Raw genomic sequence first — 144179 nt, forward strand, 5'->3', positions numbered from 1 at the left:
ATCTGCTGGACAATACAAGTATAAACAGAGAGACAATTAATGTTGTGGCTGATCAGTGTAAACACAAGTATCAATTCCATATATCCCATTAAAGTTAACAAATTAAATAATTCAACTCTCTGACACAACATAAAAATGTGAATCACAGCCATAGGACATTTGGGCATCATACAATTTGAGGTGTCTTAAATGATCCTTTCCTAGAACAAGTATCGTTCTTGGAACGATTTCACTTACTTGGAAAGCATGGAAATGGTAATGGAAACAAGTTTCATGCTCAACCAAATTAAAAACAAATTTACCATCAAGTAAAAAGATAGCAATTACTTTGCTGAACACTGGCATGTGTTCATCAGTGCCTGTGCAAACGAAGAGGCCAACACGATATTCAGCTCCACACTTTACCCAGTTTGTGAAGTTGATAGTGGCTTGTGAATCTATGTGAAGATATGAAGCTATTTCTTCTTTATATTCAAGTGTTTCAAGTAAATTTTAATTGATTGGACCAGATTAAACTGCTTTTGAAGTCAAGCATTCCCAATGATAAGCTACGCCAAACTGGTGTTTTTCATTCATGGCTTAGACCTCTAACAAATTTTGCTGTGCTCTCTGATTCTAAATATATGGCACCTGTCTGCTATCAGTTTGCAACCATTTGGGCTTCTAATGTTGGAGCTCTGGACACCTGTCCCTGTTCTACTCCTTTCAGTGGGAGGAGAGGACTCGGATAGGCCCCAAGAGGAGACCATTTCTCAGGCCTTGTCTGGATGACTTGGGTAACCTAGCGGTGTTAACAAAGAGTCATTTGCTCAGGGGGTAAATATCTAGCTCCCCTGGGTCCACTAGGACAGCACGCATGGATGGTGGTCTGGGGCAAACAGACCTTAAATGGGTGACCTGTCTTCTATCAGTGAATAACATCAAGATTCACAAGAGCACATCCTACATTACAAATTGCAATCAGCTCTACATAAATATGTTCATTGTGCAAGTTTGATTTGGATTTACCTCAACTTTTTTGGAGGCTTATGTCTTCAACTGTGTTGGACCCTTAGGCTTTCACTTGACCTCTAACCCTAACAGGCACCGAACCGGTGCCTGTTCTACCATATCCAGTTCCTCATATTACCAATCTTTCCAATTTTTTAAAAGAAGTCTAGTATATTATATAAACAAGTGGGATCTCTATTCCAATATATATTAGTTATACCAAATATATTGCAAGTGGGATGGTGGTCAAAGTTAAGTCTGAGTACTTTTTGGGAAAACACCATTTTTGTGCCAAAATAACAAACATTTATTGATGCATCCTATGTCTCTCAGTTGTAAAATTTCACTGTCCAAAACCCAAATATTTTTTGACTGGAAAATATTTGAAGTGGGATGGTCAGATCTCAGCTTTGGAACAACATAGGAGAATTTCACAAACACGCCTGCCTAGGTCTGAGTCTGAGGAGAGTATTGGAGAAAGTCTTTGTGTCTTTGTGTTTTTTTGAGCAACAATTTTGACATTCTCCAATCTTCTCTGTACTCACACCCTGAGCAGAGGAGAGTCATACTTGGACAGAGCTGGTCTTACTTTCAAAATATCTCACGCCAAAGGCGAGATCTGATGATTTCACTTTCAATATATTCAACTGAAAAATGACATTATCCCAAAGAGTAATCAGTCTTTGGCCATCCTATTTGTAATATATTTAAAATAGACTGAATATGAGGTGATTGGTCACGGTCCCATTTCCAATATATTGACTCATTACTCACACCGAATATTAACAAAGCGGAAACAAAGGATACCTCTGAGGTATCACATGACTCCTATAGACACACCCATAATTTGACTAGCCACTCTAGGCCAGAGAGCGTCCTCTATTGGCTATTTAAACTCAATTCAGTGTCTTAAATAGGACCACAGATGTCTGTTCTCTTCATTCCTGGTGACTGTCTATTCTAATGGTCTCTAGTTGACTCTACTGGATTCTATTGGTCTCTAATGGTGTCTATTGGTCTCTACGGGTCTCTAATAGTATCTACGGGTCTCTAATGGTCTCTGCTTGACTCTATTGGTCTCTATTGGACTAGTATGGTCTCTAATGGTCTCTGCTTGACTCTAGGGGTTTCTACTGGTCTCTAATAGTTTCTAATGGTCTCTGTTTGACTCTACTGGCCTCTATTGGTTTCTACTGGTCTTTAATGGTCTTTATTGGTTTCTAATGGTCTCTGCTTGACTCTACTGGTCTCTAATGGTCTCTGCTTGACTCTACTGGTCTCTAATGGTCTCTGCTTGACTCTACTGGTCCATATTGGTCTCTACTGGACTCTAATGGTCTCTGTTTGACCCTACTGGTCTCTATTGGTCTCTAATGCTCTTTGTTTGTCTCTAATGGTCTCTGTTTGACTCTACTGGTCTCTATTGGTCTCTAATAGTCTCTAATTGTCCCTATTGGTCTCTACTGGTGGGTTCGATTCCCGCTCCGGGTGACTGTCTGTGAGGAGTTGGTGTGTTCTCCCCGTGTCCGCGTTGGTTTCCTCCGGGTTCACAAATTTCCTCCCACAGTCCAAAAACACACGTCAACTTTTTTGGAGGCTTATGTCTTCAACTGTGTTGGACCCTTAGGCTTTCACTTGACCTCTAACCCTAACAGGCACCGGTTCCTTCTACAATATCCAGCTCCTCATATTACCAATCTTTCCAATTTTTTAAAAGAAGTCTAGTATATTATATAAACAAGTGGGATCCCTATTCCAATATATATTTAGTTATACCAAATATATTGCAAGTGGGATGGTGGTCAAAGTTAAGTCTGAGTACTTTTTGGGAAAACACACGTTAGTAGGTGGATTAGCAACTCAAAAGTGTCCGTAGGTGTGAGTGTGTGTGTAGCCCTGTGATGGACTGGCACCCCCTCCAGGGTGTATTCCTGCCTTGCGCCCAATGATTCCAGGTAAACTCTGGACCCACCCTGACCCTGAAATGGATAAGCGGTTACAGATAAAGGATTGATGGATGAATGATCTCTACCGGTCTCTAATGTTCTCTATTGGTCTCTACTGTCTCTAATGGTCTCTGCTTGACTCTACTGGTTTCTATTGATCTCTAATGGTCTCTACTTTATTCTAATGGTCTCTGTTTGACTCTACTGGTCTCTGTTGGACTCTACTGGTCTCTAATGGTCTCTGTTGGACTCTACTGTTCTCTATTGGTCTCATATGGTCTCTATTGGTTTCTACTGGTCTCTGCTTGACTCAGCTGGTCACTAATGGTCTCTGCTTGACTCTGCTGGTCTGTAATGGTCTCTGCTTGACTCTACTGGTCTATAATGGTCTCTGCTGAACTCTACTGGTCTCTATTAGTTTCTACTGGTCTTTGCTTGACTCTACTGGTCTGTAATGGTCTCTGCTGAACTCTACTGGTCTCTATTGGTTTCTACTGGTCTTTCATGGTTTTAATGGTCTCTGCTTGACTCTACTGGTCTGTAATGGTCTCTGCTGAACTCTAATGGTCTCTATTGGTTTCTACTGGTCTCTGCTTGACTCTACTGGCCTCTAATTGTCTCTGCTTGACTCTATTGGTCTTCATTGGTCTAGTATGGTCTCTGCTTGACTCTATTGGTCTTTATTGGTCTATAATGGTCTCTATTGGTCTCTACTGGTCTCTAATAACCTCTGTTTGACTCTACTGGTCCATATTGGTCTCTACTGGACTCTAATGGTCTCTGTTTGTCTCTAATGGTCTCTGTTTGACTCTACTGGTCTCTAATGTTCTCTACTGGTCTCTAATAGTCTCTAATTGTCCCTATTGGTCTCTACTGGTTGGTTCAATTCCCGCTCCGGGTTACTGTCTGTGAGGAGTTGGTGTTCTCCCTGTGTCCGCATTGGTTTCCTCCGGGTTCTCAAATTTCCTCCCACAGTCCAAAAACACACGTTAGTAGGTGGATTAGCAACTCAAAAGTGTCCGTAGGTGTGAGTGTGTGTGTAGCCCTGTGAAGGACTGGCACCCCCTCCAGGGTGTATTCCTGCCTTGCGCCCAATGATTCCAGGTAGACTCTTGAACCACCCTGACCCTGAAATGTATAAGCAGTTACAGATAATGGATGGATGGATGAATGATGTCTACTGGTCTCTAATGTTCTCTATTGGTCTCTACTGGTCTCTAATGGTCTCTGCTTGACTACTGGTTTCTATTGATCTCTAATGGTCTCTACTTTATTCTAATGGTCTCTATTGGTCTCTGTTTGATTCTACTGGTCTCTAATGGTCTTTGTTGGACTCTACTGGTCTTTATTGGTTTCTAATGGTCTCTGCTTGACTTTACTGGTCTCTAATGGTCTCTGCCTTACTCTACTGTTCTCTATTGGTCTCATATGGTTTCTAATGGTTTCTGCTTGACTCTACTGGTCTCTATAGTTCTTTTTGGGTCTCTATAGTCCTCTAATGGTCTCTGATGGGCTCTACTGGTCTCTATTGGTCTCTACTGGTCTCTTATGGCCTCTATTTACCTCTATTGGTGTCTAATGGCCTCTATTTGCCTCTACTGGTCTCTAATGGTCTCTAATTTACTTTACTGGCCTCTATTGGTGTAGTATGGTCTCTAATGGATTCTAATGGTCTCTGCTTGACTCTACTGGTCTCTAATGGTTTCTAATGATCTCTGTTTGACTCTACTGGTCTTTAATGGTCTCTGCTTTACTCTACTGGTCTCTAATGGTCTCTGCTGGTCTCTATTGTCCTCTAATGGTCTCTGCTGTGCTCTACTGGTCTCTATTGGTCTCTACTGGTCTCTAATGGACTCTATTTGCCTCCACTGGTCTCTAATGGTCTCTACTTTACTCTACTGGTCTCTGTTGTTATCTACTGGTCTTTAATGGTCTCTGCTTCACTCTACTTGTCTCTGCAGGACTCTACTGGTCTCTATTTGTCTATAATAGTCTCTTGTTGACTCTTCTGGATTCTATTGGTCTCTACTGGTCTCTAATCGTATCTGCTTGATTCTACTGGTCTCTAATGGTTTCTAATGGTGTCTGTTGGACTCTATTGGTCTCTAATGGTCTCTGCTTGACTCTACTGGTCTCTAAGGGTCTCTGGTTGACTCTACTGGATTCTATTGGTCTCTACTGGTCTCTAATGATCTCTACTGGTCTCTAATTGCCTCTACTGGTCTCTAAAGGTCTCTAATTGTCTCTGCTTTACCTTACGGTTCTCTATTGGTCTCGTATGGTCTCTAATGGTTTCTAATGGTTTCTGCTTGACTCTACTGGTCTCTATTGTTCTCTAATGTTATCTGCTGGGCTCTACTGGTCTCTAATGGCCTCTATTTGCCTCCACTGGTCTCTAATGGTCTCTACTTTACTCTAATGGTCTCCGTTATTATCTACTGGTCTTTAATGGTCTCTGCTTCACTCTACTTGTCTCTGCAGGACTCTACTGGTCTCTATTGGTCTATAATGGTCTCTGGTTGACTCTTCTGGATTCTATTGGTCTCTACTGGTCTCTAATGGTATCTGCTTGACTCTATTGGTCTCGTATGGTCTCTAATGATCTCTACTGGTCTCTAATGGTTTCTAATTGCCTCTACTGGTCTCTAAATGTCTCGTATGGTTTCTAATGGTTTCTGCTTGACTCTACTGGTCTCTATTGTCCTCTAATGGTATCTGCTGGGCTCTACTGGTCTCTATTGGTCTCGTATGGTCTCTAATGGACTCTATTTGCCTCTACTGGTCTATAATGGTCTCTACTTTACTCTACTGGTCTCCGTTGTTGTCTACTGGTCTTTAAATGGTCTCTGCTTCACTCTACTTGTCTCTGCAGGACTCTACTGGTCTCTATTGGTCTCTAATGGTCTCTACTTTACTCTCCTGGTCTCTGTTGTTGTCTACTGGTCTTTAATGGTCTCTGCTTCACTCTACTTGTCTTTGCAGGACTCTACTGGTCTCTATTGGTCTATAATGGTCTCTGCTTGACTCTTCTGGATTCTATTGGATTCTATTGGTCTCTACTGGTCTCTAATGGTCTCTGCTTGCCTCAACCGGTTTCTATTGGTCTCTACTGGTCTCTAATGGCCTCTATTTTCCTCTACTGGTCTCTACTTTACTCTTGTAGTGGAGTATGGACCAGATCAAGAAATGAAAAATGTAAACCTTGACTCTCACAGACACACAAACTCATGCACATACCTATGTCTGACAACAAAGGCTAAGCAGAACACTTTTCAGTGACCCCCTTCTTCTTCTGGACTGTAAAAGTAGAAACCCCAAGTTTATGACTTCATTAAGCCTAAAAGATCAATCAGAGCCTTGGAGACCAGGATTAAAGAACCCCAGTTTTATTTTATAATTTTTATTTTTTATTTTATTTTACAGTTTTTAATTTTTATTTTTATTTTATAAAAATAATCCAGTACACTGATTATGCTATATTCAAGTATGTATGAAGTATATTCTATTCATTATTCGTATTAGCCAAAAATATGTGTGATCTCTCTCTCTCCTCCCTGAAACGTGAAGAAAGTCAGAGAAAAAAGACCTCCCAAATCGGCATGGCCGCGCCACATCTGAAAAAGGAGTTGCTCTGCTCTTGCAGACACTTCTGCTTCTTGATTTTTTGTTCCACTCCTCTGGACCTCTTCTCGTATGGCTCTCGTACGCTCTTTCCAACCCTCTCCAAAGACTCTTAGGACTTCACGCAACTTCCAAGGGACGCCTTGTGTCAGTTAGCAGTGCAATACCGAAACTAAAGAGTAATTGTCAGTAATCTTTTCTTTGTTTTCTTTGTGTTCGTGTTTGTAGCCCAATCCAAGATTAATTTTATGACTGATCAAAGCAGGTGAAACTTATTTTGGCCAGAATAAAGGACACCGCTGTGACAGAAAAAAAAATTCGTAAAATAAGTATAAGCTAATTAATTCGTAAACCAGCTTCTGAAGCTCGGAGGAAAACAACAAACTTATTTTGACGCCCCTTCCATCTGGAAGGAGAAATCCAGCCAGGCCAGCAGCTCTCTGTGAAGGGAATCCCCGACTGACGTCACACCGTCTAAAGGACGACGAAAGTGGCTGACTCATCCTGGAGGGACTTTCGTCGCTAATCAGCCTAACTTCAGCCATGACAAGTCAAACACCGGAAGAACAGAGCAAAAGTCTGCTGGACACGTCGGCTGTGATCATAACCAAAAGAAGAAAAAAGTAAGCTAAATTCCTAATTTTCAGAGCTGAGAACGAATTAAATCTCTTGGTAAAATTAAACCCTAATTAAATCATCTAGCAACGCCTCATTCACAAGTCATATAGCCTAGCCAATTACTAAATTCGAACCGGTTTCACCTGCGTTGATTCCGTGAGATTTTGATGATTGTGCTATGTTTATCAACCTATTATCTTTCCTTTTAATAAAGTGTTTCCATTATTTGAAATAATAGTGTGTGGAGTTTGTTCCTTGAGAGTCTGAAAATCCTGAAGAACTCACGTAGCGGTGACAGTATTTCCCTCTCTAATTAATTGTTAATATTTTTGTAATTTAAGTCAGTAATAATAATAATAATTATTATAAGTTATAATCACCATTAAGCATAACTAGCTCGAACACTGTTACTCCGCTACACTCTACTGGTCTCTGTTGATGTCTACTGGTCTTTAATGGTCTCTGCTTCACTCTACTTGTCTCTGTAGGACTCTACTGGTCTCTATTTGTCTATAATGGTCTCTGGTTGACTCTTCTGGATTCTACTGGTCTCTAATGGTATTTGCTTGACTCTACTGGTCTCTAATGGTTTCTAATGGTCTCTGTTGGACTCTGCTTGCCTCTACTGGACTCTATTGGTCTATTCTCTAATGGTCTCAATGGTCTTCAATGTTCTCTAAAGGTCTCTAATGGTCTCTACTCTAAAGGTATAATCTCTATTTGTCTCTATTGGTCTCTACTGGTCTCTAAGCATACAGAATCTTCTTTGACAAAAAGATGACTGCAGAATAACACTTTCCGAATTGTGTATATTGATCGCCAGAATGAACTGAATGAGCTGAGAAACTCAGCTAACTCGTCAGGAGAGGAAAACTGGAGGTTTGATTTCAGCAAAGAGCAACATGTTTTAATACGCAAGTAGAAGGCAGAAAACCATTTTCCAGGTTGTTTCTAGTGAAAGTGAGAATGGACAGAGAATCTTGAGCGCCTGAACTAAGCATACAGAATCTTCTATTGACAAAGACGATGAAGGGGCACATGAAGAGAATAGCCATCTGTGGTCCTATTTAAGACACCGAATTCAAATGGCCAAAAGAGGTCGCTAAGTGCTACAAAACTCCAGCATATAATTCATACTTGCTGTGTGTGCATCCTGACCATTGAAGAACAGGGTGAAAGGGAACAATGAAAGTATGCAGAGCAAAAAGTGGACACCTTTCTGTATTTTTAGACATACAAAGTGCCCAATTTAGCTGAATACATAGACATTGAATGTATAAATGAGGAGGTGGTTAGGGTTTATTTCTGTATATCTGCATCTCTGTGTCTGTGTTCTCTGACTGTCAGGGGGGAGGGGATGGGGAGAGGTGACAGTCTGTGTGTGAGGAGGTGTGGGAGGGGCAGAGGGGGGATTCTGCATAACAGAGAGAATCTGCAGGCATAGATGAGAAGTAACTGACATATATTTGATCAATAACTAGTCCTTGGATCAAAACCCAATATGGACATATGTGGTATCATGAGAATCGTAAGAGCTGAAATAATTATAAAAAAAATTTGGAACTTTCATTAGTGTGATTGCAGTCTCTGCTTAAATAGAGATGCCTTTGCCTTTGAAACATTGCACAAGAAACAGCTGTAACTCAAAAATGCTTTAGTCATATGTTATGAAAATGCACATGCTCCTTTCCCATGGTCTTCAGAATATATCTATCTCATCTTGCTGGTACTGCATCTCTAGGTGGTGGTGTAATCAAATTTCAAACCAGTTGCTGTCTAATTGTAGCACCCCCTTTCTGTGCAATATGGTCACATTTGGCACACTACTTCAGAGTAATGACATACACGTGCACCAAGTTTTGTTTGATTTGGGTGAAGTTTGTGGTAGTTATAGCTCAAAGAGTGCATTGAGCCCTGCCCATGCATATTTGTTAAATAAATGCTGCAATAGCGTGTTAAAAGTTAAAACTTTTTTTGATAATTATTTACCTACAGTATATACAGATTTCAAAAATACCAGTTGTTTATTGATTAGACAAATTTCCAGGGAGGAGTTCAAAAACCTCCATTTTCACATACCTGACAATTGTGGACAAACTATGCATTTTTTGACAATAGATGTAATTGCAAAGTTGTAAGACACTATGCCGAGTATTCAGTAAATCAAACTGCTTGTCTATATGTTTAATTTTTGCTGAGATATTCCATATTTCCATGTTGACAATTTGAATTGCGCCACCTAGTGGCTATCTTTATGAAAATTTTTATGTGCTTATGAAGTGCTGCCATGGACATACCATGCAAGTCTCATGATGATAGGACCTTCGTGTTCGAACCCCTAAAAATCCGAGCAAAAGCAACAGTGGCCCAAGCACCCTTGCTGCTTGGCCCCCTAACAAGGAAGACAGACAACAGAAAAGCACAATATAGGGCCAGAGCATGACAGAAGCCCCCTCATAAACGCGCAATTCAGAATGTAACAGTTCTGTACAAAAATAGTGCACACACAAATAAAACAGTTGGTTTATTAAATGTAATATCACATATTGAACATTATATATTCATATAATAAAATGGACTACAGCAATATATGAGGGGGGAAGCAAGATTAATACATGAGGGAATTTTTCTATGATAACTACCCTAAATTTTTGAAGGGAGATATAGCTTATTCCAGAAATACACTTGACATCATCCTCTGAGTTATGAAATAAACAACGTGACATTTCGTTCTCCCTGGGGTGGCGCTGGAATAGTGCAAGCAGAGGGCTTCTCAGATGTGCTGACCATGGAGATTCCTGGAGCCATGTTGCCTTGTTGTAAAGGCAGCAGCATTTAACCGCTGTTCCTCTTCTTACAGGGCCATAGTGGGGCAACCACTCTAAAGAAGCCAGTGGCGATCTCCATCGCTGGATCTGTTTCCTTTGGTGAATCATGGTCATGCACATCTATCCTTGCCCACAGACTGGGGCCTTAAGCTCTTGTTCCACAACTTTCAGAAGTCGTTTTTTTGTTTTCATTCCCAGGGTGTGGCATAGAGTGTCACTGGACTAAACTAAAGCTTCCAAACTTTCTAACATAAACACAGAAAAAGACCTTGAGACGTCTCTCTATGTTGAACGTCATGACTGGAAGTAGATGAATGCCTAATTCTCTTTCATTCCATCTCTGCCTGTCACTCTCATAATATGCCCTCTGCCATCCTATCTCTACTGTTCAACCATGCTTCCGCTTCCAACACATCTTTTCCTTCTGCCTTGCTTCCCCCTTTCTTTGCTACCCTTTTTTATTTATTTGTTTTTTTGACTGTTTCTTTTTTTTCTTTCCTGATCTTTGCTGAAATGCTTAAGCCCCAGCAGTATAAACTTGGCCTGATGACCGACACCTCATCGGTTCTGAGGGACTGAGGGAGGAGAATCCATCCCTGGAACATAGAAGATATGTTCACACAAAGCAATATAATTTAGACTAAACATAATATTTTACACAATTCTTAACTAAATGGCACATGCCTATCAAGATAGCTGCAATGTGGAGATGCTGCTGAAGATTAAAGTCCCAAAAGTCAAATTTTTGAGAGTAATTAAACCATATTCCTCTGAGACTACACAATCTTACAAACTATCTATCATTACACTTATATAGCACCTTTCTAGATACCCAAGGACGCTTTACAATCTACTCACACACACTGGCGAGAAGCGGCAGCCAAGCACCAGCTCTCGACCAGGAACAACCTTCCACCTGGAGGAACTAGGATTTCACCCAGGACAGAGTGCCAATACATATCTGGGCACACACTCATTCACTCACACACCAGGACAATTATTAGAGAAGCCAATTGACCTACCCTCCATGTTTTTTGGACTGTGTGAGGAAACCGGAGACCTTGGAGGAAACCCATGCAGACACGGGGAGAACATGGAAACTCCACCCAGATGGGACTTGAACCCAAGATCGCAGTGCTGAGAGGCGAATGTGCTAACCACTAAGCCACCGTGCCACCCAAACGTACAATAATCTGCTTCACTGTTACGTACTCAGCCAGTACAGTTGAAAAATTTCAATAAGTTCAGGGACTGTAATATTTGACTCACATTGCACTATGAGTTTTGGGTTAGTTACCACAATTAACAGTGTCATCTCCAATCAGCAGGTTGTCTGCAAAAAGATTGTCGAGGCACTATGACTGCCTGAAACTGTCTCTTTTTGTGTTGTTCTCCCAGAACTATCGACCCCAGTTCCAACTCCATCAGACCCAATGGACCTAGATGTACTAACTGATTACCTAGAAAATACCTGTCGATCTATTTTAGAAAAGGTAGCACCACTTAAACATAAAAGTATAAGACTGAAAAAGCTTGCACCATGGTATAATGATAAGACCCGTACTTTAAAACAAACATTACGAAAACTAGAGCGGAAATGGTGATCAACCAAGCTGGAAGTGTTCCATTTTGCCTGGAAGGACAGCCTTATAGAGTATAGTAATGCCCTCACTAAAGCTCACTCAGCATATCTGGCCTCGCTGATCTCCAATAATAAAAATAATCCGAGAGCACTGTTTAGTGTGTTTTCTAGAATTACAAAAAATCAAACAGGTTCTGAACAACTAATTCCAGCAACTCTCACCAGTAAAGATTTTATGGACTTTTTTAATAATAAAATTGAGAATATTAGACAACAAACTCAAGCCACAGGATTAAATCTGACCTGGCTGCCACCCGATGTGAATGATATAAAACATAATGTAACTGTAAAAGAAAGACTTGAAACCTTTTACCCACTCCCACAATTAGAACTAGAGAAGATTATCACTTCCGCAAACTGTACAACTTGCACACTTGATGCAATTCCCACAAAGTTGCTCAAAGAAGTACTACCAGCTATTATTGATCCAATTTTAACTATAGTAAATTCATCCCTTAGTCTGGGCCATGTACCCAAAGCTTTTAAACTAGCAGTTATTAAACCTATGATCAAGAAACCAAATCTTGATGCTAGTACACTGTCTAATTACAGGCCTATTTCTAATTTGCCATTTCTGTCCAAGATCTTAGAAAAAGCTGTGGCCAAACAACTTAGTTCATATTTACATAAAAATCATATATATGAAAAATTCCAATCTGGATTCAGGCAACATCATAGTACAGAGACAGCTCTAGTCAAGATAACAAATGATCTTCTTCTTGCCTCTGATCAAGGCCACGTATCCCTGTTGGTGCTTCTTGACCTAAGTGCAGCCTTCGATACAATAGACCACAATATTCTCATTGAAAGGTTAGAAAACATGGTTGGAATCACAGGGACAGCCCTATTATGGTTCAAATCTTACTTAACGGAACGTTATCAAATTCGTAAAAGTAAACAATCTAAATTCAAATTATTCTAAAGTAAGATTCGGAATTCCACAAGGCTCTATTTTAGGACCATTATTATTTACATTATACATGTTACCACTAGGCACAGTTATAAGAAACCATGACATTAACTTTCACTGTTACGCAGACGACACACAATTGTATATTTCAGCCAAGCCCGATGACAAACACAGATTAAAGAAAATAGAGGACTGTAAAAAAGACGTGAAAGGCTGGATGTTGCGTAACTTCCTCCTTCTAAACAGCAACAAAACAGAGGTCCTGCTTTTGGGTCCAAAAGTGGCAAGAAATAAATTATCAGATTTAATTTTAAATCTCGCTGACTTTCCAGTTAAACCTGGTTCAGCAGCAAAAAATCTTGGTGTCATAATTGACCCGGATTTATCATTTGATCAACACAGGTAGTATCACTAGGACAGCTTTTTTACATCTTCGCAATATTGCTAAGATTAGAAATGCCTTATCCCTTCAGGACGCAGAAACATTAGTACATGCCTTCATTACTTCAAGGCTTGACTACTGTAATGCACTACTGTCAGGATGCACCAGCAGCAATTTAAGAAAACTTCAACTAGTTCAAAATGCTGCAGCTAGGGTCCTCACTAAAACTAGAAAATTTGAACATATTAGTCCAGTTCTATCATCACTTCATTGGCTGCCTGTTAAATTCCGCATTGACTACAAAATTTTGTTATTAACATATAAAGCTCTACATGGGCTTGCTCCTGAATACCTTCAAGATACAATTTCCTATTATGAGCCTTCACGTTTACTCAGATCACAGAATACTGGATTTTTAATTGTTCCCAGAATTCAGAAGGCCTCAGCTGGGGGAAGAGCCTTTTCTTATAAAGCCCCCAAACTCTGGAATGATCTTCCAGAAAATGTTCGGGACTCAGACACAGTCGCAGTCTTCAAATCTAGGCTAAAAACTCATTTGTTTAGTTTATCTTTTGGTAGTTAATGCTCCCCCATAGATAAAGGCAGCAGATCCGGGGGGGTCCATGGACACAGGAAATTATAGTAAACTGAGACGCTGGTGCTGTCGTCCCGCCGCTTCTCGCGATCACTCAGGTTTGTTGACGGTGGAGCGAAGGGATGCTAGTGTTTCAGGATGCTCCCGTGTCTGTGTGTCCTCCTGGTTCTCTCCTTTTAGTTAAAGCTGTCATAGTCAGATCTGCCGGAGTCATTAGCCACACTCTGGAAATTTTCATATTTTCTACTTTACAAACACAAAACAGTTCAAAACTAATTCCATCCCTTTACATCTTTCCGAGTAAACAACTGCCCACCTGTCTGTCTGGACACTGATGGATGACTGTCGAGATCCTCCTCCACGCTTCAGATCAGTAGCCCATGCTCCAGCAACCACCAAGTGCCTTGAAGCTGCCCCTACACTGAAGTTCTCACGGACTACTAACTATTAACACCAGTAGATTGACCAGAGGAGGACGGGTCAACCCTTGTGAGCCTTGGTTCCCTTGTGAGGTTTCTTCCTCAGCTGGGGGAGTTTTTCTTTGCCACTGTCGCCCCTGGCTTGCTCACTTGAGGGTTTACATTTGTTTTTTACATTTCATGTCAAATCTTTGTCTTACTGGAATTCTGGGAAGTTGCTTTGTGACAACATCAGTTGTGAAAAGCGCTATATAAATAAATTTGATTTGATTTGTGTTCAATGTGCTTATGATTCTCACAAAGGGCATACAGTGGTTTACATCTGTTTTGCATCTGAACTGAATGAGACCAACATGTCTGGTTTTGTGCTGTGGTCTCTGAGAAGCAGTGTTGAGATGTCGAATTACTTGGACAGGCTAAGGGTACCAGCTGTAGAAGACTACACTACAAAACTATATAAGGCACTGCGTTTTGGGTCTAGCTCAATTCTGCACCCATTGCCCACCTTTATCAGCTATACTCATGGCAGTGACCAGTAGTAGTGACCAGTAGTAGCACCCAGTAGTCCAGGTCTGTGTCTCTCCACTGCCCTCTGTTTGCTGCCCATACTCCCACACTGATTCTCCTCGCACAGCACCAAACCGCCAGTCCTTAAAATCTGACAAGCAGCTCCATAAAATCCCTCTTGAAAGCTGTCATTCTTTGTCTGTAACAATTCAGACAGTATGTGTTGTAAAAATTGATAAGGTATTTAAATTTAAAAGGTATTTATATTTTTCTTGCATTGGCTGGTTCCTGCAGTCTTTAAAATGTATCAAAATAACACAAAAAAAGACCAGATATGTCTTTTTAGTGCTGCTAACTTGTGTATATTTAAAAAGTTCAGATACCACACCACAGAAAAGCAAATAACTTTTGAAAGCATAGAAAATGTCAGCAAAGCATATATATATATATATATACACACATATATATATATATATACACACACACACATTAAAATTTTCTTCTTTGATAGTTTTCCAAATCACAGTGTAAGAAGAAAGCTTAAAAAGGATGTAGGGTCCCTTCATCCATACTGTTACAATGCTGACCTGGGAGAGAGGGAGATGACAGAATAAATAAGGGGTATTATTACACCTTGACATATGGATCATTCTCTGTCATATTATAAAGGGTAGCAGAGCCCCATCCCAGTCAACAGCCCTGCCACTACAGGCTATTTATTTGTTTTTCATCCAGATGTACAGCTGAAGCTAAGGGGTTTAGATGCCTCTTTCATGATCAGAGCTGCTGCAGTTCAGTAATAATATAAAACTTCTAATATTAAATAGGTATCCAATATCAGAATGTATAAAAAATGTATCCAGTTACATCCACATGCATGCACTACTAATTGCCTGATGCAGCAAAGCAGACAGAAAAGTAGCTTTACATTACTAAACACAATTTGAAAGCAGAGCGAGTTAGTAAATTAGGACTGGAGATGTTTTTGTTCTACACTGCTGCATGTAGACAGGCCTCAATCTGCTGGAGCTCCTGCAGTTCCTCAGAGTGAAGGTCACAGTGAAGGGAGAGGAGATGCTGGGCCCTTGAAATTACTGATAAAGCAGACTGTCTGTCTCTCCTGCAGGGTTTTGAAAAAGACAAAAAAACAAATACATACCATGGATAGAGGGATTTTATGTTTAGTTGTCAATAAAGGCTTTTAGAGTATATCTTAAAAAATCTGAATAAGGAGAAATGCCTTACCCATTAAAATAAACCTGTGTGAGTTTAAACAGCTGTTGGCCCAGCTCCACACTGTCCTCCCCATACTGAGAACGAACAGCAGTTATACTGTGCTTCAGATGTGATGCAGCCTCCTTCCAGTCCCCTGCATTTCACACAGTTATAAATACATGCTTTCCAGACACTCTTCTGTGAGTCAGGTTCAACATAGAATTTTGAAATATTTAAGTATATTTAACAAAACTCAAAAGAACTGCTCTCACCAATTGTAGCATATACCCGTGCTGTTGCATCAGCAAGTTTTCCCTGCACTGGGTGCATCTTCATTAAGATGCAGTCTGCCTGAGTAGTTGCTCCTTTTAAGACATTTAAGGCCCTGTCTAACAGCAGGTGAGAAACACAAATTTAAATTCCATTTATAGTCCATTTAAACTTATTGCCCATAACACAAATATGTACAGAAATTTCCATGCTAAAATATGAAAAGCATAAGCCAATCATAGACAAAAAACATATTTTGTCATCGATTTGATATTTTATCAACTTTTATACAGTGTACAATCACACATATATTTTTTCACACCTAATTTGTAATTTTCCAAGAGTTCAAAAGCTTGATCCAGGTGGCTCTGAATCTTCTGTATTCTCCTCTGGAGTTCTACATTTGAGATTTGATAACCACAGAAGGGCAGGGAACACATATGCATGTGTGTACTCTCCTGAAACAACAAGGAAAAGCAGAATTATAATTATAACTTTTTTTTTTCCAAGTTACAATTTTTTTTGGATATATATATATATATATATATGCTGTTATACAAATTTAAAACAAAAACAAATTTGTGTGTTGGGAGTGGGGAAGTGAGAATCCAACTTAATTTATTATTTTTTTAATATATTCACAATTACCCTGGTATAAAGAATCATGGATTTATATTTGACCTTATATAAGGAAATTCCACACAAACAAACACGTTCAAATAATTTTAGATATGTTTATAAGTCTTACTGTACAAGACAAATTTCTCACAGCTGAGGGCCATGGGTGAGAAAATGTCTCTGAACTATAGATTCAGAACAGTCAACCTTTTGAGTGGTTGGTGGACCAGAAAAACCTTTCTGCCTTTCTGAGGCTGGGCTCTTGGAGCAAGCCTGAGTTCTGGAAGTGAAACTTTAGCAAAGTTTTAAACATTTTCTTCAGGGTTAATGCCAAGACATCAACTGCTCTATAACATGTTATTCAGGCATCATCGAACTCGTCTGGCCAAATCAAATTTTGCATGCCTTAATTAGCCTTAAAGGGAATGTCTGCTACTGTGGGGAAATGCAGCTCTCAGCTGCGCGGTTGAACAGTATATTTGAGGGAAAATTACTGTTGTTTGTACGTGGAAGAAGAGTCAATTTGTTTAGTTTAACACCTTTTGGAATTCAGTTAGCCGTCTCCCAAGTTGCTAGACATTTCTATCTTTGGTGTGCAGAAACAGAAAAAAATGTCAATATTACCCACCTATGAAGCAGGAACAGAACAATGCTCATTTCAGTTTGTGCTTTTCAACGTTTGGAATTCTCTACCTTGTCTAAAGCAACTCCAGATTACGCTGCCATGAGCAGAGAGAGAGAGAGATAGAGAGACTGACTAGCACACCTGACCGAGCCATTTTTTAAAATTCATTTACAGACAATGGGCCGTCAAACAAATTAGAATGTTTTTACGGTTAATGCAAGCAGACTGGAGCGCTAACAAATGGTGAGGAATCTGAATTAAAAAAAAAAAAGTGTTAAAGTGTCCTTTAATGTGGACATGTTTATAGGGGAAAAAATACAGTTGCAACTAACTTAACAGCTGTTTTCAAATAACTATAGTGTCTGTAGTAGCTGCTCTGATAAATTGCATGTCACACAAGAGACATAATTACAGGTCAATCAAAGGTTATGTGAAATAAGTAATTTTGCAAGAATTTATATAATGAACAGCAGCAGACACGTGTCACAATTTTATTGCTTCATGGACAGCTGTTTTACAGGTATAGGTGTAAAATACATAATACACTGCTCAAAAATAAAGGGAACACTAAAATAACACATCCTAGATCTCAATGAATGAAATATTCCAATTGAAAATCTTTAATTGGAACCTTCCAATAGTGGAATGCACTGAGAACAAAATAACAAAAATGATCAATGTAAATCAAAATTATACCATGAAAGTCTGGATATGGAATCATATTTATAATCATATATCATAATCAAAACAAAAGTAGAAAATCAAATTACTGGCTGATCCAACTTCAGTGGAATTTCCTCAAGATAATTTAAAGTGAGGCTCAGTAGTATGTGTGCCCTCCACATGCCTGTATTACCTCCCCCTACAGTGCATGCTCCTGATGCACGTTGTTGAGCTGTAAGCACAAGCCCCAATTGTGGACGTCAGGCCCTTCACCCTCCCTCATGGAGTCTGTTTCTGACAGTTTGTGCAAAAACATGGACATTAGTGGTCTGCTGGAGCTCATTTTGCATTTTGAACTGCACCTCCTGTTCTTCCTTGCACAAAGGAGGTGGTAGTGGTCCTGCTGCTGGATTGTTGCCCTCCTATGGCCCCCTCCACGCCTCCTGGTATCTCCTCCATACTCTGAACACTGTGCTGACAGACACAGCAAACCTTGCCACAGCTTGCTTTCATGTGCCATCTTGGATGTGCCAAATTAACCAACTTATTACACGTCGGCTGTTTTACCCATACACTTAATTTAGCCTCACAGACATGCTGTGTTTGCTTAGCTGAGTAAGGTAAAGTAGCAATAAGTGTCTGAATACAAATACAAAAAAGGAAATTGAGCATATAACAAACAGCTGGAAGACCAATTAACACTAATTAGGTCAATTGACAACATGATTGGGTATAAAAAAGAGCTTCTCAGAGTGTCAGTGTCTCTCTGAAGCCAAGATGGTAAGAGGATCACCAATTCCACCATTGTTGCGCAGAAAGTGCAGCAATACCGGAATGGTGTTACCCAGCGTAAAATAGCAAAGACTTTTAAGTTATCATCATCAACTGTGCATAACTCTAACTCTGTCCTGAAACACATCAACAACTGTGTGGACAGAATGACATCACAAAAGACAATAATAGCATTCCCTAATCAGAAGCCCTGGATGAACAGAGAGGTTCGCACTCTGCTACAAACGCCGGATTGAGGAGCACTTTGCCTCCTCTGACCCTCGACGTATGTGGCAGGGAATTCACACCCTGACTGACTATAAACCAGCCAGCTCTGTCCCATCTACCAACAGTGCTTCACTCCCTGATGAGCTGAATAACTTCTACGCTCGGTTCGACCAGGGCGACAAGATATCTTCAATAAACGATCCTCCACCAGACGACAACCCACTTGTACTTTCCACCTCGGATGTCAGTCGCATGCTGAGCAGAGTGAATGAACGAAAGGCAGCTGGCCCTGATGGTGTACCTGTCCGTGTGCTAAGAGCTTGTGCTGTGGAACTTGCGGGTGTCTTTACTCACATTTTTAATGTTTTGCTTGCCCAGGCAGCTGTACCATCCATCTTTAAGTCTGCCACCATTGTGCCTGTGCCTAAGCACTCTACTGCTTCAGAGTTAAATGACTTTTGACCAGTTCCACTCACCCCAATAATTTCCAAGTGCTTTGATAGACTAGTTCTTTCCCACTTGAAATCCTGCCTGCCTGCTACGCTGGACCCACACCAGTTTGCCTATCGTAGCAACAGATCCACCGAGGACGCTATCTCAACAGCAGTACACACTGCACTAACCCACCTGTACTGTCAGAACTCATATGTGAGAATGCTGTTCATCGATTTTAGTTCTGCATTCAACACAGTGATTCCGTCTATGCTGATATCCAAACTCAACCAACTAGGTATCAGCACATCACTCTGCCACTGGATTTTAGACTTCAATCTGTTAGATTAGGCAGCCTTCATTCATCAACCATCACCTTGAACACTGGCGTTCCACAAGGTTGTGTTCTGAGCCCGATTCTGTACTCTCTCTTCACCCATGACTGTGTACCTGCCTATGTTTCAAACACCATAGTCAAATTCGCAGATGACACCACGGTGATAGGCTTTATTACAGATAATAATGAAACAGCCTACCGGGATGAAGTACAGCCTCTGTCCTTGTGGTGCCACAACAATAATCTGGTACTAAACATGCTCAAAACAGAGGAGATCATCATGGACTTCAGACGGACTAGGAACCAAGCTCACGCCCCCATTTACATCAACGGAACTGCAGTGGATCATGTGTCCAATTTCAAGTTCCTTGGTCTCCACATTTCCAATGATCTCACCTGGTCCTTGAACTCCTCCGTCCTCATCAAAAAGGCGCAGCAGCGCCTCTATTTTCTTCGGAGTCTGAAGAAAGCTCACTTGTCTCCCAGGATACTAGTGAACTTTTACCGCTGTACCATCGAGAGCATACTTACCAACTGCATCTCTATGGTACGGCAGTTGCTGTGCTGCAGACCGCAAAGCGGGTGGTAAAAACAGCACAGCGCATCGTAGGCACCGAATTACCTACCATCGGGGACATCTAGCATAAACGCTGCCTGGGCAAGGCAAGAAACATTGTCAAGGACGTCACCCACCCAAATCATGGACTTTTCAGCCTTTTACCATCTGGCAGACGTTACAGGAGCCTCCGTTCCCGCACTAACAGGCTTCGTAACTGTTATCCGGATGAACACTATTCAGGCATTTTAAACAAACATTGCACAATCATTTCATTGCACCTTCTGTAAAGTTGTATTTAATTTATCCCTCAGTACTTAATGCATCACCTACACAATGTTTTATGTAAATTATGTAAATAATGTTATATATTGCACTTCTGGTTAGATGCTAACTACATTTCTTTGGCCCTGTACTTGTACTCTGCACAATGACAAAGTTGAATCTAATCTATCTAATCTAATAACATCGTCAAAAGATTCAGAGAATCTGGAACAGTTGCTGTGCATAAGGGTCAAGGCCGTAAAAGGCTCGTGATCTCCGGGACCTTAAACGTCACTGCACCTCAAACAGGAATGCCACTGTCAAGGAAATAACAGAATGGGCTCAGGAATACTTCCAGAAAGCATTGTCAGTGAACACAATCCACCGTGCCATCAGCCGTTGCCAGCTGAAACTCAGTTTCAGTGCAAAGAGGAAGCCATTTTTAGCAAGCTCAGACGTTTGCACTGGGCCAGGGGTCTTTTAAAATGGAGTGTGGCAAAATGGAAGACTGTTCTGTGGTTAAATGAGTCACGATTTGAAGTTCTTTATGAAACACTGGGACGCCATGTCATCAGGACCAGAGAGGACAAGGATAAACCAAGCTGTTATCAACGCTCCGTTCAGAAGCCTGCATCACTGATGGTATGGAGTTGCATGAGTGGTTGTGGCATGGGCAGCTTGCTTGTCTGGAAAGGCACCATTAATGCAGAGAACTATGTTCAGGTTCTAGAACAACATATGCTCCCATCTAGACGTCATCTCTTTCAGGGAAGACCCTGCATTTTTCAACAAGTTAATGCCAGACCACATTCTGCAGCAATCACAACATCATGGCTACGTAGGACCTGGACCAGATGGTGTCGCCGGACATATTCTCAAGGTCTGCGCAGACCAGCTGTCAGGAGTGTTCACCACAATTTTCAACCTCTCCCTGCAACAATCTACAGTTCCCACCTGTCTCAAACCAGCCACCATCGTCCCAGTGGCAAAGAAAAACACAGTGTGCTGCCTAAATGACTACCGCCTGGTCGCCCTAACTCCCATCATCTCTAAGTGCTTTGAGAGACTCATTATCCCTCATATCAGATCTGCCATCCCAGCTGACCTTGACCAACATCTGTTTGCCTACCAGACGAACAGGTCAACAGAGGACGCTGTGATCACAGCTCTCCACTCAGCCCTCACTCATTTAGAAAGGAAAAATTCATATGTAAGGATGCTGTTTGTGGACTTTAGTTCAGCCTTTAATACAGTTATTCCACAAAAAACTGGATGATCTTGGCCTGGGCAGTTCACTATGCTTATGGATATTGGACTTCCTGAACCACAGACCCCAATTTGTCAGGATGGGAGACGGCACGTCCTCAACTCTCATCTTGAACACAGACACCCCATAGGGACGTATCCTCAGCCCCCTCCTCTACTCACTCTTCACATATGACTGCTCCCCCATTCACACCTCCAATAACATCATCAAGTTTGATGATGACACCACAATAAAGTCAGCCTATAGGGAGGAGGCCCAGCATCTGACAGTTTGGTGACCAAGGAGCTGGTCATGGATTTCAGAAGAGCCACTTGCACTGAGACCATGGCCCTCCTCATCAATGGAGTGGAGAACTTTAAGTTCCTTGGAATACACATCTCTGCTGACCTCACCTGGGCCTTCAAAACCTGATACCAAGTGTGGAAGGCACAACAGAGACTCTACTTCTTCAGGAAGCTGAAGCACTCCCTCAACACTTGCTGGTGAACTTTTACAGAGCCACCATCGAAAGCCTCCTGACATACAGTTAGAGACCTGCAGCGAGTGGTTAGATAGGCAGAAAATAAAAAAAATAATCACAGGTACTACACTACCACCCGCTCCAGTGACATTTACAGTGTAGTGTATGTTGTATATACACCGTGATATATATAAATATATATATTATATATATTTATATATTGTGTTTGTAGCGTTCGACCTTATTCAAACTCTTATGATTACTGATGTTTGACTAATGATAATAATTAAAATTTTATGAGTGACTTAAAGAATTAAAACATTAACCAGTAGTTTGAGAATGAATAATGGCCTAGCTACGTGAGTTCTTCAGGATCTTCAGACTTTTAATGAACAGACTCCACACACTGTTATTTCAAATAATGGAAATATTTATTAAAAGGGAAAAGAATATTTACTTAACATAGCATAGTCTTAGGAATTCTCACTAGATCAACGCAGGTCAAACTAGTTGGAATCTAAAGATAGGCTAGGCGATATGACTTGACTAATGTGTTACTAAATGAGGTTTTGATTAATGTATAAATTTATCAAGAGACTTAATTAGGCATCAGCTTCTGAAAAGTGAGTGAAGTTTTGCTTGCTTACTCTTTTTTGCCTTTTTCACCAAGCCGTCTGGTCCCGCGGTTTCAATCTCCGTGCTCCGGGTTTTTCTCCTTATCCTCCCTGCGTCATTGAAGGTAGGCTCGCTGGAAAGGGGATTCCTTCCAGGTTGAGTCAAACACTCTTGGCCTTAGACGGGTGACGTCAGTCGGGAGTTTCCCTTCATGGAAGACTGCAGGCCTGGCTGGTCTTTCCCCTGAATGGGGGGGGGGCTTCTCAGAGTTGTTCCGTCCGTTACTCGAGTCTCCAGAAGCGATGCCTTCAGAAGTCAGCTTATAACGCTAATGTATCTGCTATCAACTAATCTCAAGGGGTGATATCTTATTCTGGCCACGAATAAGTTTCACCTGCTTTGATCAGTCGTGAGATTAAACTTAGATTGGGCGATAAAACATGAACACAATAAAAGAAAAAAAGATTATTTGAAGTACTCGACGTTACTTGTAGTTTTCTTTCACACTGCTAGCTAGCGCAAGACGTCTCTTGGAAGCTGAGTTAGGTCCTTTAGAGTCTTTGTTTCGTTGACGTAAGGAAGAAGAAGAGCGTCGCTTGAAGAAAGTGAGCGCGACGTGAGAAGGTCGCTGGAGAGCGGCAGAAGCTAGAAGAGCGGAAGCTAGAGAGAGTAGGTCAGAGCGACCAAGGTCGGAAATCAGAGAGCGGAAGCAACACATTGCGTTCCACAGTTACACTGTGTCTGCTCCATTATACGCAGCGAATTATTCAGACTTTTTTTCTCAGAATTATTCCGACTTCTTTTCTCAGAATTCTGACTTTAATCTCAGAATCTTGTTTTTTTTTTTTCAACGCTGTAGCCCTAAAACTCTGATGTAGTTCCCCCCCCCCCTCCCCTCTAAATGTGATTCAAACAATTAAAAGTAAAGACAAACAGGCCCAACCAATTGCACACGGCACTTCACATAATCTCAAGCCTGTACATATATTTTATAGTTAATATATTTTTGAATGATCTTTTTTGTTGTTTTGCACATGCACACATTTTGTCTTTTAACTCCTGCCTGAAAGATGATGCTAAAACTGCATTTCACTGTTTTAACACTGTTCTTAAACATTGTATTCTCAGCGACAATAAAGCTATTCTATTCTATTAATACAAGTTTATTCTTGAATATTTTATTTTTTCAACGGCAAACTCCAAACAGTCACCCGGAGAGGGGCTTGAACCCACAACCCCAGGACCGTGGAGTTGTGTGAAAGCGACACTATATGTTGCGACGCTGTGCCTCCCCTAAACAAAAGTTAGAATGATAAAATGGAGTGTGGCTTCATTCAATAGCTTGGCTAGGAGATGGAGTGGCTTTAGTTTAAAACTTACCATCTACCAGCAGACCTCTTGCTGCTTAAAGCAATTAAAACCTCAAATATTTGTTCCAATATCTAGGGCAAAATATTGCCAGAAGAAGTTGTAACTGCAGCAAAGAGGAATCATCTATTTATTTATACTAATTATTTCAGAAGAAGCCCTGGATGACCACATAGTGTATCTGCCATTGCAATCATCCAACAAACAACTCATTAAATCACTACATATGGTTTTGTCCTGGAGTGTTACCTGAAGAGAGTTTCCACATTTTTCACATTTCAGATAAGATGCTGATGCCAATTTCCAATTTCCAGCAGCTAGCTCCGTCTCACAAGCCTTGCAGTAGCAGTGAAAAAAATATTGCTCAAACAGGAGGCGCTGGCGTTCCATGACATCCAATCTTCTACAGTGGGGGCCTGGGTGTGAGGGATATGATAACATCAATGAAGGATGGCAAATATTTCCTTTGATAAATGCATGAATACAGTATTGATTTAAAATATAATAATAAAAAACATGTTAATGCCCATTGTAAATATGATGAGCACTTTGGGATTTTGTTGAATTCACATTTTTATAATTTGTTTAGTTTTGAAGCTTCCTGAACAGACTTCATCAGTTGTGTACCAGGCCACAAGCCAGGGACATTGTATACCATTAAAGTGTAGTCTTCACTTGTTGCAAAAAATAATAAGATATAGGCGCTGGTCATAAAATTAGAATATAACAAAAAAGTTGATTTATTTCTGTAACTCCATTCAAAAAGTGAAACTTGTATATTATACTCATTCATTACACACAGACTGTGTCGGGACAGGACAGAGAGCTGACACTTGCGGAACACAGTAAACAGTTTAATGGATATATGTTATCCAAAAGAGTAATCAAAAGGCAAGCAAGGTTCAAAAATAGGGAGCAAACAGTACCTCAGAGGATAAGCGAAAATCGTAGTAGAAAATCAGGCAGAGTTCAAAAACCGAAGAATACAGACAGTACCAAAAGGGACAAGGCAGGAGACGTAAAACGGAATAACAGGCAAGAAGTAGGCAACAAGAACTCGTCAGACTGATAACAAAAGAATGCGTTGTAAGGGATAAACCACTGCAATACTCGGCAGAGAACAATTCAGTGATAGGGGTATAAATAGGGAAACAAACAGGTGTGCGTGATTAGAATTTAGGCGAGGGAGACCGGTGGTCATGTGACTGACGGGCGCATTCTGGGAATTGGAGTCCTGGGATGTAGGCGTGACAGACTGATATTTCAAGCGTTTTTTCTACAATTTAATGCCATACAAAGTCCCTGGATTGTGGCCTGGTAGACAACTGATGAAGTCTATATTACTGAAATAAATCAACTTCTTCATAATATTCTAACTTAAATGACCAGCACCTGTATAAATTGCAATGCAAATATAAATGTTCCTTTTTCCATTTGTAATTGTTTTTACACTCAGTTTTTCTGCATGTACACTTCTTTTTAAATTATATGTTCCATTGTTCTCCTTGCTTCATCTTACTTTACGCTCCACTTTTCTGTGCTTACCTTCATTTTCTTTCATTTGTGCTCATTTTTACCCTGTTTTAATGAAGGCATGTTATGTATATTTTATGGAATTAGTATTTCAACTATATGGCCAAATGTTAGCAGACAGAAGTCCTTTGGCAGCCAAACGTTAGCAAATTTGTTTTTGTGTTAGCAGGCTTTAGAGGGTGTTAATTTTGTTAACTAATTATTTTGTAATTTGTAATTGTTGACTAATAACTTTTAATTATTAATAAGTTAATTTTGTCAATGTATAAAAATACACAGAAATAGGGAAGACTGATAAATGACCCATTATCAGGTTTCTGACTTGAAAACTCAAGGAAATAATAATAAAAAAAGGTGCTCTCTTTGCTGTTGTCAGGGTGACAATGCTAAACGAAATGATTCTTTGGGAATTCTGTGGTTACTTTGACTGTACTCCACGCTGCCATTCTCTGCAGTGTGTGCTTTGTGCCATGTATAAAATTATTTCAGAATGTGGTTCCAGAGTTGTCTGAGTGCCAGCTCTGAATAACGAGCAGCAGGAAAGAAAAATGCAGTTAAGTTAAATTTAGTTAGTGAAGAGTGGTTGAGTTACAAAAAATTTTTTCTTTCAGTGACATGGAGTTGCTCATATCAATTGTTGGCCAAAGAGTCATGGAGTTCTTGAAGACAATTCTGTCTCTGTTTTCAAGAACATTATGCAGAGCACTTTTAAATTAATTTTGGATTATAAAGTGTTTTAAATAGGAGATTCACAAGGAGTGAACTGCTGCTGGAGTCAGTGCTTCAAGAGACACCACACACAGATAGATCCAGGACAGGGCGAGTGAATTCTGGATTTCCGGTTTGAATGTCACCGTGATGACCACGCTGTGAACGAGTGCTCTAGGAAACCTACGAAATTGAAAATTAAACCCCATTAAAGTGATGCATAGTTATTTCAAGAAGTGAACAAGAAAGGGGGTAAGCGAAATATACCTGAAACGACGCACTGAAGAAGCAATTTAAAGAAGGGTTAAAGCTCATTAAACAACGCTAGCTTTTTGGCTAATGCTAAAACAAGCTGTGCTTACTACGAGCTGACACAGTGAAAGACTGCTAAGGCTATTCGTGATATGATCCCAGTAACCATTTGGTGAAATATGGCTGAATTAGACACGGTATTACAGGAAATAAGAGGCTTTCGCCAAGAAAATAATGCGCAATGGGGAGAAATTAAGGAAGAAATCCTCAAGATGAATGCCAGACTGGTAGAGGCTGAGGAGAGGATTGAGAAAGCAGAGGAGAGGATTCAGAATACCGAGGACGCCATGACGGAAATAATAAAGCTACAGTTAAAGACAGAGGAGAAATTAATGGACTTAGAAAGCCGTACGAGAAGAGACAACATACGCATTTACGGTGTACCGGAGACAGCGGAGTGAAACTTTAAAAAAATGAGTGATTTTGTTGAGAAGTTACTGCTGGAAGGCCTGGAGTTGACCCAAGAGGAGCTCGATACTCGCATCGAACGGGCGCATCGCTCTCTGGGTCCTCCTCCGCCTGGAGACGCTCCCCCGAGATCCATTATTATGAAATTCCTCAGCTTCAAAACCAAAGAACTTCTGCTTCGCAAGGCATGGCAGCAAAGAGGATTTATTTGGAAAGGTAGTCAAGTGAATCTGGATCATGACTACCCCCCCTAATTCTAAAAAAACGTAGAGAATACGCAGAAGTGCGCAGGATTCTGAAAGAACAGCAGATCCCTTTTCAGACCCTCTTTCCCGCTCGGCTGAGGGTGAAATACACCGACGAAACAAAAATCTAAAATTCGGTGTTTGAAGCCACGGAAGACATGTCTTGCAGAGGCTATGCGGTAAAGGTCGTTAAATTGCCAGAGACGACTCTAGAAAAGTTAAAGCAGCTGACCTGGACCAAGGTGGGCAGAGGACCAGGGAACAGCGCAGCAGACAAGAGGCAGAAACCCAGATATAAAGAAAAACTTAGAGCCTTCAAGAGGATAGCACCTACATCTTCTGAAAAATGAGGTTTACCCACTCTGTTTTTGGTACTTATGATAAATATAGTCGGTTTAGGGATTATAATAAATAAATAGATAAGGTTTCTAACGGGCATTTTCAACAGTAAGGCCACAGCCCTTATAGGCTCCCTTCACTGTATGATGAAGAAGTTGCCTTTGAAGGCGATTCAGGGTCTACACATGAGACCCCTACCCTGGAAGTTAATACTTCGGTTGTTCTTTTGTTCTTTTTGTAAGTTTATTTATTTATATGGTTTGTGTTCAGTGTTAACTAAGGTGACTGGGGAGACTATAAAACGGTGTACAATAAACACAATGTCTATAATTTAGATGAATAGCAGATTAATGAAACTGATATCTATAAACATTAATGGCTTGCATTATCCAGTGAAAAGGTGGAAAGCCTTATCCAAATTTAAAAAAGATAAGGCCCAAATTGTTTTAATGCAGGAAACACATTTAACTGATAATGAACACGCAAAATTAAACAGGCTGGGCTTTAAACATGTCTTTTGTTCTTCCCACAGTTCGGGGAGGCGAAGGGGGGTGGCGATTTTGTTATCGGGAGCTCTAAATTATGAACATATTTCGGAATATAAAGACAAAGAAGGTAGATATATAATGATTACGGGTAAGATTGATAGTTATATGATCAGTCTCTCATATGATCAGTGTTTACATTCCTCCAGGTAGCGACTGGTCCGTGTATAAACATATTTTAGAATTAGCATCAACAAGAAGTCAAAGAATTTTTATATGTGGTGGTGACTTCAATATCACATTAAATGCTAAATTGGATTCCTCTAAGGGAAAAGGAGATTTGAGAAATATTGGAAAAAGGATGACACATCTAATAGATGATTTAGGTCTAGTGGATGTATGGAGAGATTTTCATCCAACAGATAATGAATACACTCACTTCTCATATCCACACAACGTTTACTCTAGATTAGATTATATCTTTATGTTTAAGAATGAGTTATTTAGACTCAATAATTGTGAAATAGGTCCATGTATTATTTCAGATCACAACCCGGTTTATGTTGAGGTGTGTTTAAACAAGAAATTTATATCTACCATATGGAGGTTGAACTCAAATATTCTAAATTATCCAAATATTAAAGAGAATTTGAAAAAAGAGATAGAGAATTATTTAGTTTAATGATAATGAAGAGGTGACACCAGGAATACTTTGGGACGGAATGAAGGCAGTGATTAGAGGGAAAATAATTAGTATTTCCTCCTTTCTGAAAAAAGCGAAAGGGCAAAAACTTCAGAAATTAGAAAATAAATTATTAGAGTTGCAACATCAACATTCTAGGACTCTGAAAGACGAGATCAAATCTGATATAATAAAATTGAAAAAAGAAATAGATGACTTACACACGATGGACATACAGAAAAATATGCTTTTTACCAAACAACAACACTGTGAAGTAGGGGGGAAATCACTAAAACTTCTTTCGTATAAGCTTAGAAAACAACAAGCGGAAAGGACTATACACAAAATAAAGAACCCTTTGAATGGTCAAATAGAAACAGATCAGGGGAGGATTCAACAATGCTTTCAAAATTATTATAAGACATTATACTCTCAACCACAGGTAGATAACAATCATGATATTAATACATTCCTGTCTGAATTAGAACTACCAACGGTGACAGAGGAACAAAACATAATGCTACTATCCAAAATAACTAAAGAAGAAATACATTCAGCAATTAAAAGATTAAAGGGAGGAAAAGTAGCAGGGGCAGATGGATTTGGCCCAGAATGGTATAAAATAATGCAAGATTATTTAACTCCTACTTTGCTGAAAACATTTAATTGGGTAATGGAAAAGGAAATTATCCCTCCCTCATGGAGGGAAGCAATAATCTCTATCATTCCAAAAGAAGGAAAGGATCAACTAGAATGCAGTAATTATCACCCCATTAGTGTATTAAATATTGATTATAAATTGTTCACCTCCATTATTGCAAAGAGACTAGAAACTATCCTGCCTGAGTTAATACATAATGATCAAACAGGCTTCATAAAACATAGACAGACTCAAGATAATATTAGGAAAGTTTTACATATAATGAGGCATGTGGATAAACAAAAATTAGAGACCCTAATGTTAAGCTTGGATGCGGAAAAAGCTTTTGATTCTGTGAGGTGGTCCTTCTTATATAAAGTGCTTGAGAGTTTTGGTTTTGATAAATCTATTATCGACATTATTTCAGGGTTATACAACAGACCGACAGCTAAGATCAAAATTAACGGAGACCTCACTGAATCATTCACATTGGAAAGGGGGACACGACAGGGTTGTTGCATTTCACCACTCCTCTTCGCCTTGTTTATAGAACCATTAAGTCAATGGATTAGACAGAGGCATGACATAACTGGAGTAAGGATGACAGGAGGGGAACAAAAATTGGCACTTTTTGCAGACGACCTATTATTAATTATATCTAACCCTACACGGACTCTTCCTAAAATCATGAATTTACTATCAGAATACAGCTCCTTTTCTGGATATAAGGTTAACGTAAACAAAACGCAGGTGCTAACTCTAAATTATGATCCTCCAATTGAAATCAGGGATTGTTATAAATGGAAATGGGAAGCAGACAATATAATTTATCTAGGGGTGGTAATACACCGTGACTTCATTAAAATGTTTGATGCAAATTATGGTCCCCTAAATGTATCCATAAAATCAGACATACAAAGATGGAATGCCATATCTTTTTTAGACCTACACTCTAGGATTGAATCAATAAGACTAAATATTCTTCCTCGAATGTTGTTTTTATTTCAGTCTTTACCAATTTCCATACCCCAAAAGCAATTTGTTGAATGGGATAGGCTGTTGTCAAAATACATTTGGAAAGGGAAAAAAGCTAGAATCAGATATAAAACATTACAATTAAAGAAAGATAAAGGAGGTCGAGGCCTTCCATGTTTAAGAGAATACTTTTGTGCAGCCCAACTGAGACCATTAATATGTTTGTGCTGTCCAGATTACACGGCTGGTTGGAAAGACGTGGAGGGGACAACTTTTAAAGCAATACCAATTAAAGCCTTAATAGCTGACACAAAATTGCAAAATAAATTACATTTGGCAAATGAACCCATAACACAGGTAATGATATCTGCGTGGAATGAGGCATTTAGAATTTGTGGTTTGGAAAATGCCTCTAAAGTTTTGAGGTGGTGTGCATACGACTCAGACTTTACCCCAAATCAATATGACGTTAGATTCAACAACTGGATTAAAAAAGACCTAACTAATTATTATTCATTTGTCCATAAGGGGGCACTCCAAAGTTTTGAAACCTTGAAAAGAAAATATGATCTAAGCTCAGACGACTTCTTTAGATATCTACAGGTCAGAAATTATTTTAATCAGGATCTAAAAGTGAATTTAAAAGACCTAGGATTTGTGGAAACATTTATAAAAATAACAAAAACAGAAGTGCACAATAAAATCATTTCCAGATTGTACAACAGCATCCTGACATGTAAAAAAGAGAACACTATTTATGTTAAAAGGAAGTGGGGAAAAAAGTAACCTGACAATTACAGAGGAAAGTTGGGATCACATATGTGAGATACAGTGGAAAACAACGAGATCAAATGTTTGGCATGAATTTTGTTGGAAAAGCATAATGAAGTACTTTATTACTCCGGTTCAGAAAAGGTATCAGGGAATGGGTGATACTTTTTGGAGATGTGGGGGCGAAGGGGCAAACCATTTCCATATTTTTTGGGACTGTCAAGATATCCGCCAATATTGGTCTCATATTCATGATCATATACAGAATGTCTTTTCATTTGTCTTTCCTTTAACATTTGAAAACATGTTTCTTGGTAATGTATCAGGGGACAATCTGAATCTGAATGATAAAAAACTGTTGTACATCTTACTGGCAGCAAGTAAAAAAGCGCTCACGAGGAGATGGCTCAAACCTGAATCGCCAACAACCAAAGATTGGATAAATGTTGTACAAGAGATCTACACAAATGAAAAACTGTTTTTCTCTTTAAAAGTACAGAGAGATATCTTCTTTAAAATTTGGTTCAAATGGACGGAATATGTCAAGCCAGTTAGATCTGTTTAAATAAAGCTGGCTTTGAATAGTACGCCAATTTGTACAATCATGTCATGGATATACTTAACATGAGGTCTCCCCATCAATCAAGTTCGAAAATGTGTTTGTTTGTTTTGTTTTTTTCTCCCAGTTAAAAGTTAAAAATATAAAAGTAAATGCAAGTAAATTCTCATGTTATTGTAATATCATGTGTTTTCTCAATAAAAGTGTTAAAAAAAAAAGATCCAGGACAGGGCTATAACTGTCAGATTCCTTGTGTCAAGCCACTCATGAGCCAGAGACAACACCAGAAGTGTCTTACCTGGGCCAAGGAGAAAAAGGACTGGACTGTTGCTCAGTTGTCCGAAGTCTTGCTTTCAGAAAGTAAATTTTAATTTGGAAATCAAAGTCCCAGAGTCTAGAGGAATAGTGGAGAGGCACACAATCCAAGCAGCTTGAGGTCTAGTGTGAAGTTTCCACGATCAGTGATAGCTTGGGGAGCCACGTCATTTGCTGTGTTATATCATGTCCAAAGTCAGTGCAGCACTATACCAGGACATTTTAGAACACTTCATGCTTCCCACAGCTGACAAGCTTTATTGAGATGTAGATTTTTCATTGTCTAGCAGGACTATACACCTGTCCACACTGCCAAAATTATGCCAAACATGATCGAAAGGTGAAAATACCATTGGTTGTTGACATGATGTACACTCGGTCGTGTTTTTTAAATGGATAAATTTGAAATGAGTATGAGGAAAAAAAATCAAAATGACAATACAATACATGCTGATACAATTTTGTACAATACTATTTGTATTTGTTATTTTTTGGCATATTGTGACAATTTTATAATGTTACTTATTGATTGCTGTGTAAATGTACATGAAACAAATACTTCTAAGCTACATTTACAAGTTGTTAAAATTTGATTTAGATTGTTAATATAATAAGGATTCTGCCCCCAGCCCCCCCACCAGTTCAGAATTTGAACTTCATAAATTTCATATATATTGCATAATAAGTTGTCAGATGACCTTATTTACTTATTTTAGTGCAAAAATGATTGTCAGTAATGGCTGAAAAGATTAAAATAAACTACAATATTTGAGTATGTACCTATCTGAATTGTTAAAGACTACTGGGGTAATATACATGCAAAAGATGTATTATTATTATTTCTGCTTTGCGCACATGTGATACTTTATAAGTGAACTGTTAAGAAGATAATATAATTTATGGAGATAATCCTTGAGGTGATAAAAGTTTGTCTACATTAACCTTATTGCCCAAACCTACATGACAGCTTTAACCTTTCACCCTTCAAACCAATAGCATGTGAGAAGTTCTGATGGTATCTACAAATGAACAGCACCTGCAATATGGCTAACTGTTTAAGGTGATTTACGTTTGGCCCAGGTTCAGTAACTATACTCTTTTAGCTACTTGATTCTCCCATGCACCACTAGCCTGAAATTTACTCGGGACAGTTCTGGGAAGTTCAGTGAGTGTAACAAGTTAAAATGCAGAGTCCTGTATTTCAGGGCGGTATGAGTTTTGCAACTTGGGATGTCTGAGATGGTAAGATGTGATGGGTTTCAGCACAGCCTGATTAGCAAGGGAGGCTTCTCCAAGACTTGGGTTGTTCACTTTGCTTTCATGTTGAAACCTCACATTCTCCCCAATTGGCAGCTGTGCAAATCCTTAACAGGACCCTCCAAATTCTGTGGTCTCAGTCTGAAAACAGGAACCCAAGGTACCTGACTCTCCACTAAATACAGAGTAGCTAACTACCGATTAGCTAATTTGTGCTTTCCTTGCAGACCAAGGTTACAAATCAGTACATCGTTTGTATTATCAGTGACCAAGGGGAAGTAAAAAAACCCTCTGATTGCCTGTTCACCTCATTCTTCCTTCCAGCTCTACTTCCTGCTAGCTGATATGCAGCTTTGAAGTTCTTGCTTCATTTGCTTTACATACCACAGATATGACTTATAGGAGGACCCATCACTTGATACCCTCAAACTCAAATTCATGGGCAACCGGGCTTCAAGCCCAAACGTCAGACTACATGGAGAGTAACCAGTCAACTCATTCAATGTGCAGTTATATGTGTGAACCAAGTAACTAATAATTGGAGAGCTCACCTGCTCTTCTCCTTAGGATCCAAGCTTCCCAACATTTCTAATGCTTTTCCGCTGCAAGGGTCCGGCTCTACATGACTCGACATGGCTCAGCATGCTGAAAGCTTTTTGCTTTTCCACTGGCACATTATTATACTAATAAACAGATATAGCTATATTCATAACACTTTATAAAGTATGAGTGTGTTCATTTATAAAGGCAGGCTGCACTACAATATCCAGTCATAAGAGCAAGGCAAAGCATTATGGCATTAAGCAATATTATTATACAGGCATATAGCAGACAATATAAGGTATTATGTATGCCATAAATTGCATTATAAATGCATATATAATGCATTATGTGTAGTGGATTCATAGGAAGTGTTACTGATTTTGAGCCTAACTGTGCCTTTATTCAGATCATCAACATTTGCATTGTTTTGGTGTTGTTTTTTCCCAGTTTCTCATAAATCTCCTTTATAACTGGATGAATGGACATTGGACTGGATGAATGGACAATGCCCCTTTGATTTTGCAGGATTCTAACAGCCTCTTCACAACAGATGTGTTTGTCCTTGCTATAAAGAAAAACTATTCTTTGACAGCTGGGTCTGGACACACAAGCACCAGATTTCCTACAATCGGTTACTCCAAATACATCAAGCTGAGTTTCAAGCCGAGATAGCCATCATTGGGATTTTGCGCTGCGCTCGGCCCCATATGTTTATATATTCAATTTGTGTCAGCAAAATGTGCTTAAAGTACTTGTCATAAAAGGAGCGGTAAAGTAGAGAGACTTGAGATTCGCTATCTAGTAGAACCTTTGCATACCTCTACGGAGACAACAGAACTAGGTCCAACAAGACCTTTGGGTAGTCCAGCCTTCTCTTCAGACAGATGAGGCTGTGTGGAACATGTGTTCACTGGGACATCCAACTGAGTCCTGAGAGTTTCCCAATGGTCATTTCGGCTTCAGTAGGCGCTGGTTTACTTTCTGGAGGTTCTCAGGGCTTTGGCATTCACAATGAAAATGTTCTCATCACACAGAAAGCAGATAACATCAGCATGGTATGGGTGTTTATTTTCCCTACATTTAATCTGCACAGCAGCAGTACCCTCCATGTTCTTCTTTAGGTGTGCCTGAGGTGGTTGACTACTGGTTGAAGGTGCAGCCATCAACAACCATGTCTCTTAACTCGTTTACTTCCTGAGACTATCATTGATTTGTTCTTTTTCATGAAGTGGCTGTAGGCAATCGCCACAGCACACTGAGCCTGGGGATTTCCAGTACAGTTGTTGGGGCTACAGCTGTAGTGACTCTGTTCTTTGTGGATTGATTGTGCTATAAGCAACCCTTCTACTCATACTTTTTGAAGTAGCTGAGTGACACTACTGGGTGGCCTGAGCTTGTAAGTCATTTTAATGTGGAGAGGAACAAGGTCATGGGGCAAAGCTCCTCTTACAACTTGTTTAATTCAAACATGGTTCATTTCACACAACTCCACCTTTCTGATACATAACGTGTAGCAATTTATATAATGTAAGCAGGTAGGTAATTTCCCATTTTCTTCCCAAAAGTATTACGGAACCCCATTAAAAACTTTCAAATAATCACGGTGGCATAGGGACTGCAGACTCTAAAGAATCTGAAAATATCTGCTGCTGGCCCTTTGAGACTCTGCCATTCTTCCAAAACATGAGTTGTTTTTTCTGCCCAAGCCTCATATTCTTCCTCTCCAACAGGAGTGGGTTTCACACCAGAGAACACTAGTAGCTTCCTGTAGCTCTACATCTCATTTGGACCAACATGGCAGTGAGGATATGGTTTGACAAGTTATGTGTTTAGATCAGGAGGGGCAGTCGGGGGTGAAACATGACAGATGAGAACTTTTACATACGCTAAAGTCTTGCCCTTACGTTCTAAGAATGCAATTATTAATTTTGCATGAAAGTCTACTTCTTTGTAGCTGGTGCGTGTTCCAGCACATTTTCTATGCCACTGACTACCCAAGGACTCCACTCATTTTTAAAACCAGTCTTTTCTAGGACACTAGCCAAAGAAATCTCAGTTGTAGTCTTTATCAGAATAAACTTGCTTCTACCTGTGTACTATGTGTACTAAATTTATATCTTATATGCATCCAGTACCTGGTAAATTACCTCATCATATGTTTCTGGGAACTCCCCACTAAGCACCACTGCATATTTATCATCAACATTTGTTTCCTGACACTACCTAAGTTTTTCAGACTCCATCTTAAATCAGCAATGTAACAGTACAAAAATGAATCTGTTTTCTACCCCAACAGTAAGAAAAGCTCAAAAGAATTTTTTTTAGGAAAATTAGGAAAATATGTGAATGTTTATCCTGGACGAGCCCCCACATGTAGCCCTCCCACAGGAAATTGGATAACTAAGATGACCAGTTAATTTTCTTTTAAAACAATTCTCCCCCAGGTTGAAGCAAACAAGTGCTTGTTATGAATCATTTGTAGACCATCAATTGGTTCTAAACGTCCATTCTTACAAATCAGTCTCTGGGGCTAACAGAGTTAGCAAACAAGCTAACAGGCTATTCACAGGGAAAACACTTCCAAACTAAATCAAAATTGTTTACACAGAATTTGGGCTTCTCCCTCGTGGTGCTGCAACTGAATGTCCATTGAACTGTGAGGATTTTAAGTCTTTTAGTCCTTATTCATCAAAAATACCTCTCAAAAAACTATTATTATAACTATTATTCTTGTTCACCCAGTATTTTCTCATTACTTTCCAATTTAAACGAACGAACACTTGAACTCAACTTTTAACCCAGTCTTGTTTTTCTTATTTAAACAACATAATATTATATTTTTAATCTTTTTTCCCTTGAGCACTAAAATATTATAAGGGCTACATACAAAATTACAGACACTAAAATGTACATAATATGGACACAAATACTGGGACAAGTATTAAACCTACAGGAGATTTTATGTATTCATTCTAATCCACAGGCAGTAATATGGAGTTGCTTTCCACTTTGTAGTTATAACAACAAGTTAGATATGCACATGCACACACAGTTCCTGTTTAGTCTCCTACCTTGCTTAATTCCTGTATGTTTAAGCCATGAGCTGTGATGTTGAGTTAATTTTCTCCATTATAATTTCTGAGTCCAATGCTAAAGCTCTCCCTACAACATCTGCTCAGCAAATTAAGAGATTCTAATACAAAATGAATCAAAATTACATTGATATTAGCCAGTTAATCATGCATATTATATTACATGCATCACCCTCCAAAACATACTGGCATTTTAACTTTATCATGGTAATTAATTTTTTAAATACATTTAAAATAAATATAATTTTTTTTTTATTTATTGATACATTTGTTATAAATTGTGAAATATTTTTTTCTCAATAGACAGTATTAACATAATAGTCCCACTATGTTGATCTTACATTAATTCTTTATTTTACATTTAATAATTTAAAGTTAAAAGCTGTAAGCTTAAGAAGGGACAATGTGATTAATAATGATTAATCAATGCAAATTGTGATGAATTCGTTTTTAATTGATTGACAACCCTAATAATAAATAAATATATGCTAATGGGTTACTCATGAGATGATCATGCTGATACTTAAACATTGGATCCAATCTTTTACCACAAATTTTACAACTACAACATATAGTCAACATGCTTGTCAAAACATCTAAATTTAAAGTCATATTTATGTCATATTTTCAACCACAATCTCGTCTAATTTTTTTTATACTGAAAACTAGTTATGTTCACAACTGGACCCAACCAAAAAAATATGGCACGTCAATGACTTGAAACCTTGTCCACTGGTATTAGTACCTCACACTATTCAGATGCAAAAACAAGACTGGGTGATGTCATTGCACATGTCGCAAGTCAAAGCAACAAAATGCAGTTTGCATCCATCCAGAAGTGCCTAGTAGTAAAAATATTAGAATATAAATATGTATATTACAAATGTACAGTAAATTGTTTGGGTATGGTGTGAATAAATGTAAGTATGTGCAGGTTATGAATGTGCAGACCATGAACAGGTTATAAATATGAATGTGAAAGTTGTGATGGAATTTATTTATTGAAATGATTCATAATCAATATAGATATTTTTAATCAGCAATGACCATGCATGCTTGTGTAACAAATTGTTTTATTCCTAATTCTCTGTGTGAAACAGCAGATTTATGTGTGTGTGTTTCAAATAACAGCATATCGACACCTTCCGTTCAATCAACTCCTCAACTCAGGGATAAAGAGCGTTGGGTTAGTTCATGGCCTGGAGTTTGGGGCTCTATGTTCGCTAGTTTACGTAGCATATTCTTCATGATTTTGCCTATTCTCATACTGCTGGTGTTTATGCTTTGCTGTGGACCATTGCTGTGTAATTGTATTGTCAAAACTTTGTCTCATCGTGTACAAGCGAGATACCAGCTCCTGCAGATCACAAAGGACTCTAAACCTGATGAAGTAGATAAAGACCTGGGGCTGGAACATTTGTTTGATGAAGATAATCTGTAAAAATGATTGATTAAGAATCAAAGGGGGGAAATGTGATGGAATTTGTTTATTGAAATGATTCATAATCAGTATAGATATTTTTAATCAGCAATGACCATGCATGCTTGTGTAACTGAAATTGTTTTATTCCTAATTCTCTGTGCGAATCAGCAGACTTATGTGTGTGTGTTTCAAATAACAGCATATCGACACTTTCCGTTCAATCAACTCCTTTTGTCTCCAGACCAGAGAGGAGGCTGAATAGAGGTGGTGCACAGAGCACGTCTGGAAAGGTGTTAGAAATAAAAAAAAGAGAGTAAAAACAAATGGTAAAAGACTTGGAGTCACTTTGGTCACTAAATCAAGTAAGAGAACAAGATGGGATCCCAATTAAGAAAAAAATATATTTTAACCCAAATATTTTCACACTGCGGCTCTTTTTAGTCAGATGAGCCAGGATTGTGGCACTGATAGTGTAACATATGTCCCATTGTGGATAAAATATTTCGGATTCCCGGCTACTGGGAACCTCAGTGTGAAATATTTAAGTAAGTTTACAGGGTGAAATAACCATCAGTGAGTGTGTCCCTTTTCCAGCCGATTCTGACCTCGATGCTGCCTCGCCAAAAAGAACCGCACCAGAGAACAACCAAGCTGCAGCAGTACCCGAGCAAGTGGCAGTGCAACCACCTCCAACCACCAGAGCACCAGGCCTCAGTGGACCCGCATGTAGCACCCGGCCCCTATGTCAATCTGCAGCGGGAAATCGAAGTAGTGAGGTGGCTGGCCCAGAAGAACCCGTTAGTACATTGATACTGGACTGAAAAGGACATAATAGAAGCTACCTCTGATCTGTCCGACCCCCTACAGCTAGGAGGACGGAAGTTCAGGGAAGAATTTGAGGATTTTTGCAAGTCATGTCGCCCGACAGAGAACGAAATAAGGCAAAAAAGAAAGAGAAAAAAAAAGCGGGCAGACACTTTGGTTCAAGCAAGTTGATGATGGTAAAAGCAAGTCGACGACGGAAAACGGCAAGTTGACGATGGTACAAGCAAGTTGTGACCCCCCCCCCCCCACCAACATTTCATGTGAAAGAGGCCGAGGAAGAAGACAAGGGTGGGGTCGAGGGCAAAGCAGAAGAAGATGATTTGCAGGCAATGGGCCAGCTTTCCAGCCAAACGTGTTTCAGAGAGATATATGGGTGAATCGGTGCTACAATTGTTGCAAACAGGGACATTTTGTCAGAAACTGCCCGGAGCAATATGCTCAGGAGGAAGAAAAGCCAGAAACAGCATGCTGCGAGAAGTGGCGGGCGGCGAGCCAGGGCACGGTGAGACGGGACCCACTGACAAAGCAAAAAGGGAAGTACTCTCTTCTTCTCCTTATTTTTCATTAGTGCAACAACTCACAACATGCTAATTGAGTATGCCCGAAATAAAACTTTGGATTTTCTGGTAGATAGGGGGGCGGGCGGGCCACTCAGTAATTAGGACAAGCTGAAATTTCTTAGTGATAAATTTTTTTTTACCAATACACAATAATTATTAGGATTTCCATGAACTCAAAACTTAAGTTAACTGCCTGACTAGATAATTGCTATAAATCTGCAGATCAGATAATGTTATAGAAACCAATGATAAAAAAAATAATAAATAAAGGGGATTTTATTGATAGGCTATGTGAAGTATTTATTATGGAAAAATATAAGAAATGCTTCTATTCTATGTGTAGATGGGCTGATCTGAAATATGTGATTTCAAGGGATTACCTAAGACTGAATGGAATCCCCCAGAACTCTGGTGTATATATATATATATATATATATATATATAGTATGATGTATAGCTATATTTATGTAGACTGTATGCAAACATGTCTCTATAAAAAAAAAACAAACAAAAAAAAAAAACCTATTTTGCCACATAGAGGCTACTGCTTGACAAAAAGCAGGATTCATTTGACAAAATGATTCGGTTGAATCATTGGTTTGATTCAGATTGAATCACTGAGTTGATCAATTGAGGTGACACGCTCTCCTGCGACATCTGGCAACCCGTTTGGCTGTTTCTGTACCCGTTTGGAAGCTGTTTTGATCGCTCTGGTTTTCCTGTTTACTCGTTTCCACTGTTATTTCTATATTTATATCTGTTTTTATAACCTACTAACCATCCATAGATCTATCTTTTAGATTGTCTCCGCAGGAATATTCATTATTACAGAGGCACTAAAACTGCCACCGGACCCTGGAGTAACGTTCTTGGTGTAAGTTACTAAAATCAACTAAAAGCGGTAAGCACCTGCAATTCCATGGCTACTACTGGCTGTTTTGCCTGCTCAGAGTGTGGCATGTTTAGTCTAACCCCCTTTTCCACCTCTAGCGATAAAGATAGTGGTTCTGTTTGTACTAAGTGTCAGCTAGTTAGCTCTCTGGTGGACAAAGTGGACCAGTTAGAAGTGTGCATCCGGAGCTTATTATTAAGGGATAAACAGCGAGATTCAGTGTTAGCAACTCCGGGTGCCTTAGGGAGAGTTAGCACCCCCACGACTCCGGCGTTAGAGCCCTCACAGCGGCTCCATACCAATGCGGCGTGGCGACGAAGCTTACAGCAGACTTTGGGCGTTAAAATGCTGGATGTCCAAGTGGTGTTCCGAAAATCAAGTGGGCTTTATAGACAATTGGTTACGTTTTGAGGGCAAGCCTGGTCTTATAGGTAGGGATGGTATCCACCCCACGCGGGAGGGTGCTGCCTTACTTTCTTGCAGCATAGCACATAGTCTTTTAGTTAGTCAGCAGAGTAGTGTAGATAGCTGCTGACAATCCAGAGCCGGGACCAGGCCGCAGACAGACAGGCTAAACCAACCGTCTGCGAACTGTCTTGAGGCGTCACCCAGGTTCAACCGTATTGAGACTGTGTCTTTCCCCCGAACTAAATGTAAAAGTAGAAAAACAAAATCAGCCTGTTTCAGCAACCTAATCAATATTAAATCATACACAACACCTAGCAGCACCTCAGAACTAAAATTTGGGTTACTCAACATAAGATCACTAAACTCAAAAGCACTCATCGTAAATGATATTATAAGTGATCATAAATTCAATGTTTTCTGTCTCACGGAAACATGGGTTAGACCAAATGAATATTTAACACAAAATGAAGCCACCCCCCTAGGCAATAATTATGCACATAGCCCAAGAATATCAGGCAAAGGAGGTGGAGTATGTGTAATTTACCAAAATACCCTAGAAATTAGAAACCCTTAGAAACCCTTAAACAATGTGACACCTTCTCTTCTTTTGAGGTACTCTCCACTATTATTATAAATCCGGTCACAAAAAAGGACGCATTTTTATTATGCAACATTTACAGACCACCAGGGCCTTACTTAGAATTTCTGAAAGAATTCAGCGATTTTGCTGCAAACCTAGCAGTTTGCAATCATAACGTTATAATTGTAGGAGGTTTCAATATCCATTTTGAGAAGGAAAGTGACCCACTAAAAAAGGCATTTACCTCAATCTTAGACTCTATTGGTATTACTCAAAATGTAACAGGGCCTACACACTACTGCAGCCACACTTTAGTCTTAGTTCTGACACTAGGTCTTAACATTGACAAAATTAATATCTTACCGCAATCCTTAGCAATCTCCGATCATTACTTAATTTCATATGAGCTACGTTTTAGCCATAATATATGTAAGAACCATCGCTATTCTACAAGGCGTATAATAAAACCATCTACCGCCCTACAATTTATAGAAAACCTACCAGAACTATCGACCCCAGTTCCAACTCCATCAGACCCAATGGACCTAGATGTACTAACTGATTACCTAGAAAATACCTGTCGATCTACTTTAGAAAAGGTAGCACCACTTAAACATAAAAGTATAAGACTGAAAAAGCTCGCACCATGGTATAATGATAAGACCCGTACTTTAAAACAAACATTACGAAAACTAGGGCGGAAATGGCGATCAACCAAGCTTGAAGTGTTCCATTCTGCTTGGAAGGACAGCCTTATAGAGTATAGAAATGCCCTCACTAAAGCTCGCTCAGCATATCTGGCCTCGCTGATCTCCAATAATAAAAACAATCCGAGAGCACTGTTTAGTGTGTTTTCTAGAATTACAAAAAAATCAAGCAGGTTCTGAACAACTAATTCCAGCAACTCTCACCAGTAAAGATTTTATGGACTTTTTTAATAATAAAATTGAGAATATTAGACAACAAACCCAAGCCACAGGATCAAATCCATCCTGGCTGCCACCCGATGTGAATGATATAAAACATAATATAACTGTAAAAGAAAGACTTGAAACCTTTTACCCACTCCCACAATTAGAACTAGAGAAGATTATTACCTCCGCAAACTGTACAACTTGCACACTTGATGCAATTCCCACAAAGTTGCTCAAAGAAGTACTACCAGCTATTATTGATCCTCTTTTAACTATAGTAAACTCATCCCTTAGTCTGGGCCATGTACCCAAAGCTTTTAAACTAGCAGTTATTAAACCTATGATCAAGAAACCAAACCTTGATGCTAGTACACTTGTACACTAGTACACATGGCAAATTTGAAATAGGCCTGTAATTACAGGCCTATTTCAAATTTGCCATTTCTGTCCAAGATCTTAGAAAGAGCTGTGGCCCAACAACTTAGTTCATATCTATATAAGAATCATATATATGAAAAATTCCAATCTGGATTCAGGCAACATCATAGTACAGAGACAGCTCTAGTCAAGACAACAAATGATCTTCTTCTTGCCTCTGATCAAGGCCACGTATCCCTGTTGGTGCTTCTTGACCTAAGTGCAGCCTTCGATACAATAGACCACAATAGTCTCATAGAAAGGTTAGAAAACATGGTTGGAATCACAGGGACAGCCCTATTATGGTTCAAATCTTACTTAACGGAACGTTATCAATTCGTAAAAGTAAACAATCTAAATTCAAATTATTCAAAAGTAAGATTTGGAATTCCACAAGGCTCTATTTTAGGACCATTATTATTTACATTATACATGTTACCGCTAGGCACAGTTATAAGAAACCATGACATTAACTTTCACTGTTACGCAGACGACACACAATTGTATATTTCAGCCAAGCCCGATGACAAACACAGATTAAAGAAAATAGAGGACTGTATAAAAGTCGTGAAAGGCTGGATGTTGCGTAACTTCTTCCTTCTAAACAGCAACAAAACAGAGGTCCTGCTTTTGGGTCCAAAAGTGGCAAGAAATAAATTATCAGATTTAATTTTAAATCTCGCTGACTTTCCAGTTAAACCTGGTTCAGCAGCAAAAAATCTTGGTGTCATAATTGACCCGGATTTATCATTTGATCAACACATAGGTAGTATCACTAGGACAGCTTTTTTACATCTTCGCAATATTGCTAAGATTAGAAATGCCTTATCCCTCCAGGACGCAGAAACATTAGTACATGCCTTTATTACTTCAAGGCTTGACTACTGTAACGCACTACTGTCAGGAAGCACCAGCAGCAATTTAAGAAAACTTCAACTAGTTCAAAATGCTGCAGCTAGGGTCCTCACTAAAACTAGAAAATTTGAACATATCAGCCCAGTTTTATCATCACTTCATTGGCTGCCTGTTAAATTCCGCATTGACTACAAAATTTTGTTATTAACATATAAAGCTCTACATGGGCTTGCTCCTGAATATCTTCAAGATACAATTTCCTATTATGAGCCTCCACGTTCATTCAGATCACAGAATACTGGATATTTAATTGTTCCCAGAATTCAGAAGGCCTCAGCTGGGGGAAGAGCCTTTTCTTATAAAGCCCCCCAACTCTGGAATGATCTTCCAGAAAATGTTCGGGACTCAGACACAGTCGCAATCTTCAAATGTAGGCTAAAAACTCATTTGTTTAGTTTATCATTTGGTAGCTAATGCTCCCCCATAGATAAAGGCGGCAGATCCGGGGGGTCCATGGACACAGGGAATTATAGTAAACTGAGACGCTGGTGCTGTCGTCCCGCCGCTTCTCGCGATCACTCAGGTTTGTTGACGGTGGAGCGGAGGGATACCAGTGTTTCAGGATGCTCCCGTGTCTGTGTGTCCTCCTGGTTCTCTCCTTTTAGTTAAAGCTGTCATAGTCAGATCTGCCGGAGTCATTAGCCACACTCTGGAAATTTTCATATTTTCTACTTTACAAACACAAAACAGTTCAAAACTAATTCCATCCCTTTACATCTTTCCGAATAAACGACTGCCCACCTGTCTGTCTGGACACTGATGGATGACTGTCGAGATCCTCCTCCACGCTTCAGACCAGCTGCCCACGCTCCAGCAACCACCAAGTGCCTTGAAGCTGTCCCTACACTGAAGTTCTCATGGACTACTAACTATCATCACCAGTAGATTGACCAGAGGAGGATGGGTCACCCCTTGTGAGCCTTGGTTCCCTTGTGAGGTTTCTTCCTCAGCTGGGGGAGTTTTTCCTTGCCACTGTCGCCCCTGGCTTGCTCACTTGAGGGTTTTACATTTGTTTTTTACATTTCATGTCAAATCTTAGTCTTACTGGAATTCTGTGAAGCTGCTTTGTGACAACATCAGTTGTGAAAAGCGCTATATAAATAAATTTGATTTGATTTGATTTGATTCACTCAAACCTTAAATTTGTTTCATTTAAGTTTATGATACTTTGTTTCAAATTTAAACTTGTTGAAATTGATTCATTAATTATTATTGGATTTGTTGAGTTTGGTGATGGTTTAATTGAGTTTCATTTTAATACTTGAGATTTAAAAATTATTATTTACAATGAGATTCATTTTATCTCCAGTTTGATTAATGGTTACTGGTTATTGATATGAATTGAGTCATTATTGATTTGAGCCAACCAATTTGCTTAATTTAAGATCTTATTTAACATGTTTTAGAACATGTGATAACTGAGAAATCAATATATCACATTTTGAAGAGTTTGTGCTATTAATACATTTTTTATCACCTTTATTAGATATGCATGTGTGTGAAACCCCATGAAACCTGACATGGCATGGGATAATTATAAACTCATGTAGCTAAACACACAGCTTTCACAGCTCCAGTCGCAGCCACAAAACTTCCTGTAACAGATCAAGAGAAACCCACTCTGCAGGCTATTCTATCCACTGCCACTGGAACAGAGCGAGCTCAGTAGTCCAAATCAGGGTGCATTAAGCAAAATAATGTATGGGTACACACTGCAACGAACAAACCATGTCTCCCAAAAACATACATGAAAGCATTAATTGCTATTGCTCATGAGAGATGTCACATGAGCAAAAGGGGGGAATAATGGATATGATAGCTAGACATTGGTATGCACCAGGACTCTCTACAAAATGTTTGTTCAGCATGCCTCACGTGTGCACAAAACGCACACAGGCACACACAACCCCTGTTGCAACACCCTGTAAGTCACCCCCCAGCGACAGAGCCATTCCAACATTGGCAGATTGATTTTGTGGAGCTGCCACCAGCAGAAGGGAAGTGGTTTCTCCTGGTCTGTGTATGCATGTTCAGTAAATGGGTTAAGTGCCTCCCTCTGGTCCTCTGGCAAAGCAGAACCAGACCACAGAAAAAACCTGGTCTTAGTGTCTTTGAGATAGTGTTTAGCAGGCCTGCCAACATGAGGTTAGGTCAACCTCCACTTAATAATCAGTTGTTTGACCCACTCTCTCACAGCGTACTGCGTCTCGAGGCTGCCTGTATCTAAGCAGGTGAAAGCAGTGCTGCTGCAACCAGCCAACCAGCCTTTCCATGACCACAAGCCAGGTGACTGGGTACTGATACGAGATGTCCGCAGACAAAGGTGGAACCAACTCAAGTGGACTGGACCACACCAGGTGCTCCTAGTGACCCACATGGCCGTGAAAGTGGAAGGACGTGGGACGTGGGTACACCATACTCACTGCAAAAAGGCTCCAACCTCACCTGAAGAAATAACAACTTAAGAGTGATAATAATGGTCAACCCCAAAGGATACCACACACTGCAGCTGACCCATTTGTTTTTGAAATATGCAGACACATATGACACAGTAAACAAAACTTGCCTCAATGGTGTTCATAGGAATGCTGCTGCTTTTCTTAGAGGGAAGCGAGGACAACCAGCTGATGTTCAGCTTAGAATAACCGACACCAGGGTTTTCCCAATTTGTTTCAGATGCTTTGATATAAAAAACAAAACAAAAAACCCACTGTCACAGATTTGGAAATGCAAAACGAGTGCATTGAATTGGAGGGGGGTAAAAAACTGTACCAGACTAACAGGTAATCAGACTAGTATCTGGCAAAGTGGTTTAGAGCCTAGTGAGAGATTCTGGAGAATTAACCACTTTTACACGGGACAGACCCATTTGGATACAAAAGAGAGTAAAAACAAATGGTAAAAGACTTGGAGTCATACTGGGAGCAGGATACATTGAAAGGTGATTGAAATGTAAAAGAGCATATTGATGGTAACTTCAAAAGGAGTTCCAGGTATAAGAGACGCTAGTTGAGAAACGGTCAGACAGAGAGGTAACAGTGTTGCACGCAGCATTCTCTCTCCGCTAATCAATTGTTCTTTTACTTGAAACCGACTCAGAGACTCAGCTTTCTTATTTCTGTCATAATTTTCCACCACAAGGTGTATAAACAGAGTATAATAAATAATATATAAGTGTGTACTTATGAACAATGTAGGTTATTTATACAGTATGTACAATAGTGGGCAATATATACAATAAGTTATAAGTCCATGTGTTATTAGGGTGTGTTAGGATACAGTTTGTCATTATTGTTTGGGTATCGGGAGGCAGAACTCAGGAGTGTGACAGCTGTGGGAAAGAAGCTGTTCCGGTATCTGGTGGTCTTAGTCCGAAGGCTCCTGTAGCGCCTCCCAGAGGGCAAAAGGGTGAAGAGAATCGACATGCCCATGATTAATCAGGCCGATTTTTGGCATTTTTTATAGAATCGGCATCGGCCGATATATTTTGTCACCTTACGGGCAAACATCATTGAGCACAAGTACAGGAGTACAAGCCTCCAACCTGCATTCACAACATGCTTTACAGGGCTCCTCACAAACTTGTTGCTCTGCCCCTCATGTCAAAACCATATAAAAAATGGAATGAGCAGAAGAAATAAAAGTGCAAAGGAAAAAAACTTTTTTGATGGGAACCAAGGCTGAGTTATTTTGAGACATACTCTCTGTGTAAATCAGGACAGCACCAGAGTGTACACAGGTACTCAATGCCAAGTTCTGTCTGTTGAATTTAGTACTCCGTAATGCGGAGCTGTGAATGAGAGCAGTGGAGAAGTATAACAGATATGCCTCCATGGATTGTCAGTTCCACTCGCGCAGAACACAGCCACAGAAACCACACAAGCATAGCATTTTACTGTTTTATTTCCTTGCTATTTTCATTAATTTTTTTATAAATCAGAACGTGGATAATGGGTCCCCTGTGCCATAGCACCTTCAAAATTCTAAACTGTGTGCGCGAACAGAACTGAACCGGTTCCATATTGAATGAGGATGCCTAGACACTCAACTGCGTTCTTGTAAGCGATGGCGTCACCGCTAGGTTAACTATATTTTGCATAGTAATACCTAACAAGCTTTGGTCAGAGTGCAATCATTGTGCAATATTGTTACTCCTGGAATGTCTCTCAGTCAATCACATTGCAGTATATTTATATTTCATCAGAAGCAATAAAATGCTCATGAGCTGTGACATCATGATAAATTTAAATCATAGTCACAATACAGACTGTAAAAATTACATAATTTCCTAAACTGTTCAGCAAAAAGTATTAATAAAAGTGCTACAATATTTCTCAAACGTGTGTTATATTTGGTTTTATACCATAGCAATGCAACAGCTCATCTCCAGCGCTGACATCTTTGCTTGTTCTAATGGTTACTGTAACACCTGAAGCAGAGAAAGCTGGAACATCTGAATTAAGCCCCAGACTGAAGGAGATGCTGGTGTTAGGGCAGCAGGAGTGGTTAAGCAGACTCAAAAGGGGGAACACTGCAGTGGCAATGCGCACTTCCCATGTGGACTGCACTGCTAGCCTCGTGTTCTCTACAAGAGAAAAAAAGGTGAGCTGCAAATTTAGCCTTTGGTTAGAACAAATAGGGTAGAACTTCAACCAATGTCCTTAGCGCTCCTGATCACTGTTCATACTCTTATCTCCATGCAGCTTTTCAATAAAGACTGGGATTTATAATTTTTAGTCCCATTTTACCCTGTTCTACAATGCTGTTGGCTGGATATTTTTGGTTGATGGACTACTCTTGGTCCAGTAGAGACACAAAAAGATTTAACAACTAAAGCAACACTCTGTCTTACCCACTCATACCAGCGCAACACACATTAAGGGGATGAATAAATAAAGTGAACTGATGCAGAATATTATTTAAAAAAAATAAAAATAAAAAGTTGGGTCTGACCTTTGACTCTGATGGCAGTCACAGCCTGAGCATTACATCGAAGTTGCATCATGTGTCTCAGGGCTGTACTTCCCAGCATACTCCCTGATTCCTGTTCACAGCATTGCCATATTTCTGGCAAAGACTCCACCTCTTTCAGCCTTTCACAGAGCATAGCCATTGTGAAAGCAAGCAAGAAGCGTAAGCTGGGAGAGTGGTTAAGTACATGTGGTAACAAGCTATAGATGCCCAAGTAAGGTGTGCCATAGTAACAATTCAAATAGTCAGAAGAACTGCTTGACTGCTCTATATTCAGTTCTGACAGTGAGTATAGATTTTCTTCCAAGGAGCCAGATTGCTCATTCTTTACATCACTGTTGGCAAGAGCTGCTCCTGGCAAAACATTAACTTTCCTGAAATGACACCCTCTTGCCCTTTGGACCACTTTTAACTCAGCTTTAAGGGCCATTCTCAAAGCCAGATGTGCCAGCACTCCAAGAGCCAGCAGCTCAGATCCAATAGGACACTCCCAACTGTGATATTGCCTCCATGCCTCGGCTGCGCACCACTGTCCACAATATTGAGCATAGCTACAGCCAACACATGGCACAATGCTCAAAGTCTGACACAAGCAGTGATGGCAGTACCTGTGCTCTGTTCCAAAAATATCACCTTTGCTGGTCTTTGTATGGTGTCCATCGCCTGGTATAAGGACAAAGCAGAAAGCCTTATCCTTAAATAACACCTCTCCGGCTGACTTTTTGTCAGTGGCTAACAGATGACGACCCTTTTCAGGACTAAACTGAACAGATATTCCAGCTGGCAGACAGGAAATGGCATCTTTTTCATCTGCAGTCTGTTGTGCCTGATGTTCCGAAGATGGCACTTTTGATTGTTTCTGTTCTTTGAGTTGATCCACACACTTTTTTCGTCTGTCCAGCAGCTTCCTCTGCAGGTGGCTTGGATAGCCTTCATCAAAAGCCCGTTGAATATCCTCCAGACATTTCTTAAAAACATACACAGCCAAATATGTCAAACTTAGATATGCATACCTTACTTTGGTAGAAAAAGCACTGTAACATAGAAGTTACAAAACTAATTTATATACAGAAAAGACTCTTACATTGTATAAACCAAGGTGGAAAAGGGCAGCTGAACGGTTGGCATAGCATAAAGACAGCTGTTCTGTATTTTTTCTAGCATGACACACACCCTGAAAAATAAAAAGCATATATTGAGCATATAGCTAATCTTTGTGCATATAATCCTAATCCTTGCCACTATTTATCTATAAAGTTTCAGGCATTCTCTAATAATTTTCACACTAAAGTTTTTTTTTTAAAAATATGCAATATATGTGTCAAAATTTAATCCGTTTATTCTTTATTATTTTAATGGTCATCTGCCATTATTAGCAGTATAAATTGGTAATACTAAAGCTACATTCACACAGCAGGTAAAAGTGGCCCAAACCCTTCATAAGTGACGTAGACATTTCGTTTGTGTGGCTGCGTCAACAGCACAAATTGCATTAAATCTGATTGGCGCCACTCTCATATGTGGCATTGAAATACAATCCATGTCTGATCTGTGGCAATGCAACTTTTCATGTGACTTTTAAGTCACTCTGGCTTTTGAAAATAATCCACGGACTCTGGTCTAAAGTATTTTTATTTTAATTTGAGTTGTTTAGGACATGGAAACAGACTGGTCAAAGAATTTAAATTTTCTAAAAAAATATTGGGAAATGAAAAATGTGTTAAAGTTCTTAATCCAGGTTCTTGTCACTCATTTATGAGAAAATAAAACTGGTGGAAATTTGTATTAAGTGTTTTTATAAAACAAACACAAGTGATTATGGCTTAGTTGTTCTGTATCAGTTTTATATTATTTCTTTTGGTATAAAGCTGCTTAAATATGTATTAATGAAATGTTATACTCATGTCAGTGCTTTAATATCCTTTAAAATATTTAACTAATAATAATTTAACAGAGTTTAGAAAACAGAAAGAGTCATTTTGTGATACACAGCTGCATACTAAAACACTAATCCAATTAATTTTTCCATAAAACAGAATGGCATTTCTTTCAGGTCAGGTCTTATGAAACATTGGCTGTTTGCTCATTCAGGTCAGTTTAGAAGCGTGATCTGTTTAGACTGATGTCAGATATAGATCACATTGTGTCGACAGTGTCAACCGGAGAACCAAAAAATAAATAAATAAAATAATCAGATATAATCAGGGAATCAAATTTGGGCCACTTTTGTCTGCTGTGTGAGCGCAGCCTAATACTAACATGCAAGAAATGCTGAAGTAAGAGTTTTTTTGCCTTACACACAGATCCATTAAAAAAAATTTTAATATCATGTAAAAGTTGATTAATTTACATAATTCCATTCAAAAAGTTAAACTTTCATAGATTATAGATCCAGGGCCCACAAATTTAACGACTTCAAGTATTTAATATTTATTTTCATATAAATTGGTCTTCCTGCTCATAAAACCCACTAAATCAGGATTTCAAAAAATTAGAATACTGTGGAGAAATCAGCCCAAATTTTGCAGGGCATGAATGTTTTCAACTGTGTGACACACTAATCATCTACTAAACTCAAAGCACCTGCACAGGTTTCCCCAGGTGTTATTAAATTGCTTCAGTTTGGTTCAATATGGGAAAGACTGCAAACATAACAACTGGCCAGAAGACCATCATTGATAACATTGACTCCATAGGATGGGTAAGCCACAAAATTTCATAGCTAAGGAGGCTGGCTGTTCACAGAGTGCTGTTCCTTGGATCAAGCCACTTCTGAACCTGAGCCAACGTAGGAAGCGTCTCAACTGGGCCAAGGAGGATGAGGGCTTGACCGTTGGCCAGTGGTCCAAGGTCCTCTTTTCCGATGAAAGTAAAGTGTGCCTTTCATTCGGGAATCAATGTCCAAAGGTTTGGAGGAAGACGGGTGAGGAACAGAACCCAAACTGCTTAAGGTCCAGTGTGAAATATCCACAGTCAGTCATGATTTGGGGTGCAATGTCTGGTGCAGGTGTTGGTAAGCTCTGCTTTGTTAAATCCAAGGTCACCACAACAGTCTACCAGAATGTTTTAGAGGACTTCATGATTCCTTCTGCTGAGGATCTGTATGTAGATGCAGATTTCATCTTCCAGCAGGAACTGGCCCTTGCTCATGCCACCAGAAGCACCAAAGCCTGGTTTGAGGGGTATTCTATGGGGCATTCTCAAGAGGAAAATGAGGGCCACCAGATACAACAACAAAGAAGAGCTGACAGCAAGCATCAAGGAAATCCGGGCTTCCATAACTCCCAGGCAATGCCACAGGCTGCCTGCCTCAATGCCACCTCACATCGAGGCAGTGTTTAAAGCAAAGGGATTCCCAACCAAGTATTGAAGATTGACATATTGTTTTGAAAGTACTATATTTTGATTGATTTGATGTGATCCTAATTTCTTTATTTTTTTCTGCAGAAAAGGAGTAGTTTGGGCTGATTTCTCCACAGTATTCTAATTTTTTGAAATCCTGTTTTTGTGGGTTTTATGAGCTGGAAGCACAAATTATGTAAAAATAAACAAATAAATACTTGAAATCATATATATATATATACACCCACATATTTGGAAAAATACTGTAATTATATTTATAATTATAATATATTGTAATTGTAATTATAATATATTAGTTGCACCAAAATACACAACGTGCCTCTTTGAGGGTTAGTGCAAGTAGATCACACATTGTAAAATTCTAAATATCAAAAATGAACTTTATCTTTACCTTTGAGTAATACAGGGCAGCAGATGTGTAGTCATTGTTTTTAAAGCTGAGGTTTCCTTGATCTTTAAACTTTGTTGCATATTCAACAGACTTTTTCACAGGGTATCTTTCAGAAATTCTGCACAAAGTTTTAAGGTCCTCTTGCCTGTATTGAAATAATGAGTATTAATGAAAGATGACATGAAAAAGCATTTTAATTTGAGGTATATAACTAACTTAAGGTTAAGGCTTAATCCCATCCCCCCTTTTCTCACAACATTGTCCGATGAAACACTGCTACTTTGGACTCTGGTATGAGCTGGAGTGGAGTTTGTGATCCAAAGCTATGTATTTATTATTTAAAATTTTGTTTAATTATCATAATCATTATTAGGTGTTCAAGCATGAAGTACTTATTTTAAGCAGAGCCTGGATGATGAGAGATAAAATTTCAATTAAAATTTTTTTTAATAATAATTTTTTTTTTTAATTGAGGAATTTGACACAAAAATGGCAAGAACAATGCCTGTCTTTAAACAATTGTACGATTCAAAGCCTTACAATCACAAGGAAAAGCCTGTTTTTTATACTAATACCCTAAACAAGAAATAAAAAGAGAAATAAATACAAATACAAATAAATAGGATAAAAAATAAATAAATAAATATATAATAATAAAAATGAAAAAAACAAACAAATAAAAATAAAGGAAAAACAACAAAAAGACAGAAAAAGAGAAAGTAATAGAGAAAAAAGAAAGCCCCCAAAATAAACAATAAAAAGAAGGAAGAGAGAGATTCTGGGAAATCGTATCATTGATATTATTACTACTAATAATAAGATAAATAAGTGAAAAAGAGGAAAGGAGGGATTAATCAGTTGGCATAGTCTGAAGTGAATTGAAATATAAAAAAAAGGAATTCCATTTTGCGTAAAACGCAGCAGTTACCTTTCAAAGTCAGTCTGATTTTTTCCAATTTAAGGAAATGCATCATGTCATTGAGCCACGTGGCAATCGAAGGGGACCTTGAAGACTTCCATACAAACAATATTCAGCGTCTAGCTACTAGAGATGTGAATGACAGTATATCTAATTTAATATTAGTGAGTAAGTAAGTGTTTATAGGGAAACCAAATATTGCAATGGAGGGACACATTTCTATCTTACTCCCCAAAACCTTTGATATTGTTTCAAAGTAATTAACCCAAAATCTTTGTAGAGCTAAACAATAAAAATACATGTGACTAAGGTCACAAGGTGAAAATCCACATTTACCACAAACATCACTGACAGTGTTCGAGTAGAATCTAGAAAGCTGAGATTTTGATTGATGTACTCTGTGCAATATCTTAAATTGTATCAGCTGTAGCCTAGCACAAGGTACACATCGTAGTACTCTATTGATTACCCTATCCCACCACTGGTCAGTGAAGGTTGTAGCCAATTCACGTTCCCAATTTAGTCTGGATTTATCAAAGATTTGTGTGTCTAATTCCATAAGTTTACAATAAACCTTGGATATCAGAGATCGAAGGGATCCAGATGCAGAATATCGTCCCAAGGGGGTCCATCGGATAGACGAATATAATTAGGAAAAACAATACAAAGGGAGGAAATACAATGTCTAAGTTGAAAATATCTAAACAAATGGGAGGGAGGTAGATTAAAGTCTGAGGACAATTGGGAAAAGGAACAAAAAATTTGATCTTTGTAAAGATCACGAAAGCACTCTATGCCCTTATCGTGCCAGGTGCGAAAAACAGAGTTATTTAATGCCAGAGCAAATAAGTGATTGTGTAATATGGGCAATGACAAGGATGGTGACAGAAAATGAAAACATTTTCTAAACTGTAACCAAATGCGTAGAGTAGAAAGAACCAAATAATTATTTGTATAGTTCGAGAGCTTGAGTGGTAAGGTTGAGGCTAACAATGCTAATAAAGAGGAAGAAGATAAGGATTGTACTTCCAATTTTGCCCACCACAAGTAAGGAGAATGAAGCCAGCACAATATTTTTTTAATATGTTCAGCCCAATAATAGTAACGAAAATTAGGCAGAGCAAGGCCTCCCTCAAATTTAAACCAATGTAAAAGTGATTTATTAATCCTAGGGGACTTATTGTCTCATGAAATTGGTGACAAGCTGGTCCAGTGATTTAAAGAAACTCTTGGATAAATACAGTGGGAGGGTTTGAAACAGAAAAAGGAATTTTGGCATAACATTCATCTTAATAACATTTATTCTGCCAATTAGGGATAAGGGAATAGATCTCCATTTCTGTAAGTCCATTTTAACTTTATCCATCAGAGGGAGTAAATAGTATTGAATAGAGAGGGTAAGGTGCGAGATATATGAACCCCTAAATACTTGAAACCTTCCGGTGCAAGTTTAAATGAAATTTGGAATTTATTCAGTAGTAAAACTAATGAATTCAAAGGATAACATTCACTCTTCTGCAGGTTAATTTTATAGCCTAAAAAGTGCCAAAGTTATTTAAGAATGCGAGAATGTTTAGAAGGGATCTTACTGGGTCTGAAACGTAAAGGAGCAAATCATCAGCATACAGTGACAATTTTATTTCCATACCAAATCGAGAAATTCCCTGGAAGTCTGGAAGAGCTTTTAAGGAGACAAACAGGGGTTCGATGACCAAAGCGAATAATAATGTGGACAAGGGGCAAACCTCAACCCTAGTCCCTCAAGACAATGGAAAATATTCTGAGCTGATACCATTGGTGTATATACTCGCTCTTGGGCAGGTATAAAGTAATTGTATCCAGGAGATAAAATTTTCACCAAATCCAAATTGACACAAAACTGCAAACAGATACTTCCACTCCATTCGGTCGAACGCCTTTTCAGCATCCAATGAGATAATGACTTCAGGAACGGAAAGGGAATGGTTTTGTTGAATTACATTTAAAAAGGTTCGAACATTAAAGAAAAGATACCCACCTTTAACAAAACCATTTTGCAATAAGGGAATTTATGGAGGGAAGCTCCAAATGATCAAAAAAGGAGGATATCTCTATATCATCAATCAGAGATTCAGATTGATATAGTAAGGAATAGAATGTTTTAAAAGTGGAGTTAATAAATAGGGGGTCAGAGGAGAGTGTGCCATTAGAGTCTGTGATGTGAGATATTGACCGGGATGTTATTTGTCTTTTTAACTGATGAGCTAAAAGTCTTGATAGTTTTTCCCCCTGCTCAAAATAACTGCTACACGTACAAAGAAACTTCTCAGCTTCAGCTGTAGTGTTTAAGTCAAATTCAGTTTGTAACTCCAATCGTTTTTTTAATAGCTGAGGTGATGGACTAGTTGAATTAAGTTCATCTACTTTAGCAATTTCAGTGAGCAGACTTTGTAGTTTAAGCTTATGAGTTTTATTAAGATGGGTCGTATACTATATTATTTGCCCTCGTAGATAAGCTTTGAGTGATTCCCATAATAAAGAGAGTAGGAGATGGAATCATTTTTGTTGAGGGTTATATACTTATCAATAGAAGAAGAAATAAAATAGTTAAAAGCATCATCAGAAAGTAGGAGATGATTAAACTTCCAAGGAACTATGACCCTGTGACAGTTTGGAAAATTATCAAAAATGAGTTGTCAAAATTTGGAGCATAGATATTCACCAATATTACTTTGGCATTAGTTATGGTACCACGCGTGATCAGATATCTGCCATTCACATCTGAAATAGTATCTTCTAAGGTAAATTTGACCCCTCTCCTGATCAATATGGCCATTCCTCTAGTTTTATAATTAAATGTTGAATGGAAAATGTGGTCGGCCCAAGAGCATTTTAATTTGTAGTGATCTTTGTTCTGTAGGAACATATCAGCATTTAAACGTTTAAGGTGAGCAAATACTTTAGAGCGTTTGATTGGATTATTTATCCCTTTAACATTCTACATCAAAAAATTAAGATTAGCACCAGGAGCGAATTTAGAATTATTCATTCAACATTCATAGGGAAAGAAGGAGAGAAAAAAAAAAACACCCGCATAAAACCCATGCATGTCCCTCCAACCAGAACCTGAGGGACTGCGCAAATGCTCAAAAGTGAGCATAACTCCCAAATCAGAAGTTCCCGATGACTCAGCATGAACCCCACAAGGGATCCCGCGGAGCAAAAATATTTACATGAGTTAAATTTCCAATTAATGCAAATATAGATGTAGCCAGAGGTAGCGATACTGAGTATCCTGGTCGGTTATGCAAGGAGAGTGCCTAGCTTATACATATTAAGGCATAAGACCTGCAACAATTATAATAATAATAATAATAATAATAATAATACAGTATCCATATTAGAAACAGTGTTGGTAAATAAAATGATTATTACAAAAACAAATTGTAACTATTACAGAAGGTAATAGTGTCGATGAAATATTTGTGGAAATACTTGCAAAAAACAAACGCACTAATTGTAACAGAAATGAATCACTGTAGAGTTCTGTAAACGATTTACATGGAGAGAACCTCGTGTGGTAGTACAACAGTGGTTAACTGCGATAATGGCGGTACGTAACCAAGTCTTCAATGTGCTAATGAAGAAAAAATGTACAAACGTAATACAGACGTTTCAACTAACCACACCAAGTTATTACGTGAGTGTTGAAATTAACTGTTTAGCCTCCTCTGCATTTGCAAATATGCGCTGGATGCCGTTATGTGTGAGACGGAGACGCGCAGGGAATAGAAGAGAATATCTCACTCCTTCTTTCGCTTGTAGAAGTTTGCGGACCTCATTGAAAGCTGCGTGTTCTTTCGCCACCTTTGCTGTGTAGTCCGGGAAGACTGCGATCTTCATAGCGGAGAGAGTGATCCACTGTCGCTGTCTCGCACGTCTCAAAATCTCAGCACATTCTGTAATAATAATGGAGCCTCGCAACAATTGGGAGCGGTGCTTCTCCCTTCCTAGAGCCCAGAGTGCGGTGTGCGCGGTCAACCACCGGGGCCTTATCCAAATCAAAAGACTGCACGAGAAGGTCAGAGACCGTAGGCCCCGTGAGAGAAAACGACCTGTCCTCTGGAACTCCTATAATTCTGATGTTCTGACGGCGAGACCTGGACTTTAAGTCATCACATTTTGCATTCAACGCAGTCACCTCCATTTTTAAAGCAACCACCTCCGACTGCAAAGCGAGGACATCATCAGAACAGGTGGACAGTGTTGCATGTCAGAAACTGTAACTTTTAAAGTCGAAACCTCCGTTCTTGTGGCATCTAGTTCACGAACGATTTCCGCTTGGATCTCCTGCAGCTCCACCCGAATCAATGATTTCAGCTCCTCCAGTACAGCTTGAACAATTCGCTCGCCGCTGACCGGGGGGATGATGAAGTCGAGGCGGTGCCCTGGAGAGCAGGCCTTATCAGCAGCTGGAACGACCCCGGATCTTTAGACGATTTTTGTATATCGCTTGCAGTGGCTGACAAATAGGTAAATGAAGATAATTTTGCATTAAAAGACAAAATAAAAACTTTGCTCCATGGAGACTTCCCAACACACGTCTACTCCATGCCACGTGACAAACAAAACCCTAATAATAATAAGAAGAAGAAGAAGAAGAAGAAAAATCCTAACAATTACAATATGGTCCTACACTAAGTGTTAGGACCATAAAAATCAGAACAAAAACAATAGGGTTCCTTGCACTTCGTTGGGGTGTGTTGGGGTTGGGGTTCTCGCAGAATAGGCCTGTTTGGAAGCAATAGGCCTACATTGTTGACATGCTACCTTTAAAATCATGTCTATAACTAGAATCCGAAATTTGAACCCATTTGAATAAAGTATGAAGGAATCGAAATGTCAACATTCGTTCTATAATTGCCCAGGGTGAGACTCATGTGAATGTTTTGGCACCAAGCTCAAGAGAACTGGACAAAATATCACAGACTTGTGGAAAAAAGTATGTTTTGCAAATTAGCTCAAAATCTAAGTGGGCGGTGCTAAATGATCCAAATAGCAAATTAGTTTGTCTTAAGCCAAGGAATCAGGGAAAAAAAAGATTTTGTCTCTAGGCCTTACAGTGTAGGAGATATAGACCTCAATGCGTTTCCCTTTACTATAGCGCCACCATTTGGCCAAAGAATGTCATTTTCCTTGACTGAGTTATTTCACACCTGCTGTACCTTGCTGCCAAGTGAGGTGTTTCTGAGCCTTATGGTCTTTGCTCCACATTGCATTTTGCATAATGCCTCAGATTAACTGTAGTCCAACAGCACCATGTATAGTCTTAGACTGCCATCTGCTGGTGAGAAATAATTAATTTCCCATATTTTTAGATCAGCCATGAAAGCACATACAGAAATATTGAGTGTGTACTTCTATGTGGATATTTACCTTACATGGACATATGTGGTATCAGCTGAATCCTAAGGATCTGAACTTGAATACTTCTCAAAAAATTGTTGCACTTTTATTACTATGCAGCTTACAGGCCACTTCCAATAAGAGAGATCTAGCATGTATTCCTCAAGTCAAATATATGCTATATGTGTACACTAATATACACCTATAACTCAAAAACGCTTTTCCCAAAAATTTGAAAACTTCACATACTTGATCAGAGCAGATGTCATAATTAAGTTGAAGTTGGACTTAATTTGTTTGAGTTATAGCTAAAAGAATGTTTAAAGCTCCACACAATTCAATTAATTGTTTTATTACAACAAAAGTTTGTCCAAATGTTGAACTTTTTTTGATAATTATTTACCTACAGACTCCAACAAGGTCAACTGTTTGGGAATATCGCAAAAATTCCACGGACTAGTTTGAAAAGGTTCAATTTTGAACATTTGGAAACTGAGAAAAAGCAAAGCATTTTTTGACAACACTTGCAATTACAAAGTTGTTAGGCCCTCTGCAGAGTATAAAAAGAAGCAAACTGCGTGTCAATATGCTTAATTTTCACAGAGATATATAATATTTTCTTGATATAGCGCCCCCTAGTGGACCTTGTTAAGGTTGTCAAACAGCTGATTGGTCGATGACAATCACAATTTTGCTCGAATCGAGTTGTCCTTAATTTTCCCTCTACAGCCTTGCCCATAGAAGCAGCATGCCAAGCGGCGGTCCGATCCACCTTACGGATGCTGAGATATAAACTTGAAGCATTTACAGCGACCCCTATATGAATATTGGCTTCTCCTTTGACAAGCTACCTCAGAATCATGTCTGAAAGTTGAATATGAAACGTAAACACATTTGAGTAAAGCATGAATTTGTTATAGATTTTTAAGTAAAACATAAAATAAGCCGAAAGGGTTCATTTGCATATGGCGGCCATCTTGAATCGAAATTTCAAAGTTTTTTTGATAATTATTAAGCTACAGGCTCCGGCGAACATTTTGATACCAAGCTCAAAAAAATTGGACAAAAATCCACGGAGGAGTACACAAAAGTAGGTTTTGCAAATTATGCAAAATAGCAAAAAATCTAAGTAGGCGAAGCTTAGTGGTTGTATGTACCTTTTTGATTTGGCAGGACCCATGGAATCAAGGAAAAAAAAAAGATTTCGGCTCTACGCCACACGGGGTGGAAGATCTTTCAATGAAAGTGTTTTCCTTCGCTGTAGCGCCCCCTTGAGGCCAATTGGGCTGATATTTTGCGCCTGAGTAGCGAGACTGACTACTACCTATTGACCAAGTCTCAAGTCTCTAGGCCTTACTGTTTGGGCTGTGCGATTCGTTTTATGGCAGAAAAAGAAAAAGAAATATAGCCGCAAGCGACAATTCCCGGGGTCCAAGCTGGTATTCGCTGGTAGAAGAACAATGTGCTAGCATATGAGCTGTCCTGAGATAGTAGGGGCTTTTGGGGAAGTTTGTGTAGTATTTGTAAGGTGTTTTATTCATATGAGCTGTCCTGAGATAGTAGGGGCTTTTGGGGAAGTTTGTTTAGTGTTTGTAAGATGTTTTATTCATATGAGCTGTCCTGAGATAGTAGGGGCTTTTGGGGAAGTTTGTGTAGTGTTTGTAAGGTGTTTTATTCATATGAGCTGTCCTGAGATAGTAGGGGCTTTTGGGGAAGTTTGTTTAGTGTTTGTAAGATGTTTTATTCATATGAGCTGTCCTGAGATAGTAGGGGCTTTTGGGGAAGTTTGTGTAGTGTTTGTAACGTGTTCTATGCATATGAGCTGTCCTGAGATAGTAGGGGCTTTTGGGGAAGTTTGTGTAGTATTTGTAAGGTGTTTTATTCATATGAGCTGTCCTGAGATAGTAGGGGCTTTTGGGGAAGTTTGTTTAGTGTTTGTAAGATGTTTTATTCATATGAGCTGTCCTGAGATAGTAGGGGCTTTTGGGGAAGTTTGTGTAGTGTTTGTAAGGTGTTTTATTCATATGAGCTGTCCTGAGATAGTAGGGGCTTTTGGGGAAGTTTGTTTAGTGTTTGTAAGATGTTTTATTCATATGAGCTGTCCTGAGATAGTAGGGGCTTTTGGGGAAGTTTGTGTAGTGTTTGTAAGGTGTTCCATGCTGTTCTGGCATCTCTTTGGAAGTGTAGCGTGAGATGGATTAGTAGCGGATGACAGACACAGTATAGAGCACAGAAGTCACTCTGGAGTTGCACTCTGGTTTCTCACCCTAATGTTCAGGAGCCCCAAACAGCAGATATGATGTGGAGTGGCTTGTACTCGAGTCTGTTATCAGTGGACAGAAGACACTCTCTGCTGGCAGTGTTTGGTTGTGGACTATTCTCTGTCCAGCAGTGATGCTGAGGGATTTAAAATGCCAACACCTGAGTCATACCTGCTGTATGGAGGTATGGGTGTCCAGACCATTGAAGAGCAGGGTGAAAGCGAGCAGTCTTTGCAGAGCAGGAGCGTAGCATATGACAGTTCCTGATACAGGAGCCACACTTGAATATAGATTTTGTAGTGCTTTAAAATGTGATCCTTGGTGCTCTGGATTGTAAGAAGAAGGGGTAGTAGATGAGTGGGTAAATTTCTGTTCTGCAGGCAGGTGAACATGGGGCTTGGGTTACAGAGACAGCACAGAGCACAGAACTGACTCTGGAATTTCACCCTGGATTCTGACCCAATGTTCAGGACATCCACAAAGTATATTTAATATGGGTGGTGGATAATTCTCAGCACTGCAGTGACACTGACATTGTGGTGATAGGTCAGTGTGTGTAGTGCTCTTATGAGTGGATAAGACACAGCAGTGCTGCTAGACATTTTAACACCTGTGTCAACTCACTGTCCACACTGAGATACATATATGTTATTGGTCAAACTTATAGACATAAATTCAGACACAGTTGCTCATACATTCTCAGCATTGTAGTGACACTGACATTGTGATGCTATGTGAGTGTTTATTGTGCTCTCATGAGTGGATCAGACAGAACAGTGCTGCTGGATAATTTTAAAACCTGTTTCCACTCACTGCCTACACAGTTACACACACACACTCTGTTGGTCCACATTATAGATAAAAAAGGCAGAGACAGTAGGTCATACATTTGCAGCATATCTGCTGTGTGTGTGTCCTGACCATTGAAGAACATGTGAAAGGGAGCAATGAAAGTATGCAGAGCAAGAGGTGCACCCCTTTCTGTAAAGTGCTCCTTCGGACAGTGGAGCTGAAAACTTGGACACTGAAACAAAAATAAGGAACCAATCATGATGTTATTGTTGATTTGTTTAGATATGTTTTCAATTGTCTCTGTCCTCTGGCCCTCTCTGACTGGCAGGGGGGAGGGGAGGGGGAGAGGTGACAGTCTGTGTGTGAGAAGGAGAGGGAGGGGCTGAGGGGGGAATCTGCATAGCTAGTCTGCAGGGGTGGGTATAAATGAGATATAACGGACATATATTTGATCAAGAACTAGTCCTTGGATCAAAACCCAATATAGACATATGTGGTATCATGAGAATCGTAAGAACCTGAACTTTAGTAATTATCAAAAAAATGTGGAACTTTCATTACTGTGTGATTGCAGCCTCTGCTTAAATAGAGATGTGCAGCTTGCCGTTGAAAAATCACATAAAAAACAGCTGTAACTCAAAAATGCTTTAGGCATATGTTATGAAAATGCACAAGGTCCTTTTCCATGATGTTCAGAATATATCTATCTCATCTTGCTGGTACTGCATCTCTAGGTGGCGGTGTAATCAATTAATAACCTGTGCAAGCAGTTGCTGTCTAATTGTAGCGCCCCCTTTCTGTGCAATGTGGTCACATTTGGCATACTACTTCAGAGTAATGACGTACATATGTGTACCAAGTTGTGTTTGATTTGGGTGAAGTTTGTTGTAGTTATAGCTCAAAGAGTGCATCGAGGCCCGCCCATGCATATTTGTTAAATAACTGCCACAACAGCGTGTCAAAAGTTCTAGATTTTTTTGATAATTATTTACCTACAGGCTATACAGACTTCAAAAATACCAGTTGTTTATTGATAAGTCAAATTTCCAGGGAGGAGTGCGAAAAGCTCCATTTTCACATACCTGACTATTGTGGATAAACTATGCATTTTTTGACAATAGTTGTAATTACAAAGTTGTAAGGCAATTTGCAGAGTATGAAATAAAGCAAACTGCTTGTTAATATGTTTATATTTCGCTGAGATATTCCATATTTGCATGTTGAAAAATTTAATTGCGCCCCCTAGTGGCTATCGTTATGAAACATTTTATGTGCTCAGGAAGTGGGGCCATGGACATACCATGCAAGTGTCATGATGATAGGACCTTGTTAAGGTCATGAAACAGCTGCTGAAATTTGATTGGCCGATGGCGGACATGTTTTTTTGAATATGACATCATCGTCATATAATCTGTGTCAGCTCATCACACACCACATGCATACCAAGCGGCATGTCAATGGGACAATCCTGTGAAGCGTAACAAATTCTTTGCTGTTATAGCGCTCCCTAGGCTTGCAGTTGCACAACCAAGTACTCATGTCTTCCGGCCCTTATAGGGATCAAGCATGTGAAGTATCGTAGCATTTGGAGAAAGCGTTTGCGAGTTATAGCTGTATTTGTCTGATTTTTGGAACACGAGCTGTACCCCTGTATTTGGGCGGAGTCTGGAAGCCAAGCAGTGATGAAATTCCAACTTTTTTTGGATAATTATTAAAAGTTCAGGTTCTTAGGATTCTGCTGATACCACATATGTCCATATTGGGTACATTTCCAGAGACTAGTTCGCGCTCAAAAATTTGTGCGATTTTGCATATTATGCAAATTAGCTCAAAATCTAAGTAGGCGGAGCTTATGGGTTCTTGAGGCTTTTTTGTAGGGTCTGACCAGAGGAATCTGGGAAAAAAAGAATTTCGTTTCTACGCCACACGGGGTAGGAGATATAGGGAGCGACGCGTTAGAGCCGGGCTGATTTTTTGCGCCTGAGTAGCGGGAGGGTTTACTACCAGTTGACCAAACGACAAGTCTGTAGGACCTACGGTTTGGGCTGTCCATCGCGTTTCATCTGAGAAAAAGAAAAAAAAAAAAAAAAAAAAAAAGCGGAAAAAACAGAACAAAAACAATAGGGCTCCAGCACTTGCAGTGCTTGGACCCCTAATAAATATAGCCACAAGCGGCAATTAACGGGGTTCTCGCTTAACAGGCCTGTTTGGAAGCAATAGGCCTACATCGCTGACATGCTACCTTTAAAAGCATTTCTATAAGTAGAATCTGAAATTTGAACCCATTTGAGTAAAGTATGAAGGAGTTAGAGATGTTCAAGTAAAACCTGTGATAAGCTGAAGAGGTTCATTTGCATATGGCGGCCAACTTGAATCAAAATGTCAACATTCGTTCTATAATTACCTAGGGTCAGACGCATGCGAACGTTTTGGCACCAAGCTAAAGGGAATTGGTCAAAAATTCAAAGACTTATTGACAAAAGTATATTTTGCAAATTATGCAAATTAGCTCAAAATCTAAGTGGGCTGAGCTAAATGATCCAATAGCAAATTAGTTTGTCTAAAGCCAAGGAATAAGGGAAAAAAAAGATTTCATCTATAGGCCTTATGGTGTAGGAGATATAGACCTCAATGCTTTTCCCTTTACTATAGCGCCACCATCTGGCCAAAGAGTGTCATTTTCCTTGGCTGAGTCATTTCACACCTGCTGGATGTTGCTGCCAAGGGAGGTGTTTCTGGGCCTTATGGTCTTTGCTCCACATTGCATTTTGCATAATGTCTCAGAGCCACTGTAGTTCAACAGCGCAATGTATAGTTTTAGACTGCCATCTGCTGGTGAGAAATAACTACTTTCACATATATTTAGCTCTGCCATGAATGCACATATAGAAACATTTGAGCATGTAATCCTATGTGGATATTTACCTAACATGGACATATGTGGTATTAGCTGAATCCTAAGGATCCGAACTTTAATACTGATCAAAAAATTGTTGCCTTGCGCACAATGTTTCCAGGTAGGCTCTGGACCCACCGCGACCCTGAACTGGATAAGCGGTTACAGAAAATGAATGATTGAATGAATGAATGAAAAAATTGTTGCACTTTTATTACTATGTAGCTTACAGGCCCCTCACAATAAGAAAGATCTAGCATGTATTCCACAAGTCAAATATATGCTATATGTGTACACTAATATACACCTATAACTCAAAAACACTTTCCCCCAAAATTTTAAAACTTCACATGCTTGATCAGACTGAGGAGCAGATGTCATAATTAAGTTGGTGTGAAACTGCATTCCTAGATGGCGCTATAACATAAAAAAGCCAATTTAATCAGTTTTTGTCCAATTGTAGCGCCCCCTTTTAGTAAATTTTGATCATATTGTACATACTTCTTCAGGGTAGGACCATACATACGTCTGTCACGTTTGGTCTTGATTGGACTTAATTTGTTTGAGTTATAGCTAAAAGAATGTTTAAAGCTCCACACAATTCAATTAATTGTTTTATTACAACAAAAGTTTGTCCAAATGTTGAACTTTTTTTGATAATTATTTACCTTCAGACTCTGCAGATTCCAACAAGGTCAACTGTTTGGGAATATCGCAAAATTCCACGGACTAGTTCGAAAAGCTTCAATTTTGAACATTTGGAAACTGAGAAAAAGCAAAGCATTTTTTGACAACACTTGCAATTACAAAGTTGTTAGGCCCTCTGCAGAGTATAAAAAGAAGCAAACTGCGTGTCAATATGCTTAATTTTCACAGAGATATATAATATTTTCTTGATATAGCGCCCCCTAGTGGCTATCGTTATGACAATTTTTCTGCTCTTAGGAAGGCCTACCACGGACATACCAGTCAAATCCCATGATGATTGGACCTTGTTAAGGTTGTCAAATAGCTGATGACAGCTGATTGGTCGATGACAATCACAATTTTGCTCGAATCGAGTTGTCCTTAATTTTCCCTCTACAGCCTTGCCCATAGAAGCAGCATGCCAAGCGGCGGTCCGATCCACCTTACGGATGCTGAGATATAAACTTGAAGCATTTACAGCGACCCCTATATGAATATTGGCTTCTCCTTTGACAAGCTACCTCAGAATCATTTCTGGAAGTTGAATATGAAATGTAAACACACTTGAGTAAAGCATGAATTTGTTATAGATTTTTAAGTAAAACATAAAATAAGCATATGCATATGGCGGCCATCTTGAATCGAAATTTCAAAGTTTTTTTGATGATTATTAAGCTACAGGCTCCGGCGAACATTTTGACACCAAGCTCAAGAAAATTGGACAAAAATCCACGGAGGAGTACACAAAAGTAGGTTTTGCAAATTATGCAAAATAGCAAAAAATCTAAGTAGGCGGAGCTTAGTGGTTGTATGTACCTTTTTGATTTGGCAGGACCCAAGGAATCAAAGAAAAAAAAGATTTCGTCTCTACGCCACACGGGGTGGAAGATCTTTTAATGAAAGCGTTTTCCTTCGCTGTAGCGCCCCCTTGAGGCCAATTAGGCTGATATTTTGCGCCTTAGTAGCGAGACCGACTACTACCTATTGACCAAGTCTCAAGTCTCTAGGCCTTATGGTTTGGGCTGTGCGATTCGTTTTATGGCAGAAAAAGAGAAAGAATAATAATAATAAATATAGCCGCAAGCGGCGATTTACGGCTTCCTCGCTTTCAATGCAATAAATTTGCTTACTTTTGCCACTTCGAGATCATACACAACATTGCATACTCACTGCTGACATAGCACATTTCTGATTTTGATCCGTCTGTGAGCCTCAAGCTGCATTTGTAACCATAATATGAGATGGGTGGTGGATTATTCACAGTGCAACACTGCCATCTGGTGGTGGTGTTTTGTACTGGACCTTATGGATCAAACCAAGCAGTGCTGTTGGAGCATTACCCACATACATTTGAACATGAACTACAATTTGAATTATGACCTGATATGCACATATTTGGTATCAGCAGGATCACAAGAACCTGAACCTTAATAATTATTAAAAATAAAGTGGATTTCCATTACTGCATGGCATCAAAATGCTGCTTAAAATAGGTCTGTAAGTTTCCATAAAAATATCACACATAAATACCTGTAACTCAAAAATGCTTTCGCCAAATGTAATGAAACATTGCAAGCTTCTTTCATATGTGCTCCAGAACAACTCATTACATTCTGTTGGTACTGCATCCTTAGGTGGCGCTATAACAAATTAAAAACTTATTTTTAAGAATTTTTTTTAAATTCTAGCGCCCCCTGTATGTGCATTTTGATCATAATTGATGCACGTCTTCAGAGTAATACCATGCACATTTGTACCCATTTTGGTTTGATTTGGGTGAAGTTTGAATGAGTTATAGCTAAAAGAGTGCATCGGGCTCCGCCCACTCGTGTTTGTTGACCTATTGCAGCAACAACGTGTCCAAATCTAAATGTTTTTTTAATAATTATGTACCTACAGGCAATACACTTTGAAATGAAACCAATTGTGTGTTGATAGGACCAAAACTCACGGACTAGTACGATAAATTCCATAATCACATACCTGACAATTGAAGAAAATCTATAAATATTTTTTAAATAGTTGCAATTGCAATATTGTTAGACACTACGTATAGTGTATTATGAAACTATTAGCATGTCGATAGGTTAAATTTTCACTGAGATATTCCATATTTCATGTTTAAAAAATAAATTGCGCCCCCTTGTGGCTATCAACACGAAAAAATTTTTGCAATTACAAATTGTGTCTATGAACATACCATGCAAATGCCATGATGATTGGGCATTGTTAAGCCTGTCAAAAAAAATGGTGAATTAAAATTGAAATTTGATTGGCTGTTGACATCGTTAAACGTGCCCGTATTGAGTCGTCCTTAATTTCCCATATGTAGGCTTGCTGACAGAACCAGCATGCCAAATGTCAACTTAATTGACCTTGTAGATCCTGAGATATTAGCCAAAAGACATTGTTAGCTATAACAGCGCCCCCTATAATATTTCATGCAACAGCAAATGCATGCTACCTCAGAATCATGTCTAGAAGCAACGTGTGAAAGGTCATCAGATTTGAGTTAAGCATGAAGGAGTTACAGATGTTTGAGTAAAATTTGCAATTCACGGTACACATTCATTTGCATATGTCGGCCATCTTGTTTCGAAATGTCTGGATGTTTTTGATAATTATTGACCAGCTCACTCCAGTGAACGTTTTGACACCAAGGTCATGGGGATCAGACAAAAATCCAGGGACTAGTTTACAAAAATAGATTTTGCAAATTATGCTAATTAGCAAAAAATCTAAGTAGGCGGAGCTTAGTGGTTCTATCGACCTTTTTGATTCATCGGGACCCAAGGATCATGTAGAAACAAAAATTTCGTCTCTACGCCACACGGCGTGGAAAATCCTTTAATGAAAGCGTTTTCTTTCGCTGCAGCGCCCCCTTGAGGCCAATCAAGCTGATATTTTGCGCCTGAGTAGCGGGGGGGTTTACTAATTTTTGACCAAATATGAAGTCTGTAGGCCTTACGGTTTGGGCTGTGCGATCCGTTTTAAGGCAGAATTTTATTAGGAAGAATAATAATAATAAATATAGCCGCAAGCGACAATTAACGGGGTTCTCGCAGAATAGGCCTGTTTGGAAACAATAGTCCTACATCGCTGATATGGTACCCTTACAATCATGTCCTTAAGTAGAATCTGAAATTTGAACCCATTTGAATAAAGTATGGAGGAGTTACAGACGTTCAAGTAAAACTTGTGATAAGCCGAAGAGGTTCATCTGCATATGGAGGCCATCTTGAATCAAAATGTCAACATTGTTTCTATATTTACCTAGTGTCAGACTCATGTGAATGTTTTGGCACCATGCTCAAGAGAATTGGACAAAAATGCACAGACTTATTGACAAAAGTATGCTTTGCACTTCGTCCTCGAACTCCTAAATATAGCTGCAAGCGGCAATGGCATGGTCCTAACATGAATGGGCCTAATTGGGACCTTTGGCCAGTCTGAGAGGTCAATGAGGCCTTAGGACACATGAACCATTTAGGCCAAACAAAGTAAAAATGAATCTATGATTTTGTTATATCTTCAACTAGCAGCTAACATTTGGAAATGTCTCATGTACTTACGAAGTGCCCCATAGACACCCTGTAAATATTTCTTTATGATTGGGCCTTGTTGGGCCTTTCAAAGAGCTGCTGAATCCTCAGTGGCCAATGGCAGCCATTGTGTATAGTAAATATCAACAACAACATGGAATCTGATTAAGTACATCACTCACTAACTGCATGTCACGTGTCCATGAGGTGTCCATTAAAGCAAGGATCTGCACAATGAGGCCTTAGTGTTGGTGTAAGGAGCATCAGTACAGAGAGACCATAAGCAGTTTTGGACAGTGAGGTTTCACAAGTGCTAATGAACCATTTGTTTTAGTTTAGCAAAGGACATGATATGACTGGTGAGCACCGTTTTTAATTATGATAAATATTTTTGTTCATATGTTATGACTTTTGACCTGTACAGAGAAATAAGTTATTGAATGTAGATGAACAAAGCAATATATTGTCTTAGAGTGCCACCTGCTGGTGAAACAATTTACTACTGTCCCATAGAGGAGCTGAGCTGTTACAAATGCACATACAGATTTTTTAATCAGGTACTGCTCTTTGAATATTTCATTCACATGGACATATATGGTATCAGAGGAATCCTAAGGACCTGAACTTTAATTATTGATAATAAAATGTGGAACTTTCATCACTATGTGGCTTACAGGCCCCTCCCAATTACAGAAATCCAGCATGAACACAGAAACTGCACATAACATGTAATTGTGTAATTGTAGCGCTCCCTTTTGATGGATTTCTGTCATATTGTACAGGCTCCTTCAGGGTAAGACTCTACATATGTATGTAAATTGTGGTCTTAATTGGGCTTCATTTGTTTGAGATACAGCTGAAAGAATGTAAAAACTCAGCACACTTGGACTAATTGATTTATTGTTTCAACAGTGTGTCCAAATGTTGTACTTTTTTGGATAATTATTTACCTACAGACTCTGCAGATTCCAACAAAGTCAATTGTTTTGGAATAGAGCCAAATTCCACGGACTAGTTCGAAAAAGTTCAATTTTGAACAACTGGTTATTGAGAAAAAACGATGCATTTTTTCAAAACACTTGCAATTACAAAGTTGTTAGGCCATCTGCAGAGTATACAAAGCTGCAAACTGCGTGTCGATACACTTAATTTTTGCTTAGATATATCCCATTTTCTTGATATAGCGCCACCTAGTGGCTATCGTTACGTAATTTTTTATGCGCTTAGGAAGTGCCCCCAGGAACATACCAGTCAAGTCTCATGATGATTGGACCTTGTTAAGGTAGTCAAACAGCTGCTGAAAACTAATTGGCCGACGACGATCACAATTTTGCCCGAATCGCGTTGTCCTTAATTTTCCACTTATAGCTTTGCCCATAGAAGCAGCATGCCAAAGGATGGTTCAAACTGCCTTGCGGATGCTGAGATATACACTTGTAGCATTTACAGCGCCCCCTATATGAATATTGGCTCCTCCTTTGACTTGGTACCTCAGAATCATGAGAGTAAGTTCAATATGCAAATTGAACACATTTGAGTAAAGTATACAATTGTTATGAATTTTTAAGTAAAACAGACAAAGAGCCGAAGAGGTTCATTTGCATATGGCGGCCATCTTGAATCCGAATTCTAACATTTTTTGGATAATTATTAACCTCCAGACTCTTACAAACAATTTGGCACCATGCTCAACAGAATTGGACAAAAATCCACAGACTAGTTCGCAAAAGTAGGTTTTGCAAATTATGCAAAATAGCAAAAAATCTAAGTGGGCGGAGCTTAGTGGTTGTATTGACCTTTTTGATTCGGCAGGACTCAAGGAATCAGGGGGAAAAAAAATTTCGTCTCTACGCCACACGTGGTAGGAGCCCCGTAAGAAAATGCGTTGTCCTTCGCTGTAGCGCCCCCATGAGGCCAATCAGTCTGATTTTTTGCGCCTGAGTAGCGGGAGGGTTTACTACCTACTGACCAAGCCTCAAGTCTGTAGGCCTTACGGTTTGGGCTGTGCAATCGTTTGTAGTGCAGAAAAAGAACCGGAAGAATAATAATAAAAATAAAAATCCTAACAATTATAATAGGGTTTCAAGCACTTTGTGCTCGAACCCCTAAATATAGCCGCAAGCGACAATTAACGGGGTTCTCGCAGAATAGGCCTGTTTGGAAAAAATAGGCCTACATCGCTGATATGGTATCCTTAAAATCATGTCCTTAAGTAGAATCTGAAATTTGAACCCATTTGAATAAAATATGGAGGAGTTACAGACGTTCAAGTAAAACATACGATAAGCCGAAGAGGTTCATTTGCACATGGTAGCCTTCTTGAATCGAAATGTCAACATTCATTCTATAATTATACATGGTCAGACTCTTGTGAACGTTTTGGCACAAAGCTCTAGAGAATTGGACAAAAATTCACAGACTTGTGGAAAAAAGTAAGTTTAGCTAATTATGCATATTAGCTCAAAATCTAAGTGGGCGGAGGTAAATGGTCCAAATGGCAGATTAGTTTGAATTAAGCCAAGGAATCAGGGAAAAAAAAGATTTCGTCTCTAGGCCTTACGGTGTAGGAGATATAGACCTAAACGCGTATCCCTTTTCTATATCGCCACCATCTGGCCAAAGAGTGTCATTTTCCTTGGCTGAGTCATGTCATACCTGCTGTACCTTGCTGGCAAGTGAAGTGTTTCTGGACCTTATGGTCTTTGCTCAACATTGCATTTTGCCTCAGATCCACTGTAGTTCAACATCACAATGTATAGTCTTATATGAGAAAGCTGTTATTTCTCACCAGCAGATGGCAGTCTGTTTGGATCAGAAATATTTCACAAACAGAAATATTTGAGCGTGTACTCCTATGTGGATAATTACCTTACATGGGCATATGTGGTATCAGCTGAATCCTAAGGATCTGAACTTTAATAATTATCAAAAAAAACTTGCACTTCTATTACTATGTAGCTTACAGGCCCCTCCCAAAAAGAGAGATCCAGCATGTATTCCACAAGTCAAATGTATGCTATATGTGTACACATATATACACCTATAACTCAAAAACGCTTTCACCAAAAATTTCAAAATTTCACAAGCTTGATAAGCCTGAGGAGCAGATGTCATAATTAAATTGTGGTGCCACTGCAATCCTAGATGGCGCTATAACACAAAAAATACTTTTTAATAAGTTATTGTCCAATTGTAGCGCCCCCTTTGGGTGGATTTAGGCCATAATAGACATGCTCCTTCAAGGTATGGTCTTACATAATCCTATAAAGTTTGGTCTGGATTGGGCTTCTTTTCTTGGAGTTATAGATGAAAGAACCTATAAAGCAGCTCACACTTCAGTTTATTGACATGTTGTAACAACACAATGTTAAAAAGTCATACTTTTTTTTAAAGATTGTTGACCTACAGACTCTACAGATTGCAACAAAACCAATTGTTTGGGAATAGCTTCAGATTCCACGGACTAGTTCGAAAACCTCAATTTTCAAACAACTGGCCATTGAGAAAAAACAATACATTTCTCGACAATACTTGCTATTACAAAGTTGTTAGGCAATATAAAGAGTACAGAGTCCAGCAAACTGCATGTCAATATGCTTAATTTTCGCTGAGATATTACATATTTTCTTGTTATAGCGCCCCCTAGTGGCTATCGTTACGAAACGTCTTCTGCTCTTAGGAAGTGCGTCCATGGACATGCCAGTCAAGTATCATAATGATTGACCTTTGTCAAGCTTGTCAGGGAGCTGCTGAGTTCTGATTGGCCGATGACGTTACAATTTGGCGAGTATCGACTTGTCCTTTATTTTCCATTTAGAGCCTTGCCTAAAGCAGCTGTATGCCAAGCGGCGGACCGATCGGACTTGCGGATGTTGAGATATAAATTTCTAGTATTTAGAGCGCCCCCTATGTGAATTTTCGCACCACCGACGACATGCTACCTCAAAATCATGTCCCTAAGCAGAATCTGAAATTGCAACCCATTTGAGTAAAGTATGCAGAAGTAACAGCTGTTCATGTAAAAAGGGCGATAAGCCGATAAGGTTCATTTGCATATGGCAGCTACATTGAATTGAAATGTCAATGTTTTTTTGATGATTATTAAGCTTCAGACTCCTGCGAACGTTTTGACACCAAGCTCAAGAAAATTGGACAAAAATCCACAGACTAGTACGCAAAAGTAGGTTTTGCAAATTATGCAAAATAGCAAAAAATCTAAGTGGGCGGAGCTTAGTGGTTGTATCGACCTTTTTGATTCGGCAGGACTCAAGGAATCAGGGGGAAAAAAAATTTCGTCTCTACGCCTCACGTGGTAGAAGCCCCGTAAGAAAAGGTGTTGTCCTTCGCTGTAGCGCCCCCATGAGGCCAATCAGTCTGATTTTTTGCGCCTGAGTAGCGGGAGGGTTTACTACCTACTGGCCAAGCCTCAAGTCTGTAGGCCTTACGGTTTGGGCTGTGCGATCACTTTTAGTGCAGAAAAAGAACCGGAAGAATAATAATAATAAAAATCCTAACAATTATAATAGGGTTTCAAGCACTTCATGCTCGAACCCCTAAATATAGCCGCAAGCGGCAATTAACGGGGTTCTCGCTTAACAGGCCTGTTTGGAAGCAATAGGCCTACATCGCTGCCATGCTACCTTTAAAAGCATTTCTATAAGTAGAATCTTAAATTTGAACCCATTTGAGCAAAGTATGGAGTTAGAGATCCATCCATCCATCCATTATCCACTGCTTATCCGGGTAGTTAGAGATGTTCAAGTAAAACCTGTGATAAGCTGAAGAGGTTCATTTGCCATCATGAATCAAAATGTCAATTAATTCTATAATTACCTAGGGTCAGACTCATGTGAACGTTTTGGCACCAAGCTCAAGGGACTTGGTGAAAAATTCATAGACTTATTGACAAAAGTATGTTTTGCAAATTATGCAAATTAGCTCAAAATCTAAGTGGGCTGAGCTTTATGATCCAACAGCAAATTAGTTTGTCTTAAACCAAGGAATAAGGGACAAAAAGATTTCATCTCTAGGCCTTACGGTGTAGGAGATATAGACCTCAATGCTTTTCCCTTTGCTATAGCGCCACCATCTGGCCAAAGAATGTCATTTTCCTTGGCTGAGTCATTTTACACCTGCTGGACCTTGCTGCCAAGGGAGGTGTTTCTGGGCCTTATGGTCTTTTCTCCACATTGCATTTTGCATAATGTCTCAGAGCCACTGTAGTTCAACAGCACAATGTATAGTCTTAGACTGCCATCTGCTGGTGAGAAATGACTACTTTCCCATATTTTTAGATCAGCCATGAAAGCACATACAGAAAGATTTAAGCATGTACTCCTATGTGGATATTTACCTAACATGGGCATGTACGGTATCAGCTGAATCCTAAGGATCTGAACTTTAACAAAAAATTGTTGCACTTTTATTACTATGTAGCTTACAGGCCACTCCCAATAACACAGATCTAGCATGTATTCCTCAAGTCAAATATAAGCTATATGTGTACACTAATATACACCTATAACTCAAAAATGCTTTCCCCAAAAATTTTAAAACGTCACATACTTGATCAGACTGAGGACCAGATGTCATAATTAGGTTGGGGTGCCACTGCGTTCCTAGATGGCGCTATAACATAAAAAAGCCCATTTAATCAGTTTTTGTCCAATTGTAGCGCCCCCTTTTGGTAAATTTTGATCATATTGTACATACGTCTTCAGGACAAGACCATACATACTTCTGTCATGTTTGGTCTTGATTGGACTTAATTTGTTTGAGTTATAGCTAAAAGAATGTTTAAAGCTCCCCACACTTCAATTAATTGTTTTATTACAACAAAAGTTTGTCCAAATGTTGAACTTTTTTTGATAATTATTTACCTACAGACTCTGCAGATTCTAACAAGGTCAACTGTTTGTGAATATCACAAAATTCCACGGACTAGTTCGAAAAGCTTCAATTTTGAACATTTGGAAACTGAGAAAAAGCAAAGCATTTTTTGACAACACTTGCAATTACAAAGTTGTTAGGCCCTCTGCAGAGTATAAAAAGAAGCAAACTGCGTGTCAATATGCTTAATTTTCACAGAGATATATAATATTTTCTTGATATAGCGCCCCCTAGTGGCTATCGTTATGACAATTTTTCTGCTCTTAGGGAGGCCTCCCAGGGACATACCAGTCAAATCCCATGATGATTGGACCTTGTTAAGGTTGTCAAACAGCTGATGACAGCTGATTGGTCGATGACAATCACAATTTTGCTCGAATCCAGTTGTCCTTAATTTTCCCTCTACAGCCTTGCCCATAGAAGCAGCATGCCAAGCGGCGGTCCGATCCGCCTTACGGATGCTGAGATATAAACTTGAAGCATTTACAGCGCCCCCTATATGAATATTGGCTTCTCCTTTGACAAGCTACCTCAGAATCATGTCTGAAAGTAGAATATGAAATGTAAACACATTTGAGTAAACCATGAGTTTGTTATAGATTTTTAAGTAAAACATAAAATAAGCCGAAGAGGTTCATTTGCATATGGCGGCCATCTTGAATCGAAATTTCAACGTTTTTTTGATAATTATTAAACTACAGGCTCCTGCGAACATTTTGACACCAAGCTCAAGAAAATTGGACAAAAATCCACGGAGGAGTACACAAAAGTAGGTTTTGCAAATTATGCAAAATAGCAAAAAATCTAAGTAGGCGGAGCTTAGTGGTTGTATGTACCTTTTTGATTCGGCAGGACCCAAGGAATCAGGGAAAAAAAAGATTTCGTCTCTACGCCACACGGGGTGGAAAATCTTTTAATGAAAGCGTTTTCCTTTGCTGTAGCGCCCCCTTGAGGCCAATTGGGCTGATATTTTGCGCCTGAGTAGCGAGACCGACTACTACCTATTGACCAAGTCTCAAGTGTCTAGGCCTTACGGTTTGGGCTGTGCGATTCGTTTTATGGCAGAAAAAGAAAAATAATAATAATAATAATAATAAATATAGCCGCAAGCGGCAATTAACGGGGTTCTCGCTTAACAGGCCTGTTTGGAAGCAATAGGCCTACATCGCTGACATGCTACCTTTAAAAGCATTTCTATAAGTAGAATCTGAAATTTGAACCCATTTGAGCAAAGTATGAAGGAGTTAGAGATGTTCAAGTATAACCTGTGATAAGCTGAAGAGGTTCATTTGCATATGGCAGCCATCTTGAATCAGAATGTCAACATTCGTTCTATAATTACCTAGGGTCAGACTCGTGAACGTTTTGGCACCAAGCTCAAGGGAATTGGTCAAAAATTCAAAGACTTATTGACAAAAGTATATTTTGCAAATTATGCAAATTAGCTCAAAATCTAAGTGGGCTGAGCTAAATGATCCAATAGCAAATTAGTTTGTCTAAAGTCAAGGAATAAGGGAAAAAAAAGATTTCATCTATAGGCCTTACGGTGTAGGAGATATAGACCGCAATGCTTTTCCCTTTGCTATAGCGCCACCATCTGGCCAAAGAGTGTCAATTCCTTGGCTGAGTCATTTCACACCTGCTGGATGTTGCTGCCAAGGGAGGTGTTTCTGGGCCTTATGGTCTTTGCTCCACATTGCATTTTGCATAATGTCTCAGAGCCACTGTAGTTCAACAGCACAATGTATAGTTTTAGACTGCCATCTGCTGGTGAGAAATAACTACTTTCACATATATTTAGCTCTGCCATGAATGCACATATTTGCCCTGTGAAGGTCTGGCGTCCCCTCCAGGGTGTATTCCCGCCTTGCGCCCGATGATTCCAGGTAGGCTCTGGACCCCCCGCGACCCTAAGTTGGATAAGCGGTTACAGATAATGGATGGATGGATGGATGAATGCACATATAGAAACATTTGAGCGTGTACTCCTATGTGGATATTTACCTAACATGGACATATGTGGTATTAGCTGAATCCTAAGGATCCGAACTTTAATACTGATCAAAAAATTGTTGCCTTGCGCCCAATGATTCCAGGTAGGCTCTGGACCCACCGCGACCCTGAACTGGATAAGCGGTTACAGATAATGAATGAATGAAAAAATTGTTGCACTTTTATTACTATGTAGCTTACAGGCCCCTCACAATAAGAGAGATCTAGCATGTATTCCACAAGTCAAATATTTGCAATATGTGTACACTAATATACACCTATAACTCAAAAACACTTTCCCCAAAAATTTTAAAACTTCACATGCTTGATCAGACTGAGGAGCAGATGTCATAATTAAGTTGGCGTGCCACTGCATTCCTAGATGGCGCTATAACATAAAAAAGCCAATTAAATCAGTTTTTGTCCAATTGTAGCGCCCCCTTTTGGTAAATTTTGATCATATTGTACATACTTCTTCAGGGTAGGACCATACATACGTCTGTCATGGTTGGTCTTGATTAGACTTAATTTGTTTGAGTTATAGCTAAAAGAATGTTTAAAGCTCCACACGCTTCAATTAATTGTTTTATTACAACAAAAGTTTGTCCAAATGTTGAACTTTTTTTGATAATTATTTACCTACAGACTCTGCAGATTCCAACAAAGTCAACTGTTTGGGAATATCGCAAAATTCCACGGACTAGTTCGAAAAGGTTCAATTTTGAACATTTGGAAACTGAGAAAAAGCAAAGCATTTTTTGACAACACTTGCAATTACAAAGTTGTTAGGCCCTCTGCAGAGTATAAAAAGAAGCAAACTGTGTGTCAATATGCTTAATTTTCACAGAGATATATAATATTTTCTTGATATAGCGCCCCCTAGTGGCTATCGTTATGACAATTTTTCTGCTCTTAGGGAGGCCTACCAGGGACATACCAGTCAAATCCCATGATGATTGGACCTTGTTAAGGTTGTCAAACAGCTGATGACAGCTGATTGGTCGATGACAATGACAATTTTGCTCGAATCCAGTTGTCCTTAATTTTCCCTCTACAGCCTTGCCCATAGAAGCAGCATGCCAAGCGGCGGTCCGATCCGCCTTACGGATGCTGAGATATAAACTTGAAGCATTTACAGCGCCCCTTATATGAATATTGGCTTCTCCTTTGACAAGCTACCTCAGAATCATGTCTGAAAGTAGAATATGAAATGTAAACACATTTGAGTAAACCATGAGTTTGTTATAGATTTTTAAGTAAAACATAAAATAAGCCGAAGAGGTTCATTTGCATATGGCGGCCATCTTGAATCGAAATTTCAACGTTTTTTTGATAATTATTAAACTACAGGCTCCTGCGAACATTTTGACACCAAGCTCAAGAAAATTGGACAAAAATCCACGGAGGAGTACACAAAAGTAGGTTTTGCAAATTATGCAAAATAGCAAAAAATCTAAGTAGGCGGAGCTTAGTGGTTGTATGTACCTTTTTGATTCGGCAGGACCCAAGGAATCAGGGAAAAAAAAGATTTCGTCTCTACGCCACACGGGGTGGAAAATCTTTTAATGAAAGCGTTTTCCTTCGCTGTAGCGCCCCCTTGAGGCCAATTGGGCTGATATTTTGCGCCTGAGTAGCGAGACCGACTACTACCTATTGACCAAGTCTCAAGTCTCTAGGCCTTACGGTTTGGGCTGTGCGATTCGTTTTATGGCAGAAAAAGAAAAAGAATAATAATAATAATAATAACAAATTAAAATCAGAACAAACACAATAGGGTTTCAAGCACTTCGTGCTCGAACCCCTAAATATAGCCGCAAGCGGCGATTTACGGCTTCCTCGCTGTCCATGCAATGCATTTGCTTACTTTTGCCACTTTGAGATCATACACAACATTGCATACTCACTGCTGACTTAGGAGATCCAAAATTTCTGATTTTGATCTGTCTGTGAGCCTCAAGCACCATTGCTAAGCATTATGAGATGGGTGGTGGATTATTCACAGTGCAACACTGCCATCTGGTGGTGATGTTTTGTACTGGACCTTATAGATCAAACCAAGCAGTGCTGTTGGAGCTTTACCCACATACATTTGAACATGAACTACAATCTGAATTATGACCTGATATGCACATATCAGCAGAATCACAAGAACCTGAACCTTAATGATTATTAAAATAATGTGGAATTCCATTACTGCATGGCATCCAGATGCTACTAAAAGAGGTCTGTGACTTGCCTTAAAAATATCACACATGAACAGCTGTAACTAAAAAATGCTTTTGTCAATTGTTATGAAACGTCACAAGCTTCTTTCATATGTGCTCCAAAACAAATCATTACATTTTGTTAATAATAAGATAAGATAAGATAATCCTTGGATGATGGGCTCCCAGCCCTCTTCACTGCACAGTGTGTATCAGTCTGTCACTGCCTGAGAGACAGTGGGTAGCACCGACCTCAGTATAACCCATGCATCACTACTTACAACATATACACAATAAGTATGTATGTATATGCTATACAGGTACACATATACAGCTTGTGTATATATATATATATTCATATGTTACATCAATTTGTAAATGTTGGAAAAATATATATTTTAATTATTATTTTTATTATTAACTACTGTTGTCTCTTAGTAAAGCTATTAGAATCTGTGAGAGCGAATGAGAGAGAGAGAGAGAGAGAGAGAGAGAGAGAGAGAGATAAGAGGCAGAGAGCATGTCAGAAGGAATAGGAGGGAAGGGGGGAAGGGGGACTCTTCAATAATGCCTTTGAATACATTGCTGAGAATAACTCACATATGTTTGACCGCGAACTAGTCTGTGCTTAATGACTTAATATGGACATATGTGGTATCAGCAGAATCACAAGAACCTGAACTTTAATAATTATCAAAAAAAAGTTGAAATTTCATTACTGCGTGGCATCCAGGCTCTGCTTAGCACTGGTGTGTAACTTGCATTCTAAACATGACACATAAAGAGCTGTAAGTCAAAAATGCTTTTGCCAAATGTTATGAAAAAACACAAGCTTCTTTCATATGTGCTTCAGAACAGATCAATACATTTTGTTGGTACTGCATCCATAGGTGGCGCTATAACAAATTAAAAAACATATTTTTAAGTAGTTTTTCCAATTCTAGCGCCCCCTGTATGTGCATTTTGATCATAATTGATACACTTCTTCAGAGTCATACCATGCACATGTGTACCAATTTTGGTTTGATTTGAGTGAAGTTTGAATGAGTTATAGCTAAAAGAGTGCATTGGGCTCCGCCCACTTGTGTTCGTTGACGTATTGCAGCAACAGCGTGTCCAAATCTAAACATTTTTTTGATAATTATTTACCTACAGGCAATACACTTTGCAATGAGACCAATTGTGTGTTGATAGGATCAAAACTCACGGACTAGTACGATAAATTCCATAATTACATACCTGACAACTGAAGAAAATCTATAATTTTTTTTTAAATACTTGCAATTGCAATATTGTTAGACACTACGTACAGTATATTATGAAACTATTAACATGTCGATAGGGTAAATTTTCACTGAGATATTCCATATTTCATGTTTAAAAAATAAATTGCGCCCCCTTGTGGCTATCAACACGAAAATTTTTCTGCAAATACTAAGTGTGTCCATGAACATACTATGCCAATGTCATGATGATTGGGCATTGTTAAGCCTGTCAAAAAAATGATGAAATAAAACTGAAATTTGATTGGCTGTTGACATCATTAAACGTGCCCGTATTGAGTCGTCCTTAATTTCCCATATGTAGGCATGCTCACTGAACCAGCATGCCAAATGTCAACTTAATTGGCCTTGTAGATGCTGAGATATTAGCCAAAAGACATTGCTAGCTATAACAGCGCCCCCTATAATATTTCAGGCAACAGCAAATGCATGCTACCTCAGAATCATGTCTAGAAGCAACGTGTGAAAGGTCATCAGATTTGAGTTAAGCATGAAGGAGTTACAGATTTTTAAGTAAAATTTGCAATTCACGGTACACATTCATTTGCATATGTCGGCCATCTTGTTTCGAAATGTCAGGATGTTTTTGATAATTATTGACCAGCTCACTCCTGTGAACGTTTTGACACCAAGGTCATGGGGATCAGAAAAAAATCCAGGGACTAGTTCGCGAAAATAGATTTTGCGAATTATGCTAATTAGCAAAAAATCTAAGTAGGCGGAGCTTAGTGGTTGTATGTACCTTTTTGATTCATCAGGACCCAAGGATCATGTAGAAAAAAAAATTTCATCTCTACGCCACACGGCGTGGAAAATCCTTTAATGAAAGCGTTTTTCTTTGCTGTAGCGCCCCCTTGAGGCCAAATACGCTGTTATTTTCCACGATCGTAGAGTGTGACCTTATTTATCTGGTGACCCAGTACCAAGTCTGTAGGCCTTACGGTTTGGGCTGTGCGATCCGTTTCAGGCGAAATTTGGGGGAAGAATAATAATAATAATAATAAAAATCAGAACAAAAACAATAGGCTTCCTTTGCACGTTGTGCTCGGAAGCCTAATAATAACAAATTAAAATCAGAACAAACACAATAGGGTTTCAAGCACTTCGTGCTCGAACCCCTAATAATAACAAATTAAAATCAGAACAAACACAATAGGGTTTCAAGCACTTCGTGCTCGAACCCCTAAAAATCAGAACAAAAACAATAGGCTTCCTTTGCACTTTGTGCTCGGAAGCCTAATAATAATAAAAATCAGAACAAAAACAATAGGCTTCCTTTGCACTTTGTGCTCGGAAGCCTAATAATAATAACAAATTAAAATCAGAACAAACACAATAGGGTTTCAAGCACTTCGTGCTTGAACCCCTAACTAAAATCAGAACAAACACAATAGGGTTTCAAGCACTTCGTGCTCGAATCCCTAATAACAAATTAAAATCAGAACAAACACAATAGGGTTTCAAGCACTTCGTGCTCGAACCCCTAATAACAAATTAAAATCAGAACAAACACAATATGTGTATAGTAAATATCAACAACAACATGGAATCGGATTAAGTACATCACTCACTAACTGCATGTCACGTGTCCATGAGGTGTCCATTAAAGCAAGGATCTGCACAATGAGGCCTTAGTGTTGGTGTAAGGAGCATCAGTACAGAGAGACCATAAGCAGTTTTGGACAGTGAGGTTTCACAAGTGCTAATGAACCATTTGTTTTAGTTTAGCAAAGGACATGATATGACTGGTGAGCACCGTTTTTAATTATGATAAATATTTTTGTTCATATGTTATGACTTTTGACCTGTACAGAGAAATAAGTTCTTGAATGTAGATGAACAAAGCAATATATGGTCTTAGAGTGCCACCTGCTGGTGAAACAATTTACTACTGTCCCATAGAGGAGCTGAGCTGTTACAAATGCACATACAGATTTTTCAATCAGGTACTGCTCTTTGAATATTTCACTCACTTGGACATATATGGTATCAGAGGAATCCTAAGGACCTGAACTTTAATTATTGATAATAAAATGTGGAACTTTCATCACTATGTGGCTTACAGGCCCCTCCCAATTACAGAAATCCAGCATGAACACAGAAACTGCACATAACATGTAATTGTGCAATTGTAGCTCTCCCTTTTGATGGATTTCTGTCATATTGTACAGGCTCCTTCAGGGTAAGACTCTACATATGTATGTAAATTGTGGTCTTAATTGGGCTTCATTTGTTTGAGATACAGCTGAAAGAATGTAAAAACTCAGCACACTTCGACTAATTGATTTATTGTTTCAACAGTGTGTCCAAATGTTGTACTTTTTTGGATAATTATTTACCTACAGACTCTGCAGATTCCAACAAAGTCAATTGTTTTGGAATAGAGCCAAATTCCACGGACTAGTTCGAAAAAGTTCAATTTTGAACAACTGGTTATTGAGAAAAAACGATGCATTTTTTCACAACACTTGCAATTACAAAGTTGTTAGGCCATCTGCAGAGTATACAAAGCTGCAAACTGCGTGTCAATACACTTAATTTTTGCTTAGATATATCACATTATCTTGATATAGCGCCACCTAGTGGCTATCGTTACGTAATTTTTTATGCACTTAGGAAGTGCCCCCAGGAACATACCAGTCAAGTCTCATGATGATTGGACCTTGTTAAGGTAGTCAAACAGCTGCTGAAATCTAATTGGCTGATGACGATCACAATTTTGCCCGAATCGCGTTGTCCTAAAATTTCCACTTATAGCTTTGCCAATAGAAGCAGCATGCCAAAGGACAGTTCAAACTGCCTTGCGGATGCTGAGATATACACTTGTAGCATTTACAGCGCCCCCTATATGAATATTGGCTCCTCCTTTGACTTGGTACCTCAGAATCATGCGAGTAAGTTGAATATGCAATTTGAACACATTTGAGTAAAGTATACAATTGTTATGAATTTTTAAGTAAAACAGACAAAGAGCCGAAGAGGTTTATTTGCATATGGCGGCCATCTTGAATCCGAATTCTAACATTTTTTGGATAATTATTAACCTCCAGACTCTTACAAACAATTTGGCACCATGCTCAACAGAATTGGACAAAAATCCACAGACTAGTTCGCAAAAGTAGGTTTTGCAAATTATGCAAAATAGCAAAAAATCTAAGTGGGCGGAGCTTAGTGGTTGTATCGACCTTTTTGATTCGGCAGGACCCAAGGAATCAGGAGGAAAAAAAATTTCGTCTCTACGCCACACGTGGTAGGAGCCCCGTAAGAAAAGGCGTTGTCCTTCGCTGTAGCGCCCCCATGAGGCCAATCATTCTGATTTTTTGCGCCTGAGTAGCGGGAGGGTTTACTATCTACTGACCAAGCCTCAAGTCTGTAGGCCTTACGGTTTGGGCTGTGCGATTGTTTGTAGTGCAGAAAAAGAACCGGAATAATAATAATAATAATAATAAATATAGCCGCAAGCGACAATTAACGGGGTTCTCGCAGAATAGGCCTGTTTGGAAAAAATAGGCCTACATCACTGATATGGTACCCTTAAAATCATGTCCTTAAGTAGAATCTGAAATTTGAACCCATTTGAATAAAGTATGGAGGAGTTACAGACGTTCAAGTAAAACATACGATAAGCCGAAGAGGTTCATTTGCACATGGCAGCCTTCTTGAATCGAAATGTCAACATTCATTTTATAATTATACATGGTAAGACTCTTGTGAACGTTTTGGCACAAAGCTCAAGAGAATTGGACAAAAATTCACAGACTTGTGGAAAAAAGTAAGTTTAGCTAATTATGCATATTAGCTCAAAATCTAAGTGGGCGGAGGTAAATGATCCAAATGGCAGATTAGTTTGAATTAAGCCAAGGAATCAGGGAAAAAAAAATTTCGTCTCTAGGCCTTACGGTGTAGGAGATATAGACCTAAACGCGTATCCCTTTTCTATATCGCCACCATCTGGCCAAAGAGTGTCATTTTCCTTGGCTGAGTCATGTCATACCTGCTGTACCTTGCTGGCAAGTGAAGTGTTTCTGGACCTTATGGTCTTTGCTCAACATTGCATTTTGCCTCAGATCCACTGTAGTTCAACATCACAATGTATAGTCTTATATGAGAAAGCTGTTATTTCTCACCAGCAGATGGCAGTCTGTTTGGATCAGAAATATTTCACTAACAGAAATATTTGAGCGTGTACTCCTATGTGGATAATTACCTTACATGGACATATGTGGTATCAGCTGAATCCTAAGGATCTGAACTTTAATAATTATCAAAAAAAACTTGCACTTCTATTACTATGTAGCTTACAGGCCCCTCCCAAAAAGAGAGATCCAGCATGTATTCCACAAGTCAAATATATGCTATATATGTACACATATATACACCTATAACTCAAAAACGCTTTCACCAAAAATTTCAAAATTTCACAAGCTTGATAAGCCTGAGGAGCAGATGTCATAATTAAATTGTGGTGCCACTGCAATCCTAGATGGCGCTATAACACAAAAAATACTTTTTAATAAGTTATTGTCCAATTGTAGCGCCCCCTTTGGGTGGATTTAGGCCATAATAGAAATGCTCCTTCAGGGTATGGTCTTACATAATCCTATAAAGTTTGGTCTGGATTGGGCTTCTTTTCTTGGAGTTATAGATGAAAGAACCTATAAAGCAGCTCACACTTCAGTTTATTGACATGTTGTAACAACACAATGTTAAAAAGTCATACTTTTTTTAAAGATTGTTTACCTACAGACTCTACAGATTCCAACAAAACCAATTGTTTGGGAATAGCTTCAGATTCCACGGACTAGTTCGAAAACCTCAATTTTCAAACAACTGGCCATTGAGAAAAAGCAATACATTTCTCGACAATACTTGCTATTACAAAGTTGTTAGGCAATATACAGAGTACAGAGTCCAGCAAACTGCATGTCAATATGCTTAATTTTCGCTGAGATATTACATATTTTCTTGTTATAGCGCCCCCTAGTGGCTATCGTTACGAAACGTCTTCTGCTCTTAGGAAGTGCCACCATGGACATGCCAGTCAAATATCATAATGATTGACCTTTGTCAAGCTTGTCAGGGAGCTGCTGAGTTCTGATTGGCCGATGACGTTACAATTTGGCGAGTATCGACTTGTCCTTTATTTTCCACTTAGAGCCTTGCCTAATGCAGCTGTATGCCAAGCGGCGGACCGATCGGACTTGCGGATGCTGAGATATGAATTTCTAGTATTTAGAGCGCCCCCTATGTGAATTTTCGCACCACCGACGACATGCTACCTCAAAATCATGTCCCTAAGCAGAATCTGAAATTGCAACCTATTTGAGTAAAGTATGCAGGAGTAACAGCTGTTCATGTAAAAAGGGCGATAAGCCGATAAGGTTCATTTGCATATGCCAGCTACATTGAAATGAAATGTCAACGTTTTTTTGATGATTATTAAGTTTCAGACTCCTGCGAACGTTTTGACACCAAGCTCAAGAAAATTGGACAAAAATCCACGGACTAGTACGCAAAAGTAGGTTTTGCAAATTATGCAAAATAGCAAAAAATCTAAGTGGGCGGAGCTTAGTGGTTGTATCGACCTTTTTGATTCGGCAGGACTCAAGGAATCAGGGGAAAAAAAAATTTCGTCTCTACGCCTCACGTGGTAGAAGCCCCGTAAGAAAAGGTGTTGTCCTTCGCTGTAGCGCCCCCATGAGGCCAATCAGTCTGATTTTTTGCGCCTGAGTAGCGGGAGGGTTTACTACCTACTGGCCAAGCCTCAAGTCTGTACGCCTTACGGTTTGGGCTGTGCGATCACTTTTAGTGCAGAAAAAGAACCGGAAGAATAATAATAATAAAAATCCTAACAATTATAATAGGGTTTCAAGCACTTCGTGCTCGAACCCCTAATAAATATAGCCGCAAGCGACAATTAACGGGGTTCTCGCAGAATAGGCCTGTTTGGAAACAATAGGCCTACATCGCTGATATGGTACCCTTAAAATCATGTCCTTAAGTAGAATCTGAAATTTGAACCCATTTGAATAAAGTATGGAGGAGTTACAGACGTTCAAGTAAAACTTGTGATAAGCCGAAGAGGTTCATCTGCATATGGAGGCCATCTTGAATCAAAATGTCAACATTGTTTCTATAATTACCTAATGTCAGACTCATGTGAATGTTTTGGCACCATGCTCAAGAGAATTGGACAAAAATGCACAGACTTATTGACAAAAGTATGCTTTGCATTTCGTGCTCGAACCCCTAAATATAGCTGCAAGCGGCAATGGCATGGTCCTAACACGAATGGGACCTAATTGGGACCTTTGGCCAGTCTGAGAGGTCAATGAGGCCTTAGGACACATGAACCATTTAGGCCAAACAAGGTAAAAATGAATCTATGATTTTGTTATATCTTCAATTAGCAGCTAACATTTGGAAATGTCTCATGTACTTACGAAGTGCCCCATAGACACCCTGTAAATATTTCTTTATGATTGGGCCTTGTTGGGCCTTTCAAAGAGCTGCTGAAACCTCAGTGGCCAATGGCAGCCATTGTGTATAGTAAATATCAACAACAACATGGAATCGGATTAAGTACATCACTCACTAACTGCATGTCACGTGTCCATGAGGTGTCCATTAAAGCAAGGATCTGCACAATGAGGCCTTAGTGTTGGTGTAAGGAGCATCAGTACAGAGAGACCCTAAGCAGTTTTGGACAGTGAGGTTTCACAAGTGCTAATGAACCATTTGTTTTAGTTTAGCAAAGGACATGATATGACTGGTGAGCACCGTTTTTAATTATGATAAATATTTTTGTTCATATGTTATGACTTTTGACCTGTACAGAGAAATAAGTTCTTGAATGTAGATGAACAAAGCAATATATGGTCTTAGAGTGCCACCTGCTGGTGAAACAATTTACTACTGTCCCATAGAGGAGCTGAGCTGTTACAAATGCACATAGAGATTTTTTAATCAGGTACTGCTCTTTGAATATTTCATTCACATGGACATATATGGTATCAGAGGAATCCTAAGGACCTGAACTTTAATTATTGATAATAAAATGTGGAACTTTCATCACTATGTGGCTTACAGGCCCCTCCCAATTACAGAAATCCAGCATGAACACAGAAACTGCACATAACATGTAATTGTGTAATTGTAGCTCTCCCTTTTGATGGATTTCTGTCATATTGTACAGGCTCCTTCAGGGTAAGACTCTACATATGTATGTAAATTGTGGTCTTAATTGGGCTTCATTTGTTTGAGATACAGCTGAAAGAATGTAAAAACTCAGCACACTTGGACTAATTGATTTATTGTTTCAACAGTGTGTCCAAATGTTGTACTTTTTTGGATAATTATTTACCTACAGACTCTGCAGATTCCAACAAAGTCAATTGTTTTGGAATAGAGCCAAATTCCACGGACTAGTTCGAAAAAGTTCAATTTTGAACAACTGGTTATTGAGAAAAAAGGATGCATTTTTTCACAACACTTGCAATTACAAAGTTGTTAGGCCATCTGCAGAGTATACAAAGCTGCAAACTGCGTGTCGATACACTTAATTTTTGCTTAGATATATCACATTTTCTTGATATAGCGCCACCTAGTGGCTATCGTTACGTAATTTTTTATGCACTTAGGAAGTGACCCCAGGAACATACCAGTCAAGTCTCATGATGATTGGACCTTGTTAAGGTAGTCAAACAGCTGCTGAAAACTAATTGGCCGATGACGATCACAATTTTGCCCGAATCGCGTTGTCCTTAATTTTCCACTTATAGCTTTGCCCATAGAAGCAGCATGCCAAAGGATGGTTCAAACTGCCTTGCGGATGCTGAGATATACACTTGTAGCATTTACAGCGCCCCCTATATGAATATTGGCTCCTCCTTTGACTTGGTACCTCAGAATCATGAGAGTAAGTTCAATATGCAAATTGAACACATTTGAGTAAAGTATACAATTGTTATGAATTTTTAAGTAAAACAGACGAAGAGCCGAAGAGGTTCATTTGCATATGGCGGCCATCTTGAATCCGAATTCTAACATTTTTTGGATAATTATTAACCTCCAGACTCTTACAAACAATTTGGCACCATGCTCAACAGAATTGGACAAAAATCCACAGACTAGTTCGCAAAAGTAGGTTTTGCAAATTATGCAAAATAGCAAAAAATCTAAGTGGGCGGAGCTTAGTGGTTGTATTGACCTTTTTGATTCGGCAGGACTCAAGGAATCAGGGGGAAAAAAAATTTCGTCTCTACGCCTCACGTGGTAGGAGCCCCGTAAGAAAATGCGTTGTCCTTCGCTGTAGCGCCCCCATGAGGCCAATCAGTCTGATTTTTTGCGCCTGAGTAGCGGGAGGGTTTACTACCTACTGACCAAGCCTCAAGTCTGTAGGCCTTACGGTTTGGGCTGTGCGATCGTTTGTAGTGCAGAAAAAGAACCGGAAGAATAATAATAAAAATAAAAAATCCTAACAATTATAATAGGGTTTCAAGCACTTTGTGCTCGAACCCCTAATAATAATAATAATAAAAATAAAAATCCTAACAATTATAATAGGGTTTCAAGCACTTCGTGCTCGAACCCCTAAAAATCCTAACAATTATAATAGGGTTTCAAGCACTTCGTGCTCGAACCCCTAATAATAATAAAAATAAAAATCCTAACAATTATAATAGGGTTTCAAGCACTTCGTGCTCGAACCCCTAATAATAAAAAAAATCCTAACAATTACAATATGGTCCTACACTACGTGTTAGGACCATAATAAGAAAAATCCTAACAATTACAATATGGTCCTACACTACGTGTTAGGACCATAATTAAAATCAGAACAAACACAATAGGGTTTCAAGCACTTCGTGCTCGAACCCCTAATAATAACAAATTAAAATCAGAACAAACACAATAGGGTTTCAAGCACTTCGTGCTCGAACCCCTAATAACAAATTAAAATCAGAACTAACACAATAGGGTTTCAAGCACTTCGTGCTCGAACCCCTAATAACAAATTAAAATCAGAACAAACACAATAGGGTTTCAAGCACTTCGTGCTCGAACCCCTAAAAATCAGAACAAAAACAATAGGCTTCCTTTGCACTTCGTGCTCGGAAGCCTAACTAGAGCCGCTAGCGGCTATCTGCGGGTTCAAGCACTAACTGGCTTAATATGGCAGTCAAGTCAAATCTGACAACTCCTGTAGTATGAATTGATCGGGAGAGGATGTATTGACATTTGTGGCTATGGCAAAATTGTTAGACATTGAGCCAAGTAGGTATGTGCAGTGTCAGATTATTTGTAATAAGTGCTTGTGTTTGTGACTTGTGTTCTACAGTCTCTGAGGTGTGTTTGTTTCTGAGTGATGTGTGTGATGTAAGAGGGTCTTTGTGTGAGGTATATAATGTGTGAGCAGTGCTTACTATAAACTTGAATATTACAGCTGTTGGTCATAAAATTAGAATATCATGAAAAAGTTGATTTATTTCCGTAATTCTATTCAAAGAGTTGAACTTGTATATTATACTCATTCATTACTCACAGACTGATATATGTCAAGTGTTTATTTCTTTTAATTTGATGATTATAAATGACAACTAATGAAAACCCCAAATTCAGTAGTTCAGAAAATTTGAATATTGTGAAAAGGTTCAATATTGAAGACAACTGGTGCGACACTCTAATCAGTGAATTAACTCAAAACACCTGCAAAGGCCTTTAAATGGTCTCTCAGTCTAGTTCTGTAGGCTCCACAATCATGGGGAAGACTGCTGACTTGACAGTTGTCCAAAAGACGACCATTGACACCTTACACCAGCAGAGCAAGACACAAATGGTCATTGCTAAAAATGCTGGCTGTTCACAGAGCTCTGTGTCCAAGCACATTAATAGAGAGGAGAAGGAAAGGAAAAGATATGGTAGAGGATTGTTAAATAAAACCCATTCAAAAATGTCAGGGAGATTCTCAAAGACTGGACTGCAGCTGGAGTCAGCGCTTCAAGAACCACCACTCACAGATGTATGCAAGACATGGGTTTCAGCGTCGCATTCCTTGTGTGAACCCACTCTTGAACAAGAGACAGCATCAGAAGAGTGTGGCTTGGGCCAGTATAAAGTTTCCATAGTTAGTGATGGTTTGGGTTGCCATGTCATCTGCTTGAGTTGGTCCACTGTGTTCTCTGAGGGCCAAGATCAATGCAGCCGTCTACCAGGATGTTTTAGGGCATTTCATGCTTCCTGCTCTGACCAACTTTATGGAGATGCAGGTTTCATTTTCCAACAGGACTTGGGACTTGCACACAGTGCCAAAGCTACCAGTACCTGGTTTAAGGACCATGGTCTCACTGTTCTTAATTGGCCAACAAACACGCCTGACCTTAACCCCATTGAAAATCTACAGGGTATTGTGAAGAGTAAGATGCAATACGCCAGACCCAACAATGCAGAAGAGCTGAAGGCCACTATCAGAGCAACCTGTGCTCTGGACAGGCTACTATAGAATAGTTATATATAAATGTAAAATATTTAAATGCAGGTGGGCATTTAAATGCAGGAGGCGGTGTGGGGGAGGAGGTTGTCTCGCACTACAGCCAGACAGAGTGCAGCTCTTGCCTTTTAACATGTCAGGCATTAAATGGGACACTGTACTCTGTGAGAAACAAGTGTAAATATCAGAAACTCAATACATCAGAATAAAACACACAATAACAAAGGGTATTTCCTGACTGGTGAGGGTATTATTTAGTTTTGTAGTTCTATCTGGTGGTGAAAGAATTTACTACTGTAACATAGTGTTGCTAAGCAGTATAATAACTCAAAAACGCTTTCCTCAAAAATTTCAAAACTGCACATGCTTGATCAGTATGAGGATCAGATGACATGATTAAATTGTGGTGCCACTGCAATCCTAGATGGCGCTATAACACAAAAAAGCTAATTTTATCAGTTATTGTCCAATTGTAGCGCCCCCTTTTGGTGGATTGGAGTCATATTGTATATGTTTCTTCATAGTAAGGCCCTGCATATGTATGTCAAATTTAGTCTTGATTGGGCTTAATTTGCTTGAGTTACAGCTGAAAGAATGTTTAAAGCTCCACACACTTCGATTTATTGATTTATTACAACAAAAGCTTGTCCAAATGTTGAACTTTTTTTGATAATTATTGACCTACATGCTCTGCAGATTCTTACAAGGTCAATTATTTGGGAATAGAGCAAAATTCCACGGACTAGTTAGAAAAAGTTAAATTTTAAACAACTGGCGATTGAGAAAATACAATGCATATTTTGACAACACTTGCAACTATAAAGTTGTGAGGCCCTCTGCAGAGTATACAGAGAAGTAAACTGCGTGTCGATACGCTTAATTTTCGCTGAGAAATATCATATTTTCTTGATATAGCGCCCCCTAGTGGCTATCGTTACGAACATTTTTATGCACTTAGGGAGTGCTCCCAGGAACATACCAGTCAAATCCCATGATGATTTGACCTTCTTAAGGTAGTCAAACAGGTGCTAACATCTGATTGGCCGATGACGTTCACAATATTGCCCGAATCTAATTGTCCTTAATTTTCCCCTTATAGCCTTGCCCACAGAAGCAGCATGCCAAATGGCAGTCCGATCCGCCTTGCGGATGCTGAGATATACACTTGTAGCATTTACAGCGCCCCCTATATGAATATTGGCTCCTCATTTGACATGCTACCTCAGAATCATATCTGGAAGTAGAATATGAAATTTGAACACATTGGAGTAAAGTATGGAATTGTTATAAATTTGTAAGTAAAACATACGATAAGCCGAAGAGGTTCATTTGCATATGGCGGCCATATTGAATCCAAATTTAAACTTTTTTTTTGATAATTATTAACCTTCAGACTCCTGCGAACATTTTGGCACCAAGCTCAAGAGAATTGGACAAAAATCCCTGGACTAGTTCGCAAAAGTAGGTTTTGCAAATTATGCAAATTAGCGTGATAATAACGTTGGAAAAATGAAATTTTGACCAACCCGTTTTTGATTTGTCAGGACCCAAAGAATCAGTGGAAAAAAAGATTTTGTCTCTACGCCTCACGGTGTAGGAGATATGAACCTAAACGCGTTTCACTTCGCTATAGCGCCACCATTAGGCCAATCAGTGTAATTTTTGTTGCCCTCCGAGATGCACACAAACTACATCTACCCTCCAAGTGGGAAGTCTGTACGACCTACGGTCTCTTCCGCACAATGACTTTTACAGGAGAAAAAGAATAATAAGAAAAACCGGTACAAAAACAATAGGGTTCTACGCACCGAGTGCTTGAACCATAATAAATATAGCCGCAAGCGACAATTAATGGGGTTCTCGCAGAATAGGCCTGTTTGGAAAAAATAGGCCTATATCGCTGATATGGTACCCTTAAAATCATGTCCTTAAGTAGAATCTGAAATTTGAACCCATTTGAATAAAATATGGAGGAGTTACAGATGTTCAAGTAAAACATACGATAAGCCGAAGAGGTTCATTTGCACATGGCAGCCTTCTTGAATCGAAATGTCAACATTCATTCTATAATTAGACATGGTCAGACTCTTGTGAACGTTTTGGCACAAAGCTCAAGAGAATTGGACAAAAATTCACAGACTTGTGGAAAAAAGTAAGTTTAGCTAATTATGCATATTAGCTCAAAATGTAAGTGGGCGGAGGTAAATGGTCCAAATGGCAGATTAGTTTGAATTAAGCCAAGGAATCAGGGAAAAAAAAGATTTTGTCTCTAGGCCTTACGGTATAGGAGATATAGACCTAAACGCGTATCCCTTTTCTATATCGCCACCATCTGGCCAAAGAGTGTCATTTTCCTTGGCTGAGTCATGTCATACCTGCTGTACCTTGCTGGCAAGTGAAGTGTTTCTGGACCTTATGGTCTTTGCTCAACATTGCATTTTGCCTCAGATCCAGTGTAGTTCAACATCACAATGTATAGTCTTATATGAGAAAGCTGTTATTTCTCACCAGCAGATGGCAGTCTGTTTGGATCAGAAATATTTCACAAACAGAAATATTTGAGCGTGTACTCCTATGTGGATAATTACCTTACATGGACATATGTGGTATCAGCTGAATCCTAAGGATCTGAACTTTAATAATTATCAAAAAAAAACTTGCACTTCTATTACTATGTAGCTTACAGGCCCCTCCCAAAAAGAGAGATCCAGCATGTATTCCACAAGTCAAAAATATGCTATATATGTACACATATATACACCTATAACTCAAAAACGCTTTCACCAAAAATTTCAAAATTTCACAAGCTTGATAAGCCTGAGGAGCAGATGTCATAATTAAATTGTGGTGCCACTGCAATCCTAGATGGCGCTATAACACAAAAAATACTTATTAATAAGTTATTGTCCAATTGTAGCGCTCCCTTTGGGTGGATTTAGGCCATAATAGACATGCTCCTTCAGGGTATGGTCTTACATAATCCTATAAAGTTTGGTCTGGATTGGGCTTCTTTTCTTGGAGTTATAGATGAAAGAATCTATAAAGCAGCTCACACTTCAGTTTGTTGACATGGTTTAACAACATAATGTTAAAAAGTCATACTTTTTTTTAAAGATTATTTATCTCCAGACTCTACAGATTCCAACAAGACCAATTGTTTGGGAATAGCATCAGATTCCACGGACTAGTTCGAAAACCTCAATTTTCAAACAACTGGCCATTGAGAAAAAACAATACATTTCTTGACAATACTTGCTATTACAAAGTTGTTAGGCAATATAAAGAGTACAGAGTCCAGCAAACTGCATGTCAATATGCTTAATTTTCGCTGAGATATTACATATTTTCTTGTTATAGCGCCCCCTAGTGGCTATCGTTACGAAACGTCTTCTGCTTTTAGGAAGTGCGTCCATGGACATGCCAGTCAAGTATCATAATGATTGACCTTTGTCAAGCTTGTCAGGGAGCTGCTGAGTTCTGATTGGCCGATGACGTTACAATTTGGCGAGTATCGACTTGTCCTTTATTTTCCACTTAGAGCCTTGCCTAAAGCAGCTGTATTCCAAGCGGCGGACCGATCGGACTTGAGGATGTTGAGATATGAATTCTAATATTTAGAGCGCCCCCTATAGGAATTTTCGCACCACCGACGACATGCTACCTCAAAATTATGTCCCTAAGCAGAATCTGAAATTGCAACCTATTTGAGTAAAGTATGCAGGAGTAACAGCTGTTCATGTAAAAAGGGCGAAAAGCCGATAAGGTTCATTTGCATATGCCAGCTACATTGAAATGAAATGTCAACGTTTTTTTGATGATTATTAAGTTTCAGACTCCTGCGAACATTTTGACACCAAGCTCAAGAAAATTGGACAAAAATCCACGGACTAGTACGCAAAAGTAGGTTTTGCAAATTATGCAAAATAGCAAAAAATCTAAGTGGGCGGAGCTTAGTGGTTGTATCGACCTTTTTGATTCGGCAGGACTCAAGGAATCAGTGGGAAAAAAAATTTCGTCTCTACGCCTCACGTGGTAGAAGCCCCGTAAGAAAAGGTGTTGTCCTTCGCTGTAGCGCCCCCATGAGGCCAATCAGTCTGATTTTTTGCGCCTGAGTAGCGGGAGGATTTACTACCTACTGGCCAAGCCTCAAGTCTGTAGGCCTTATGGTTTGGGCTGTGCGATCGTTTGTAGTGCAGAAAAAGAACCGGAATAATAAATATAGCCGCAAGCGACAATTAACGGGGTTCTCGCAGAATAGGCCTGTTTGGAAAAAATAGGCCTACATCGCTAATATGGTACCCTTAAAATCATGTCCTTAAGTAGAATCTGAAATTTGAACCCATTTGAATAAAATATGGAGGAGTTACAGACGTTCAAGTAAAACATACGATAAGCCGAAGAGGTTCATTTGCACATGGCAGCCTTCTTGAATCGAAATGTCAACATTCATTCTATAATTAGACATGGTCAGACTCTTGTGAACGTTTTGGCACAAACCTCAAGAGAATTGGACATAAATTCACAGACTTGTGGAAAAAAGTAAGTTTAGCTAATTATGCATATTAGCTCAAAATCTAAGTGGGCGGAGGTAAATGGTCCAAATGGCAGATTAGTTTGAATTAAGCCAAGGAATCAGGGGAAAAAAAAGATTTCGTCTCTAGGCCTTACGGTGTAGGAGATATAGACCTAAACGCGTATCCCTTTTCTATATCGCCACCATCTGGCCAAAGAGTGTCATTTTCCTTGGCTGAGTCATGTCATACCTGCTGTACCTTGCTGGCAAGTGAAGTGTTTCGGGACCTTATGGTCTTTGCTCAACATTGCATTTTGCCTCAGATCCAGTGTAGTTCAACATCACAATGTATAGTCTTATATGAGAAAGCTGTTACTTCTCACCAGCAGATGGCAGTCTGTTTGGATCAGAAATATTTCACAAACAGAAATATTTGAGCGTGTACTCCTATGTGGATAATTACCTTACATGGACATATGTGGTATCAGCTGAATCCTAAGGATCTGAACTTTAATAATTATCAAAAAAAAACTTGCACTTCTATTACTATGTAGCTTACAGGCCCCTCCCAAAAAGAGAGATCCAGCATGTATTCCACAAGTCAAAAATATGCTATATATGTACACATATATACACCTATAACTCAAAAACGCTTTCACCAAAAATTTCAAAATTTCACAAGCTTGATAAGCCTGAGGAGCAGATGTCATAATTAAATTGTGGTGCCACTGCAATCCTAGATGGCGCTATAACACAAAAAATACTTATTAATAAGTTATTGTCCAATTGTAGCGCTCCCTTTGGGTGGATTTAGGCCATAATAGACATGCTCCTTCAGGGTATGGTCTTACATAATCCTATAAAGTTTGGTCTGGATTGGGCTTCTTTTCTTGGAGTTATAGATGAAAGAATCTATAAAGCAGCTCACACTTCAGTTTATTGACATGTTGTAACAACATAATGTTAAAAAGTCATACTTTTTTTTAAAGATTATTTATCTCCAGACTCTACAGATTCCAACAAGACCAATTGTTTGGGAATAGCATCAGATTCCACGGACTAGTTCGAAAACCTCAATTTTCAAACAACTGGCCATTGAGAAAAAACAATACATTTCTTGACAATACTTGCTATTACAAAGTTGTTAGGCAATATAAAGAGTACAGAGTCCAGCAAACTGCATGTCAATATGCTTAATTTTCGCTGAGATATTACATATTTTCTTGTTATAGCGCCCCCTAGTGGCTATCGTTACGAAACGTCTTCTGCTTTTAGGAAGTGCGTCCATGGACATGCCAGTCAAGTATCATAATGATTGACCTTTGTCAAGCTTGTCAGGGAGCTGCTGAGTTCTGATTGGCCGATGACGTTACAATTTGGCGAGTATCGACTTGTCCTTTATTTTCCACTTAGAGCCTTGCCTAAAGCAGCTGTATTCCAAGCGGCGGACCGATCGGACTTGAGGATGTTGAGATATGAATTCTAATATTTAGAGCGCCCCCTATAGGAATTTTCGCACCACCGACGACATGCTACCTCAAAATTATGTCCCTAAGCAGAATCTGAAATTGCAACCTATTTGAGTAAAGTATGCAGGAGTAACAGCTGTTCATGTAAAAAGGGCAAAAAGCCGATAAGGTTCATTTGCATATGCCAGCTACATTGAAATGAAATGTCAACGTTTTTTTGATGATTATTAAGTTTCAGACTCCTGCGAACGTTTTGACACCAAGCTCAAGAAAATTGGACAAAAATCCACGGACTAGTACGCAAAAGTAGGTTTTGCAAATTATGCAAAATAGCAAAAAATCTAAGTGGGCGGAGCTTAGTGGTTGTATCGACCTTTTTGATTCGGCAGGACTCAAGGAATCAGTGGGAAAAAAAATTTCGTCTCTACGCCTCACGTGGTAGAAGCCCCGTAAGAAAAGGTGTTGTCCTTCGCTGTAGCGCCCCCATGAGGCCAATCAGTCTGATTTTTTGCGCCTGAGTAGCGGGAGGGTTTACTACCTACTGACCAAGCCTCAAGTCTGTAGGCCTTACGGTTTGGGCTGTGCGATCGTTTGTAGTGCAGAAAAAGAAACGGAAGAATAATAAGAAAAATCCTAACAATTATAATAGGGTTTCAAGCACTTCGTGCTCGAACCCCTAATAAATATAGCCGCAAGCGACAATTCCCTGGGTCCAAGCTGGTATTCGCTGGTAGAAAACAATGTGCTAGCATATGAGCTGTCCTGAGATAGTAGGGGCTTTTGGGGAAGTTTGTGTAGTGTTTGTAAGGTGTTTTATTCATATGAGGTGTCCTGAGATAGTAGGGGCTTTTGGGGAAGTTTGTGTAGTGTTTATAAGGTGTTCCATTCTGTTCTGGCATCTCTTTGGAGGTGTAGCATGAGCTGGAGGAGTAGCGGATGACAGAGACAGCATAGAGCACAGAAGTCACTCTGGAGTTGCACTCTGGTTTCTCACCCTAATGTTCAGGACCCCAAACAGCAGATATGATGTGGAGTTGCTTGTACTCGAGTCTGTCATCAGTGGACACAGGACACTCTCTGCTGGCTGTGTTTGGCTGTGGACTATTCTCTGTCCAGCAGTGATGCTGAGGGATTTACAACTCCAACACCTGAGTCATACCTGCTGAATAGGTGTCCAGACCATTGAAGAGCAGGTTGAAAGTGAGCAGTCTTTGCAGAGCAAGAAAGTAGCATATGACATTTCCTGATACAGGAGCCACACTTTAAGATAGATTTTGTAGTGCTTTAAAATGTGATCCTTGGTGCTCTGACTTCTAAGAAGAAAGGGTAGTAGATGAGTGAGTGAATTTCTGGTCTGCAGACAGGTGAACGTGGGGCTTGGGTTACATAGACAGCCCAGAGCACAGAACTGAATCTGGAATTTCACCCTGGATTCTGACCCAATGTTCAGGACCCCACAAAGCATATATAATTTGGGTAGTGGATAATTCGCAGCACTGCAGTGATACTGACATTGTGGTGATATGGCAGTGTGTGTAGTGCTCTTATGAATGGATAAGACACAGCAGTGCTGCTAGAGATTTTAACATTTGTGTCAACTCACTGTCCACACTGAGATACATATATTTTATTGGTCAAACTTATAGACATAAATTCAGACAGTATCTCATACATTCTCAGCACTGTAGTGACACTGACATTGTGGTACTATCTCAGTTTGTATTGTGCCCTTATGAGTGGATCAGAAAGAGCAGTGCTGTTGGATAATTTTAAAACCTGTGTCCACTCACTGTCTACACTGTTACACACACATACTCTGTTGGTCCACATTATAGATAAAAAAGGCAGAGACAGTAGGTCATACATTTTCAGCATATCTGCTCTGTATGTGTCCTGACCATTGAAGAACATGTGAAAGAGAGCAATGAAAGTATGCAGAGCAAGAGGTGCACCCCTCTCTGTAATGTTAGATCTACAAAGTGCTACTTTGGACAGTGGAGCTGAAAACATGGATACTGAAACTAAAATAAGGAGGTGGTCATTATGTTACTGTTGATTTGTTTAAAACTGCTTTCAATTGTCTGTGTCCTCTGGCCCTCTCTGACTGGCAGGGGGGAGGGGAGGGGGAGATGTGACAGTCTGTGTGTGAGAAGGAGAAGGAGGGGCTGAGGGGGGATTCAGTAAAAAAGAGAAGACTCCAGGCAGGTGAGTGGGAACAGACATGTATTTGAGCATGAACTAGTGCTTGGATCAAAAGCCAATATGGACATATGTGTTATCATGAGATTCATAAGAACCTGAACTTTAATAATTATCAACAAAATGTGGAACTTTCATTACTGTGTGATAGCAGGATCTGCTTAAAAAGAGCAGTACAGCTTGTATTCAAAACTTCACATAACTAACAGCTGAAACTGAAAAATGCTTTAGCCAAATGATATGAAAACGCACAAGCTCCTTTCCCATGGTCATCAGAATATAACTGTCTCATCTTGCTGGTACTGCATCTCTAGGTGGCAGTGTAATCAATTATGAACCTATGCAACCAGTTGTTGTCTAATTGTAGCGCCCCCTTTCTGTGCAATGCGGGCATATTTAGCAGACTGCTTCAGAGTAATGACGTACATATGTGCACCAAGTTGTGTTTGATTTGGGTGAAGTTTGTTGTAGTTATAGCTCAAAGAGTGCATGGAGCCCTGCCCATGCACATTTGTTAAATTACTGCCGCAACAGCATGTCAAAAGTTCAAACTTTTGTGAAGAATTATTGACCTACAGTCTATACAGATTGCAAAAATACCAGTTGTTTATTGATAAGACAAATTTCCAGGGAGGAGTACGAAAAGCTCCATTTTCACATACCTGACTATTGTGTATAAACTATGCATTTTTTGACAATAGTTGGAATTGCAAAGTTGTAAGACACTATGCAGAGTATGCAATAAAGCAAACTGCTTGTCAATATGTTTATATTTCGCTGAGATATTCCATATTTTCATGTAGAAAATTTGAAATGCGCCCCCTGGTGGCTATCGTAATGAAAATTGTTATGTGCTTAGGAAGTGCTGCCATGGACATACCATGCAAGTGTCATGATGATAGGACCTTGTTAAGGTCATGAAACAGCTGCTGAAATTTGATTGGTCGATGGCGGCCATGTTTTTTCGAATATGACATCATCGTCATAGAATCTAAGTCAGCTCATCACACACTACATGCATACCAATCGGCATGTCAATCGGACAATCCTGTGAAGCGTAACAATTTTTTTGCTGTTATAGCGCCCCCTAGGCTTGCAGTTGCACAGCCAAGTACTTATGGCTTCCAGCCCTTATAGGGATCAAGCATGTGAAGTATCATAACATTCGGAGAAAGTTATAGCTGAGTTATAGCTGTATTTGTGTGATTTTTGGAACGCTAGCTCAACCCCTGTATTTGGGCGGAGTCTGGAAGCCGAGCAGAGATCAAATTCCAACATTTTTTGGATAATTATTAAAGTTCGGGTTTTGGGATTCTGCTGATACCACATATGTCCATATTGGGTACATTTCCAGAGACTAGTTCGCGCTCAAAAATATGTGCGATTTTGCATATTATGCAAATTAGCTCAAAATCTAAGTAGGCGGAGCTTATGGGTTCTTGAGGCTTTTTTGTAGGGTCTGACCTGAGGAATCAGGGAAAAAAAGAATTTCGTCTCTACGCTACATGGGGCAGGAGATATATAGCGCCACCATCAGGCTGATCGGGCTGATTCTTTGCGCCTGAGTAGCGGGAGGGTTTACTACCAGTTGACCAAACGACAAGTCTGTAGGACCTACGGTTTGGGCTGCCCATCGCGTTTCATCGGAGAAAAAGAAGAAGAAGAAGAAGAAGAAGAAGAAGAAGAAGAAGAAGAGGAAACAGAGCAAAAACAATAGGGCTCCAGCACTTGCAGTGCTTGGACCCCTAATAAAAATCAGAACAAAAACAATAGGCTTCCTTTGCACTTCGTGCTCGGAAGCCTAATAAAAATCAGAACAAAAACAATAGGCTTCCTTTGCACGTTGTGCTCGGAAGCCTAATAAAAACCAGAACAAAAACAATAGGCTTCCTTTGCACTTAGTGCTCGGAAGCCTAATAATAAAAATCAGAACAAAAACAATAGGCTTCTTTGCACTTCGTGCTCAGAAGCCTAATAATAACAAATTAAAATCAGAACAAACACAATAGGGTTTCAAGCACTTCGTGCTCGAACCCCTAATAATAATAAGAAAAAACCCGACAAACACTATAGGGTCCCCACACTACGTGCTAGGACCCTAAATATAGCCGCAAACGGCAATGACATTGGCCTTACACGAATGGGCCCAATGGCAAAAATGGCACTATGAGCCAACAATGAGGCCTTAGGAAGCATGGGCCTGTTTGGCCAAACAAGTGAAAATTGGGTGTAAGGTATTGTTATAGATGTTGTTGTAATGTTTAGCAAAAGACATGGTATGACTGGTGAGCGCTGTTTTCAATTATGATAAATATTTATGTTCATATGTTATGACTTTTCACTTGTGCAGATAAATAGGATCTCAATAATATAGATGAAAAAAGCAATATATGGTCTTAGAGTGCCACCTGCTGGTGAAAGCATTTACTATTGTCCTCAAGTGCAGCTGAAAGTCGTTCACATATAGACTTTTTAATCACCTACTGTCTGTGAATATTTCACTCACATGGACATATATGGTATCAGAGGAATCCTAAGGACCTGAATTGTAATTATTATTAATAAAATGTGGAACTTTCATCACTATGTAGCTTATAGGCCCCTCCCAATAACAGAAATCCAGCATGAATAACAAAACTGCATATAACCAGTTATTATCTAATTGTAGCGCCCCCTTTAGGTGGATTTGAGCCGTATTATACACACTGCTACAGTGTAAGGCCCTACATACGTATGTCAAGTTTGGTCTTGATTGGGCTTAATTTGTTTATAGTTATAGCTGAAAGAATTTATAAAGCCCAGCACGCTTCAATCAATTAATTTATTGTGGCAGCGGTTTGACTAAATGTTGAAATTTTTGGGATAATTAATTACCTACAGACTCTGCAGATTCCAACAAGATCAATTGTTTTGGAATAGAGCCAAATTTCACGGACTAGTTCGCAAAAGTTCAATTTTGAACAACTGGCTATTGTGAAAAAACGATGCATTTTCTGACAACACTTGCAATTACAAAGATGTCAGGCCCTCTACAGAGTATACAATGAATTAAACTGCGTGTCAATATGCTTAATTTTCGGTGAGATATATCATATTTTCTTCATATTTGGGAAACCCATAGGGGCTACCGTTAAGACAATTTTTATGCACTTAGGAAGTGCCCCCTGGGACGTACCAATCAATTTTCATGATGATTGGACCTTGTTAAGGTACTCAAACAGCTGCTGAAATCTAATTGGCCGATGACGATCACAATTTTGCCCGAATCACGTTGTCCTTAAATTTCCACTTATAGCCTTTCCATTAGAAGCAGCATGCCAAAGGACAGTCCGATCTGCTTTAGGGATGCTGAGATATAAACCTGTAGCATTTACAGCGCCCCCTATAGGTATATTGGCTCCTCCTGTGACATGCTACCTCAAAATTATGTCAGGAAGTAGAATATGAAATTTTAACACATTTGAGTAAAGTATGAAATTGTTATGAATTTTTAAGTAAAACATACGAAAAGCCGAAGAGGTTCATTTGCATATGCCGGCCATCTTGAATCGAAATTCTAACATTTTTTGGATAATTATTGACCTCCTACCTCCTGTGAACATTTTGGCACCATGCTTAAGGGAAATGGACAAAAATCCCTGGACTAGTTCGCAAAAGTAGATTTAGCAAATTATGTATTTTATTTTCAGGCATATGGACAAAGGACCCCTGTAACATGTTTTTGTGAAGTGTCTAGGTGAGGGGCTGTTTGGTCTTGACTTCAAAAACTGAGTGAAGAAAATGAGTTAAGTAATGAAAAGTTTGAAAATTACTGAACTGTTAAATACATGCTTATTTGTTGGAAAAGCAATCTGTAAAGTTTTGGACACAACATTTCTGTTTCAAAATTATAATAGATGTTATATTTAATGTAATATTTGCAGTCTTTAAGATTGGAAAGTATATTCATCCATTATTGAAATTTGATTAATAAATTAATTATATATTTAGCTTGGTATTATAATTAATCAATTTTAAAATTTATTTTGTTTTGTTTTTTGTGGTTGACTTGCTCATTGTTAGGGAACACTAAATATCAACTTTTACAAAGGAAGTTTTATGGTAGATTTTTGACTAAACCAGACCTAGAAAATCTTATCCATGCTTTTATGTGAACATTAGAAAAGCCCCAACTTTAGACACTTTTAAATCAAGACTGAAAATATTCCTGTTTGAACAGGCTTACAGCTCAATTTAAAACACTCCTCACTTTTTATTCTGGAAGGGCATTTAATTTTTTTCTTTTATTGCACTATTTTAATAGTGTTAAATACCGTATGTCAGTATTTCTATTCCTGCTCTGTGAAGCACTTCGAATTTCCCTTGCGTATGAAAGTTGCACTAAACATACCTTGCCCTGGTTTGTGGACCGCTGGAAGTATATATGACTTTTTATTTTTCTTATTTCTGATTATAAAGTTTGCTGTTTCAGATATTTTGAGTCTGTTGTAAGTGAGAAAGTGTGACATTTCCAGCTTTTGCTCTTAGCAATGAGAACTTAAGATGGAGGTGGCTCTGAGGCGGGAAAGAGGGCAGGCTAAAGGGAAGGGCGTTGCAGAATTATTGTTTAATTTTTGGCTCTGATACATGTTTCTACAATTTTTTTTTTCTATTCATGTTTCTAGTTTTTTCTACAAAATTATACAATTGAAAGAACATCAATTACCGTATTTTTCGGACTATAAGGCGCACATATAATCTTATCATTTTCTCAGAAATCAAAAGTGCGCCTTATAGTCCGATGCGCCTTATATGTGTACCCACAAATGGCTTAAGCATTACAGCCACCGTAGTCAGGATCCTCACTGAGCGCAGCAGGTAGTGTCGCAGTCACACAGCTCCAGGGGCCTGGAGGTTGTGGGTTCGATTCCCGCTCCGGGTGACTGTCTGTGAGGAGTTGGTGTGTTCTCCCTGTGTCCGCGTGGGTTTCCTCCGGGTGCTCCGGTTTCCTCCCACAGTCCAAAAACACACGTTGCAGGTGGATTGGCGACTCGAAAGTGTCCGTAGGTGTGAGTGTGTGAGTGAATGTGTGTGTGTCTGTGTTGCCTTGTGAAGGACTGGCGTCCCCTCCAGGGTGTATTCCCGCCTTGTGCCCGATGATTCCAGGTGGGCTCAGGACCCCCCCGAGACCCTAAATTGGATAAGCGGTTACAGATAATGGATGGATGGATGGACGCCTTAGCAGGCCCTTATTGATAACTATATTGATTGATATTATATATATATATATATATATATATATATATATAGAATATAGATTATATAGATATATATATATATATAAAGTTGGGGCTTTTCTTAAGACATGTATGTTACATAGAGACCAAGTAAATTTAATGCACTTTCAGTGATATTTTCCCAATTTACAGCCCATCCTTTTAAGAGTATTTACTCAGAACGGAGCACTATCAAAAGCCAAAAGTTATTATTAGTCATAATCAAATTTATTTGTGCTTATTACAACCAATGTTGTCACAAAGCAGTTTCACACAATGTTGCTTTGCAGAGTGCAATTTTTTCTGATTCCAGATATATATATATACACACACACACACACACAAAAGGGAGATGAAAAGGGGTTTTCCAAATATTTCAGCCCGTAAAGCTTGCTTCATACCTAATGTAGTGCCCGCCATAGCTACCCTCCCTGCAACCACAGACTTTTACCTGAATCCACAATTTTCCTTCCTGTTCACTCCTTTCCACGCTTTAGAACCACTGCTGTGACAGTTTTTACACCACTATCTGAGCTTATTTTCTTACATGTGTAGATTATTTTACACATATGCATTTGTAGCACTGCGAAATCAGAGAAAACACATCATTTATTTATTTTTGTAAGCATTAAAACCCCATGTCGATGAATGGCTAAAAGCACTCACTGTATTTGTGTCTGTGCGAAGTTGAAAATAGTCTCTATTTCTGACAGGAGAGAAAACTCTTTTTTCACATTTCCCAGTTGCGTCCATTTCTGCTCCACGTGCTGTTTCCAATCTGGAGAAGGAAAATCCATTTGTACTGTAAATACGCGAACACTACTACATTAATTTATATAGTCAAAAGGCTCAAAGTATTTTTCAACAGCGGCACTCTCTAAAGAGCTGTGTGAAGACAGCAACACTAGGAGAGTCGTAAAGCAACCGGAAGGTTATTTTTCAAAATTAAAGACTCATGTAATACCATGAAAATAAATACAAATAATAATCATAACTTAATCAAATGGTATTAAAGGAGTAATCTGTAGGATATTTACTGTACTTGGTCATAAAATCCCAGATAGCAGAGTCGTCATCCCGAATCGGGCCGAATATGTGTCTCACACGGAGCGTCGGCACCTGCGGCTTGGCCCGATTCCCGTATTACACTCGGCAAACGAAGCGCCGCGGCTAGGCTAATTACAGTATTATACTCGACAAAACAGAGCGTTGGTACCTGTGGTTTGGGCTGATTAATAATGAATAAATCACAATATTGATTTGTATTCTAATATCATCTGAATCTGTTCGGAAATGTTTATTTGTAGAGTTTTAATATATATATATATAGAGAGAGAGAGGTATTATTTATTACTAACTTTAATCAAAAATTGCTTAAAAGTTGTATTAGATTTAGAAATATTAACACCCAAAATGATGGAACATTTTTTATTAAAAGTCATTTTGGATTCATGCAATAATAACTTTTTAATTCCCAAGTGCGCTGCAAACCGAGACTGAGTCGACTCCATGAGATTCAACTTTATGTATCATTGGCCAACATTCATTCATTATCTGTAACTTTTATCCAGTTCAGGGTCGCGGTGGGTCCAAAGCCACCCTGGAATCATTGGGCGCAAGGCAGCAACACACCCTGTAGGAAAAACTACCAGACGCTCTAAGAATCAGTTTTTTTGGGAGTCGACTCCTTCCCCTGGGTTCCTGTGGTTTATGTCGTCATGTGATTGAATAAAATATACGTATTCCAGCTGTCAATCCACAAATCGGCAAGGTCCCTCAAAACGATTAGATGGTAAACATTTGTAAAGTTTTTAAATAAATGTGTGTTAATCTTTATAGGTAACTGCAATGTCTTATATGATTAATGAAAGTATTGAAAATAACATCACATAACCATAAAGGGAACCAACTTCAACCAAGGGAACCAAGTCTATAGAATGATTAATAATACAATTTTGTAAATTTATAATTTATTAAAAAATAAACTTTAATAAAGTTTTTTATTGCTTGTTGTCTGTGAAGAATTACACAAGTTAGATTACATATTATGATTATTTTGTTCTTTTTTAATATTGGGTAAAGCTTTTACAGTAAATCATGGTTCTTTACATTTTTCATCTTATTTTTTTTCATTAATATTATTCATGATTACAGTAACAGTTCAATTACTGAATAATAATCATTCTGACATTTCTATTATACCTGAGGAAAATGGGAAAGGACAAATATGCAGTGATAATTAATAATTCCTGAAGCAATTTTTACCAAGATCGTTTGCATTATAAAACTAAATAGCATGAAATGCATCTTTATTAAATACAATGTGCCTCATGTTTCGTCAATTTGATGTTATATAATCTATTCAGTAATATACAAAATTTGTACATATATCTAATGAAGATTTCCGTGAACAGCTTCAAAACGATTATTTAATTGTAAAGGAGGGATATTGTGTGCTTAGCTCAGGAAAATACAACTCTAGCTAAATTATTACCAGTATGTCTATCCCTCTATTTATGCACCTGTGTGTAACCAATTGACTTGAGTTCAACTAAACACGTTTATACATTTTTTATGTTAAATAAGCAGCAACTACATTTTACTTGGCTAAGTATTTGGTTAATTTATTAGCAGCTGGTAACTTCAACATATTTATTAATATTTTTTTTTTCTATTTTTGTTTTCATGCATAGTGGGGCCATTTTCATATATGTCTATGAATGATTAAATGTGACTGAGGAAAAAATGCTGAACTGTGACAAAAGAGACATAGAGATATTTTACCTTTTAACAATTTATTGTAATTAAAAAGTCAAAATTATGAAAAAAATTCTTTATATGGTCAATCACAGCATCCACAGCCTAACCCACAAAAAGCAAGCCATTGGCATTTGTGGCATGGAAAAACTCCCTGTCAGGGAGAAACTTTGAAAGGATCCAAACATTCAGGGGGAGCCCATCAAGAAATCAAGGAAAAAAAAAAATATTTAATACCTGTATAATTTCAGCAAGATTGCTGAAATATTTAAATAAACTTAGCACAGATATTAAGAAAATTTGTGTTTGTAGATTATTTCTTTTATTGTAACAATGCTTCTTGGCAATACATCTCATACCATTGAAAAGCCTTGTAATTTCTCTTTTAAATGGTGACACATTTGTAAAGAAAATGCATTTGTGGGATGAGAAGTAGAGCTGAGTATGTGGGTTGCGCCCATGGAAAATTTGCCAAGTTTTCTCTGCCAATGCCAAACAACTTATTCAGCCACTCTTTTGATGTTTGGTGGACTGGATGATTGAAGTTTGGAGAAACAATATATATTGACAATTTATCAATTCATTCATTTAACAAACTGGAGCCTCAATAGTGTGTGGAATAACCATACACAGCCATAACAGCCTGGCACCTCCTCCTCTTTCCTCTTTTTCCACTTTTTCACAGCCTGGTCACACACTGCTGTGGGATGGCATCCCATTCTTCAACCAGCATTTGTTCTATTGTCATTGTGATTGTGTTGGCATGAACAACATACCCAAGCAGATCTCACAAGTGTTCAATGGGGTTGAGTTCAGGACTACGGGCAGGTCATTCCATCCTCTCCACTCCCAAATTCTCGAGGTAGTCTTTGAAAAACCCTACTGTGGGGGCAATCATGGTCATCTTGGAGGATAGAGGTTGGTTCCAGACTATGGAGATATGAGATTGCCACTGATTGCAGAATTTCATCTCAATATCTCTCTGCACTGAAAATGCCCCCAGTGATGACAAGCCTCGTTTTTCCAGTGAGGGAGATGCCACCCCACACCACCACACTACCTCCACCAAAAGATGTTACTCTATCCGTGCCGCAATCAGCATAGCATTCTCCACGTCTTCTCCACACTTTGTTCTGTTGTAGACAGAACCCGGACACATTGCTAAACATAACGTTCCTTCACGTGTTCAGGTTCCAGTGCACGTGTTGCAGACAACAACACAAATGGGCAAGATAGTGAAGGGCAGTCATGGCAGGCCTCCTGGCAGCCCAGCAAGACCAGAAATTGGCTGTGTGCAGTCTCTCCAGGATTGACTGCAAATCTGTAGAAGACAGCCTATGGTACCCTAATTGCTAACGGTGAGGAAACAATCTTCTTGGGGTGTCATATTTTTGGGACGCCCACTTTGTGGCCTGTCTCTGACATCCCCCGTTATATGAAACTTGGCCTTTATATGAAAAATGCCGCAATTTGGATTTGCAGAACACCAGCTTGAAGTTACCCTATTGCATAGGCCCTATCCAGATCAGTCAAACATTCTTGGAGCCGACACCTACTGACCACTGTAGCAGGGCCCATGCTCACCTGGGGGTACCAGAAGCTCAAAAGCTGTTAACACAGAGGATTTGGCAAAATTTACATGGTCGCAACCCACATACTCACCTCTATTGCTCATCCCACATTTGCATGTTCCTTACAAATGCAGCACCATTTAAAAGTGAATTTAGCAGGTTTTCCAACGGTATAAGATTTATTGCCAAAAAACATTGTTACAGCAAATAAATAATGTACCAAACACAAATTTCCTTACTTTTTGTGCTACGTTTATATACAACATAAGTATATACCTTTTACACAGCTGCAGGTCTGAGATTGAACACCTTTTTGAATTATGGGTGTCCATCCATCTATCCATCCATCCATTTTCCACCGCTTATCCGGGTCCCGGGGAAAGCAGTCAGAGTAAAGAAACCCAGACCTCCCTCTCCCCAGCCACTGCTTCCAGCTCCTCCAGGGGTATACCGAGGCGTTCCCAGGCCAGTCGAGACATGTAGTCTCTCCATCGTGTGCTTGGTCTGCCCCGGGGCCTACTCCCCATTGGACATGCCCGGAACACCTCACTAGGAAGGTGTTCAGGAGGCATCCGAACAACCTCAACTGGCTCCTCTTCACGTGGAGGAGCAGTGGCTCCACACCGAGTCTCTCCCGGATGTCCGAGTTCCTAACCCTGTCTCTAAGGGAGAGTCCAGACACACTGCGGAGAAAACACATTTCATCAGCTTGTGCTCGCGATCTCGTTCTTTCGGTCACTACCCAAAGCTCGTGACCATAGGTGAGGATTGGGATATAGATTGAACAGTAAATCGAGAGCTTTGCTTTTCCGCTCAGCTCTCTCTTTACCACAATGGACCGGTACAGAGCCCACATTACTGCTGACGCTGCACCGATCCGTCTGTCAATCTCCCGCTCCACCTTTCCCTCATTCGTGAACAAGACCCCAAAGTATTTAAACTCCTCCACTTGAGGCAGGATCTCACTTCCAACCTGGAGAGAGCACTCCACTCTTTTCCGACTGAGTACCATGGACTCGGACTTGAAGGTACTGATCCTCAACCTCACACTCGGCTGCAAACTGGTCCAGCAAGGAGGTCCCGGCTCGATGAAGCCAACAAGACCACATTATCTGCAGAAAGCTGACATGGAATCCTGAGACCACCAAACCAGACACCTTCTGCCACTTGGTTACGATGAGACATTCTGTCCATAAAAATTATGAACAGAACTGGTGGCAATGCTCAGCCCTGACTGGAAACCAGTCGGACCTACTGCCAGCCATACGAACGAGGCTCTTGCTCTGTTTATACAGGGACTGGATGGCTCATAGCAAAGAGCCCTGTACCACATACTCCCAGAGCACCCCCAACAGAATATCCCAAGGGACACGGTCGAATGCCTTCTCCAGATCCACAAAACACATGTAGACTGGTTGAGCAAACTCCCACACAGCCTCCAGGATCCTAGCGAGGGTAAAGGGCTGGTCCTGTGTTCCATGACCGGGGCGGAATCCGCATTGTTCCTCCTGGATCCGAGGTTCAACTATCAGTCGGACTCTCTTCTCCAGTACCCCCGCATAGACCTTACCAGGGAGGCTGAGGAGTGTGAGCCCCCTATAATTGGAACACACCCTCCGATCCCCCGTCTTAAAAAGGGGAACCACCACCCCAGTCTGCCAGTCCAGAGGCACTGCCCCCGATGTCCACACAATGTTGCAAAGACGTGTCAGCGAGGACAGCCCCACAACATCCAGACCCGGGGCCCTACCGCCAAGGAGTTTCCCTACCACCTCGGCCACCTCAGCACCAGTGATAGACGAGCCCTCCCCGGGGTCCCCAAACTCTACTTCCTTTGTGGAAGATGTACTGGTGGGATTGAGAAGATCCTCTAAGTATTCTTTCCACCGCCTAATGACGTCCCCAGTCAAGGTCAACAATTCCCCACCCCCACCATATACAGTGTTGGTAGAAAACCGTTTCCCCCTCCTGAGTCGCCTGATGGTTTGCCAGAAACTTCTCGGAGCCAACCGAAAGTCATTTTCCATGTCCTCACAGAACTCCTCCCACACCCGAGTTTTTGCCTCAGTGACAGCTGAAGCCGCGAGCCACTTGGCTCTTCGGTACCTGTCAGCTGCCTCCATGCTCGATAGGACTCTTTCTTCAGCTTGCCAGCTTCCCTCACCCAGCGTGTCCACCACCGAGTACAGGGATTGCCACCCAGACAGGCACCGACAACCTTGCAGCCAGAGCTCCGTTCAGCTGCCTCAACAATGGAGGTCCAGAATATGGCCCATTTGGACTACCTGTCACCTGTTGTAAACGTGTCTTCTGGTGGTTTCAAAGTGAAGAGAGGAGACCAGTCTGGATATAATGCTGTTTATTGAGCGCTCTGGTTGATCCTCAGACTGATCTCAGAATGATCTGGTCACAGGCTGAATCTCAGACTGATCTAATGGTTTGTAAGAGGCACACATCTTTATACCCATTTTACAACTTCACACATGGACTGATCTTTACCTAAAACAGGATCTGGAAGCACCAGGAACTGTCGTAACACATCACTGTCGTGAACAAGCCATAAACAACCTAGGCCATAAACATCATCTGAGTTCCTGGTGCACTGTTGTAAAGTTAACAGCTGTTCTTATCAAAGGTGTTTAAAACAGGGAATGTGTGATCTCTAAAACAGTTCAAAATGTTATAGGAGAAATGGTACAATTCAGATCCAAAGAAAAAAAAAACAATACAACACACCCGCCTCCCCCGGGATGCAGTCGAAGCTCTGCCGAATGTGGGAGTTGAAGATCTTTCTGACAGGTTCCTCTACCAAACGTTCCCAGCAAACCCTCAGCACACGTTCAGGCCTGCCAGGTCTGTCCAGCATCCTCGCCCGCCATCTGATCCAACTTACCACCAGGTGGTGATCAGTTGACAGCTCAGCACCTCTCTTCACCCGTGTGTCCAGGACATATGGCCGCAGGTCCAATGATACGAATATAAAGTCAACCATCGAAATGCGGCGTAGGGTATCCTGATGCCAGGTGTACTTGTGGACACCCTTATGCTTGAACATGGTGTTCGTAATGGACAAATTGTGACGGGCACAGAAATCCAACTGAACACCACTATGGTTTAGGTCAGCGGGGGCCGTTCCTCCCAATCACGCCCCTCCAGGTCTCATTGTCATTACCCACATGAGCGTTGACATCCCCCAGCAGAACAATGGAGTCCCCAGAATGAGTGCTCTCCAGCACCCCCACTAAGGTTCCCAAGAAGGCCTGGTACTCTGAACTGCTGTTCGGTGCATAAGCACAAATAAATGTCAGAGCCCTTTCCCCAACCCGAAGGTGCAGGTCCGGTGAGGGGACATTAGTATATGGGAGGGGGAAAACTTTTCAAGATAGGTGGTGACCATGGCATCCCTTTTGAAGTCGGCCATTTTGGATCCAACTTTAGTTTTTTTCAATGGGAAGAGGGTCATGTGACACATCAAATGTATTAGGAATTTCTTTCATGAGTTATTTACAAGTTTCTGACCACTTATAAAATATTTTCAAAGTGCTGCCCATTGTGTTGGATTGTCAATGCAACCCTCTTCTCCCACTCTTCACACACTGAGAGCAACACCACAGGAGAAATGCTAGCACAGGCTTCCAGTATCCATAGTTTCAGGTGCTGCACATTTCGTATCTTCACAGCATAGACAATTGCCTTCGGATGACCCCAAAGATAAAAGTCTAAGGGGGTCAGATCGGAAGACCTTGGGGGCCATTCAACTGGCCAATGACGACCAATCCACTTTCCAGGAAACTGTTCATCTAGGAATGCTTGGACCTGACACCCATAATGTGGTGGTGCACCATCTTGCTGGAAAAATTCAGGGAAACATGCCAGCTTCAGTCCAGAAAGAGAGAAACATCATCATCTAGCAATTTCCAATATCCAGTGGCCTTGAGGTTTCCATTGATGAAGAATGGCCCCACTATCTTTGTACACCATACCATCAAGATGTGCAGCGCCTGAAACTATGGATCCTGGAAGCGCGTGCAAGCATTTCTTCTGCGGTGTTGCTATCAGTGTGTGAAGAGTGGAAGAAGAGGGTTGCATTGACAATCAACCATAATGTGCAGCACTTTGAACACATTTTATAAGTGGTCAGAAACTTGTAAATAACTGTGAAAGAATAAAGTTACGTTAAAACCATTGTTTTTCTTGTGAAATTCCCAATAAGTTTGATGTGTCACATGACCCTCTTCCCATTGAAAAAACAAAAGTTGGATCCAAAATGGCCGACTTCAAAATGGTCATCACACATCCTGAAAAGTTTTCCCACTCCCGTACACTAATGTGCCACAAACAGGAAGTTAATATCACCAACCATTCCCATATAAATATAAATTCCCATATATCCATATAAATGGCCCACCCTGTAGTAACAGGCAGGTTATGTGGTAATCTATTAGTACTGGCCAATCTTTATGGCCCCAACTGGGACAATCCTGAATTTTTCTCCCATCTTACAGAAAAATTACCTAACCTAAATATGTGTATGTTAACATTAGGGGGGTGATTTTAATTGCACATTACAGTCAACGTTAGATAAATGTAACCCCCAGACAGAATAAAACTATCTCCAAATCAGGTGCAAGAATTTTATCATTTATGCAGTCCTATAGGTTATATGATCCCTGGAGACACTTTAACCCAACTGCAGAACAGTTCTCATTCTTTTCACCAGTTCATCTCTCATATTCTAGAATTGACTTCTGCCTGACTGACCATAAAGCGATTTCTTTGGTGTCTAATTGCCAATACCACAGCATAGTTATTTCTGATCACAGCCCTATACAGCTAGATATGGCACTCCCAAATAGCCCGATTGTTCAGCAAGCATGGCAACTTGATCCCTCATTGCTAACATATTATTAATTTTAAAAGTTCATAGCTGATCAAATTGATCTTTTTCTTGAGACTAATAGTACTCCCGGTATATCATATACCACAATATGGGAATCACTTAAAGCTTTTTTAAGTGGACAAATCATTTCATTTGCAGCTCACAGGAAAAGAGAATGTACCAAGCGCTCTACAGAGTTAATTCAAGAGATAGCAGATATGGACAGAAGGATAGCTTATGACTCTACACCTGAGCTGTTTAATGAATGACTACTGTTGCAATCAGAATTTGATATTCTCTCTATAAGACAGACTGAACGCATGTTACTTAAAACAAAGCAGATATATTATGAGCATGGCGAAAAAGCAGGAAAGCTATTATGTCACCAGCTTCAACAAGCAACAGCATGCAGCACAATTCCTGAAAATTGTATCTGACCAAACTCAACATCTACACATCCCCAAACTATAAATGATCAGTTTAAGTCATACTACATTAAACTCTATTAATCCCAAGTTCTGCTAACACTATAGATATTCAGGCATTATTTCATGGTTTAAAATGACCACAGATAAGTACAGAAGATCAAGATATTCTAGAAGTTCCCATAACAGAAGCAGATATAATACAGGCAATGGGTTCTATGTACTCCTCCTTGGATCGCCACCTTAACGTGGTGGAGGGGTTTACGTGCCTGCGTGAGCCTAGGAGCTATGTTGTCGGGGGCAATAGCCCCTGGTAGGGTCTCCCAAGGCAAATTGGTCCTAGGTGATGGGCCAGACAAAGAGTGATCCATAAAGACACGAATGAAAAATATAATAATGAGGAAACAGCCTCCCTTGCCCGGAGCAGGGTTACCGGGGCCTCACCCTGGAGCCAGGCCTGGGGGAGGGGCTCCTTGGCGAGCGCCTGGTGGCCGGACTTTCACCAATGGAGTCCGGCCGGACTTAGCCCGAAGGGGACTCTCCCATGGGCCCACCACCTGTGGGAGAGGTAGTAATCCGGGTCTGGTGCATTGTGGATCGGGTGGTGGTCGGGGTCGGGGGCCCTGGCGTTCCGATCCTCGGTTACTGAAACTGGCTTTTGGAACATGGAACGTAACCTCTCTGGTGGGAAAATAGCCTGAGCTGGTGCGCGAGGCTGAGAGGTACCGACTAGATATAGTTGGGCTCACCTCAACACACAGTATGGGCTCTGGAACCAATCTCCTCGAGAGGGTTGCCCAGAATTGCCCAGGGTGAGAGGCGTAAGGCAGGTGTGGGCTTACTCATAGCCCCCCGGCTTAGCGCCTGTACGTTGGGGTTTACCCCAGTGGATGAGAGGGTAATTTCCCTGCGCCTTCGGGTTGGGGAAAGGGCTCTGACTGTTGTTTGTGCTTATGCACCGAACAGCAGTTCAGAGTACCATGCCTTCTTGGGGACCCTAGAGGGAGTGCTGGAGAACACTCATTCTGGGGACTCCATTGTTCTGCTGGGGTACTTCAACGCTCACGTGGGTAATGACAGTGAGACCTGGAGGGGCGTGATTGGGAGGAACGGCCCCGCTGATCTGAACCCGAGTGGTGTTCAGTTATTGGATTTCTGTGCTCGTCACAGTTTGTCCATTACGAACACCATGTTCGAACATAAGGGTGTCCACAAGTACACCTGGCATCAGGACACCCTAGGCCGCATTTCGATGATCGATTTTATAGTCGTATCATCTGACCTGCGGCCATATGTTCTGGACACTCGGGTGAAGAGAGGCGCTGAGCTGTCAACTGATCACCACCTTGTGGTGTGTTGGATCAGATGGCGGGGGAGGATGCCGGACAGACCTGGCAAGCCCAAACGTGTGCTGAGGGTTTGCTGGGAACGTTTGGCAGAGGAACCTGTCAGAAAGATCTTTAACTCCCACATCCGGCAGAGCTTCGACTGCATCCCGGGGGAGGCCGGTGACATTGAGTCCGAGTGGGCCATGTTCCGGACCTCCATTGTTGAGGCGGCTGAAAGGAGCTGTGGCTGCAAGGTTGTCGGTGCCTGTCGGGGTGGCAATCCCCGCACTCGGTGGTGGACACCCCGGGTGAGGGGGGTTGTCAAGCTGAAGAAAGAGTCCTATCGAGCCTGGTTGGCTCAGGGGACTCCGGAGGCAGCCGACAGGTACCGAGGAGCCAAGCGGCTCGCAGCCTCGGCAGTCGCTGAGGCAAAAACTCGGGTGTGGGAGGAGTTCGGTGAGAACATGGAAAACGACTTTCGGTTGGCTCCGAGAAGTTTCTGGCAAACCGTCAGGCGACTCAGGAGGGGAAAGCGATTTTCCACCAACAGTGAATATGGTGGGGGTGGGGAACTGTTGACCTCGACTGGGGACGTCACCAGACGGTGGAAGGAATACTTCGAGGATCTTCTCAATCCCACCAGCACGTCTTCCGCAGAGGATACAGAGCTTGGGGACCCCGGGGGGGGGGCTCGTCTATCACTGGGGCTGAAGTGGCCAAGGTGGTAGTGAAACTCCTTGGCGGTAGGGCCCTGGGGGTGGATGAGGTTCACCCCGGGTTCCTCAAGGCTCTGGATGTTGTGGGGCTGTCCTGGTTGACACGTCTTTGCAACATCGCGTGGACATCGGGGGCAGTGCCTCTGGACTGGCAGACTGGGGTGGTGGTTCCCCTTTTTAAAAAGGGGGATCGGAGGGTGTGTTCCAACTATAGGGGGATCACACTCCTCAGCCTCCCCGGTAAGGTCTATGCGGGGGTACTGGAGAAGAGAGTCCGACCGATAGTTGAACCTCGGATCCAGGAGGAACAATGCAGATTCCGCCCCGGTTGTGGAACACAGGACCAGCTCTTTACCCTCGCTAGGATCCTGGAGGGTGCATGGGAGTTTGCTCAACCAGTCTACATGTGTTTTGTGGATCTGGAGAAGGCATTCGACCGTGTCCCTCGGGGTATTCTGTGGGGGGTGCTCAGGGAGTATGGGGTACTGGGCTCTTTGTTACGAGCTATCCAGTCCCTGTACAAACAGAGCAGGAGTCTGGTTCGTATGGCTGGCAGTAAGTCCGACTGGTTTCCAGTCGGAGTTGGACTCCGTCAGGGCTGCCCATTGTCACCAGTTCTGTTCACAATTTTTATGGACAGAATTTCTCGGCGTAGCCAAGTGGCGGAGGGTGTCCGGTTTGGTGGTCTCAGGATCCCATGTCTGCTTTTTGCAGATGATGTGGTCTTGTTGGCTTCATCGAGCCGGGACCTCCAGCTCTTGCTCGACCAGTTTGCAGCCGAGTGTGAAGCGGTAGGGATGAGGATCAGTACCTCCAAGTCCGAGTCCATGGTACTCAGTCGGAAAAGGGTGGAGTGCTCTCTCCAGGTTGGAAGTGAGATCCTGCCTCTAGTGGAGGAGTTTAAATACCTCGGGGTCTTGTTCACGAGTGAAAATTACTGGATTTCAGAGCACAAATTCAATCAGGGACGAGTATGGGCTGCTATGGAACTTAAGGCCAATCCATTTTCACCTATTTCTATCTTAAGTCGTGCCCTACTTGCCAGAATAAATCTTCAGAATCTAAGCCCAGTCTTTAAAATTTCAATTCAGAAAATATTTTAATATCATTCAGGCACATACTTTTTTCTCCCATTAATAAATAACCATCTGTTCCCCCCACCTCTGACTCTGCTTTTAAAACATGGTCCAGAAATGGTCCAATATGTTTTGGGGACCTTTTTATAGAAGGCACATTTGCGTCATTCGAAACTCTTCAAAAAGACCAAAGACCCATTTTTTTAGATATCTTTAAGTACGTATTTCCAATTGCCCTCTTTATCACCTAAAAATGCAGTTGATTCCATATAAAACAGGCACTGTATCAAAATTTTATAAAGCACTTCAAGAAAGCAATCACCCCACATGTGATACTATTAAGCAGGCATGGGGAAAAAACTGCATTATTCAAATGCAAATCTAGCCAAAATTTATCCTGGAATCAACCCTGCTTGCTCCAGATGCCACTATAATTCAGCCACTTTAGGACACATGTTCTAGTCCTGCAATTCACTAGTCAATTTCTGGACAGGAGTTTCTGAGGCAATCTCCCATATTTATAGTTTGACAGTAGATCCTAACCCTAGAACCACTGTTTTTTGGCGTTATCTCCATCAGAAGAACAGTTTAATGCCCCTCAGGTGAATGCTGTGTCCTTTGCTACACTGCTAGCTCGGAGGCTAATTCTCTGGTGGTGGAAATCTGTCAAACCGCCCTCATTTAAACTTTGAGTAATGGAAGTACTTGCTATGATTCCATTAGAGAAGATGAGATAAAATCGAAGAAGTTCGAGGGATAAATACATTGAAATCTGGGCTCTTTTTCTAGAATTTGTTAAAGACACCTCAATTATCTGATTCAATCTACATATATGGTTCAATTGGATCCATTCATACATGAAACTATAGTACACTGGTCCAATCAGTGCTAATCATATGTATGTGTATGTGTGTATATGTTTGTATATGTAGTGGAGTATGGATCGAATAAAGAAATGAAAGGTTCTGAATGAAAAGACTCTCCCTCTTGATAAGAATTTCTTTTTTGGAACAGAACCCCACATTCTACAGAATTGTGTGTGTGCGTACAGACTCTGCTCCCCTCCCCACACACACACACACACACACACACCTAAGGTCTACATCAAAAGACGCCTGGCTACGACCCCCACCTCTAAAGATAACACCCCCGTTTATGATGCTTTTAGACAAAAAGAACATCAAACAAAGTGGGGAATAACTATGATTAACAATCCAGTTTTATGACGAGTGGCGCCTAAGTGGCTTGTGATTATCTCCGGCAGAAATCAACAGATGGCTAAGGGGGTGACCTCGGTTTGAACTCCTGTTTACCCATCCGCACAGGACGAACAGCATGGACCAACAGCGACCCCAAGTGGACGTTTGCGTGTCAATATGCTTAATCTTTGCTGAGAAATATCAAATTTTCTTGATATAGCGCCCCCTAGTGGCTATCGTTACGTACATTTTTGTGCACTTAGAAAGTGCCACCAGGGACATATGAGTCAATTCTCATAATGATTGGACCTTGTTAAGGTTGTCAAACAGCTGCTGAAATCTAATTGGCCGATGACGATCACAATTTTGCCCGAATCGCGTTGTTCTTAAATTTCCACTTATAGCCTTGCAGATAGAAGCAGCATGACAAAGGGGGTTCCGATCTGCCTTACGTATGTTGAGTTATAAATTTGTAGCATTTAGAGCGCCCCCTATATGAATATTGGCTTCTCCTTTGACATGGTACCTCAGAATCATGTCTGAAAGTGTAATATTTGAACACATTTGAGTTAAGTATGAAATTATTATGAATTTTTAAGTAACACATATGAAAAGCCGAAGAGGTTCATTTGCATATGGCGGCCATTTTGAATCGAAATTTCAAAATTTTTTGGACAATTCCTGACCATCGAATACCTGTGAAGATTTTGGTACCAAGTTCTAGGGAAATGGACTAAAATCCAGGGACTAGTTCACAAAAGTAAATTTTACAATTTATCAATTTTAACTCAAATTTATTGTGGGCGGAGCTAAGTTTTTTTTTACGCGTTTGGTAATGCTATAGCGCCACCTTGAGGCCAATAGGTATAATTTTCCATAGTTCTCTAATTGCACCTCAGCTGTACCTTCCCTTGAATTTTGGTGGCTCTGGGCCTTACGGTCTTTGCTCCAGAATGAGTTTTAGTCGAGACAAATAATATAGCCGCAAGCGACAATTAACGGGGTTCTCGCAGAATAGGCCTGTTTGGAAACAATAGGCCTACATCGCTGATATGGTACCCTTAAAATCATGTCCTTAAGTAGAATCTGAAATTTGAACCCATTTGAATAAAGTATGGAGGAGTTACAGACGTTCAAGTAAAACTTGTGATAAGCCGAAGAGGTTCATCTGCATATGGAGGCCATCTTGAATCAAAATGTCAACATTGTTTCTATAATTACCTAATGTCAGACTCATGTGAATGTTTTGGCACCATGCTCAAGAGAATTGAACAAAAATGCACAGACTTATTGACAAAAGTATGCTTTGCATTTCGTGCTCGAACCCCTAAATATAGCTGCAAGCGGCAATGGCATGGTCCTAACACGAAGGGGCCTAATTGGGACCTTTGGCCAGTCTGAGAGGTCAATGAGGCCTTAGGACACATGAACCATTTAGGCCAAACAAGGTAAAAATGAATCTATGATTTTGTTATATCTTCAACTAGCAGCTAACATTTGGAAATGTCTCATGTACTTCGGAAGTGCCCCATAGACACCCTGTAAATATTTCTTTATGATTGGGCCTTGTTGGGCCTTTCAAAGAGCTGCTGAAACCTCAGTGGCCAATGGCAGCCATTGTGTATAGTAAATATCAACAACAACATGTAATCGGATTAAGTACATCACTCACTAACTGCATGTCACGTGTCCATGAGGTGTCCATTAAAGCAAGGATCTGCACAATGAGGCCTTAGTGTTGGTGTAAGGAGCATCAGTACAGAGAGACCATAAGCAGTTTTGGACAGTGAGGTTTCACAAGTGCTAATGAACCATTTGTTTTAGTTTAGCAAAGGACATGATATGACTGGTGAGCACCGTTTTTAATTATGATAAATATTTTTGTTCATATGTTATGACTTTTGACCTGTACAGAGAAATAAGTTCTTGAATGTAGATGAACAAAGCAATATATGGTCTTAGAGTGCCACCTGCTGGTGAAACAATTTACTACTGTCCCATAGAGGAGCTGAGCTGTTACAAATGCACATACAGATTTTTTAATCAGGTACTGCTCTTTGAATATTTCACTCACATGGACATATATGGTATCAGAGGAATCCTAAGGACCTGAACTTTAATTATTGATAATAAAATGTGGAACTTTCATCACTATGTGGCTTACAGGCCCCTCCCAATTACAGAAATCCAGCATGAACACAGAAACTGCACATAACATGTAATTGTGCAATTGTAGCTCTCCCTTTTGATGGATTTCTGTCATATTGTACATGCTCCTTCAAGGTAAGACTCTACATATGTATGTAAATTGTGGTCTTAATTGGGCTTCATTTGTTTGAGTTACAGCTGAAAGAATGTAAAAACTCAGCACACTTCGACTAATTGATTTATTGTTCCAACAGTGTGTCCAAATGTTGTACTTTTTTGGATAATTATTTACCTACAGACTCTGCAGATTCCAACAAAGTCAATTGTTTTGGAATAGAGCCAAATTCCACGGACTAGTTCGAAAAAGTTCAATTTTGAACAACTGGTTATTGAGAAAAAACGATGCATTTTTTCACAACACTTGCAATTACAAAGTTGTTAGGCCATCTGCAGAGTATACAAAGCTGCAAACTGCGTGTCAATACACTTAATTTTTGCTTAGATATATCACATTTTCTTGATATAGCGCCACCTAGTGGCTATCGTTACGTAATTTTTTATGCACTTAGGAAGTGCCCCCAGGAACATACCAGTCAAGTCTCATGATGATTGGACCTTGTTAAGGTAGTCAAACAGCTGCTGAAAACTAATTGGCCGATGACAATCACAATTTTGCCCGAATCACGTTGTCCTTAATTTTCCACTTATAGCATTGCAAATAGAAGCAGCATGCCAAAGGATGGTTCAAACTGCCTTGCGGATGCTGAGATATACACTTGTAGCATTTACAGCGCCCCTTATATGAATATTGGCTCCTCCTTTGACTTGGTACCTCAGAATCATGCGAGTAAGTTGAATATGCAATTTGAACACATTTGAGTAAAGTATACAATTGTTATGAGTTTTTAAGTAAAACAGACAAAGAGCCGAAGAGGTTCATTTGCATATGGCGGCCATCTTGAATCCGAATTCTAACATTTTTTGGATAATTATTAACCTCCAGACTCTTACAAACAATTTGGCACCATGCTCAACAGAATTGGACAAAAATCCACAGACTAGTTCGCAAAAGTAGGTTTTGCAAATTATGCAAAATAGCAAAAAATCTAAGTGGGCGGAGCTTAGTGGTTGTATCGACCTTTTTGATTCGGCAGGACCCAAGGAATCAGGGGGAAAAAAAATTTCGTCTCTACGCCACACGTGGTAGGAGCCCCGTAAGAAAAGGCGTTGTCCTTCGCTGTAGCGCCCCCATGAGGCCAATCATTCTGATTTTTTGCGCCTGAGTAGCGGGAGGGTTTACTACCTACTGACCAAGCCTCAAGTCTGTAGGCCTTACGGTTTGGGCTGTGCGATCGTTTGTAGTGCAGAAAAAGAACTGGAAGAATAATAATAATAACTAAATATAGCCGCAAGCGACAATTAACGGGGTTCTCGCAGAATAGGCCTGTTTGGAAACAATAGGCCTACATCGCTGATACGGTAACCTTAAAATCATGTCCTTAAGTAGAATCTGAAATTTGAACCCATTTGAATAAAGTATGGAGGAGTTACAGACGTTCAAGTAAAACTTGTGATAAGCCGAAGAGGTTCATTTGCATATGGAGGCCATCTTGAATCAAAATGTCAACATTGTTTCTATAATTACCTAGTGTCAGACTCATGTGAACGTTTTGGCACCATGCTCAAGAGAATTGGACAAAAATGCACAGACTTATTGACAAAAGTATGTTTTGCAAATTATGCAAATTAGCTCGAAATCTAAATGGGCGGAGCTAAATGATCCAAATAGCAGATTAGTTTGTCTTAAGCCAAGGAATCAGGTAAAAAAAAGATTTCGTCTCTAGGCCTTAGGGTTTGGGAGATATAGACCTCAATGCTTTTCCATTTGCTATAGCGCCACCATCTGGCCAAAGATGGTCATTTTCCTTGGCTGAGTCATTTCACACCTGCTGTACCTTGCTGGCAAGTGTGGTGTTTCTGAGCCTTTCAGTCTTTGCTCCACATTGCATTTGGCATAACAACTCACATCCACAGCAAAATGTGTAGTCTTAGACTGCCATCTGCTGATGAGAAATAAGTACTTTCCAATATTTATGGCTCAGATATAAATGCATATACAAAACTATTTGAGCGTGTACTACTATGTGAATATTTAGCGAAAATGGACATATGTGGTATCAGCTGAAACCTAAGGATCTGAACTTTAATAATTATCAAAAAAAACTTGCACTTTTATTACTATGTAGCATGTATTCCACAAGTAAAATAGATGCTATATATGTACACATATATACAGCTATAACTCAAAAACGCTTTCACCAAAAATTTCAAAATTTCACAAGCTTGATAAGCCTGAGGACCAGAGGTCATAATTAAATTGGGGTGCCACTGCAATCCTAGATGGCGCTATAACACAAAAAAACGTTTTAATAAGTTATTGTCCAATTGTAGCGCCCCCTTTGGGTGGATTTAGGCCATAAGAGACATGCTCCTTCAGGGTATGGTCTTACATAATCCTATAAAGTTTGGTCTGGATTGGGCTTCCTTTCTTGGAGTTATAGATGAAAGAACCTATAAAGCAGCTCACACTTCAGTTTATTGACATGTTGTGACAACACAATTTTAAAAAGTCATACTTTTTTTAAAGATTGTTTACCTACAGACTCTACAGATTCCAACAAAACCAATTGTTTGGGAATAGCTTCAGATTCCACGGACTAGTTCGAAAACCTCAATTTTCAAACAACTGGCCATTGAGAAAAAACAATACATTTCTTGACAATACTTGCTATTACAAAGTTGTTAGGCAATATAAAGAGTACAGAGGCCAGCAATCTGCATGTCAATATGCTTAATTTTCGCTGAGATATTACATATTTTCTTGTTATAGCGCCCCCTAGTGGCTATCGTTACGAAACGTCTTCTGCTCTTAGGAAGTGCGTCCATGGACATGCCAGTCAAGTATCATAATGATTGACCTTTGTCAAGCTTGTCAGGGAGCTGCTGAGATCTGATTGGCTGATGACGTTACAATTTGGCGAGTATCGACTTGTCCTTTATTTTCCACTTAGAGCCTTGCCTAAAGCAGCTGTATGCCAAGCGGCGGACCGATCGGACTTGCGGATGCTGAGATATGAATTTCTAGTATTTAGAGCGCCCCCTATGTGAATTTTCGCACCACCGACGACATGCTACCTCAAAATCATGTCCCTAAGCAGAATCTGAAATTGCAATCCATTTGAGTAAAGTATGCAGAAGTAACAGCTGTTCATGTAAAACGGGCGATAAGCCGATAAGGTTCATTTGCATATGCCAGCTACATTGAATTGAAATGTCAACGTTTTTTTGATGATTATTAAGCTTCAGACTCCTGCAAACGTTTTGACACCAAGCTCAAGAAAATTGGACAAAAATCCACGGACTAGTACGCAAAAGTAGGTTTTGCAAATTATGCAAAATAGCAAAAAATCTAAGTGGGCGGAGCTTAGTGGTTGTATCGACCTTTTTGATTCGGCAGGACCCAAGGAATCAGGGGGAAAAAAAACTTCGTCTCTACGCCTCACGTGGTAGGAGCCCCGTAAGAAAAGGCGTTGTCCTTCGCTGTAGCGCCCCCATGAGGCCAATCAGTCTGATATTTTGCGCCTGAGTAGCGGGAGGGTTTACTACCTACTGACCAAGCCTCAAGTCTGTAGGCCTTACGGTTTGGGCTGTGCGATCGTTTGTAGTGCAGAAAAAGAACCGGAAGAATAATAATAATAATAATAAATATAGCCGCAAGCGACAATTAACGGGGTTCTCGCAGAATAGGCCTGTTTGGAAACAATAGGCCTACATCGCTGATATGGTACCCTTAAAATCATGTCCTTAAGTAGAATCTGAAATTTGAACCCATTTGAATAAAGTATGGAGGAGTTACAGACGTTCAAGTAAAACTTGTGATAAGCCGAAGAGGTTCATCTGCATATGGAGGCCATCTTGAATGAAAATGTCAACATTGTTTCTATAATTACCTAGTGTCAGACTCATGTGAACGTTTTGGCACCATGCTCAAGAGAATTGGACAAAAATGCACAGACTTATTGACAAAAGTATGCTTTGCATTTCGTGCTTGAACCCCTAAATATAGCTGCATGGCATGGTCCTAACACGAATGGGCCTAATTGGGACCTTTGGCCAGTCTGAGAGGTCAATGAGGCCTTAGGACACATGAACCATTTAGGCCAAACAAGGTAAAAATGAATCTATGATTTTGTTATATCTTCAACTAGCAGCTAACATTTGGAAATGTCTCATGTACTTACGAAGTGCCCCATAGACACCCTGTAAATATTTCTTTATGATTGGGCCTTGTTGGGCCTTTCAAAGAGCTGCTGAAACCTCAGTGGCCAATGGCAGCCATTGTGTATAGTAAATATCAACAACAACATGGAATCGGATTAAGTACATCACTCACTAACTGCATGTCACGTGTCCATGAGGTGTCCATTAAAGCAAGGATCTGCACAATGAGGCCTTAGTGTTGGTGTAAGGAGCATCAGTACAGAGAGACCCTAAGCAGTTTTGGACAGTGAGGTTTCACAAGTGCTAATGAACCATTTGTTTTAGTTTAGCAAAGGACATGATATGACTGGTGAGCACCGTTTTTAATTATGATAAATATTTTTGTTCATATGTTATGACTTTTGACCTGTACAGAGAAATAAGTTCTTGAATGTAGATGAACAAAGCAATATATGGTCTTAGAGTGCCACCTGCTGGTGAAACAATTTACTACTGTCCCATAGAGGAGCTGAGCTGTTACAAATGCACATAGAGATTTTTTAATCAGGTACTGCTCTTTGAATATTTCATTCACATGGACATATATGGTATCAGAGGAATCCTAAGGACCTGAACTTTAATTATTGATAATAAAATGTGGAACTTTCATCACTATGTGGCTTACAGGCCCCTCCCAATTACAGAAATCCAGCATGAACACAGAAACTGCACATAACATGTAATTGTGTAATTGTAGCTCTCCCTTTTGATGGATTTCTGTCATATTGTACAGGCTCCTTCAGGGTAAGACTCTACATATGTATGTAAATTGTGGTCTTAATTGGGCTTCATTTGTTTGAGATACAGCTGAAAGAATGTAAAAACTCAGCACACTTGGACTAATTGATTTATTGTTTCAACAGTGTGTCCAAATGTTGTACTTTTTTGGATAATTATTTACCTACAGACTCTGCAGATTCCAACAAAGTCAATTGTTTTGGAATAGAGCCAAATTCCACGGACTAGTTCGAAAAAGTTCAATTTTGAACAACTGGTCATTGAGAAAAAAGGATGCATTTTTTCACAACACTTGCAATTACAAAGTTGTTAGGCCATCTGCAGAGTATACAAAGCTGCAAACTGCGTGTCGATACACTTAATTTTTGCTTAGATATATCACATTTTCTTGATATAGCGCCACCTAGTGGCTATCGTTATGTAATTTTTTATGCACTTAGGAAGTGACCCCAGGAACATACCAGTCAAGTCTCATGATGATTGGACCTTGTTAAGGTAGTCAAACAGCTGCTGAAACTAATTGGCCGATGACGATCACAATTTTGCCCGAATCGCGTTGTCCTTAATTTTCCACTTATAGCTTTGCCCATAGAAGCAGCATGCCAAAGGATGGTTCAAACTGCCTTGCGGATGCTGAGATATACACTTGTAGCATTTACAGCGCCCCCTATATGAATATTGGCTCCTCCTTTGACTTGGTACCTCAGAATCATGAGAGTAAGTTCAATATGCAAATTGAACACATTTGAGTAAAGTATACAATTGTTATGAATTTTTAAGTAAAACAGACGAAGAGCCGAAGAGGTTCATTTGCATATGGCGGCCATCTTAAATCCGAATTCTAACATTTTTTAGATAATTATTAACCTCCAGACTCTTACAAACAATTTGGCACCATGCTCAACAGAATTGGACAAAAATCCACAGACTAGTTCGCAAAAGTAGGTTTTGCAAATTATGCAAAATAGCAAAAAATCTAAGTAGGCGGAGCTTAGTGGTTGTATTGACCTTTTTGATTCGGCAGGACTCAAGGAATCAGGGGGAAAAAAAATTTCGTCTCTACGCCTCACGTGGTAGGAGCCCCGTAAGAAAATGCGTTGTCCTTCGCTGTAGCGCCCCCATGAGGCCAATCAGTCTGATTTTTTGCGCCTGAGTAGCGGGAGGGTTTACTACCTACTGACCAAGCCTCAAGTCTGTAGGCCTTACGGTTTGGGCTGTGCGATCGTTTGTAGTGCAGAAAAAGAACTGGAAGAATAATAATAAAAATAAAAATCCTAACAATTATAATAGGGTTTCAAGCACTTTGTGCTCGAACCCCTAAAAATAAAAATCCTAACAATTATAATAGGGTTTCAAGCACTTCGTGCTCGAACCCCTAATAATAAAAATCAGAACAAAAACAATAGGCTTCCTTTGCACGTTGTGCTCGGAAGCCTAAATATAGCCGCAAGCGACAATTCCCGGGGTCCAAGCTGGTATTCGCTGGTAGGAGAACAATGTGCTAGCATATGAGCTGTCCTGAGATAGTAGGGGCTTTTGGGGAAGTTTGTGTAGTGTTTGTAAGGTGTTCTATGCATATGAGCTGTCCTGAGATAGTAGGGGCTTTTGGGGAAGTTTGTGTAGTGTTTGTAAGGTGTTCTATGCATATGAGCTGTCCTGAGATAGTAGGGGCTTTTGGGGAAGTTTGTGTAGTGTTTGTAACGTGTTCTATGCATATGAGCTGTCCTGAGATAGTAGGGGCTTTTGGGGAAGTTTGTGTAGTGTTTGTAACGTGTTCTATGCATATGAGCTGTCCTGAGATAGTAGGGGCTTTTGGGGAAGTTTGTGTAGTGTTTGTAACGTGTTCTATGCATATGAGCTGTCCTGAGATAGTAGGGGCTTTTGGGGAAGTTTGTGTAGTGTTTGTAACATGTTCTATGCATATGAGCTGTCCTGAGATAGTAGGGGCTTTTGGGGAAGTTTGTGTAGTGTTTGTAACGTGTTCTATGCATATGAGCTGTCCTGAGATAGTAGGGGCTTTTGGGGAAGTTTGTGTAGTGTTTGTAAGGTGTTCTATGCATAAGAGCTGTCCTGAGATAATAGGGGCTTTTGGGGAAGTTTGTGTAGTGTTTATAAGGTGTTCCATGCTGTTCTGGCATCTCTTTGGAGGTGTAGCATGAGATGGAGGAGTAGCGGATGACAGAGAAAGCATAGAGCACAGAAGTCACTCTGGAGTTGCACTCTGGTTTCTCACCCTAATGTTCAGGACCCCCAAACAGCAGATATGATGTGGAGTAGCTTGTACTCGAGTCAGTCATCAGTTGACAGAAGACACTCTCTGCTGGCAATGTTTGGTTGTGGACTATTCTCTGTCCAGCAGTGTTGCTGAGGGATTTAAAATGCCAACACCTGAGTCATACCTGCTGTATGGAGGTATGGGTGTCCAGACCACTGAAGAGCAGGGTGAAAGCGAGCAGTCTTTGCAGAGCAGGAGCGTAGCATATGACAGTTCCTGATACAGGAGCCACACTTGAATATAGATTTTGTAGTGCTTTAAAATGTGATCCTTGGTGCTCTGGATTGTAAGAAGAAGGGGTAGTAGATGAGTGGGTGAATTTCTGGTCTGCAGGCAGGTGAACATGGGGCTTGGGTTACAGAGACAGCACAGAGCACAGAACTGACTCTGGAATTTCACCTTGGATTCTGACCCAATGTTCAGGACATCTACAAAATATATTTAATGTGGGTGGTGGACAATTCTCAGCACTGCAGTGACACTGACATTGTGGTGATAGGTCAGTGTGTGTAGTGCTCTTATGAGTGGATAAGACACAGCAGTGCTGCTAGAGATTTTAACACCTGTGTCAACTCACTGTCCACACTGAGATACATATATTTTATTGGTCAAACTTATAAATTCAGACACAGTTGCTCATACATTCTCAGCATTGTATTTTGACATTGTGATGCTATGTCAGTGTTTATTGTGCTCTTATGAGTGGATCAGACAGAACAGTGCTGCTGGATAATTTTAAAACCTGTTTCCACTCACTGCCTACACAGTTACACACACATACTCTGTTGGTCCACATTATAGATAAAAAAGGCAGAGACAGTAGGTCATACATTTGCAGCATATCTGCTTTGTAGGTGTCCTGACCATTGAAGAACATGTGAAAGGGAGCAATGAAAGTATGCAGAGCAAGAGGTGCACCCCTGCTTGACTTTCTGTAAAGTGCTCCTTCGGCCAGTGGAGCTGAAAACTTGGACACTAAAACAAAAATAAGGAACCTGTCATGATGTTATTGTTGATTTGTTTAGATATGCCTTCAATTGTCTCTGTCCTCTGGCCCTCTCTGACTGGCAGGGGGGAGGGGAGGGGGAGAGGTGACAGTTTGTGTGTGAGAAGGAGAGGGAGGGGCTGAGGGTATGGCGAGTCTGCAGGTGTGGGTATAAATGAGATATAACAGACATATATTTGATCAAGAACTAGTCCTTGGATCAAAACCCAATATAGACATATGTGGTATCATGAGAATCGTAAGAACCTGAACTTTAGTAATTATCAAAATTATAATGGAACTTTCATTACTGTGTGATTGCAGCCTCTGCTTAAATAGAGATGTGCAGCTTGCCGTTGAAACATCACATAAAAAGCAGCTGTAACTCAAAAATGCTTTAGGCATATGTTATGAAAATGCACAAGGTCCTTTCCCATGATGTTCAGAATAAATCTATCTCATCTTGCTGGTACTGCATCTCTAGGTGGTGGTGTAATCAATTAATAACCTGTGCAACCAGTTGCTGTCTAATTGTAGCGCCCCCTTTCTGTGCAATGTTGTCACATTTGGCACACTACTTCAGAGTAATGACGTACATATGTGTACCAAGCTGTGTTTGATTTGGGTGAAGTTTGTTGTAGTTATAGCTCAAAGAGTGCATCGAGGCCCGCCCATGCATATTTGTTAAATAACTGCCACAACAGCATGTCAAAAGTTCTAGATTTTTTTGATAATTATTTACCTACAGTCTATACAGACTTCAAAAATACCAGTTGTTTATTGATAAGACAAATTTCCAGGGAGGAGTGCGAAAAGCTCCATTTTCACATACCTGACTATTGTGGATAAAGTATGCATTTTTTGACAATAGTTGTAATTGCAAAGTTGTAAGGCAATTTGCAGAGTATGAAATAAAGCAAACTGCTTGTCAATATGTTTATATTTCGCTGAGATATTCCATATTTGAATGTTGATAAATTTAATTGCGCCCCCTAGTGGCTATTGTTATGAAACATTTTATGTGCTCAGGAAGTGGGGCCATGGACATACCATGCAAGTGTCATGATGATAGGACCTTGTTAAGGTCATGAAACAGCTGCTGAAATTTGATTGGCCGATGGCGGACATGTTTCTTTGAATATGACATCATCGTCATATAATCTGAGTCAGCTCATCACACACTACATGCATACCAAGCGGCATGTCAATGGGACAATCCTGTGAAGCGTAACAAATTTTTTGCTGTTATAGCGCCCCCTAGGCTTGCAGTTGCACAACCAAGTACTCATGTCTTCCAGCCCTTATAGGGATCAAGCATGTGAAGTATCGTAACATTCGGAGAAAGCGTTTGCGAGTTATAGCTGTATTTGTCTGATTTTTGGAACACGAGCTGTACCCCTGTATTTGGGCGGAGTCTGGAAGCCAAGCAGTGATGAAATTCCAACTTTTTTTGGATAATTATTAAAGTTCAGGTTCTTAGGATTCTGCTGATACCACATATGTCCATATTGGGTACATTTCCAGAGACTAGTTCGCGCTCAAAAATGTGTGCGATTTTGCATATTATGCAAATTAGCTCAAAATCTAAGTAGGCGGAGCTTATGGGTTCTTGAGGCTTTTTTGTAGGGTCTGACCTGAGGAATCAGGGAAAAAAAGAATTTTGTCTCTACGCCACACGGGGTAGGAGATATAGGGAGCGACGCAATCCGCGTCGCTATAGCGCCACCATCAGGCTGATCGGGCTGATTTTTTGCGCCTGAGTAGCGGGAGGGTTTACTACCAGTTGACCAAACGACAAGTCTGTAGGACCTACGGTTTGGGCTGCCCATCGCGTTTCATCGGAGAAAAAGAAGAAGAAAAACAAAAAAAACCAAAAATATAGCCGCAAGCGGCGATTTACGGCTTCCTCGCTTTGTAGGCAATAAATTTGCTTACTTTTGCCACTTTGAGATCATACACAACATTGCATACTCTCTGCTTACTTAAGAGATCCAAAATTTCTGATTTTGATCTGTCTGTGAGCCTCAAGCACCATTGGTAAGCATTATGAGATGGGTGGTGGATTATTCACAGTGCAACACTGCCATCTGGTGGTGGTGTGTTGTACTAGACCTTGTGGATCAAACCAAGCAGTGCTGTTGGAGCTTTACCCACATACATTTGAACATGAACTACAATCTGAATTATGACCTGATATGCACATATTTGGTATCAGCAGAATCACAAGAACCTGAACCTTAAGGATTATTAACAAAAATGTGGAATTCCATTACTGCATGGCATCCAGATGCTACTAAAAGAGTTCTGTGACTTGCCTTAAAAATATCACACATAAATACCTGTAGCTCAAAAATGCTTTCGCCAAATGTTATGAAACATTACAAGCTTCTTTCATATGTGCTCCAGAACAACTCATTACATTCTGTTGGTACTGCATCCTTAGGTGGCGCTATAACAAATTAAAATCTTATTTTTAAGTATTTTTTCCAATTCTAGCGCCCCCTGTATGTGCATTTTGATCATAATTGATACACTTCTTCAGAGTAATACCATGCACATGTGTACCCATTTTGGTTTGATTTGGGTGAAGTTTGAATGAGTTATAGCTAAAAGAGTGCATCGGGCTCTGCCCACTCATGTTTGTTGACATATTGCAGCAACAGCTTGTCCAAATCTAAAGGTTTTTTTGATAATTATGTACCTACAGGCAATACACTTTGCAACGAGACCAATTGTGTGTTGATGGGACTAAACCTCACAGACTAGTACGATAAATTCCATAATCACATACCTGACAACTGAAGAAAATCTATAACATTTTTTTAAATAGTTGCAATTGCAATATTCTTAGACACTACGTAGAGTGTACTATGAAACTATTAGCATGTCGATAGGGTAAATGTTCACTGAGATATTTCATATTTCATGTTTAAAAAATAAATTGCGCCCCCTTGTGGCTATCAACACGAAAATTTTTCTGCAAATACAAAGTGTGTCCATGAACATACCATGCAAATGCCATGATGATTGGGCATTGTTAAGCCTGTCAAAAAAATGATGAAATAAAATTGAACTTTGATTGGCTGTTGACATCGTTAAACGTGCCCGTATTGAGTCGTCCTTAATTTCCCATATGTAGGCTTGCTGACAGAACCAGCATGCCAAATGTCAACTTAATTGGCCTTGTAGATCCTGAGATATTAGCCAGAAGACATTGTTAGCTATAACAGCGCCCCCTATAATATTTCATGCAACAGCAAATGCATGCTACCTCAGAATCATGTCTAGAAGCAACATGTGAAAGGTCATCAGATTTGAGTTAAGCATGAAGGAGTTACAAGCTGCATTTTTAAGCATTATATGAGATGGGTGGTGGATTATTCACAGTGCAACACTGCCATCTGGTGGTGGTGTTTTGTACTGGACCTTATGGATCAAACCAAGCAGTGCTGTTGGAGCTTTACCCACATACATTTGAACATGAACTACAATGTGAATTATGACCCGATATGCACATATTTGGTATCAGCAGAATCACAAGAACCTGAACCTTAATAATTATTACAAATAAAGTGGAATTCCATTACTGCATGGCATCCAGATGCTGCTTAAAATAGGTCTGTAAGTTTCCATAAAAATATCACACATAAATACCTGTAACTCAAAAATGCTTTTGCCAAATGTTATGAAACATTACACGCTTCTTTCATATGTGCTCCAGAACAACTCATTACATTCTGTTGGTACTGCATCCTTAGGTGGCGCTATAACAAATTAAAAACTTATTTTTAAGTATTTTTTCCAATTCTAGCGCCCCCTGTATGCGCATTTTGATCATAATTGATACACTTCTTCAGAGTAATACCATACACATGTGTACCCATTTTGGTTTGATTTGGGTGAAGTTTGAATGAGTTATAGCTAAAAGAGTGCATCGGGCTCCGCCCACTCGTGTTTGTTGACCTATTGCAGCAACAACGTGTCCAAATCTAAATGTTTTTTAATAATTATGTACCTACAGGCAATACACTTTGAAATGAGACCAATTGTGTGTTGATAGGACCAAAACTCACGGACTAGTACGATAAATTTCATAATCACATACCTGACAATTGAAGAAAATCTATACATTTTTTTTAAATAGTTGCAATTGCAATATTGTTAGACACTACGTATAGTGTATTATGAAACTATTACCATGTCGATAGGTAAAATGTTCACTGAGATATTCCATATTTCATGTTTAAAAAATAAATTGCGCCCCCTTGTGGCTATCAACACGAAAATTTTTCTGCAAATACAAAGTGTGTCCATGAACATACCATGCAAATGCCATGATGATTGGGCATTGTTAAGCCTGTCAAAAAAATGATGAAAAAAAACTGAACTTTGATTGGCTGTTGACATCGTTAAACGTGCCCGTATTGAGTCGTCCCTAAATTCCCATATGTAGGTTTGCTCACAGAACCAGCATGCCAAATGTCAACTTAACTGGCCTTGTAGATCCTGAGATATTAGCCAAAAGACATAGTTAGCTATAACAGCGCCCCCTATAATATTTCATGCAACAGCAAATGCATGCTACCTCAGAATCATGTCTAGAAGCAACGTGTGAAAGGTCATCAGATTTGAGTTAAGCATAAAGGAGTTACAGATATTTGAGTAAAATTTGCAATTCACGGTACACATTCATTTGCATATGTCGGCCATCTTGTTTCAAAATGTCAGGATGTTTGTAATAATTATTGACCAGCTCCCTCATGTGAACGTTTTGACACCAAGGTCATGGGGATCAGACAAAAATCCAGGGACTAGTTCGCGAAAATAGATTTTGCGAATTATGCTAATTAGCAAAAAATCTAAGTGGGCGGAGCTTAGTGGTTCTATGTACCTTTTTGATTCATCGGGACCCAAGGATCATGGAGAAAAAAAAAATTCGTCTCTACTCCACACGGCGTGGAAAATCCTTTAATGAAAGCGTTTTCTGTCGCTGTAGCGCCCCCTTGAGGCCAATCAGGCTGATATTTTGCGCCTGAGTAGCGGGAGGGTTTACTATCTTTTGACCAAGTACCAAGTCTGTAGGCCTTACGGTTTGGGCTGTGCGATCCGTTTTAAGGCAGAATTTTTGTTCGGAATAATAATAATAATAATAATAATAATAATAATAATAATAATAATAATAAAAATCAGAACAAAAACAATAGGCTTCCTTTGCACTTTGTGCTCGGAAGCCTAAATATAGCCGCAAGCGACAATTAACGGGGTTCTCGCAGAATAGGCCTGTTTGGAAAAAATAGGCCTACATCGCTGATATGGTACCCTTAAAATCATGTCCTTAAGTAGAATCTGAAATTTGAACCCATTTGAATAAAGTATGGAGGAGTTACAGACGTTCAAGTAAAATATACAATAAGCCGAAGAGGTTCATTTGCACATGGCAGCCATCTTGAATCGAAATGTCAACATTCATTCTATAATTAGACATGGTCAGACTCTTGTGAACGTTTTGGCACAAAGCTCAAGAGAATTGGACAAAAATTCACAGACTTGTGGAAAAAAGTAAATTTAGCTAATTATGCATATTAGCTCAAAATCTAAGTGGGCGGAGGTAAATGGTCCAAATGGCAGATTAGTTTGAATTAAGCCAAGGAATCAGGGAAAAAAAAGATTTCGTCTCTAGGCCTTACGGTGTAGGAGATATAGACCTAAACGCGTATCCCTTTTCTATATCGCCACCATGTGGCCAAAGAGTGTCATTTTCCTTGGCTGAGTCATGTTATACCTGCTGTACCTTGCTGGCAAGTGAAGTGTTTCTGGACCTTATGGTCTTTGCTCAACATTGCATTTTGCCTCAGATCCACTGTAGTTCAACATCACAATGTATAGTCTTATATGAGAAAGCTGTTATTTCTCACCAGCAGATGGCAGTCTGTTTGGATCAGAAATATTTCACTAACAGAAATATTTGAGCGTGTACTCCTATGTGGATAATTACCTTACATGGACATATGTGGTATCAGCTGAATCCTAAGGATCTGAACTTTAATAATTATCAAAAAAAACTTGCACTTCTATTACTATGTAGCTTACAGGCCCCTCCCAAAAAGAGAGATCCAGCATGTATTCCACAAGTCAAATATATGCTATATATGTACACATATATACACCTATAACTCAAAAACGCTTTCACCAAAAATTTCAAAATTTCACAAGTTTGATAAGCCTGAGGAGCAGATGTCATCATTAAATTGTGGTGCCACTGCAATCCTAGATGGCGCTATAACACAAAAAAAACTTTTTAATAAGTTATTGTCCAATTGTAGCGCCCCCCTTGGGTGGATTTAGGCCATAATAGACATGCTCCTTCAGGGTATGGTCTTACATAATCCTATAAAGTTTGGTCTGGATTGGGCTTCTTTTCTTGGAGTTATAGATGAAAGAATCTATAAAGCAGCTCACACTTCAGTTTGTTGACATGGTTTAACAACATAATGTTAAAAAGTCATACTTTTTTTTAAAGATTATTTATCTACAGACTCTACAGATTCCAACAAGACCAATTGTTTGGGAATAGCATCAGATTCCACGGACTAGTTCGAAAACCTCAATTTTCAAACAACTGGCCATTGAGAAAAAACAATACATTTCTTGACAATACTTGCTATTACAAAGTTGTTAGGCAATATAAAGAGTACAGAGTCCAGCAAACTGCATGTCAATATGCTTAATTTTCGCTGAGATATTACATATTTTCTTGTTATAGCGCCCCCTAGTGGCTATTGTTACGAAACGTCTTCTGCTCTTAGGAAGTGCGTCCATGGACATGCCAGTCAAGTATCATAATGATTGACCTTTGTCAAGCTTGTCAGGGAGCTGCTGAGTTCTGATTGGCCGATGACGTTACAATTTGGCGAGTATCAACTTGTCCTTTATTTTCCACTTAGAGCCTTGCCTAAAGCAGCTGTATTCCAAGCGGCGGACCGATCGGACTTGCGGATGTTGAGATATGAATTTCTAGTATTTAGAGCGCCCCCTATGTGAATTTTCGCACCACCGACGACATGCTACCTCAAAATCATGTCCCTAAGCAGAATCTGAAATTGCAACCCATTTGAGTAAAGTATGCAGAAGTAACAGCTGTTCATGTAAAAAGGGTGATAAGCCGATAAGGTTCATTTGCATATGGCAGCTACATTGAATTGAAATGTCAACGTTTTTTTGATGATTATTAAGCTTCAGACTCCTGCGAACGTTTTGACACCAAGCTCAAGAAAATTGGACAAAAATCCACAGACTAGTACGCAAAAGTAGGTTTTGCAAATTATGCAAAATAGCAAAAAATCTAAGTGGGCGGAGCTTAGTGGTTGTATCGACCTTTTTGATTCGGCAGGACTCAAGGAATCAGGGGGAAAAAAAATTTCGTCTCTACGCCTCACGTGGTAGAAGCCCCGTAAGAAAAGGTGTTGTCCTTCGCTGTAGCGCCCCCATGAGGCCAATCAGTCTGATTTTTTGCGCCTGAGTAGCGGGAGGGTTTACTACCTACTGGCCAAGCCTCAAGTCTGTAGGCCTTACGGTTTGGGCTGTGCGATCACTTTTAGTGCAGAAAAAGAACCGGAAGAATAATAATAATAAAAATCCTAACTATTATAATAGGGTTTCAAGCACTTCGTGCTCGAACCCCTAATAAATATAGCCGCAAGCGACAATTAACGGGGTTCTCGCAGAATAGGCCTGTTTGGAAACAATAGGCCTACATTGCTGATATGGTACCCTTAAAATAATGTCCTTAAGTAGAATCTGAAATTTGAACCCATTTGAATAAAGTATGGAGGAGTTACAGACGTTCAAGTAAAACTTGTGATAAGCCGAAGAGGTTCATCTGCATATGGAGGCCATCTTGAATCAAAATGTCAACATTGTTTCTATAATTACCTAATGTCAGACTCATGTGAATGTTTTGGCACCATGCTCAAGAGAATTGGACAAAAATGCACAGACTTATTGACAAAAGTATGCTTTGCATTTCGTGCTCGAACCCCTAAATATAGCTGCAAGCGGCAATGGCATGGTCCTAACACGAATGGGCCTAATTGGGACCTTTGGCCAGTCTGAGAGGTCAATGAGGCCTTAGGACACATGAACCATTTAGGCCAAACAAGGTAAAAATGAATCTATGATTTTGTTATATCTTCAACTAGCAGCTAACATTTGGAAATGTCTCATGTACTTACGAAGTGCCCCATAGACACCCTGTAAATATTTCTTTATGATTGGGCCTTGTTGGGCCTTTCAAAGAGCTGCTGAAACCTCAGTGGCCAATGGCAGCCATTGTGTATAGTAAATATCAACAACAACATGGAATCGGATTAAGTACATCACTCACTAACTGCATGTCACGTGTCCATGAGGTGTCCATTAAAGCAAGGATCTGCACAATGAGGCCTTAGTGTTGGTGTAAGGAGCATCAGTACAGAGAGACCCTAAGCAGTTTTGGACAGTGAGGTTTCACAAGTGCTAATGAACCATTTGTTTTAGTTTAGCAAAGGACATGATATGACTGGTGAGCACCGTTTTTAATTATGATAAATATTTTTGTTCATATGTTATGACTTTTGACCTGTACAGAGAAATAAGTTCTTGAATGTAGATGAACAAAGCAATATATGGTCTTAGAGTGCCACCTGCTGGTGAAACAATTTACTACTGTCCCATAGAGGAGCTGAGCTGTTACAAATGCACATAGAGATTTTTTAATCAGGTACTGCTCTTTGAATATTTCATTCACATGGACATATATGGTATCAGAGGAATCCTAAGGACCTGAACTTTAATTATTGATAATAAAATGTGGAACTTTCATCACTATGTGGCTTACAGGCCCCTCCCAATTACAGAAATCCAGCATGAACACAGAAACTGCACATAACATGTAATTGTGTAATTGTAGCTCTCCCTTTTGATGGATTTCTGTCATATTGTACAGGCTCCTTCAGGGTAAGACTCTACATATGTATGTAAATTGTGGTCTTAATTGGGCTTCATTTGTTTGAGATACAGCTGAAAGAATGTAAAAACTCAGCACACTTGGACTAATTGATTTATTGTTTCAACAGTGTGTCCAAATGTTGTACTTTTTTGGATAATTATTTACCTACAGACTCTGCAGATTCCAACAAAGTCAATTGTTTTGGAATAGAGCCAAATTCCACGGACTAGTTCGAAAAAGTTCAATTTTGAACAACTGGTTATTGAGAAAAAAGGATGCATTTTTTCACAACACTTGCAATTACAAAGTTGTTAGGCCATCTGCAGAGTATACAAAGCTGCAAACTGCGTGTCGATACACTTAATTTTTGCTTAGATATATCACATTTTCTTGATATAGCGCCACCTAGTGGCTATCGTTACGTAATTTTTTATGCACTTAGGAAGTGACCCCAGGAACATACCAGTCAAGTCTCATGATGATTGGACCTTGTTAAGGTAGTCAAACAGCTGCTGAAAACTAATTGGCCGATGACGATCACAATTTTGCCCGAATCGCGTTGTCCTTAATTTTCCACTTATAGCTTTGCCCATAGAAGCAGCATGCCAAAGGATGGTTCAAACTGCCTTGCGGATGCTGAGATATACACTTGTAGCATTTACAGCGCCCCCTATATGAATATTGGCTCCTCCTTTGACTTGGTACCTCAGAATCATGAGAGTAAGTTCAATATGCAAATTGAACACATTTGAGTAAAGTATACAATTGTTATGAATTTTTAAGTAAAACAGACGAAGAGCCGAAGAGGTTCATTTGCATATGGCGGCCATCTTGAATCCGAATTCTAACATTTTTTGGATAATTATTAACCTCCAGACTCTTACAAACAATTTGGCACCATGCTCAACAGAATTGGACAAAAATCCACAGACTAGTTCGCAAAAGTAGGTTTTGCAAATTATGCAAAATAGCAAAAAATCTAAGTGGGCGGAGCTTAGTGGTTGTATTGACCTTTTTGATTCGGCAGGACTCAAGGAATCAAGGGGAAAAAAAATTTCGTCTCTACGCCTCACGTGGTAGGAGCCCCGTAAGAAAATGCGTTGTCCTTCGCTGTAGCGCCCCCATGAGGCCAATCAGTCTGATTTTTTGCGCCTGAGTAGTGGGAGGGTTTACTACCTACTGACCAAGCCTCAAGTCTGTAGGCCTTACGGTTTGGGCTGTGCGATCGTTTGTAGTGCAGAAAAAGAACCGGAAGAATAATAATAAAAATAAAAATCCTAACAATTATAATAGGGTTTCAAGCACTTTGTGCTCGAACCCCTAAAAATCCTAACAATTATAATAGGGTTTCAAGCACTTTGTGCTCGAACCCCTAAATATAGCCGCAAGCGACAATTAACGGGGTTCTCGCAGAATAGGCCTGTTTGGAAACAATAGGCCTACATCGCTGATATGGTACCCTTAAAATCATGTCCTTAAATAGAATCTGAAATTTGAACCCATTTGAATAAAGTATGGAGGAGTTACAGACGTTCAAGTAAAACTTGTGATAAGCCAAAGAGGTTCATCTGCATATGGAGGCCATCTTGAATCAAAATGTCAACATTGTTTCTATAATTACCTAATGTCAGACTCATGTGAATGTTTTGGCACCATGCTCAAGAGAATTGGACAAAAATGCACAGACTTATTGACAAAAGTATGCTTTGCATTTCGTGCTCGAACCCCTAAATATAGCTGCAAGCGGCAATGGCATGGTCCTAACACGAAGGGGCCTAATTGGGACCTTTGGCCAGTCTGAGAGGTCAATGAGGCCTTAGGACACATGAACCATTTAGGCCAAACAAGGTAAAAATGAATCTATGATTTTGTTATATCTTCAACTAGCAGCTAACATTTGGAAATGTCTCATGTACTTCGGAAGTGCCCCATAGACACCCTGTAAATATTTCTTTATGATTGGGCCTTGTTGGGCCTTTCAAAGAGCTGCTGAAACCTCAGTGGCCAATGGCAGCCATTGTGTATAGTAATTATCAACAACAACATGGAATCGGATTAAGTACATCACTCACTAACTGCATGTCACGTGTCCATGAGGTGTCCATTAAAGCAAGGATCTGCACAATGAGGCCTTAGTGTTGGTGTAAGGAGCATCAGTACAGAGAGACCATAAGCAGTTTTGGACAGTGAGGTTTCACAAGTGCTAATGAACCATTTGTTTTAGTTTAGCAAAGGACATGATATGACTGGTGAGCACCGTTTTTAATTATGATAAATATTTTTGTTCATATGTTATGACTTTTGACCTGTACAGAGAAATAAGTTCTTGAATGTAGATGAACAAAGCAATATATGGTCTTAGAGTGCCACCTGCTGGTGAAACAATTTACTACTGTCCCATAGAGGAGCTGAGCTGTTACAAATGCACATAGAGATTTTTTAATCAGGTGCTGCTCTTTGAATATTTCATTCACATGGACATATATGGTATCAGAGGAATCCTAAGGACCTGAACTTTAATTATTGATAATAAAATGTGGAACTTTCATCACTATGTGGCTTACAGGCCCCTCTCAATTACAGAAATCCAGCATGAACACAGAAACTGCACATAACATGTAATTGTGCAATTGTAGCTCTCTCTTTTGATGGATTTCTGTCATATTGTACAGGCTACTTCAGGGTAAGACTCTACATATGTATGTAAATTGTGGTCTTAATTGGGCTTCATTTGTTTGAGATACAGCTGAAAGAATGTAAAAACTCAGCACACTTGGACTAATTGATTTATTGTTTCAACAGTGTGTCCAAATGTTGTACTTTTTTGGATAATTATATACCTACAGACTCTGCAGATTCCAACAAAGTCAATTGTTTTGGAATAGAGCCAAATTCCACGGACTAGTTCGAAAAAGTTCAATTTTGAACAACTGGTTATTGAGAAAAAACGATGCATTTTTTCACAACACTTGCAATTACAAAGTTGTTAGGCCATCTGCAGAGTATACAAAGCTGCAAACTGCGTGTCAATACACTTAATTTTTGCTTAGATATATCACATTATCTTGATATAGCGCCACCTAGTGGCTATCATTACGTAATTTTTTATGCACTTAGGAAGTGCCCCCAGGAACATACCAGTCAAATCCCATGATGATTGGATCTTGTTAAGGTGGTCAAACAGCTGCTGAAAACTAATTGGCCGATGACGATCACAATTTTGCCCGAATCGCGTTGTCCTTAATTTTCCACTTATAGCTTTGCCAATAGAAGCAGCATGCCAAAGGATGGTTCAAATTGCCTTGCGGATGCTGAGATATACACTTGTAGCATTTACAGCGCCCCCTATATGAATATTGGCTCCTCCTTTGACTTGGTACCTCAGAATCATGCGAGTAAGTTGAATATGCAATTTGAACACATTTGAGTAAAGTATACAATTGTTATGAATTTTTAAGTAAAACAGACGAAGAGCCGAAGAGGTTCATTTGCATATGGCGGCCATCTTGAATCCGAATTATAACATTTTTTGGATAATTATTAACCTCCAGACTCTTACAAACAATTTGGCACCATGCTCAACAGAATTGGACAAAAATCCACGGACTAGTTCGCAAAAGTAGGTTTTGCAAATTATGCAAAATAGCAAAAAATCTAAGTGGGCGGAGCTTAGTGGTTGTATTGACCTTTTTGATTCGGCAGAACCCAAGGAATCAGGGGGAAAAAAAATTTCGTCTCTACGCCACACGTGGTAGGAGCCCCGTAAGAAAAGGCGTTGTCCTTCGCTGTAGCGCCCCCATGAGGCCAATCATTCTGATTTTTTGCGCCTGAGTAGCGGGAGGGTTTACTACCTACTGACCAAGCCTCAAGTCTGTAGGCCTTACGGTTTGGGCTGTGCGATCGTTTGTAGTGCAGAAAAAGAACCGGAAGAATAATAATAATAACTAGCAGCTAACATTTGGAAATGTCTCATGTACTTACGAAGTGCCCCATAGACACCCTGTAAATATTTCTTTATGATTGGGCCTTGTTGGGCCTTTCAAAGAGCTGCTGAAACCTCAGTGGCCAATGGCAGCCATTGTGTATAGTAAATATCAACAACAACATGGAATCGGATTAAGTACATCACTCACTAACTGCATGTCACGTGTCCATGAGGTGTCCATTAAAGCAAGGATCTGCACAATGAGGCCTTAGTGTTGGTGTAAGGAGCATCAGTACAGAGAGACCCTAAGCAGTTTTGGACAGTGAGGTTTCACAAGTGCTAATGAACCATTTGTTTTAGTTTAGCAAAGGACATGATATGACTGGTGAGCACCGTTTTTAATTATGATAAATATTTTTGTTCATATGTTATGACTTTTGACCTGTACAGAGAAATAAGTTCTTGAATGTAGATGAACAAAGCAATATATGGTCTTAGAGTGCCACCTGCTGGTGAAACAATTTACTACTGTCCCATAGAGGAGCTGAGCTGTTACAAATGCACATAGAGATTTTTTAATCAGGTACTGCTCTTTGAATATTTCATTCATATGGACATATATGGTATCAGAGGAATCCTAAGGACCTGAACTTTAATTATTGATAATAAAATGTGGAACTTTCATCACTATGTGGCTTACAGGCCCCTCCCAATTACAGAAATCCAGCATGAACACAGAAACTGCACATAACATGTAATTGTGTAATTGTAGCTCTCCCTTTTGATGGATTTCTGTCATATTGTACAGGCTCCTTCAGGGTAAGACTCTACATATGTATGTAAATTGTGGTCTTAATTGGGCTTCATTTGTTTGAGATACAGCTGAAAGAATGTAAAAACTCAGCACACTTGGACTAATTGATTTATTGTTTCAACAGTGTGTCCAAATGTTGTACTTTTTTGGATAATTATTTACCTACAGACTCTGCAGATTCCAACAAAGTCAATTGTTTTGGAATAGAGCCAAATTCCACGGACTAGTTTGAAAAAGTTCAATTTTGAACAACTGGTTATTGAGAAAAAACGATGCATTTTTTCACAACACTTGCAATTACAAAGTTGTTAGGCCATCTGCAGAGTATACAAAGCTGCAAACTGCGTGTCAATACACTTAATTTTTGCTTAGATATATCACATTATCTTGATATAGCGCCACCTAGTGGCTATCGTTACGTAATTTTTTATGCACTTAGGAAGTGCCCCCAGGAACATACCAGTCAAATCCCATGATGATTGGATCTTGTTAAGGTGGTCAAACAGCTGCTGAAAACTAATTGGCCGATGACGATCACAATTTTGCCCGAATCGCGTTGTCCTTAATTTTCCACTTATAGCTTTGCCAATAGAAGCAGCATGCCAAAGGATGGTTCAAATTGCCTTGCGGATGCTGAGATATACACTTGTAGCATTTACAGCGCCCCCTATATGAATATTGGCTCCTCCTTTGACTTGGTACCTCAGAATCATGCGAGTAAGTTGAATATGCAATTTGAACACATTTGAGTAAAGTATACAATTGTTATGAATTTTTAAGTAAAACAGACGAAGAGCCGAAGAGGTTCATTTGCATATGGCGGCCATCTTGAATCCGAATTATAACATTTTTTGGATAATTATTAACCTCCAGACTCTTACAAACAATTTGGCACCATGCTCAACAGAATTGGACAAAAATCCACGGACTAGTTCGCAAAAGTAGGTTTTGCAAATTATGCAAAATAGCAAAAAATCTAAGTGGGCGGAGCTTAGTGGTTGTATTGACCTTTTTGATTCGGCAGGACCCAAGGAATCAGGGGGAAAAAAAATTTCGTCTCTACGCCACACGTGGTAGGAGCCCCGTAAGAAAAGGCGTTGTCCTTCGCTGTAGCGCCCCCATGAGGCCAATCATTCTGATTTTTTGCGCCTGAGTAGCGGGAGGGTTTACTACCTACTGACCAAGCCTCAAGTCTGTAGGCCTTACGGTTTGGGCTGTGCGATCGTTTGTAGTGCAGAAAAAGAACCGGAAGAATAATAATAATAACTAGCAGCTAACATTTGGAAATGTCTCATGTACTTACGAAGTGCCCCATAGACACCCTGTAAATATTTCTTTATGATTGGGCCTTGTTGGGCCTTTCAAAGAGCTGCTGAAACCTCAGTGGCCAATGGCAGCCATTGTGTATAGTAAATATCAACAACAACATGGAATCGGATTAAGTACATCACTCACTAACTGCATGTCACGTGTCCATGATGTGTCCATTAAAGCAAGGATCTGCACAATGAGGCCTTAGTGTTGGTGTAAGGAGCATCAGTACAGAGAGACCCTAAGCAGTTTTGGACAGTGAGGTTTCACAAGTGCTAATG

The 144179-nt window shown here is 39.8% G+C and overlaps 1 protein-coding gene across 2 annotated transcripts; it reads right to left on the reverse strand.

Moving 5' to 3' along the window:
• Nucleotides 1-13557: 13557 nt before the first annotated feature.
• Nucleotides 13558-105580, reverse strand: smyd4 (SET and MYND domain containing 4). Of its 2 annotated transcripts, XM_066650987.1 has the most exons (12): nt 105483-105580; nt 105112-105223; nt 52671-52815; nt 50001-50090; nt 48899-49883; nt 48309-48530; nt 24397-24563; nt 16266-16401; nt 15946-16062; nt 15704-15827; nt 15453-15578; nt 13558-15045 (listed from the first exon to the last, which is right to left on the reverse strand). In XM_066650987.1, the coding sequence occupies exons 1-12, from the start codon at nt 105493-105495 to the stop codon at nt 15033-15035; spliced, it is 2250 nt and encodes a 749-aa protein (XP_066507084.1). In that variant the 5' UTR covers nt 105496-105580; the 3' UTR covers nt 13558-15032. The 2 variants fall into 2 exon arrangements, with proteins under 2 accessions (XP_066507084.1, XP_066507083.1); XM_066650986.1 differs by lacking the exon at nt 105483-105580 and having other exon boundaries at nt 13559-15045; nt 105112-105325.
• Between the last annotated feature and the right edge of the window lie 38599 nt (nt 105581-144179).

This window comes from Hoplias malabaricus, chromosome 18 (assembly GCF_029633855.1).
Source record: "Hoplias malabaricus isolate fHopMal1 chromosome 18, fHopMal1.hap1, whole genome shotgun sequence".
Classification (NCBI taxonomy): Eukaryota; Metazoa; Chordata; class Actinopteri; order Characiformes; family Erythrinidae; genus Hoplias; species Hoplias malabaricus.

Excerpts from the sequence above, each read along its gene's own strand:
- smyd4 (XM_066650986.1), bottom strand. The coding sequence starts at position 105,242 with ATGGATTTTCCTTCTCCAGATTGGAAACAGCACGTGGAGCAGAAATGG. Across the intron at positions 24,564-48,308 it reads TGAGCTGTTGCATTGCTATG|GCCCCCACTGTAGAAGATTG; the intron begins GTATAAAACCAA and ends CCTCACACCCAG. Across the intron at positions 16,063-16,265 it reads CTTGGAAAATTACAAATTAG|ACAGGGCCTTAAATGTCTTA; the intron begins GTGTGAAAAAAT and ends ACCTGCTGTTAG.